General features: G+C 42.0%; 3 protein-coding genes and 1 long non-coding RNA gene across 33 annotated transcripts; 1 reads left to right on the top strand and 3 right to left on the bottom strand.

Annotated features, from left to right (window-relative positions):
• Positions 1-2571: 2571 nt before the first annotated feature.
• Positions 2572-15938, bottom strand: PCARE (photoreceptor cilium actin regulator). Of its 2 annotated transcripts, XM_082356863.1 has the most exons (3): positions 11050-15938; positions 6280-6567; positions 2572-3947 (listed from the first exon to the last, which is right to left on the bottom strand). In XM_082356863.1, the coding sequence occupies exons 1-2, from the start codon at positions 14793-14795 to the stop codon at positions 6390-6392; spliced, it is 3924 nt and encodes a 1307-aa protein (XP_082212989.1). In that variant the 5' UTR covers positions 14796-15938; the 3' UTR covers positions 2572-3947; positions 6280-6389. The 2 variants fall into 2 exon arrangements, 1 of the variants encoding a protein (XP_082212989.1); XR_014234793.1 differs by lacking the exons at positions 6280-6567; positions 11050-15938 and adding an exon at positions 4638-5365.
• A 15891-nt stretch (positions 15939-31829) lies between these two features.
• Positions 31830-42586, bottom strand: LOC309611873. 2 transcript variants are annotated; one of them, XR_014234798.1, is made up of 3 exons: positions 42474-42586; positions 41067-41354; positions 31830-36555 (listed from the first exon to the last, which is right to left on the bottom strand). It is a non-coding gene; the product is annotated as an uncharacterized lncRNA (long non-coding RNA). The 2 variants fall into 2 exon arrangements; XR_014234799.1 differs by lacking the exon at positions 42474-42586 and adding an exon at positions 41864-41973.
• Positions 42084-129328, top strand: CLIP4 (CAP-Gly domain containing linker protein family member 4). 27 transcript variants are annotated; one of them, XM_082356730.1, is made up of 23 exons: positions 42583-42721; positions 47499-47646; positions 54972-55111; positions 55891-55984; positions 57074-57235; positions 58955-59073; positions 62064-62300; positions 64492-64627; positions 70520-70660; positions 75939-76028; positions 76862-77005; positions 80221-80355; positions 83475-83598; positions 88114-88178; positions 95665-95737; positions 101960-102085; positions 109238-109343; positions 112093-112789; positions 115157-115220; positions 116604-117440; positions 117824-117886; positions 118759-118809; positions 119344-123164. In XM_082356730.1, exons 2-17 carry the CDS (start codon positions 47514-47516, stop codon positions 109245-109247), a joined length of 1929 nt encoding a protein of 642 aa, XP_082212856.1. In that variant the 5' UTR covers positions 42583-42721; positions 47499-47513; the 3' UTR covers positions 109248-109343; positions 112093-112789; positions 115157-115220; positions 116604-117440; positions 117824-117886; positions 118759-118809; positions 119344-123164. The 27 variants fall into 27 exon arrangements, with proteins under 27 accessions (XP_082212868.1, XP_082212859.1, XP_082212856.1 ...); XM_082356735.1 differs by lacking the exon at positions 117824-117886 and having other exon boundaries at positions 116604-116686; positions 117365-117440; positions 118759-123164; XM_082356731.1 differs by lacking the exon at positions 117824-117886.
• Positions 112780-142331, bottom strand: LOC309611836 (ALK tyrosine kinase receptor-like). 2 transcript variants are annotated; one of them, XM_082356773.1, is made up of 10 exons: positions 138468-142331; positions 137696-137786; positions 137502-137566; positions 135956-136085; positions 129743-129840; positions 125894-125986; positions 123493-123594; positions 116522-116656; positions 115741-115831; positions 112780-113825 (listed from the first exon to the last, which is right to left on the bottom strand). In XM_082356773.1, the coding sequence occupies exons 1-10, from the start codon at positions 138620-138622 to the stop codon at positions 113142-113144; spliced, it is 1644 nt and encodes a 547-aa protein (XP_082212899.1). In that variant the 5' UTR covers positions 138623-142331; the 3' UTR covers positions 112780-113141. The 2 variants fall into 2 exon arrangements, with proteins under 2 accessions (XP_082212899.1, XP_082212898.1); XM_082356772.1 differs by having other exon boundaries at positions 137502-137786; positions 138468-138654; positions 139394-142331.
• Between the last annotated feature and the right edge of the window lie 1169 nt (positions 142332-143500).

Raw genomic sequence — 143500 nt, 5'->3', positions numbered from 1 at the left:
GTTTGATGGAAACGTTTGCTTGGGGAGGAGGGATGGAGACTGGAGGAGGGAGGGAGACAGGCAACGGGGTCCTTGGGGCCTGGGAATCTGATCTGCTCAAGATCAGGCAGGTTGCAGAAGCAGTGTCCTAACTGCCTGTTCCCAGCTGGGCTTCAGGAGTCCCCAGGGCAGGCAGGTGGGGCAGCATCTCTGTGCATACAGGTTGCTCACCAGGTGGGCGTTTCTGAGTCAGGGACCATTCGGGGGGTCCAGTTTTGTCCGTATCATTACTGGGGCTTACTCAGGGGGGCATTATGGCGTCTCTGTATCCTACTACCTGGTGTTTTCAGTGAAGAAGGCTCTAACATTTGAAGGTTTTGTTTTGTTTTAATCACAGCTTTATAATTACCTCTCTGTGGGTTGACAGCTGTTATTAGCATCACTTTGGGTTCTCCTTGAGAATTTTTACATCCGGAAAGTGATCCAGCACCTCTGTGGCTGATGTCAGAAGCTGTTAACTAAACAAAAGCTTTAGAATGTCACCAGGTTTTGTAAACACAGCCAATCCTGTCCACTTCCAAAGGAGAAAGAAAAGCTAGACAAACAATTTTCATGAAGGCAATCTGTTTCCCAGGGTCTATATTTCCTTTCTGTCTCATCCACTGGTTTTTACTGCTTTGGGACACTGACAATAAAGTGTAAGAGGTGTCTCCAGAATGAGGCTTTGTCTGCTCCTGCCAGAAGGTTTCACCTGGAAGCCCTCTTCGGGGGGTCATGGCAATGAGGGACAAATATTTTTTTGAAAAGACTTTTTCTTAATGCCAGGGGCAGTTTTATCTGTGGGGGGGGGGCGGTGGATGAGGAGTGGTTAAGGTGCGTCGAGGGGATTATTATTTTTTTAAATTATCTTGGAAATTTTGAGCTTCCATCCAAGCTTGTTTAAGAGGAATGGCTAAAACTATAGCTAGACTTTGGCCGGATATGAAAACTTTCCTTTTTGTAAAAACTGGAGAAAACTGAGAATTTCTTCCAGATAATTTTGTTGTATCTTTTTCTAGGCTGCCTCCTGGAATAATCTAAATATTGTTGCAGTAGGTGTTAGAACCAAGGCTGTCCAGGGGCTAGGTGACTTGTTCTGCCACTAGCTGGCAATGTGTCTTTGGAGGAAAACAGCTGACATCTCTCAGCCTCCCTTTTTTTTTCATCTGTAAAAGACACTGAAAAAATACTTGCTTTGTTCATCTCCTAGGATTTTTTCCCCCAAAGATCTAATGAAACAATGTAGATAATTCTATTTTGAAAAAGTAGAGTGTTAAACACAAAGAAAAAATATAATTATGACTAACTCCAGTCTTATCCCAGTAAAACCTGCTATTCTGAAGGCATGCGGGTCATTCCTACCAGCTGACTGACAGATCACTTACGACTCAACGTGGGAATAACTAGGAGATTCAGAGACTTAATTTGCTTTTTTTTTCTGTTTGGTATGTTTGACATATGTAGTTGTGATTGCCAGCTAAATGTTTTAGTCTTTTCACTTTGAAAGACATGGAATTCTTCAAAGAAGGAAGTCAATTCTAGCTGAGTTTGACAGCTGTTTTTAACTTTCTCCAAGGATCAAAGCTCAGATCTAGAAGGAGGGGGAAATGGTCCTGAGTTCTTTTCTTAATCAGAAACTTAGCGTGCAGAGATGGCAGAGATGAACATTAAGAGCGAAGATGGCGGAGGGATTATGAATTCAGTCCCCCCAAATGGCTCCATGAGATGGTTTAGAAAAGGCAGGTTTGCTCACGTCTTGCAGATGGTAGGATAAGTAGATTGGCATTGCTGTCACTGCCGGGTAGATGAAGAAACGAGCCCATATAAGCCAGGTCACAGGGCGGGTTGATGGAGGTGTCAGGCCTCCGGCCCAACCATCAGGAGTGGGAGAAGGTCTGGCTCGCAGGGTGACGATCGCATTTACCACACCGTTCCTTCTTCCTTCTTCTGCTTCTGTTTCGTTCTTCCTTCAATTCAGGCCTATCAGGTTTGTCTAGGGCCATTACCTCAGTCCTCAGTGCCACCATTCCAGCCAGATTGTTGCCTTGGGTGCTAGACTTCAAGGATGTCTGAAAATAGAGCATTCGGAACCCAGGCTACCAGGTCGGTTGAATTCTATAGTCACCTGATGCAGGGCCTTCAGACTATCATAAAGCTACGTTCTGAAGTCCACGAGTGTAATCAAGCCAGCAGCGTCCAGGGGCCTCCGTAAAATTGAATTAGAGCCCTGAGTGAATTAACTGCTTGTGCAATGCATCTTTAATGACATTTCATAAAACCATCTGGTTGGATTGATGGAACTTTATTTAAACTTCAGGGAGGTACAGGGAGGAAACCATAGTGCCGTATAACATGCTCTGTTAATATAGGCTCAGAACACATTTACTTTATGGCAGTTCAACAGACTTTGATGTGGGGCTACTTAAAAATATATTACCTTTGAAAAGCTTTGCTTTGGCAGACAGAGCGGGTGTTGGCAGCCTGTACGCAGTCAACCAGACGATCAATTGACAGACACGTTGACACAATAATTCATGGCACCTGCTCCCCTGATACATGCAAAACACTGGTTTATTTCAGAAAAAAAGAATATATGTCTCAAAATCCCTTTCATTCATGTTGCGGAGTTTATGAGGCGAGTCTTGTCAAACGTAAGCGCTTCACAGTGAGGGAAAAGCCTCTCTGGTTTGTCTGCCCTTCATTTTCTATCAACATGGATTATTTAAGGTTCTGAACTGGGTATATGACGTGAGGAAGGAAAATAGATGCTGCTTATAGTAAACAACCGCACAGAACCAAGCTGCGGAAGGAAGATTTATTTCATCTTGAAGATTGTATTTATATTTGCAAAAAGCTATCGCTGTTCCACTAGAATATTATATTTGCTTTTTTACTCCATGAATCCTTTTGATGGAACTAGAAAATTGTGTTGTTCCCCTGGGGCAGCACTCTTTGCTATGTTACGAATGTGTTGGATAAAGAGGGGGCTGGACACCCCCCTCTCCACAGCTCTGGGGTCCCTGTGTGCATGGAGGATGGCTGTAAACCCCCAGAAAGGAGTCGGCCCCAATAAGAATATGGGTATAATATGCACTCCTTAAATTAATCTCCTGTGTGGTCTCCCTCTTGTCTTTATACCCAACATTCCTTCTTGGTTTCTAACTGTGAAGAAAAAGAACAGACACGGGGGTCTTTAATGGGTTGGGTCCATTGGCTTAATTAATTAAACAAGACAAAACAAAACAAAAACACCCTGCTCTCCCTTCCCCCTTGAGCACAGGAAGCGGATTGGGCCCAGCAAGGACGAGGTTATTGGGTGGAGGGGGCGGGTGGGTAAGAGTGACCCATCCGAGAAGCTGTGGAGTGGGGCTTGCCCCTCATGGCCACCGGTAGCGTGCTCTCCGAGGCAGAGCCACAGACACAGATTTGAGGAAAGGCCTGGTCTCAGGAGGGGTGAAACCGTGGATGCCACACAAATGGTCTGTTGGGGTGGATTTAATTTCTTTTACACAAAGTCTAATTCACATGTAATTTGGGCTGAGTGTGGTAGTTGGGATTGTAGCCCAAAAAGCATATCTTTGACTCATCTGTTCCAGCGCCAGCTTGGCACTGCTTCATCTTAGACCTTTACTGCCTTCCAGCCCCTTGGCCTTAGCGACCCCTCCCCTTTCCCCTCTGGGAAGATGACTTGGGATTCTTGAAGCCTCTGGGTCCTTGGGCATCACGATGTTTACAGCAGCTCATTGTCCCTGCTGCCTGGGCCTAGAGGTTCTGGGTCTCTCGTTACATCACATATGAGGATACATGGCAGCAGCCTGGCCCTGTCCTGGCACAAGTAGGTGCTCAGTGAGTGTAGAGGGGTGAGGAGTATGAACGGCTCCATGGCTGACGGCAGGAATCCTGTGCACCCTGGATCCCTCCGCTGCTGCCTGCAGGACAGGAGGGGTGGGTGTTGGCTGCTGTTTGCCAGCCTAGCTTGGGGTGCTGGTCGGGGGAGCCTCTCCTCTCAGAGAACCTCCTGCCGGGCACCCTCATGAAGGCAGCAGTGGTTCATTCCAGACCCCTCCAGGGCATTCGCTCTGATGCTGACCCCCTCCGTGACATACGATGCTGCCTGGCTCCCAGCTGCCCACTTCTGCCTCATGCCACTGCAGCTGGGTACCCTCAGCCACACCCACACACTCAAACCAGCCCCAAACCTCCAAGACCCTGCAAGGGGGGGCCTGGGCTGGAGACCCAGAACTTCCCGTTCTTGTGGATCTGGCCCCCACTTCTCATCCAGTCACTTAGACTTTTTATCATCCCTGGGGTTACATCCCCACGTTGCGTCCCAGTTGCATCACCTGGGTCCCTGTCCAGTCTCCCGGCACCTGGGGTTCTGCTTTGTCTCTTCAGACCTCCAGGAAGCTGGCCTCGAAACCCTAGCACCGGGCAGGTCCCCTTTCTGAGCAATTCTCTTACCTCTGAGCTGGATTGCTTCACACTGCTTGCTTCCTTCCTGAAAGCCAGCCTACGGGGCCCAGCCCTCGTTACCCATGCTGCCAGCCTAACCATGCAGGGAGACAGTCCAGCTCTCTCTCGAGCAAGTTTCCTGAAGCCGGCTGTTCTCACACACTTACCTGGGCCTGGGTGGCTGAATTTCCTCCTGTGTCCTGCAGCCCAGGCAGTTCCCAGGGCCCAGCCTCCAGCCCCTGGGTGTGGCTCTGCCCCGCTGTGGCCTGAGCTCTGCTCTGAGGATTAGTGCAGCTACACAGCAAACATGAGCACCCAACTGGGTGTGTACAGACATTTCCCAATAGAGGGGTGGGTTGTGGTCCCTCTTGGTAGTTTAATCAGCTGTTCCTTGAGTACCTTGGAAGAGATTGTCCCTGTCACCCCTGTCTGAATAACTGGACAAGTCAAGGTGGGGATCATTTACTTGGAGCCGCGGCCTATCCCTGGGGAAGGGAGCTTAGTCCTCAGGACCCAGTTTAACGTATTCTTGAGTCATGATCTACTTCAACAAGAAAAGACTTGAAGTCTATAATTTTTCCAAACTTAACAAATCAGCTTTGAAGCAGATGTGGAGGATTGTCCCTTAGCTGTACCCTGTGGGTGAGAATTCTTGTCTTTTGACAACCCACTGAGCTGGCATTGAATCACCCAATTACTGCAAATTCTTTTCTAAATAGAAAGCACTCCACAGCCTCCAGTGGAAAAATTCCAAATTCTGCAGCAAATATCTAGCTCATTGGCAGAAGCAGGTTTTGGGCATGAACAATGGTTCTTCACTTCAGTTTCAACTCCAGCAGAAGTTCTGCAGATGACCTGGGAATAACGTTGGCAGAGAAGCCCCTGGGGGAGACTGGTGTGTGTGTGTGTGTGTGTGTGTGTGTGTGTGTGTGTGTGTGCGCGCGTGTGTGTGCCTGCCTTACCCACACGTCCTTCTGAGCTTCAGCCCCCACGGGGTGCAGAGAATAGGCTGCTTTGTTTGGGAGGCTTGGTTGTACCCGCTCAGCCTGAGAGGCATGTGGGGGCATGGGGTCGAGCATCTGAGACAGGCTTAGCCGGAGAGGCAGCAGGGCTGCGCTGATGGGCTGGAAGCTTTGCTTTTAGGGCTTTGGAGCTGAGCTTGGGAAGGAGAAGAAGGAGTGTGGGTGGAGCTGTGTGTCTTAATGCCACTTCAGGCTTCTTATCTCTGGAGCATTCAGCTTCTAAACAGAGCTCATAATGGGCACATAAAAGCTGTGCCACTATTTAACCTTAAAAAACAAGAAGAAGCTTTCCACTTGTACAAGTACATACGTATGCTTGCAAATGGAGTGATGGAACAGTCAAGGGCAATGAAATGTTCAAAAAAATAGAAAGGAATGAAAGACAATAGAGTCTAGTGCCAGGCACACCTGTTCACGTTTTGCTCTGTTCTCTTCCTAGCTGTGTAACCTCAGGCAAGGCACTTGGGGGAGTGAATGGACGAGAGGTGCTTTGGTTTTCTCATCTGCAAAAACCAGGAGAATGCTATCTGCTTCATTCACTGTTGAAAGAATTAAATGGTTTCACAGAGCTAACCCGGGTAAAACACCTGGCTCATCAAGCACGTGGTAAATATTGTTTCCTTCTAAATTAAGACCAGCACTTGAAGGATTAAAGCGTGTCATTGCGGGGTCCAAAGTTATAGATACTCGTTGAACCCCAAGGCAAACCAGGATCTAGGACTGCAAACAGCGATTGTTTAGAATTTAGGAGAGCCTCTGGGCAGTGCCCTTTCCAGGCCTTTCCTACCTCTCAGGAGGAGTTTGGTTGGCCCACCCTCTCTGGGGTTGTCTGACGCTTGGCTGTCACCCTTGCCTTCTGGGGTGACTGGCATCAGTGTGACTCAGGCGGCCAGCCCGTCAGGCCACTTCCTTCTGCTGGGGCTTGTCCTGGGCATGGCTGGCGCTGGCCTCCCGCTGCAGCCCGTGGCCCAGCACGCAGAGCTCCGGGGGCGGTGCACCCCTGCTGCCGCCCTTCGGTTCTGGGGCACAGGGACTGTTCCATGGCTCTGTGTCCTTGGGGCTCTCCTCGCTGCTGCTGCAGAGAGAAAGCACAGGTGCCAGTCAAACCCTCCTCGTTCCTTCTGGCCCCGCCCCATCTCCATTCTGTCTCTCTCAAGCCCTCCCGTCTGTGTCACCCACAGACCTGGTGGTCTCTTGGTGCCAGGCCTCTGCCTTTCTGTATCAGCTTTGCCTGCTGGTGCTGTCCTTGTGGGTGTCTGCTGTGGCTGGGCACCGTGAGAACCAAGCTCCTGGTGTTTCAGAGGACAGGCTGAGTCCTGTTCTCTCTTGGGATGCCCAGATCCTGCTGCTGTGAGCAAAGCAGCTCCCTCAGGAACTCGGGAGCCAGGCCTTTATTTTGTTTTTGTTTTAAAAGCACTTCTTATTTAATAAAGAGCTAGGCTTAGCTAGTTGAATCAAAAATAACACCAACAATAACAGCAAAAAAACCCCTGCTTTGCTCAGCTGCCACCCTTTTCCTGAATGGAATAAAATGAAAACTGCTTGGCCCAGACCTGGCATTTGGCTAGAATAGAGCTTCGCTGCTGAGTGCCACAGTGAGAGGGGCTCTGAACAGAGAGGGACACCCAATGTGCTCTGGGAGCACGGAGTGGAGGGTGGTCACAAGCACAGAGCGAGTTTAGGCCAGATGGGGGACCAGCTCGGGAAGCCACACTGGCTACGGGCAGCCAGGCTAGCCTCACGAAGACCACGTGGAGGGTGGAGTCGGCTGTCTGGGTTCGAGTCCTGGCCCTTCCACTTACTAGCTGTGTGACCTCTAGCATGTTGATTAATCTCTCTGATTCTCAGTTTCCTGCTTTGTGAAAGGGAGATAGTAATAATACCCATCTCATAGGACACTCAAAGTTATCAATATTGGATGACACATGGAAAACTCTCCGCACACTAACCAGCATATGATAGGTGCTCACTAAATTGTCGGCTGTCACTGGTGCTGTTTTGTAGTAGGACTAGGAAGTCACACCTGCAAGGGACCTGAGGGACCACCCTGTCATATGACAGGTGGGCACCTGAGGCTCGAAGCCTCTCCATCAGTCACCCCAGGACCAGGACTGGCCCCAGCTCCCCACACGCACAGACCAGAAGCCCTTCTCTCTGCCCACGACGGCACCTTCTTGACTGTATTATGAGTGTGCTCGGCTCTGCGTGCTTAGGCTTACGTGGGACGTCCAACCAGTGGCGGACAAGTTTGAGTTTGGATCCTAACAAGATCAGGGTGGCAGGAATGGTGGGGGGAGGTGGGGTGGGCACTGACACTGGCCGTCATACGTGGTTTTCAGGCAGTGAGGAACCCACCCTGTTCCTTAGAGCCGGTCTCACCTATGTCAGCCTCTGGCCCCATCGTAAGTCCCTGCAGGACCCAGTGATTTGTGGGCCACAGCTCCCACCTTATTTTTTCTTCTGCCTGTGCCCCTTTTGAGCAGAGGGAGGCATGACCCTTTGCTGCTCCCAGACTGGAGCAGCTGGCAGGAATGGGAGGGGCAGGCCCAGGGGACAGGCTGTGGCATGCAGTGTTAGTGGAGGCTGACACCGAGGTGTGACGCAGGATTTGGTTCTTGAACCGTGTCTTCCCCGCCCCCAACCGGGTCCCACATATGCCTGAGGCTCAGGCCAGGAGGTCGACTGTTTTGGTTGCCGTACGGCCGTGGTTCCACCTGTTCCCAGACCTGCTGGGGAGACAGGCTGCCCAGGTCTCCAGGAAACGGGGTCAGGGGGCTGCAGAGAGACCCTGACTGGCAAAGATTAAAAGCACCGCATTTAGCGGAGCAAGTCTGGGCACACTGAGACCTGGCTAGAGACAGGTGCCTTCACCTGGGGATTCAACACGTAAATAACCCTCGAAGCTCAGTAACAGAGCTTCCTGGGGAAGCCCCCAAGGACTGCGCCCAATCCCCGGGCCCCAAGATGGGGAAGATATCAACACCATCAGTTTTTCTAAAAAGGGGGCACGGGATGACCTGCAGGGAATCAACACCAGACACAGGCCAGTGCATCCTGCAAGCCTGCCTCGGCTCGAGATACGATGGGTAGGGCTGTCCCTGCAAGTCCCTGCTTGGGGAAACAGCCTGTAACAGTTTCTGGCTCTCGGGCACTGGCTTGTTGTCTTGTTGCATGATCTTGGGGGAATCATGCTCAGTTCCCTGGCGTTGTTTCCCATACGCAGGAGGGCAGAAAAAAATGCTTGTCATCTCCAGAGCCGCAAAAGCCCTCCTCTTACAGCTGGTGCACTTCTGCTCCCAGACGCTAATTTTACAGGGCTGAGTGGGGAGTGGGGTGTGTGTCTGGGGAATAAGCATTTCCCCATCACATTCATCACGTGCTCACAGTTTCACAGTCTGGAACAGTTTAGAGGTGTGGTCTGACCGGGAGATAGGGGAATGGCTGTCATTCTGTGACCTTCCGCGTGACCTTGGGAAGGCTCCTCTTTATGAATCCTCTTCCCTCTTTCAAGCTACAATTACTCCCCACCCCACCTCATCTCTCTGAATATTGAGATTCAGGACATAAAACAACCTTTAAGGCCGCCTTATTCCGAGGAGAAACCTGAGAGAATGGCAGTATTTTCTCCTTGAACAATTTTATGTTGCTTTATTATTGCTCCTGCTGTTTTAAAGTGTTAGTGTTTTTAATTAATGCCATTTCATTGTCCTTGTTCTCTCAAGCTCTTCTCCTGAAGGGCACAGTTTTAGAAATCTAATAACTGAATAAATGGCTAGCGTGAGGAATAATGCAATAACACTTATAGAGGTTCTCAGATGAAAGGCACTGTGCTGCAGGAAGCTCATTTTAGATTTAAGAAAAGAGCAACGTTACATGAAGATTCTTGCAAAAACAATCAATATTTCATTTCTTTCAAGTGGCTGGGGAAGTTTCTATAACTATAATCATGCACAACTTTCCAGAGATAATATCTTTATTTAAAATTGACTGCCGAGTACTTTGTGGAAAATCTACCATTTATGCCAGGACAGACTGTGAAGTCTGTAACACATATCGCTCTGGCAGAAATTAACTTCTGATTTACACAACTGTGGGCAATGCAAAGATAGCAAGGACTGCTGTGGGTTGAGCTTTGTCTGATATGATATCAAGACACATTGATAAGAATTCCTCTTTAATTGACCTCAGATTTACGTTTTTCTCCCCATGCCACAATTTGGGAAAAGATGCGTGTCCCCGTAAACTCTGTAAAATAATCACACCACCATTCGAGTCCTTTCAACTCCCAGGCAATGGCTCTACTTTGAGTCATGCCCCCTTGTAGCTGCATGCCCAGGCCTGTCTGCAGGGCTGGGCCAAGGACATGCAAGTCAGCTGCCTCTCATGAGAAAGGCACACTTAGAACTCAGCCGGCCCAGGGCAGGCATGGCAGCCCTTCTGCCTGGGTTCTGGTGCTCAGTGCTCATGGAGAGTCTTATTCTTGCTCTATACTCCTCTGAAAGGGGAGATGGAGATGAGGCTGGATTGGAGGAGAAGTGGGGGCAGGTCCTTGGGAGTATGGGGAAGCCAGACTTTCATATTCAATACCTCCAGGACCCGCTGTTTGTTAAGGCGTGTCCCCTGGGTGCCTCCCAGATCCTTTTGGCGGCGGGGGGCGGGGGGGTTGTGTCCACGTGGTCAAAACTATTTTCATAATAATACTAAGATGTTATGTGCCTTTTTCACTTATTCTTTCAGGAATGTAGAGTGGAGTTTTCCAGACTACATGATGTGTGATATCTCAACAGATTGACTGTGGACAAAGGTCTGAGAGTCCAACTGTCTTTCTGTGAAGCCCACACCCTAAAGAGATTTGTAAAAGTATAAGACAGTGCCACTCCTTTCACTCAATTTTGTTGTTGTTGTGGAAAATATAGTTACTTTTCATTAGGATATAGTTTATGTTAACATAGAATGGGGTCGTTTTTGTTTTTTCAATTAATAAATATTTTAAACATCTCTCAATTTTAATTTGTAAAGCAGGAAAAAGCGATAGATGCAATGCACATATGCAAAGGCTCCTTGGGGGTCTCGATTTTGAAGAGCTTAAAGAAGTCCTGGGACCAAAAACTTTGAGCAGCTCCCACTAAGATGCTGGTCTATTGCTGTAAACCAGGAAAGATAGAAATCAGGCTGCTGGCTCCAGACAGGTGACAATGACTCAACTTTGGGGGTCAAGTCACTTCACCTCAGTTTCCCCAAGTGTAAAATAAGGGGCACATGGGGTTGCACTAACCTGATTGTTTTAAACTTTTTTTTTTTAATTTTTAAATTTTTTTTTAAACTTTAATACAGCAGAGCCCCTTGCAATTAAATCTTTCTCGGGAACCTGAAGTGTGTAACAGATGAAAGACGGTTGCTTAAGCACTGGGGACTGGGAGACAGGACATTCCTAGACCCCTCTCCCAGCTGCTCTTCTCTTGGAGCACAGTTTGAAAACTACTGACCCAGATGAGCCTAAGGGCCCATCAGCTCTATCCCAATAACTGCAGGGCTGTGGCCTGAGGACTCTCCTTACCTGCTCTGGCCAAGCTGGGATTCACAAGCGTCGCTGGTGGTGCCGGGGGCAGGCAGGTGAAGGCGGATGCCCGGCTGGCAGTCAGAAGCTGTCCTTCTGGTGAAAGGCTGAGGGTTGAGGGCACACAGAACTGTCCCTCGCTGTGAGTCTGCCCTCAGTCGTGGCCCTGAGCTGCTCCTCCAGCATCCTGTCGGGGTCCCACAAGGACCCCCAGCTTCAGGTGGCAGCGATGGCGGGGTGAGTTGGGGTACTGTTGAGAAGGGTGACTTAGCTTCAAACAGAGAGGAGGTGGCTGGACAGAAAATGGAACATGTGTTCCCAGACGCTTTGGCCGTGGCTGCCCGACTATCTTCAGAATCTCTTGTTTCCTTGGGCCCCTGACTGGGAGACGCTGGTGGAGATGGGGAGGGGCCAGAGGCAGGGGAACTGGCTTCTGCGCACTGGGCAGGGGGGCCGGAGACCTTGTGCTGAGCGGGTGGGCTTGCCGAGGGAGGGGTGGACAGTTTGTGCTGGGGGGGAGGGGAAGCTCGTTTCTTCACTGTTGGGGGGCTTAGCACCCTGGGGCTCACTGGAGGGCTGAGCGGTGGGCTGGGGGACCTGTGCACACAGGGCACACTTGGCTGGGCAGGTCTGTGAGTGGAGGGCAGGCTTGAGTGCCTCTTGCCCACTCTGGGCGTCCAGTGCGCCCTTGTGGGAGAGGCCTTCCTGACCAGCGCGGGGCTTCTATCTTGGTTCTGCCTTGGGGCCTCGGGAGAATGTGGCCCTCGCACTGGCCTGGCCAGGCTGGGTTCCGAGGTCCTGTTCTGCCCGGACGTGTGGCTGGAGTGGTGCCAGTGGATGACCTTCCGCGGATGCTTGGAGAGGCCTGTGGCCCTGTCCGCTCGTGCCTGACTCTGGGCCCTGCTGCCCGGCACCTCTGGGTTTCCGCTGGCGGCTGGCGGGGGGCTGAGGTCCAAGGCGAGCTTCCCGGGATTGCAGCCTCTCTTGCTGCTCCCTGGTTCTGCGCTGCGGGCCCTGGCGAGGGTGGCCGTGCTCTTGCTGGGCAGCAGGTCAGAGGGGCTCATGGCGGCTCTTAGCTTTGGGGAAGCCCACGTTCTCCGGGCGGGGCCAGCCCCTTCCAGCCCTGGCACGTGGGTCCCTTCAAGGGAGCTCTCTGCGAGATTGCTGCTTTCTGGGGGCTCCAGGGAAGTGAATGATTTGTCCATCAGGATTTCCAGAGGCGGCGGAGGGAGATGCTCTGGGTTCGCCTCTGTTTCACAGTTGAGGTCCTCACTCTTGGCTGTTTCTGCTGTGAGCAGAGGGGGAATGGTGGGAGCACAGGGCCTCCAGCCTGGGCCCATCCTGAGAGATTCTCCACCTGCTGCTGGAGAAATTCGAGGCTTTGGATACAAAGGGGCAAGTCCCCTGTAAATGGGGAATCTGGGAGGCATGGTGGGGACCCCCCACTTCCTGGGGCAGGGGCTCGGCCCAGAGTCCTTGGAATCCCCCAGTGTCCTTAGGCCCTCGGTGGGACTGAAAGTTTCAATGAGTTTCTTGACCGATGTTCTGGTAGGACAGCTCCTGATGTTCCAGTCCCGGGCCCTGGGAGCCTCACTGGCCCTCTCACCTGATGGGATGACATTTGGAAGCCCCTCAGCTTTTCTCTGCCAGGGCTGTTCTCCCTCAGGGCGGGGACAGCATTTCTGCAAGGTGCTCTGACTTGGCAAAATGCTGAAGTTCTTGGTGAGGGATGCCTTTAGCTTGCTGATGGTGCTGCTTGGGGTGACCTTGCAGCAGTTGTCGGGCCTCAGCGCTGCTGTCCTGGGTTGCAGAACCTGCTTCTGGCTGTGCCCCTGCTGTCGGGTGCCCTGGGTGCAAAGTGCCTCCAGCCTCTGGCTGAGGTCTCTCTGGACCCTCCACAGCTCCTGGAGGGTGGGGTCCTCCACGTGGCTCTTCAGACACCCCTCAGACCGGGACCTCCTCTGCCTTGAGGGGGCCTTCCTGCTGTCGCTGGCCGTGTTCAGTTTTGGGGGCACCATGGTTCTCTCCTCTTCCTCAGTCCATTCCTGGTGCTCAGAGGGCACGGGGACAAACTTGATCCTTTCACTGATTGCTTCCTTCATCTTCAGAATCATTTCCTGGTCCTGGGGGCTCCTAAGCCTCCGGGGGTGTGGCTGAAATGGGCTTTCGGCACCGGCGGGTGAAGACCGAGGCCTTGCATGGGAAGCGTGTCCCTGCCACGCACGCGGACTCAGGCAACTCTCTTTGTCTTCCTCCTCCTCTGGGCTGCTGTCCTCACCTTCACTGAGGGGCGGAGTGTCCATCAACCTGGAGCCTTCAGGAAAGTGTGCTTCCCTGGAGATCCTGATCCCAGGGGAATCGCACGGAGAGCTTTGGCCCAGCCCCCAAGGCCTGGAGGCAGTATTTTCTGGGCCTGTGCTGGAGGGCCAGGGGCTCCCTGGTCCACCCTGCACTGCTGGCTGAACCTTTGCTGTAAGAGGCCTTGAGAGCGGGCAGTCCTGGGGTCTGGCTGAACCCATCCAGAATGGACCGTGCTGCCAGGTGTGTCTTGATAGCCTGGCCTCCGCTGTGGGTGAAATCACTGGCCTCCATTCTGCAGGCTCCAGCACGAAGTCCCAGCTGGCTTGCTTGCCCAGCTTGTCTGCCAGCTGCACGGACTCATTGTCAGCACCAATGCCACTGTCCTCAGAGCACAAGGGTAGACCCTGCACTTCAGGGTCACTGTGGCCACTCGCTAAGCTCTCCAGGTGCCCCAGAACCCTTAGGAGGCGTTCATCCGCACCCCTCTTCTTGCTCAGCTTGTTTCCCAGGTGGCCTGAGGCGCCGCGGAAGTAGCGGCCGGAGCCCTCCAGGAGGCTGTCAGAGAGCGAGGCCACCGTGCCGCTGAGCGCCCGCAGCTTGCTAACTGTGTACTGCAGAAGCTGCCGCAAGAGATCTGGCTGCTCCTGGGGCTCTCTTTTCTTCAACGGCCAAACCAGATCCTCCTTAACTTCCTGGAGGAGCTCTTCTCCGTCCTTGGAGATTTCCCCCAAGAGCTGGTTGACCTCATCAAAACACAGCAACAGGAAGCCGACCATGGGCTGCAGCAGCTCCTGGGTCTGTGTGGCGCGATGGGTGATCCTCAGAACTGCTTCGTATTTGGAGAGGCAGGTGTGCAGATAGGTGTAAGCACGCCGGTGGGCCTTCACCAGGGGCTCAGGGAAGTCTACTTTGTCTTCAGACTCGTGGGCAGGAAGGATGGTTTGGCAGTAATGGCCCTGTTTGCTCGACCTGTGACATTTTGGCCTCTTTTCCCATTTGGAAGTCTCCTGGGTATTACTTTCTTCACTCTCTTCCCTAGAAAAGACCGCCCCTTGTGGTCCCTGGGAACTCTGTCTCTTGAATGGAATGTCTGTAGTCACGTAGCTTTGTGATTTGTTCAGCTGGGATGGGGAGGTTTTCGTTTCTGGGATCAGTCCTTCCATATCTTTCCTTTTGCCTGAAGTGGAATCTCTGGTGAGCTGACAAAGACTTTCAGCCACAGATTGGATCCACCTGGGACTTTGCTGCTCTTCTGCTGGCCTCTGTCCCTGGGACGAGCCCCCTCCAGAGTCATAGCAGGTGGAGTTTTGAACCAGCAAAGGGATGGAGCATCTTTCACTGGCCCCCTGACATCCTGGCAGAATTGCTTTGGGCTTTTTAAAAAACTGGATGCCACTCTTAGCAACGCTGTTAACAATATCGCTGTGGGAAGGTGTACATCCCATGATGTCAGCTTGTAGTCATCTCCCATCTGCAACCCTCGCAATTTTCAGAGAATTGTATTCAAAACAGGAACAAAAGGCAGTCTTACTAGTCCATCCAGGCAATTTCCAAGCCAGAATCCTTTGAAGTCCAAGGTGCAATGTCCTAAACTTGGAACCGGCTTTCTTTACTTCCTTGGCCCCATCGTGTAGAGGTAGTGATGCTGCCGCCGTTCTGGTGTTGTTCTAAGTTTTGAACCCTCTGCTGCTGGTGAGCAACAGGGCAGTTCTAGAGGACTTCAGTCCCGTGGATTACGGGACTGCATCTTGCTCGTGTCCTGACAGATGTGCATGGCAAGTGGAACTTTAAGCCTATTAGGTTAATCATGCCCTAGCCAGTCAGCACTCACAGCGTGTTCTAATATAGAACTCAGCATTTACTATCTTGGGAAGTGGATTATTTTTGCACGTGCTTATGTTTTTAATTCTGTTCAGATGCCTGCCATATGAAACCTAGAGAAATGAGCCATAATTGCAAAAGGCTCTGGAAGAGACACATTTGTGGAGGGGAAGCGAGGGCTCACCGTTTATGAATCCTGGCAGAGAAGTGACTTTCACAGTTTAATAAGGGCAAATCAGCCGAGTGTGCTCCAACCTGCTACCATCCAGAAGACCCCAAAATTGCACAGTAGCTGGAAATTGAGGCGGTACATTGTTGTTTTTGTGGCTTATAAAAATACTACGACTTTCTAGTGCTGGAGGACATCTCTAAATAAGACAGGGAATGAAGAAGATTTTCCTCTACCCTAGAAAAGGGAGGTAGATCGCAGGGAGCCTTGGAGGGGAAAGCAGAAAAACTCTCCATCATATAAAGCTCAAGGCCGGTCCCTGTGAACTATAGGGGCTCAGGGAGACAATGCTCCCACAGGAAAAGGCTTTTTATTAAACCTTCCTCATAGGAAAATAAGCTAAACCTGGGCAGTGGAGAGCCATTAGGAGTAGAACTTCAGGGAAAAATGTATTTTCCTTTTCAAGCCCAGCTTCTACTCAGTCTGAGCCTGGTACTCTTGCCCATGCCTAAGGTAGCAGCTGCCCATTTAAAACCTCCTTTAAAACTTTCTTTGCTGTCAGTAAAGTCTAGAGCAGGGGTTTGAAGTTGGGAGACTTGAGTTTAAATACTGAGTTCTTCTCCTTTTAGTTGGGGGAATTTCCACAAGTGATGTAACTTCCCTGGGGCAGAACTCATCTTTGAAATGGGGATAGTGATATCTACTTCGTGGAGTTGTTGTGGGGATTAAGTCAATTGTCAGCTAATGTTAGGCAAGTGCTTGGCGCGGTGCTTGGTAAGAGGTAGGTACTCAAGAAAAAAAAAAAAAGGAATTCCTTATTCCTTTCCCCCTGGCGTCTAAGTCACTTATAATAAAAGTCATGAGAACATTCATTAGTTTGTCCAGGACCAAGCCCCAGTCCTTTCCTGAATTGTCTGGAAATAACTGCCTACTGACGATGGCTTAGAGCCCCAGATCGGGTTTTTGCCATTCTACGTCTGTGCAGATGGCTCTCTGCTTGGCACACTGATGCCTCAGGACTTTCCTAAGGCCTCATTGTGTCATTTCTCTGTTCTTAAACACACAATAATTCCCACCAACTGCAGGAGGAAGAGAGGCTTTGATTTAACCATTTCATATTTTTGGTTATTTAGCTTGTGGACAATGTTTAATTTTCCTAATAGAAAAAAGATTGCATCGAGCATCTCCTGAAGTTGCTGAGAATGGAGTTATACTCTGGCTTTACAGTTTTCATTTTCTCTCACTGAGCCCCATACAACCAACAAAAATAACACAGTGGGTTTTAGGACTTAGGGATCCCTCTTCTGCCGGGAGCAAGCTGCAGACTGGCTACCAGCCTGTGTGCAGAGCCTGGGGCCTAGCACAGTCCTATGCCCCAGAGTGCTTAATTAACCAAGTTCTCCGATCTGTTTATTTGAAGCAGGACTCATGGGAAACACAAAGCTGACTCAGTGCCTGGGGGCGAACTGTGTTACACATCAAAAAGTTGTTTCATTTGTCACAGCCTGGGCTGGCCCAGTAAACAAGCCATGTGGGAAGATTCTTCTCTCTTCCATTTAACACAGTGCAAAGCTCATCTGAAGGGTTCTTTATGTAAGTTCTTCCTCCTCTTGGGATTTGGGCCCCTGTTTGAATCACCTTTGTGAAAACTTTTGATCTAAGTGACTAAAATTATTTCCAAACCAATAATCAAAACAAAAGTATTTGCCCGGAGGATCAGCTGTCAGAAAGCTCTGTGCCTTATAGACTGGTTTTCTTGACTATTCCAAATAATTTAGGAAGCTCTTTATTCACTGCCTCTCATTTTTCATTAAGACTCGCTTTTGTTTTTCTTTCTTTTCAAACTGGTGTTGCTTCAAATTAAAAAAAAAGAAGCATTACTTTCAGTGGGAATGTAAAATGACCAACAACTTTGGAAAACTGTTTAACAGTTAAACATACACCCACCTTCTGACCCATCAATTCTACTCCTAAGGATTTACCCAAGACTATTGAATGCCTAGGTCCACAAAAGGGACTGGTACAAGAATATCCATATTAGCTTTATTCATAATAGCCTCAAATTGGAAACAATCCAAACATTTGTCAATAGGGAAATAAATAAATTTGGCAGTGGAATACTTCCTAGCAATAAAAGGAACAAACTATTGAAATACATAACAACATAAACTTAAAAATTATTATGCTGAGTGAAAGAAACCAGACATAAAAGAGTATATACGGAATAATTCCATTTATAGGAAGTTCAAGAATATACAAAACTAATCTATAGTTACAGAACTCAGAGAAGTAGCTACCTCTGGTAAAAGTTATTAACTGGATATGGGCATGAGGGAATTTCTTAGACTAATGGAAATGTTCTATATCTTGACCTGGGTAGTAGTTACACGGGTATATGCATAGGTAAAAATTCCTTGGGTGTACACTTAAGTTTTGCACTTTATGTGTGTTAAAACACACACACACACACACACACACACACACACATACACACACACGCCCCTAACTAAAATACAATATTGTATACTTTACTTTGTGCCTAAGAGAGTCCCAGCTATAATATTCTTGGTCTTGGAAAAGGGTCCCTGTATTAGTTGTCTATTGTTGCATAACAAATAACCCCCAAATTTAGCAGCTTAAAACAGCAAACATTATCTCATTATGAAACGTTATGTTTCTGTGGGTCAGGAATGTGGGAGCAGCTCCCTGGATTGTCCTAAGGGTCTCTCATGAGGTTGCAGTCAAGGCATCAGCCCGGTTTGCAGTTATTTGAAGGGTAGACTGGCACTGGTTGATGTGCTTCCAAGGTAGCTTGTTCACATAACTGTTGACAGAAGGTCTCAGTTCCTTGCTGGATGTTTGCGGGATGCCTCAGGGCCTCATCATGGGGACCTCTCCATAGGGCTGTTTGAGTGTCTTACGACATGGCAGCTGGCTTCCCCCAGAGTGAAAAGTCCAAGAGAGAGCAAGGAGGAGGCCACTCTGTCCTAATTTCAGAAGCCAAAAACACCTTTACTTGCTTCACATTCTATTCTTTAGAAGTCAATCAAGGGACTTCCCTGGCGGTCCAGTGGTTAAGACTCCGAGCTTCCACTGCAGGGGGCGCGGGTTCAATCCCTGGTCGGGGAACTAAGATCGTGCATGTCGTGTGGTGCGGCCAAAAAAAAAAGAAGTCAATCAATAAGTACAGTTCACACTCAAGGAGGGAAAAACTAGGCTCCACATTCAAAAGGTCACTAAATTATTTTTTAAGATCTGGACATATTATAGGTCAAACCATGACATCCAAAACATAACTACGTACAGTAAACCTTTGTTTACTAAGGACTCGTCATTGCCCTTCAACATGTCAAATAAGTTCCACCCCATTTTTTTTCATGTGGCCCTGAACTAATTGGTCAGCAAAAGATGGTTCTCATGTGGCACTGATTCTGAGCCAAGACCGAAGTTCATTTAAGCAACCTGAAAAAAACGCCTTATGTCTCAAATTCTGTCAGCATCACCAGTGAGCTCTCCTTAGCCTTCAAAACTAAGAAAAATTTTCCACTAGCCAAGCCTAGGGCATAGTTTGTCCTTCAGATCTGAAAGAATGTTCTTTGCAACACAATTTCCTGCTCCAGATGTGAGATGAGGCAATAAGCAAGCAACTACTGTGGTGAGCTAGCAGGAAAAGGGAGCTAGCGGCTGGTTCCAGACACTGTGGTAGGCACTTTACGTATATCATTTCACTAGCTTGCCTCCCCTGCTTTGCTGAGGAGAGCCAGTAACCATCATTAAAAAATTAATCTGGCTACTGTTACACACCTTAGAGTAATCCATCCAGAGGTACTCACGTGATAGGCAATTCTGTGGAAACCAGCACGTGACATTCAGGTGTCTGCTCTAACTGGCTTCTGATTTGGTGATCATATTAGAAACCCCTGTTTCTTTTCACCAGTTCTTATTCTGTATGTCTTATTGTCTGAATCAGGAGTTACGCAGGCCTCTCACTGTACTTCTGGGGGTTGACTGTTTAACTCTTTGAGTTGCCGCTGAGGAGCCCCCAAAATAAGTGTCATCTATATTATGTAGCCTATATTTGGCATCAAAGTATCTTAAATGTACTCTCCAAATTTGGCAAAAATTTATCCAGTTTTGTTTTGTGTGTGTTTGTTTCTGTTTTGTTTTCTGTTTTTTGGTTTTTTTTTCTTTTTTGGTACGATAAGGTAACTTGTTTTATTGAAATAGATTACATTCGTCCCTAAAAATTAGATATTTACCATAGGGTATGCGAACTACTGTAACAAGCAACCCCCAAATCTCAGTGACTTAACACGTGAAGAGTTACTATTGTTTACCCAATGCCAAGGTAGAAGTTCTTAGTTGGGTTGCTGTCTTAAACAGCTCTCCTCCAAGTGGTGATCTGAGGATCTAGGCCCCTCCATTTTGAAACACTGACAGCTTTAATACATGACTTCCAAGGCAGAAGGGGAAGAGACTATGGGGAAGTCATACTGGATTCTCACCTTCTTTGACACACCCATAATTTCTGCTCACATTTTCATGTCCAGGACTTGTAACATAGCCACACTTAGATGGAAATGTGCTGGGAAATGAAATCAGTCCCTGGCAGGACAGCTACTTTCCAGCAACATCTCTATACCATGGAAGGGAGCCCCAGTTTTAGAGGCCCAGTAGTCTCCTCTGCCACACCCGTGTTTCCAGATAAGGAAACTGAGGCTGAAAAGTTTAGATAATTTGCTCAAATCACATAACTGGCATGTAGCTGATCTGGGATTTGAACCCTTGTCTCTCTGACTCCAAAGCCTGTGTTGTACTTACTACATTTTGGGGGATAAGACAGCTGTTATTTCAATCTTCTCTTGGGCTTAGCAGTTCAACACATGTTGGACTTTTCAGTCACCTGCTCAGATCCAGCCCCACCAGAGAGAGGGCTGCAGGAATCTGTGAGAAGCAACTTTGGATTTGCTCTGCAGCCCAAAGAAGGCCTCCAGGTTGCCCTTCCAAGCTGTCTCTGTCTCTGACGAGGACCTTTGGATTGATGACTTGGCCGGATAGTCATTGGTTTAAATTATGTCTCTAGGTGGCGACTTTCAGACAGCCCTTAGCCCTGAATTCTGGATCCCACAGGAAGTCCCAAACTTTGACACCCCTGTGCTCAGCCCAGGCTCCTGGGTCTCTGGCCCTCAACTGGCTCGCAGCCAGAGTGGTGCTTGGGACCAGGGAACTGAATATGTTAAATGGCTTTATATTAACTACCAATTAATTAAAGTCTCTACTTGGTAAAGTAGACTTCTATTCCCAGCGATATTTTAAAGTAAGAGATGTGGATTTCAGCAAAAATGTTTGCATTTCATAAACATGTTTGCATTTTACATACATTGTAATTTTTATTATTACTTTCCACTCTTTTCTTCTATTTGTACATATATTTTGCATAGCTGCTAATCATCCTGCCATTGTATTATCCTCATTAACTTAAACATATTAGAGACGTTTTCCATGTTACAGCGTTCACCACACTTTTTGTTTTTAAATTTTATTTTATTTATTTTTTTATATAGCAGGTTCTTATTAGTTATCCATTTTATACATATTAGTGTATGTATGTCAATCCCAATCCGTTCACCACACTTAAGGAAAAAAAACAGTGATGTGTATAATCAAGGCAACAACCTCTTACTTTAACAAAAAGATAAATAGCAACGACTCTATACATATAAAGCAAAGCACAGTTCGTGAATTTGCTAACTCTTCTTTCCTGAGACAGATGTTTCTCAGGATGAAGTCCTTCACAGAAATGCATATAGACATAACCCCACACAGCCACCCCATGGCGTAGGTGGATGGAGAAATACAGGATTTATTTGAGAAGCCAGTGTCTGTGTCAGAGACAAACATCTTAATGAAGTGGCGAAACTGGACTTAAACCTCAGGTCTGGCTGACTCTCAGGTTCCCAATCTTTCCACTGTCTCAGGCTGTCTGCTGTGATGGCTCAAAATGAGCGGGTTGAAGTGTGTTGATGATTTTCAAACTCTGCTCTCAAGAGCCTGTGAGGGGTCTGAGGGACACCTCAGCTTTAACTGAACACTTCCACTTTTCTCTGTTTAATACACTGGGCTTTCCTGTAAAATACCTTGTGAAGGGATTTAGTAGAGATCTGTTGGGACTTCGCCAGTGCCCAGCTCCGGGCTGTCACAATCCCTGTGCCACATCACAGATGGTTTCCAGGGTCCCTTCTGACTCTAACACCCTTGTCATTAGGATTGTGGTTCTGTAAGAGTCTGGCCTTAACAGCAAACAAGGTATTTTCCTTCAGAGCAGTAATGTAGAAGTCCGATTGCCATCCCTTCCTTACGAGTGATCATTAGGGGAACCCAAATCTCAAACCCTGTACCATGGAATTCTCCCCCTGCCACTGGTCCAGATATATTGATCTGATTTCAGCTCAAATAGTACAGACATCAATCAGATTATCCAATACCTTCATGCCCTTCCAACTTTCTTAATGCAGTATTTTTAAAACCGAAAAAAAGATTTTACTGTTTCTTCTTAATGTGAAGGCAATTCATGCACATAAATAAAACTAAACTGAAATGTGAATAATCCTACTGACTTAGAGATGATGATGATGATGGCGGTGGTGATGTTTATTGTCGTGAGGGTGCTAGGCTCCGCTGCAAACACTTTACATACCTTCGTTAATTACGCCACATGCAGCTCATGCTGCCAGAGGAGCAGGCTGTGAAACTGAACACGCACAAATGGAATTTAATGTTATTATTAGACAAGACCCCACACCAGGAAGACAGGAAAGATTAAATTAAGCCTAGTTTTTCTGGGAGCTTGTCACTGAGGTGGTTGTAAAGAAGGCTGTGCACTGAAAAGTCCTTGATTCACTGGCTGAATGGAGTCCCTTCCTTTCTTCACTTCTGCCCTTTCTTCCACTCCCCAAGCCCAAGAAAAATCCTTAGCTCATTGCCTTTGACCTCCAGGTCTCAGTCTCTGCACCCTTAACACGGGGAAGATAAGATGGTGCAGGGGAAGGGCTCCTGGCCTTGGAGTCAGAACACAGCACACAGGGGAGGAATTAATCGAGAATTCTTCCCCAGCTGTTAGATCACTGCTCACATGTTATCAGAAAGACCCATGGAAAAATTGTTTTAACATCCATATAAACTGAGGGACCACTTGCTAATTCCCAGTAGGGAAATAACAGCAGAATCTAATTTCTTGACTTTTGTATATTTACTTTTAAACAGATGTACCCTGGACTTTGGAAAGATCTTGGTTGTTAGCTGTACAAACTTCTCAAAATAGACTCTTTACTCTTGTTGTTATTTTTGGTTTTGCGTATGTGTCACATTTGGGGAAAGAAATCGGGTGATGATGTGAATTCATGGTGGATTGCGGGTGAGAATTGAGCTTCAGGATTTCCCAGGGTTTGCAAAGCAAGAAGAGAGAGACTAGCTAAAGAGCCTTTGTAACGTCGTAGTCAACACTGTGCATTTTTCCTTATATTTAAATACTATAACATTTTCTGAGCGTTCCGCAAAATTGCCCTTGGACTGAAGAGTAGATAGCAGATTCAGTTCTTTTGTTAACATTTACATCCATAAGAATGGCTTGTCTGGGCTGACTAGGGGAGGGAACACCAACCCGCTTATAACCTTACCCGGGAAGTTTCATTCCTGCTCACTCCCAACATTTTTGAATGCATTCCTTGTATAAATTTGGGATTACTAAGACAAAAATAGCCTCCCCTCAAACTGCCAAGTATTTATAATAATGTTTAAGAGAGATTAATTATCCAAGGCTGACCCTGAAGAACAACTAAAGCAGGTGATGATCAAACTACTTGAACTCAATCAGCTGGAACTTTGATCTTCTAGTCTCCAGAACTGTGAGAAAATAAATTTCTGTTGTTAAAGCCACCCAAGTCTATGGTATATTGTTATGGCAGCCTGACAAGACTGAAAGAGATATTATTTTTTTAAGAATGGCATACTTTTATTTATTATAGAAGCAATATGTTTAAACAGAAACTTGTATATGAATGTTCATAGCAGCACTATTCACTGTTCACTATAGCACTATATCACTATAGATAAAGGTGGAAACAACTCAAATGTCCATCAACTGATGAAGGGAGAGACAAAATGTGATATATCCATACAGTGGAATATTAGCCATAAAAAGAGTCAAGTATTGATAATGCTATAACATGGTTGAACCTTAAAAACATGCTAAGTGAAAGAAGCTAGATACAAAAGGTCATATATGATTCCATTTATATGAAATATCCAGAATAGACAAATCTGCAGAAACAGAAAGCAGATTAATGGTTGTCAGGGGCTGAGGAGATGGGAGAATGGGAGTGACTGTTTTTCTTATGGTTAGATTGGGGCTGTGGGGTTTTGAGAGGAAGATCACAGAGGTAATATGCCATTTTTATTACATCATATCAAGAATATGTACTGTCAACATGATTTACGACTGTTGATGTAGACCTTGATGTTGATGATTATGATGTTGGTGTTGACCTGGCTGACGCAGCGTGTGTCAGGTTGTTCAACTGTAAAGTTATTCCCCCCAACTTTCTCTACTCTTTGGAAGTACTCTGGGCAGCCCTCAGGGAGAAGGGAGTTATGGTCCCCCTGAATATAAATATTTTTAAGGTTTTTGGTACAAATTGTGAAATTATTCTCCAGAAATATTTTACCAGTTTACATTCTCAGCAGCAGTGTGAATATGTGTTTACTTTACTGCAAATTTGCCGACATTGGTCGGCAAAAATAAATTGGTCGGCAAAAAATAAATCTGCTAATCTTAAACAGGAAAAATGGCATCTCATTTTAATTTGCATTTGTGAGTTTATTAGAAAGTTGGTATATTTTAAAAATTATATACTTTGTTGGTCATTTGCATATTTTCTTTCAGGGATTACTTGTACATACTTTGTTCATTTTTAAAAAATGAGGTGTTTACCTTTGTTTTATTAATTTTTAAGATATTAACATTTTGACTGGTCTTATAAGTTGCCATATTGCCGTTGGGTTTTTTTTTTTTTAAGTTTTCTTTTTGCCTTTTAATTTTGTTTATGGTATTTTTGGGGGTATAGAAGTTTTCATTTTACATGATCAACTCTATCAGTCTTTTTCTTTGTAATTTCTATCTTTGTTGTCATGTTTAGAAATGCTAAATTTATACTTTGTAAAATACCTGGACAAATTTATATTCAGGAAATTATTATTATTGTTGTTATTATTATTAGGAAGTTATTATTTTTAAAGTTGAGACCCCGTGAAATGGGAGGACATGGCTTGACTAGATTGAGCTTTGTCTCAGAAACAGCTAACAATGGACACATTTCAAGATGGATGACTGTAACTTATAGCCTCTTGTAGGGATTTCTGGGACTGGTTTTAACGTTTTAAAGAACTCTCAAAATGGAAGTGAACTGGCTGACGTATGATACTAAGTTCTTTAGGGTCACAAAATGACAAACCAGTGGGATGACTTGAAAGTGTGTATGTGAGCACTTAGTGAGAGATGAGCTTTGAAGTTTATGAGGATAAGAAGTGTGATTATTAAGTAAGGAGACTAATTTGATCACCATCCTTCAGTAATTTACATATCTAAATAAGTCATCAGAAGTGGGGGAATGGGGGACTTGGGGTCGTAGAGTGCTGGGGTAGCCATAAACATATATTCCAACAAGTAGCTATTTCCCCAAAATATTTTTGAAACAATCTTGTTTAGAAATTTCTTCTGGTCAGTTTCAGTTATGAAATAAAATTAATCTAATGACTGTTAGTTGTACCTTACAAGGTAAAATAGTAAATGGAAATAAACCAGACAATACTGTGGCAGACTGGGATGTGACAGGTCAATAGATGTGCTTTTCTCTTTCCTCATATGCATCAGATTTCTTCAGTGCATCTCAAGGCCTTATCTGGAGGGTCCCGACAGAAGAGGTACTTGTGCCCCCTCCCTGGACCACAGCCTGAGGCTGGGGAGAGAGCAAGCCAGCAAGCCTTGGGGAGAAGTGCCTCAGGTCATCTTTTTTTTTTTTTAAGATTTATTGATTGATTGATTGATTGCTATGTTGGGTCTTCGTTTCTGTGCGAGGGCTTTCTCCAGTTGCGGCGAGCGGGGGCCACTCTTCATCGCGGTGCGCAGGCCTCTCATTATTGCGGCCTCTCTTGTTGCGGAGCACAGGCTCCAGACGCACAGGCTCAGTAGTTGTGGCTCACGGGCCTAATTGCTCCGCGGCATGTGGGATCTTCCCAGACCAGGGCGCGAACCCGCGTCCCCTGCATTAGCAGGCAGATTCTCAACCACTGCGCCACCAGGGAAGCCCCCTCAGGTCATCTTGATGTGGCGAGTAGGAATGGTGGTGTGGCATGTCTAGGTACAAGAAGATAGAAGACTTGCCAGACCCAGTGTCCCACAGGTCAGAGTGGCATTAAGAGGACACCCACAATGTCCTGAAGGTTTCTGTGTAGAGAAAAAAATTTAGCCGAGAAAGAGAGAGAGCCCGGGGGTTGGCCCAGGATGAAGTATGAAAACCAGGTGAGGATGGAGCTGCCCTCTTAATGGAGAGAATTAATGGGAACCCCCTTGTGTCCCGCAGACCCCCCAAGGGAGCATGTGTCATCTGCTACACCCAGAACCAGACAGCACAGATTAAGACCAAGAAGTGGGCTCCTAGGATAAGCCCTTGAGAGCTGAGATCAGTTTCAGGAAGAGGAGAGGGCAGGGAGGATAAAAGAGAGGACGCTTTCAACCTAATTGTGACTGAATTATAAACTTGAATTGACTAAGAAATGACTGAATTCAAATGAATTTATCTGAGAGTGACTAGATTAAATTTTCTCAATTATAAATTGAAATTACACCCAATTATAGGAGAATAGAGAAAATTACGTTTTTGCACACTTGAGTCAGTAACTGTGAAATTTGTACTGGCTCCAATACTTACAGGCAGCCAGGTATCAGTAAAATCTCAAGAACAGACCATGGGATCATCATGGGCTGCTCTTCCGAGTTATTGCTTATCTGTGGCTGCAGTGCAAAAAGTCAACACAATGTCTTATCATCAGAAATCATGACAAAATACATTCAAATTTCTGTTCAAAATGTTCTCTTTATATTAGAAAGCAGAGCTAATGCTTGTTGGTGGAACAAGAACATTTTTTGAAGTTCTGAGGCGGTTCAGGCCAGATTATAACCCTATGATTCTAAAAGGGGGAAGTATGAAATTGCAGGTTGTTCTGAATATCTTCTGTTTGCCCCTTCTAGGCCCACTGCCAAGCTTTGGTACCCTGGGGGGTGGGCAGGGCCCTAGGGCTCCCACCTTTGAGAGGCATTGGCAGGAACTTGGAGGGAGGGAGAAGAATGAGTCGGGGTATTGGTTCCCCCATCTCTCTTTGGGAGAGTATCTTCGGCTTCCCAGGCTTCCTCCTTGCCGTGAAGTGAAGGGCCAGGCCCCATTAACGATTCCTCCTCCTCTGCCATTGCTGCTGGAGCGTAAGAGGTAGGTTAAGGGTCATAGCTAATGGCCTCTGGCCCTTTAAATCTGGTATCCGTAGCATCACAGGCAATGCCATTATTGTGTATTTGCTGCCTGTAGAGAAGCAGGCTAGTACACTTAAAGGAGGACTCCACCCCAGGGAGGCAAGTCAAAGCCTGCCACCACCACCCAGGCTTTCTCTAGCTGGAATCTGCATATGGGCCCAAGGGAGCCCATTATGAATACACATATTTCCATATACTCCCAGCCAACACTCTAAACAATTTGTGCTCTTGCTGAGGAAGACCCATGAGAAATTGAAAAAAATTTTTTCTGGGTGACATTAAGAAGACCGTGACATGATTTGGGTAAGTTTCATCATAAAATGAATCTTGTGCCCGCCTAGGCCTCTGGTGAAAACTCATTTCTGCTAAGGCACAGGTGAGCATGCTGGACAAAGCATACTATTATTTTGGACAAATTAACATGGGTTTCAGTAATTGGACATATACTGTGAGGCAATTTAGATATGTTTTACATAAATGCATCCTTTCCTACCTAATAGCATCAAAAAGTCAGAAAGTCAGTTCAGCGCTTAAAAACCTGAATAGAGCATTAAAAATGCTTCACAATCCACCTCTTATTTTTTTCCTTTTTACAATTGATAAGCCAGTATTGATACATTATTTTTAACTAAAGTCCATAGTTTACATTAGAGTTCATTCTTTGTGTTGTACAGTCTATGAGTTTTGACAAGTGCATAGTGTTGTGTATTCGTCATTATAATATCATAAAAAATAATTTCACTGCCCTTAAAAATCCCCATGCTGCATATATTTGTCCTTTCCTCCCTCCCTCCCCAGCCCTGGCAACCAATGATCTTTTTACTGTCTCTGGTTTTGCCTTTTCCAGAATGTCATATGGTTGGAATCATATAGTATTGTAGATTTTTCAGACTGGCTTCTTTCACTTAACAATATATATTTAAGATTCCCCCAAGTCTTTTCATGGCTTGATAGTTCATTACATTTTATTGCTGAATAATATTCCATTGTATAGATGTACCACAATTTGTTTATCCATTCACTTATTGAAGGACGTCTTAGTTGTGTCCAATTTTTTTGTAATTATGAATAAAGCTGCTATACACATTTATGGGCATGTTTTGTATGGACATAATGTTTTCAAATCACTTGGGTAAGCACCTAGGAATGAGATTGCTGGATCATGTGGTAAGACTATACTTAGCTTTGTAAGAAACTGCTAAACTGTGTTTCAAAGTGGCTGTACCATTTTTCAATCCTACCGGCAATGAATGAGAGTTCCGGTTGTTCCAAATTCTTGCCAGAATTTGGTACTTTCATTGTTTAGGGTTTTAGCATTCTAATAGGTTTGTAGTGACATCTCATTTTAATTTACACTTCCCTAATAGATTACAATGTTGAGCATCTTTTCATGTGCTTGCTTGCCATCTGTATATATATTTTCTGTGGTCAAGGCTATTCAGATATTTTGCCCATTTTTCTAGTTGGGTTGATTTCTTATTGGTGAGTTTTAGGAGTTCTTGTATATTTTGGGTACAAGTCCTTCATCAGATATGTGTTTTGCAAAAATTTTCTCCTGGTCTATGGATGCCTTTTCAGTCTCTTAACAGGGTCTTTTGCATAGCAGAAGGTTTTAATTCTAATAAGGTCCAATTTGTCAATTTTTTCTTCCATGAATTGTGTATTTGATGTTGTATATAAAAAGTTATGACCAAATGCAAGGTCACCTAGATTTTCTCCTATGTTATTATCTTCTAGAAGTTTTACAGTTTTGCATTTTACATTTATGTCTATGATCTATATGGAGTTAATTTTTGTTTAAGGTGTAAGATCTGTTTCTAGATTAATTTTTTTGCATGTGGATGTCCAGTTGTTCCAGCACAATTTGTTGAAAACACTATCCTTTTTACATTGAATTGCCTTTGTTCCTTTTTCAGTGATTGGTTGACTCTATTTGTGTGGGTATATTTTTGGGCTCTCTATTCTGTTTCATTTATCTATTTGTCTTTTCTTTTGCCAATACCACATTGTCTTGATTACTATAGTGTTATGGTTAAGTCTTTAGATTGAGTCTTGTCAGTCCTGTGACTTTGTTCTTCTTCTATATTGGGTTGATTATTCTGGGCCTTTTGCCTTTCGATATAAGCTTTAGAATCAGTTTGTTCTTATCCACAAGATAATTTACTGGGATTTTGATTGGAAATGCATTGAATGTATAGATCAAGTTGGGAAGAACTGACATCTTAATAATATTGAGTCTTCCTATCCATGAACATGGAATACCTCTCTATTTATTTAGATCTTCTTTCTTTCATCAGAATTTTCTAGTTTTCCTCATATAGATTTTTTTTTGGTACTAGTGTTTATGGTGTTGTGTTTCTAATTTTGACTCCATTTGTTCATTGTTAATATATAGGAAAGCAATTGACTTTTATATGTAGGTCTATCTTTTAAATGTCTTCTTTGCCCCTTTCTCTCTTTGCTTCCCTCTGTCTCTTGAAAGAGAGGACGGAACTCAGGATTTGGAGAAAGATATTAAATTAAACATTTCTAAATTAGTAGACTTCAATTTTGAAGAGCAGTTTTAAGTTCATAGAAAACTGAGCATACAGTATAGAGAATTCCTATAAGCCTCTCAAGCCCCTCCCAGTTTCCCTTCACATCTTGCATTAGTGTGATACATTTGTTATGACTTTGATTTTTAAAATTTAATACAGAAAGTAGGTATTGAGTGCTATTAGGCAAAAAGAAATAATTCCTGCCCTCATGGAATCTACAAACCTCACTGGGAAGGCTGAACAAAATGCCTCCATATGAGCAACTAATACAAAATAGTTTACAGTTGGGTTTTAATATGTGTCCTTCCTTAAGTGAAAGGGAGAATTAGGAGTAGTAGTTTGGAGTAGATAGGGAGCCAGCTCTCCATGGAAGAGGTGAGATGTAGGAAGGCTCTGGAAGGGTAGCAGGATTTGGAAAGATAGAGATTGACTGGATACAAAGTGTAAGCAGAAGAAATGGCACGCACAAGGATGCAGAGGGCAGTCTGGAAGGGGTGGGCTTTATCACGCTTGGCAGAGTTGGGAAATGACCTTGAAGAATGTCAGTGTGTATGGACACCAAGGGGGGAAAGTGGTGGTGGGGGGGTGGTGGTGGTGGTGGTGGGATGAATTGGGAGATTGGGATTGACATATATACACTAATATGTATAAAATAGATAACTAATAAGAACCTGCTGTATAAAAAATAAATAAAATAAAATTCAAAAATTCAAAAAAAAAAAAAAAAAGAATGTCAGTGTGAGCAATCAGAACCTGATAAAATGCTTAGAGTTGAGTTTCTAAGCAGATCTTTGGGGTCTGGTTCTTTTAGAATCATTGGGTTTTGGTTTCACATATACCTCAAGGCAGATATTCTGAACGCTTTGCTTCTTTGAATCAGAGTTACAGGCTCATGCCAGGGAGTGTTTCTAAGGAGAAGTACTGCCCTTCTGGGGAAAAGCTACCAAATGGGTCTGTACCTTTTTCATTTGCTACAAGAGTAGAATTTCATGTACACATATCAGGAAAAAGTAACTTGCTTGGGAGGTCCAAAATAGTGACACAGACCCCAAGGGAAGTTGCCCTGAGTTTCCCAGTCCCCTCACTGCCTGGTTGCATTGAACTCACTCTCTTTGACCGGCTCTGTCATTTCTGGCGGGCAGGAGAACCCTGTGGAGTCTCTGAGGAGGGGGGAAAGCAAGGAGGGAAATGTATGAATCCCATAGCTTTAATCTCTTCTTACCACGAAGGGAAGAGCAAAGAGGGCATTAAATGCCCTATTTTTTTTTTTTCTTGGTCTGAATTAACTTATCTCAAGATGCCTCTCTGGAGTTATACGTAATTGTTTATTTAGGTCACCAATAATGACCCTGAAGGGATTCAAAAAAGTTTTTATAGTGAAAGTACACATTCACATTAGAATTTTAATTACTGCCTTCTCCATATGGCCTTCCTTCATAATAACTCTCTGCATCCAACTCATTTTTTCCCCCCTTTCCTGCTGCCACCAGGAGTGAGGTGGCTGAATTCAGGCCACTTACCTAACTATAATGATAGCCACATACTTGATCTCCTTGGCTACAAAGTCCCTCTCAAAGTGACTTGGTTTCAAAATATGGAATCCACTCTTTTCCTTCATAATGTCTCATTCATTCTTTCTGTGAAGCATCTCTTCCTTTTGATTCTCACCTTATCCCAGGACCCAGCACCTTACCTCTAACTCTCCCATATATCCTGCATTAAATCTAGACTCTTTAGCCTGGATCTCAAAGTGTTTGCTCTAAAAGCTTACAAGGCCATCCCATGCATTGCTCCTGTCTTTGGTCCACTGCTGCTCATGTGTATCCCTCTGCCTGGCATTTCTTTCTTCCCTCTTCCTCTAAAGGACAAATTAAGTTCTACCTCCTCTATGTAGGGTTGCCATTTTAAGCAATAAAATACCCAGATAGCCAGTTAAATTTGAATTTCAGATAAATAACAAATAACTTTTAAAAGTACAGTACATACTTATACTTAAAAAATTACTTGTTGTTTATCTGAAGTTCAAATGGAATTAGGTAATCTATATTTTATCTGTTGACTCTATCACTATGGAACTTTTTCTTAATGATCCAATTATCTCTTATCCCATTGTTTTTAGTTCCACAAACATCTAATTCAGTCTTTCATTATATGCTATCTTGTATTATTGATGGTATATACAGAATTAACACTTATTGATCAACTATTCAATATTAGGCACTGTGCTTAGTTCTCTTTATACAATAGCTTATTGAATTCTTAGAAGAAATATGTGGTACAGTAGTACTACTCTGATACCCATTTTATAAATGAGGAATCCAAGCCTTTGAGAAGTTATTTTATTTGTTAAGGTCCCAAAGGTAATTAAACTTGAACTTTCAACTGTCTGTAGGGTGACCAACTTATTCTGGTATCCCTGGCACTGTTCTTGTTTTAAAACTGAAAGTGCCATAACCTGGGAACACTCTCGGTTCCAGGCAAACCCTATATGTCTGACTTCAAAGCCCGGGATTCTATCCTGCTTCCCATTTTTTGGAGAATTTTAATTTTTTCCTTCTCAGTTGGGCTATAAGCTCCCTGAGGACAGGGCAGTATCTAATGGCATTTATGATACTTAGAATTATTTAGTACATGCTTGACAAATGAGGACCAGGAGCTCCCCTCACAGGTCACACCTCTTTTCTTGGGCCTCTTTGGATGGCAGGAGCTGAGGACTGTGTGGGCCAGTGTGCTAGGAGGTGCCCGATCTCAGATGCATCAGAGATCTGAGCGTGGCCAGTAGTCTTTGCAACAGAGGCACACAGTGTCCATGATGTTTCTGGCCATTGCTTGCAAAGATGCTAGGCTATTGTTACTAGCAACGATTCCTCTAAACTGGTGAAATGCAGCTCCTTAGTAGGCGTGTGCTGCCTCACTTGACAAGCTGAACCATGAGAGACTCCCTGCTTTGAATTCTGAGTTAGGGCATGGGTGAAGCTGCAGAAACATCAGCACCTTGTTGGATGGACAGCACCCAAGAAAGCTGAGTGGCTGGTGTTTATTTTTGCTGGGACTGTGCTTTTGTGCAATGGGCACATATCCAAAAAATTAATATATTCTTACATTACTATGTAATAGCCAAGTGGTTAAAAAGATGATACACGTGTTACTGTTATGCCGCAAAGTGGTTGATGAAGTGTCATGTGAAACGGAGAAAGAGTAGGTTTCCATCCCCAAAGGGCATCTGTAAGACTTGTCTCAGCTTCATTTTGAATGCAGGTCATTATTGAGCACATGTTAAATATAAAACCTAAGCTGTCTGTGGAGAAATCATTTATAAAAAGCATTTGCTATTTTAAAAAATCTATTGAAATTGAATTGATAAAGGCTAAGGCTCTCAAGGTAACTATTCTTAGGTGCTTAATTTCACTTTAAAATGCTTGAATTTTAAAATATGCTTTTGTTTCAGGCTTTTCTTAAGAGAGTATACCAGATATGGGGCATAAAGGTTAGGTGGGGTTTCCGTTCTGAAGAGTGCTGACAGATTCCTTCGTTTTTCCCTTGTTAGAAACTCAGGTGGCTTTTCCTCATCCCAACAGGATAGTCTCTCAGCCTATTATTGTGACATTCGAAAGCACTCCTTGTCTAGCCCCAATATATCTTCCCAGCTCATCTCCAACCAGCAGGCACCATAGACTCTTCTCCAGCTAGACTCTTTACTCTCCTCCAAACGTGCATTTAGCCTCCAAGCCTTTCTCTTGCAAAGCGTCATGGTTAAATATTTACTCTCTTGCACTAGACTGCCTGGGTTCAAATCCTGGCTCTGCTACTAACTACGTGATCTTGGGCAAGTTACCGAACTACTCTATGCCTTGATTTCTCCAACTAGCGAATGACACTAAAATATTTCTCCTTCAGGGGTACAATAATTCATGATAGTGCTTAGAACAACGCTCAGCATATACTAAGCACTCGGTAAATGCAAGCTCCTCATTTATATCACTGGATCTCATTATCCTCCCCACTTAGCTCAAAATATATCTCTTCCTTGTGAAGTAAGTCAGACAAAGACAAATATCATATGATATCATTTTTATGTGGAATCTAAAAAAAAGGGTACAAATGAACTTATCTACAAAACAGAAACAGAATTACTGATGTAGAAAACAAACTTATGGTTACCAGGGGGTAAGGGGGGAGGAAGGATAAATTGGGAGATTGGGATTGACATATACACACTACTATATATAAAATACATAACTAATAGGACCTACTGTATAGCACAGGGAACTCTACTCAATACTCTGTAATGGCCTATATGGGAAAAGAATCTAAAAAAGAGTGGATATATGTATATGTATAAGTGATTCACTTTGCTGAAACAAATACAACATTGTAAATCAACTATACTCCAATAAAAATTTAAAAAATATATAGATATCTCTCTTCCTTGAAGCTTTTCCAGATCACCTCATCCTGCATTGGGCTCTTTGTCTTGGGAAATCCCTAGTCTACTGACACTGTTTCTTTGGCAGGCAGTTGATGTTCTTTTCTCCTGCTTGTGTCTTATGACCACACACTAGAGTTTTCAACCAGCTATTTTTGAGCACTCACTCTGCATCAGGCCTTGTGCTCATGGCATCACATGGAGGCAAGCATTCTTTATCTCATTTTACAAAGGAGCAACCTAAGGCTCAGAGAGGTTAAGTGATTTGGTAGGGTTCCACAGGTAGGGACTGATGATTCTGGGCTTCCAATCCAGGCTGCTCATTCTCCCTCCTTTACTAGAAAACAAGGAGTGAATCTTACACTATGGTAGCCTCCATATTGCCCTTTAGGTAGGGGGCACTCAGTGTATTTTTCTGGTGATTTAATGGACCAATATGCTGTTTGGTTGCCTTTCTACCTGTCATTCAGTAGTGCACTAGGGTTGTGATTACCTTGATGATGATAAAGATATTGTGTGATATATTTTGATGGGCCTTGAAAAGACAGACTATAACTTCTTCTTGGGTTGAACCCTGTATGAATCTAAAAAAGCAATTCACACTTATTTTTACTTTAACTGTTCCCTGCTGTTGCAAATATGGTTAGATATGGAATGTCAGAACCGATCTTATTATCAACGCTGTTTTTGTCACAAAGGAGACTTTCTCATGACTCAGTACCAGCTAATTGGTCTGTCAATGGCTTTCTTTGTTAGGTGAGTCATTTGATCCATTGTTGACAAGGTGCAAGCTGCTCTCTACCCACTCTCAGGAAGCTCCAGTGGGTCTGACATTCTCTCAACCCCTAATCAAGATGTTATTAAAGCAGCTGATGATTTACAGTGAACAGGGATGAAGCTGTATTGGTTTTGCAAAAAGCTCCTGGAAAGACAACTTGATGTAGCTTTAGTATGTATGAATGTCTTCCACTTTAGAGTGTGTGCATGCATGTGATACAAAGACAACTTCTGTGATTTCTAAATTCCTTGGACATAATAATCTACCTTTACTGAGACTGAAATCTTAAAGAACCAGGCCCATTCAATCAACAAATGTTTATTAAATTTTTACTATGGGCTCAATACTAGATATGTTCTAGTTACTGAGGATATAGCAGTGACAGAAATAGACGAAAACTTCTGTCCTCCTGGAGCTTCTTCTTTTAAAACTTGTAATTGGGAAAATTTTTTCAAATTTACACAGAAGGAGAAAATAATTTTCCTATTATTCAGCTGTAATAATTATCAATATTTTGTCATTCTCTTTTCACTTATCCCTCCCACCACACGCTCTTTTTTTTTTTTTTTAATGAATTGACATGTTTTTTTAAATTTATTTTATTTATTTTTGGCTGTGTTGGGTCTTCGTTTCTGTGCGAGGGCTTTCTCTAGTTGCGGCAAGCGGGGGCCCCTCTTCATCGCGGTGCGCGGGCCTCTCACTGTCGCGGCCTCTCTTGTTGCGGAGCACAGGCTCCAGACGCGCAGGCTCAGTAGTTGTGGCTCACGGGCCTAGTTGCTCCGTGGCATGTGGGATCTTCCCAGACCAGGGCTCGAACCCGTGTCCCCTGCATTAGCAGGCAGATTCTCAACCACTGTGCCACCAGGGAAGCCCCACACACTCTTTTTTAATAATGGAGCATATTAAAGCAAATTCCAGATATTAAACATTTTATCATAAATTCTTTAGTATGAATCTCTAACAGATAAGGATTTTTTAAAATAAAAACAAAATCATGTCATTATCATACATAACAAAATCAACAAAAAATTCTTGGTATCATTTGATATCCAATTTGGACTAAATTTCCCCTAATTGTCTCAGAGGTTTTTTTACATTTCTTTGTTTGAATCCAGATCCAAACAAGGTATGCGTATTACAGGTTGTGGAGATAGCTCTTATGTCTCTTTTGATTTATACCAGTTCCCCTTAGCTATTTTTTGGAATTGGTTATTTGCCCTGTAGAAGTTCCCACATTTTGGATTTGGCTGATTGCATCCTCCTGGTGGTGTTTGTGATATTCCTTTATGACTCACAATTTCTATAGAATGTTAGTTATATCTAGAGGCTTGATTAGAGTCAGTTTCAATGGGGGGGTGGCGCAGTACTTGAACATCCTAGTGGAAACTGGCCTGATGCTGTCTTTGTGTGCTAGAGATGCTTCTGGAGTTGTCTTGGTGGCCGAAAACTGGAGTGACCAGTATGAAAAACTGAGCTCTGGTACAACAGTGGCAGTTTTGATCCTGATGCCATGAAAAATTCCCTTTGTTCCTTCTTCTTTTATGTCGGACTGTAAAGAAGACTCTTAAAAGTGGTTATGTCACGAGATGTTTGTGAGTGGCGCCAACTGGAGGGCCTGGCACAGGAACAGGTGGTTCTGAAAAATTCATTTGTTATTGTCTTCTTCGGAAGCAGGCTAATGAAAGAGAGAATAAACTTACAGAATAGCCTGAATCTAAATGAGATCAGTTGAATTAGAATACCTGAGGGAGTCTTTAGGGTTTACATATTTTGTGAAAGATATTCAGGTGATGTGAATGTGCAACAAGGAATGAGAACCACAGATTCAGATTATAAGGCTTGTGAGGTCTTCAGTTTGCAGTCCGTTTCAGCAGGCAGTCCCTACTTGAAGTCCTGAGAAAGAAAAGGAGATAGGTCAGGGGAAGGCAAGCCCAAGTAGCATCAGTAGGAAGTTCCTGGGATCTCTGGTGACTATTGATTTGTAAGGATTTCAGTGGTATTGATGAAATTTCTTCATTAATAAATTATGTCATGAACTTTTTTTTTTTTTAAGAATGAGGAAGGGACTTCGGTTTGTGGAATTCAGAAATATGAAAGAAGGAAAGGATGATTCTATGAGCCAACAGAAGAGTAGAGTTGCCATTTATTGATATGGGAAGGTTATGGGTAAGGGTTCTATTTTGAACATGTTATATTTGAGATGCCTATTAATTAACAGATGTCTATTAATCTAGAGCATACTCTAGATTAGATGTTGAGTAGGTAAATTAATATATGTCTGAAGTTCAGGGCTGGAGACAGACATTTTGGAATCATGAAAATAGAGATGGTATTTAAAGCCAGGGACTGGATGAGATCACCTAGTAAATGAGAAACTGGCTTCCTGGAAGTCACATGAAGAAGATTCCTATAGGACCCTTGTAAGGGTTCCTTTGAGGCATATCTATGAAGGTGATTGCTGAGTTATAAAGAATGCTGATAGATTTTTTTTTTTAACTAAATGTTACCAAATTGCTCTACAGAATGTATTTAGCAGTTTAAATTCTCATCAGCAGTGCATGAGGATTCCCATTTCCCCATATCTTTGCCAGTACTGGGAATTATCTTTCTGACTTTTGCCAGGCTGATGGGTCAAGTAGTGGTGTGTTGGAGTTGACTCATGAGAGCTGATTGAGCACATTTCTTCCCAATTTCTTGTTTAGTGACTTCACACTGGTAGCTTGAAATCAGCAGGGGTGAGAGTATCTGTACCATGGAAATTGGCAAACACTACAAATTAGGACTCTCCCTCAACCCCCAGCTGTTTTTAAGATATATACCAGCAGACCAGTGGCTATCGGCAGTATCACACTGTCTTTCCATTCTCTCATTCTTTCCATTCTCTCATTACTAGTGAGTTTGAGCATCTCTTCTGTGTGTGCTTGCTATCCTGGCTTTCCCTTCTGTGAATCACCTATTCCTATCCTTTTCTCACTTTTATCTTGGATTCTCTGACTTCTTTTTGTTGATTTGCAAAAGTTACTTACATATTTTAGATATGAATCCCTAGCTGCTTTTGAATATCTATCTTCTCCCAATTTGTCAGCTGCCTGTTAACTTTTTCCATGGTATTTTTCATTGAAGAGAAACCTTCACTGTGATATAGTCAAATCATCTAGTCTTTTGTTTTAAGGTTTGCACTTTTGCAGTCTTGTCTTATGAAGTAAATCCCTACCCCTTATTCATACAGATTTTCTCCTACATTCTACCTACTTTTCAAATGTAGGTCTTTAATCAATCTGGAGTTCACTTTGAATATGGTAGACATGGGGCATCCAACTCTATTTTTTTCTTCTTAAACTAATCTAGTTTCCCCCAAACCATCTTCTAAATAATTTATATTTTTCTCATTGATTTGCAGCCCCACATTTACATATATTGAGGTCCCAGGGGTCTGCTTCTGACTGTTCTATTCTGTGTGGCTGTTCCATTTGTTTCTGTACTAGTAGCATACTATTTTTATCACTATGTAGTAATGACGTAATATCTGGCAGGGTAGGTTTCCTCTCTCTGCTCTTGTTTTTCAAAATTGATTTAACTATTTAAAATTTTATTTTTCCTTATCTATTTTGTAACTTTATTGAAGTTCCTTAAAGTTTGAGTTCCTGCTGGAATTTTGGTTGGTATAACATTGAATTTATAGAGATTAAATGGACATTTTTACACTGTAAAGTCATCCTATTCATATCTTCTTTTTATTCAATCTTCTTTTATGTCCTTAAATAGAACTTTAAAATTTTCTCCATAAAGTTCTTGCAAGTTGCTAGGTTAATTCTTGAATATTGTGCTTTAGAGTTTTATTGATATTGTGAATGGTCTCTTACAATCTATTATATTTCCTGGGTGCTTACTGATGAAGTAGAGGAAACGATTGATTTTTAGAAATTGATCTTGTATTTGGCAACCTTGTTGTACTCACCTATAATGTCTAATAGTTGATTCTGTTGGGTTTTTTATGGTGATGATTATATCATCTGCAAACATGATTGGAAGATTTTAGGGGTTCTACCCAGTGCTCTGGTATCTATATTTAACTACCTCTGCTAGTTGGTCTCCAATCTGGCACCCCGATTCTAACAGCTGGATGTCTCCTGTACACTCACATTCTGGAAACGAGCCCTTGTCTTCCTCCCCCATGAATCATATCCTGCCCAATACCTCAGTCCATGTACCAGCAGTGACACTGTCTTCTTTTGATTTTTTTTTTCCCACATAGTTTTGTTCATACAGTGGGTAAATTTGTATCCTTTTCTTTTCTTTTTTTTTTTTTTAAAGATTTTATTGATTGATTGATTGATTGCTATGTTGGGTCTCCATTTCTGTGCTAGGGCTTTCTCTAGTTGCGACAAGCGGGGGCCACTCTTCATCGCGGTGCGCGGGCCTCTTACTACTGTGGCCTCTCTTGTTGCGGAGCACAGGCTCCAGACGCGCAGGCTCAGTAGTTGTGGCTCACGGGCCTAGTTGCTCCGTGGCATGTGGGATCTTCCCAGACCAGGGCTCGAACCCGTGTCCCCTGCATTAGCAGGCAGATTCTCAACCACTGCGCCACCAGGGAAGCCCAATTCTTTTGATTTTTTTCCCCTAACCATTTTCTCATGGATTGTGGTCCTGTTAGCCACTGACAGACCTTCCTGATGCTGACATTCTGATTGGCTCTCTGAATTTCTCAATGATCCCTGCTGCTCAATGCAGCATTTCTGTGTCCTGAATGCCCCAAAGCACACCCTGTGTGGATAATACAAAATTGTGGATCAACACAGGCCTTCATGATAGACAGACTTGGGTTTGAATCCTATTTCTGTCCCAGGGCACAGTGAGCAAGTTCCACAGCCTCCTGGAGTCTGATTCTTCATTGGTAAAGTGAAGCAAGTAAGATCCCATAGGTCAGAATCAAACTGTGGTCAGTCAGTAATGTGCCCTTCTCCACATGGATGCTGACCACTGAGGCTGGTCACCTCCTGGGACTGTGGTTTATTGCTACATTGTCCAGGGACCTTGTTGTGCCTTCAGGTATAACTGAATCTCAGTAGCTGCAGCTGGACCATTTCCCCATGTCCCTTCCCATCCCAGTGGACGGTTCATGTTCCAAGTTCTGGCCCCATATCATTACCCAGTCCAACTCCTGGTCTGAGGATTGTATAACCCATGGGGTGTTCCAAGAAGCATGACTCCAATGAGTGCTTGCATTCTTGATGATGGTCTAGGGAGTAACTTCAGTTTTTTCAGTAAAGGTAAGCAGGTGAGTGGGAGAGTCTCTCTCTAATGGCTTGGTATCCTGGGAATTTGCCAAGGTACTGTATAGTGTTTGGGTGTAGCAGAAAAAACTAGTGGCCTGGCTGGTTCTCACAGAGACTTTCATTATAGTGAAGAACAACTCAGCCAGCCACAGCCTGTCAATCACTAACAGTGGTTTCTCAGAGGGATAATTTAAATCAGCAATAAAGTGAACTGTATATGCGGAAAGTCTGCCAACAGCAGCTTCTGTTACACATAGATTTTTATGAATTTCTGTGGCTTACTGACAATAGGGCTTATTTACAGTTGCTTCAAGCCAACCAAGGGCAGATTACCAGTTAAAGAGGTGGGTGGGGTCAGACGAGAACTGGGTGTGACAGAGAGGGAGGCGGAACCCCCGAAGGGAGGAGGAAGCATCTGTGTCACATTATCATCCCTGAGAGTGCATAAGGTGCTGAACCTGCAGGGACAGAGAAACTGGCAGCTGACTAGGGACTGTGGGATGGTCATGGTGTTTAAATGTTGCATAAGCGGTATGAATTTTAGTTGACAGTATGTTCCACCCGATTCCACAATGGGATGTGACTGTCGCAAATGAGTATTTCGATATTGTGAGCTATGCTAATAGAAGCATAGGGCCAAGAAACAGGTGGCAGTCTCTCTCCTCTCTGCACTCAACAGGACACCCCATTCGTTCCTGAGCGTCACATTTAAGAGAGCTCTAGACAAGCTGGGATGCACCATAAAGAGACCCTTAAAATGCTGGTGAGTGGGATCTTAAGCATGTCTTATAAGGAGCAGCCTAAAGGACTGAGAATGCGTTCCCTGGATTCCTTGGAGTTGGACATGATCTGGAGTCTTCAGGGTAGAAATAGAACCCAATAAGGAGGAGATGCAGGGAACTGTATTTTAGCTTCCAAGGTAGGAAGAACTTTTCAACAAGGCTGGTCAAAGATAAAATGGCTGCTTTCAAAGGAAGTGAATTCCTGGTTACTGGAGGTGCTCAACTATGGCTACTTGGTGGGAGGATATTGTAAGGGGCACTCAAGCAAATGGAGGGGGGCCTTTTCCAGGGTCTGGAATCAATTATTCTAACAGGAAAAGATGCTCTAGAGTGCCGGAGCACTTACCTCTGCTCTTGAAGAGTCGTGGTAGACGTTAATTCATTCAACATTTGCTCTTGCCAGGCACTGCATTTGGTGAACGTGGAAGTACAGTGTAGTAGTTGCTATATCAGAGCCAGAACAAAAAGGCCTCAGAGGGAGTTGTTACGGCGGAACACTATTGGCTCCGTGTTACAAACTTCAGTCATGGGGAAACAATGGACTCATTAAGTCCCTTCATTAAGTGTCAAGTAACACCTTTCCTTCCACGGGACGGAGAACCAGGATGTCAGCATTCATCACCACTTTCTGATTCTTGGGGGATGGAGAAGGGGACCAGGAGAGAAGGGGGTGAGAAGGGAGCAAAGCATCAGGGGAAATAAACTTCTGGGACGACTACTCATGCATCCTCTTCTGCCTCTACACTGACACCCTTGGTTGTAATCATTCAACTTGGCCATAGCCTTGACTAGGCTTTTTACAGCAAGACCTGCAAACAGGTAATTGACTGATGGCCCTATTCTGGGCCATGCACGGGGCTAGATACTGGGGAGCCTAAAAAGGGTAAGACGTGGTGCCTGCCCCTAAGAAGGTGTTGGAGCGCTTCCAGCCCAGGGATGTGCGACTGGGAGGCCAGTCAGACTGGTCTAGCTAAGGGCTTTGACGCAGGAGCGTCTGTTCAGCGTGCCATAGGCTGTTTCCCCAAGCATGGCTTAAGGCCAGGCGGGGTTCCGCCGAGAGCCTGCCTCGGCTGCGGTGGAAATATCACAGTGGCGCCCCATTCTCGCAGGGTTGACGCCCGAAGCCCACCAGACCTTCCTAACCTCAAGCCTCAACCGTCGCTCTGCGGAGGGGCTCCAGGGGCAAAGGCAGGAGGCGGCGAGCTCAGGAGCGCGCTCCCCGCCTGTCTCCCCTCCCCGGCGCGTGCGCGGGCCTGGGCCGGAGCCTGCGCGCCGCCGGGGCGCCTGCACTGCGCGCGCGCGCGCGCGCGCGCCGACCCCGCGTGGGGCCTGGCTCCGGCGCGCGCGGCGCGGAGGCGGCAGGCGGGAGGGGCCGGACGAGGTCGCGGAGCTGCGCTGCGCAGCGTGGCGCAGCGGGAGGCCTCGCGGCCGGCTACCGGAGACCCGTGCGGGGCGGAGAAGCGCGCCTCTCAGCCCCCTCTCCGCGCCCCTGCGTTCCCCGTCGGCCGCCCGGAGAGGACCGGAGGAGGCAGGTGGGGCGGGAGGGCGCGGGGGCTCCGGGCCGGGCGGGCGGGGGCGCGGGTGCTCAAGGACCGGTTGGCGGTTCGGGGAGGGCGGCACGGAGGCGCTGGGAGCCCCGCGGTCGCCTGCAGTGGGCGCCGGAGTCGCCGGCTTCTGGAGGCCTCCGTGGGGCGAGGGCGGGGTTGGAGCGGCCCACAGGCGGGGACCCGGGTTTCTGGTTTCCGTTCCTCACCGCCGGTTTAACTTCAGGATGAGATGCTGCCAGGTGTGTGGGACGGGCTGGACCGCACGGCGGAACTGAGTTCCGGTCCCCGCTCCGCAGCTCCAGTCTTGACCGCCCCGACGCCCTTGGGAGAGCCTCTCGCGCGCAGTGACGGGCAGCGTGCTGTACCCAGCCCTTCGTGGTTTTCCTGAAAGGGGCCCCTTCACATCTCTCATGCCTCCCCTTGCTTATTAAACTGTTTGAGAAACCTTTTGCCGGTGAGAATTCAAAGCTAAGACAGATGACTCTGCTTCCAGTCGTTTGCTACCACGAGATTCCTTAATTCTAAATCATGGGAAGGGAAGTTAGGGAAAACACTTGCGCTGAGACTGCTAAACAGAGACGCTTCATCCTTGTGGGTTAAATTGATGGGTTTATAATGTCAGCTTTCTTTTGAATTAGATGTCAGGTTGTTCATTAATCCAGAGACTATGTAGGCAATTTGGATTTAAACTCTGAGACAACGTTTTGATATGTATCAGAGGAGGATATTCTCATGGGATAATAACTTGCTGTATGTTCCCAGCTAGACTGTGCTTCACATTGTAGCAATGTCATAGTATAAATTGGTGCCTTTTAAATATTTCAATGAAGAAACGCCCTCCTTTGAAACATCCGCCAAATACTTTAATTGTACTTCACTTTCACATTGACATTTGTCATTTATGTTTCTTCTGCACGAATTAAAGTAATCTAAATGGCAGAAGATCACGTGGTGCGGGACATGTAGCAACTGTGCAGAGAAAGCAGATAATTGAAATTGGCAGAAGTCTAGCTTTCTGCATTTTTATGAGGCAAAGCCATCCTGGTTCCATCCTATTTTGCTAACATAAATATGCATTTTGAAATACTCTCGTTTGATATGGACTACCTGGGCTGTAAGATTGAATCTTGAAATAGAATGAATATGTTTATTTGTTTTATAGAAGATTTGGCATATGGTATAGTATTTTGAAGGATTTATTTCAGACGTTTCAGATTTATCAGAAACAGCCCTATCAGCAAGGCTTTTAGAAAAATATTTATATGATGTCTTTTATGGCTTATAACAACTCCAATTTTGAAACATACTAGTGATCTTCATGTTATAGAATCAACTTAACACTTTATCCCAGTGTAAATCTGCGAACATCTGGTTACTTTTAGGCTTACTGTTCCCTTGTTAATTATGTATAATTAAGTATGCTACCATGGGCTTGCTTAGGTTGTTAGCCTTTGTTCCTTGTTGTTTCAGGCATTTGTATATTGTTTTCTTGTCTAGAGTTTGATTCAGTAGAACTTTCTGTGATGAGGGAAGTGTTCTTTCTTCAGTGTTCAATATGGTAGCCACTAGACACATGTGGCTTTTGAGCACTTATATGGGGCTAGAGCAGTGGAGGAGTTGAATGTTTAAATAGACACATGTGGTTCGTAGCTACCTGGTTGGGCACTGCAGCTTTAAATTATTCCCTCAGGAAGCCTTCACTGGCCCCCTTGAATCCAGCGCTTATTTCAGTTATACAGTAACTACAGCTTTCTTGTAGCAATTCTGCTCTTGCCTCTACTTGAGGGCAAGGGCATATCTATTTCCTTTACCTTTGCTATGCCAGTCTAAGACTTAGAAAGAAACAGTTGATAAATATTTGTTGAATGACTAAATGAACTTCTTGAGGGCAGGTATCTTTTATATTCTCTCTAGGGCCTAGATCTAATGAACTAAGTATCAAATACTGTACATACCTGCTTAGTGATTGAACAGATTTCATGTAGGTAACAAATAAATGGGTTATTGGAGATATGTTTAAAATGCTTATTTTGGTTAGATTATGTTTTTTGGTATCTCGTGAAGATAAACACTCATGACAGAATACTATATGAAATTGAATGAAAGACTCATGGTTCCAACTCGTGTGGATGCAGCCTGGATTTCCTGATAGCTGAGTAGCTCAAGGATGCTGCTCTTGAACCATAATCCAGATAAATCTGAGGGAGTCTCTTCGCCTCAGTGAGGTTCCTTAGTGAGGCCCTAATAGCCCTGAACCACTTTGAAGAAGTTAATGGGCATCTCCACTCACCACCATTCTGTGTTAGGGCATTGACCAGGTATCTCTGAAAAAAAATACAAAATATTAGAGCCATGTTACAAGTAGCATTTACTCAGAGCTGATTCGGGGTGATGGGATTCATATGTAAATCAAAGTTTGGGGAAGTTGATTCTTGTTATTGCATCTGTTACGTACATAGTTAATTGGGGCCAACTTTTAATCTTGGATTACTTTACATAATCCATTATTACCAATTAACCATTAGTAGGATTTGAAATGAAAGTATATACTCAATCCAGCTAAGCACATCTCTGGGTTTGACCAAGATTCCCAGATCCTTAGATCCAGAAATCGCTTTTAGGAAAGGATTCTAAACTGAAACTATACAGAAGTTTGTGGAGGTGTATAGCTTTCTTAAGTGGGACAGAAGGTAGAATGTTGGGCTTTTCGTGAAAGAAAGGGAATGGGACCAGGGGAAAATGCAATGCAGACACAAAATATGAAGAATATTCACTGCATTGTTCAGGTAATATAGTAGCTTCTATGGGTTTGAAATATCTAATATGTAAAGTGAAGTTGATTACATCTTGTTGAATGAATCATCTTTCCACATCAAATCTAGGATTTGAATATTTATTAAATGTGTAAAAAATACTAATCTAGCTCCTGTGCCAAGTGATACTGTAAGATACAGTTCCTATCTTTAAGGATCTCAAGTCTACAAAAAAATGAAAGGTATACTCTGAAGATCATTTTAAAAAATATTTTTGAATGGGAAACCCCACTCTTTGAAAGGGAGGTTTTGAAAGGTGGCTTCCTCTTAACCAGCTCAGAAAGAAACCCACTTAGTCATTTTGCTGGAGAATTAAAAACATGGCTGAGTCCCAAAGTGTGATTGTAGTCAGATTAACCTTCCTAAAACAGCTTGAATCAGGACAGTCTCCTTTTAAAAAATCAACGGTTTCCAGTGCTCATGGGATTAAGTGGTTTGGTGTTTGATCAGGTATATAAAGCATTACTGAGGAGAGTCCTAAAAAACCATGACAGCCTTACCTGTTACTAGATGTGCCCAAGTTCCAGCCTGCTATTCCTTTAATGGGCTCCCCTTTTAAATTTATGCCCCTATTTCTGCCTACTCATCTTTCAAGACTCATCTCAGTGATGCTTTTTTCACTGCACCATTTCTGAGTCTCAGCAACTCCCGTAACAAATGTTCCTTGTACTTAGGTTATGGAACATATCTCACTCAGTTTTATCGTCTATAGTTATTAGTACTATTTTATTCACCCTAGTAGATTGTAAGCTACCTAACAAGCATGGACCATCTGTTACTCATTTTTGTATTCTCTGAAACATCTAGAATAGTGTAGTGCCTTGTACATATTAATATTTATTAAATTTTATTTCTGGTCCTTGACTTTAAAGGATGCTTCATACCCAGCATAGACTATTTTGCTCAAATTTACTGCCAGGTAATTTGTAGAAGCCAACAAGTAGAAATCCTGACTGACTTTGAATACTGAGAAGCTATAGTATTGAAGGAGGGCTGTCTTTGTGATAGGCGCTACTTTTTGCAATTGTTAGTATTTGAGGAAGTTCACCATGCTGTATGGCAACAATTTTTCCTATTTATGTGGCCAGGTTAATGTCAAAATGATTCAAAGTATTGGGTGGTGAGTAATTTTAGCATCCAAGAAACCTTGAATACCTTTAACATAGTAATACTGGATTAAGTTATTTGATATATAATATCCACGTCCATGTAAACGTGTACCTTATGATAAAAAAGAAATTGCCTTACTCTTTACCAGTTTCTGCTGGTATTCAGAAAACATATGAATCTAATTGGAAACAAACCACTTAGCTCAGAAAGGTGACTGTTTCCTTGGAGCAGGGTGGTGATGGTAGGTAAGCATGATAGGTAAAGGTGATAGACATAGAGTTGGTTAACCAAGTATAATAGAGCACACATTGAGTAATATCTAGCATGGCATTATCTGCTAGAGTAAGCTATCAGTTAACCATCTTTACTTATTCTGTTCTTTCTACTGAAATAATCTAAAATCACCTTTATTTAGTTTTGTAATATAGTTTTCTGCTTATATTTTGAACAGATATAGAGATTCATAGTATTTCAGACTTCAAAGATTCGGTGCAAAAGAAACTGGAAGGGTTTTAGCTTCATAGTTCAGTTTTACTAACATTTTCTCTGCATTCTGTGTCATCTCTGATATGTGTGCTGGGGTGCAGCAGCTGTCTAATTTAGAGCAAATTTATTCTGAGTGCTCATGTTTCCTGGAAAAGAGAGGTAGTATAAGTGATGTGGTTTAAAAGGCATGGCCTTCCATCTTCTGCTGGGATGAACTAAACAGATCCTCTACATTGTTAAGTGAAACCATGTGGGTAAGCTCCTAGACTTAGATTTGTACGAGTGATATGGTCAATTTTCAGTAAAGTTTTCTGGGATGTTGGAAAATAATGAGAACATTTTAAACTAGATTTTTTTCATGTGATGAGCACATGGCATGAGCTACTGGATGACAGATGATAGAACCTGTGTCAGATCCTATGAGAAGTTAGAGATGCACCTACAAGGGATAACATCTCCTCGTTTGTTACTGCGAGTAAAGAGAACATCACCCATTTAGATTAGCTCAGCGTTTAAAAAATGTTTTCACCTATTATTAGGAAATATATAGGAGTAGTTTTTTATTACTCCCGAGCTTTGCCTAAAAAGATTACATATGCTGTTGACCCTGAGAGACAGTGTTAAGCAATGTATATTCTTTGACAACAGTTCGCTAAAAGGAAGTTTTTTTCCCTTCCTCTCTAAAATAGATTTTTGAAGGTTGAAGTTAAAAATGTCAATAGATTAGATATTAAAAAAAAATAGGCTTTTTGTGACTGAAGGCAATTATTCTAAGTTGCATACAAATATAATAGATATGCTTTTCCCCCCCTTTCATTAAAGGTGGCTTTCTAGAAGATGACCATAGAGGACCTTCCGGATTTTCCATTAGAAGGAAGTTCTTTGATTGGAAGATACCCATTTTTATTTCAAGGTTCTGATACACCAGTTATCTTTTCCATTTCTGCAGCACCAATGCCTTCAGACTGTGGTACGTTAAGTTGCTGTGTTTATTTTCTGTGAACTGGTGACTTGACTTCTCTGTCTTACACCCTTTTTGTGCTCCTAATTTTTCCTGAAACCATTTGTTGTGGTTTTCATAAAATTGCTAAATTTTCCTTTTTCAAAAATAACAATTGTTTATTGCTTTTTCTGCCTCTTAGGCTAAACGCTTTATTTCTGCTGTCAGCATTTTTATTATGTAAAAACGTTCATTTTAAGCACCACGGTGGATTCAGAGGATTTTATTTTTAGAATACAGTGGTGCTTAGACATCTAGCATTCTTCTGTTATTGATGTATTTATTTTGGTTAAATATATTGACTTGCTTAAAAAGCCATGTACTGAAAAAGAAAAAAAAGACATAAAAGCACTGTGCGCTAGCCATCTTTAAGGGCCCTGTTGTCTCTGCAATACTGGGATTCTAATTAACAAACCAAATAATCACTGCTGAAATGATCCAAACTTGGGTGACAATGTAACAACAAGTGATGTGTTTTAATACACAAGCCTAATTTGGATCCTGTTTCAGTTGTCTCCCATTGTAATTATCAGTGTATACACAAATAAACTATAGTAAAACAAAACAATAAAAGCCCTGTACTTAGACAGAGAGGGTGAGACCTTTCCCTGGAATGTGGAGTGAGATTGATTCATATTTAAATTGGTTCATTTAAATGTTCTTTGTAAAATGTAAATTTAGGAGTATTCTAGTTTTTAATCTATTTAGACTTATTTCCCCAGGAACCTATTTTATCAGGTAGTTGATAAAGGAATAAAAGAAAACCAGGAGGTAAGCTTGATGGATGTGTTACATTTCTAATTTAGTTAGAGTTTTTCAAGTAAAATATTGGGCCACCATTTCAGATTGTCTTTGGAGGTAGAGATAATGCGATTTTTAAATATTAGTGAATATAAAATGATTGGATTGTGAATTTGTCTTTTTAGTCATATCCATTCTAATAACTACTCATCTCCAGGTATGCTCTTTTATGTGTTCAGATTCTATAGCAGCTTGCCTTGCAGTTATCAAAGGTGTTACATAAAACCTGTGCCTACTAGATCTTGGGAGTTATTTGCAGTTTTTACAAAAATTGACTGGATATTGATTTTCAGATATAACAAAATCAGTTATGCAGGAAAAACCTTGAAAAGCACTTTGTACCTTGCTTATGGCACTTACCTCATTCTGTCTTGAGTCATAACTGTCTTATTTCCTTTCCCAGACTACAGCTCTTTGGATGGAGTAGAATCATGTTTTGTTTTTGTTTATCTCATTGGGCTAATGTAGTCATTTATTGATATTAGTTGTGCAGTGTTTGTTGAATAAATACATTGAATGAAAGGTGATAATGGATATTGTTCCCTTTGTATAAGTGAAATTAAAAATTGCCTGTATTCTTAGAACGATAGATTCTTAGAATCTGAATGGACCTATAGTTCAGCTTTCCCTACTCATTTCCCAGTATAGAAATTATGTTTTCAGGTTCTCTGATAGATAACCATTCAGCTACTTGGATATATTCAATAGTGGGAAACTAATGAAATAGTCCATTTCATTGTTAAAGTTTTAGTTGTGATAAAATTGTTTTTGTATATGGACTCAAAGTATGTCTCCTTGAAACTTCGGCTCACTGGTTTGATATGTAGAACAAACACTTCTTTATATGATGACCTTCAAATATTTGAAGATAATTTGGACATTTTAAATTAGTCTGTACTTCTTTAGACTACACATTTCTGGTTCCTTCACCAGTCTCTCATTGTCAGGATTTCTAGACCCTTTTCACTCTAGTTGTTTTCTTCTTAGTATGCTGTAGTCAATGTCCCCTTAAAATGTGGCATCCAGGGTTGTATTTATTGAGTAAGTATTTGTTGAGGGCCTGTTATGTGCTAGGTACTGTCCTAGATGCTGGGGATAGCACGGTGACCAAGACCGACATTCTAGGAGGGAAAACAGACAATAAACAAACAAATGAAGAAACAAATCATAAATATTATAGATTATAATGAATTCTGTGGAGAAAAGAAACAGGGTGCTGTGGTAGAGGATAATGGAGCAGAGAGGCTGTTTTAGATGGGCTGGTCATCTGGAGAATCAGAAGCAGCTGGTTGAGAGAAGAGCTTGGAGAGAAGTGTTCCAGGCAGAAGGATAGGAAATCAAAGGCACAGAGTTGGGGAAAAATCTTCGGTGTATCCTAAGAAATAATGGAAGGCCTTTGTGGCTGAGAAGCAAAGTGGTTGAAGGGCAGAATGGCAGGAGATGAAGTTGGAGAGGAAGGCAGGGGCCAGACCAGGCAGGATCATTTAGGCCTTGGTAGGGAATTTGTATTTTATCCTAAATGTGATGGGAGCCATTGAATGTGAGACTGAGACTGAGATTAAAATCAAGAAACGAAGAAAAAGAAACCAACCCACACAAACCAGAGCATAGACATTCAGCTCAGTGTTGACCCTCAAGGTGGTAACCCTGCAAGACTACAAAGATTTTTGGAATCTTTTGCTTTGAATGCCTTCAGAGTCAGTTTACACAGAACACACATTACATGTATTAAAAATCCCCAAGTGTATTGTTAATTATGGAAGTTATCTCTTAAAGAGATTTAAGCAATAATAATAATAAAAAATATTATTTACCCACATAGTTACCATTTCTAGTGTTATTCATTCCTTTGTGCAGACCAGATTTTCTTCTGATACCACATTCCTTCTGCCTGAAGGGCTTCCTTTAACGTTCGTTTCTTGCAGTACAGATCTGCTGGTGAGGAATCCTTTCAGCTATTATATGTCTGAAAACATCTTTATGTCATCGTCTCTTTTGAAAAATATATTTGTTAGGTATGGAATTCTAGGTTGATAGTTTTTTCTTTCAGTGCTTCAAGATGTTGCTTCACTGTGTTCCTACTTGTCTTGATGTGAAATCTGCTGTCATTTTTGTTTCTCTGTATGTAATGATCTTTTTTTCCTGGCTGCTTTTAAGATTTTCTGTTTATCATAGGTTTTGAGTAATTTTACTGTGATGTGCCCTGGTGTAATTTTCTTTATGTTCTTGTGCTTGGGGACTGTTAAGCTTCTTGGGTCTGTAGGTTTCAATTTTCATCAAGTTTGGATAATCATTATTTCTTCAAATACTTTTTCTGCCCCTCCTCCTTTTCAGACACTCCAGTTACACAAATATTAGACCACTTGAAGTTTTCCCACAGCTCACTGATGCCTTTTTTTCATATTTTAAAAACTCTTTTTCTCTTTGTATTTCATTTTGGGTAGTTTCTATTGCTGTGTCTTCAGGTTCATTAATCATTTCTTCTGCATTGTCTAATCAGCTGATGATCTCATCCAGTGTAGTTTTCATCTCAGATGTAGTTTTCATCACTAAAGTTTGATTTGGGTCTGTTTAACCTTTTGAACATTTGGAATACAGTTATAATGGCTGTTTTAATATCCTTTTCTGTTAATTATAATATTTGTGTCAACTCTAGGTCTGTTTTGATCGACTATTCCCTTGATTATGGGTCACGTTTTTCCCTTTGCAGGCCTGGTAGTCTTTGATTGGATGCCAGACATTGTGAATTTTACCTGTTGGGTGCTGGATATTTTTCTGTTTCTGTAAATATTCTTGAGCTTTGTTCTGGGATGCAGTTAAGTTACTTGGAAATTGTTTGACCTTTTCAGATCTTGCCTTTATGATTTGTTAGGTGGTTCTGGAGCAATGCTAATCTGGGGCTAATTACTCCTCACTACTGAGTACTCTACCCAAAGCCTGATGAATTTTTTTCTCACTCTTTTTAGCGGGAACAGGCACAGTTCTAGGCTCCATATGATCACTGGGCACTAATCCCTCTAATTCTTTTGGATGGTTCTTCCCCTTACCTCAGGTTTTTCCTCCCAAGCATATATTAAATACTCAAGGGGGGACTCTCTTCAGATCTTCGGGTTTCTCTTGCTTTGCATCTCTCTCCTGTCTGATGCACTGCCCTGTGAACTCGAGCTGCCTTATTTCCTTGGGCTCTCAGCTTTGTCTCCACAACTCAGGGAGTCTCCTGGGCTGTTTTCTTGGTTTCCCTCTCTCCGTGCTGAAATCTGGAAAGTCCCAAGGCAGAAACATGGGGGCAGTTGTAAGACTCACTTGTTTGTATCCTGTCTCTTAGGGATTGTGTCTATCATTAACTGATGTCCAGTGTCTTGGAAACCTCATTTCATCTCTTTCCTTTGTTGTTGTTTTTGTTGTTGTTGTTTTTTGGTTGTTTCAGAAAGAAGAACAAATATGGTCCCTTTTATTCCATCTTGACTTGGTGGGGTATCCTCCCCATCTACCCTTCACCTCCTCTCTTTTGATTAAAACTTTTTTTTTTTTTCTTTCTGTGTGGAAGCTTAAAATTTGGGTGTAGTTAGATTCGTTCATATGTAGTGTAGCGTAGAGTTTAAGATTATAGGTGAGTTTGGATTATAGGTCAATCCTGACTCAGCCACTTAACAGTTGTGTGATCTTGGGCAAATGGCTTACTTTCTCTATTCCTTTGTTTCTTCTTTGATAAAATGAGAACAATAATAGTACCTACATCAAAAAAAAAATAAAAGTACCTACCTCATATGGCTGTCATGAAGATTAAATTAGGTAATATATGTAAAGTGCATAGAACAGTCCCTGGCACCTATTAAACACTTTATAACATTATCATTAGTATTTAAATGAGCTGTCTGCTGTTTGTCATTATCTCAGTATGTAATTACAGAAGCATTATTATATGCTTTAGTATTTATTGGGCTAGTATCCCCTACCCCCTACTCTGATCATTATTCTTCTTAGTTAAAATGTTCTTGCTTATTTCTCTTACATTTACTTTCTAGATATTTGCTTCTCATCATGTGGTACTTAGTCTAGTAGCCTTGGCATCACTGGGAGCTTGTTAGAATGCAGTCCCTGCCCCCACCTGAGACTTACTGGATTGGAATCTACATCGTAACAAGATCCCTAGGTGATTCCTATCTACGTTAATGTTTGAGAAGCTCTGGCACAGATGAGCAGTAGAATAATTTTGTCTGTCTCCTCCCACAAATAAATCTTGGTGAAATTTTGATTGATTAGAATTAAAATTATTTAAAATAATTGTTTTTGGGAAAATTGACAGCCTTAAATATTTTATCTTCCAGTCCAGGAACATGATGTGTCTCTCCATTTAAGTCACCCACCACTTCAGTTTTCTTTAAATAAGCCTTACACATTTATTGGCACTTTTATTGTTATTATGTTCTTTTTCCATTGTGTTTCATTTTTAAAAAATAAGAAATCATATAAAAATGCAGAAAATATAGTGATAGCAAACATGTGTCACACATATCCACCATCAGAAAGAATAATTATTAGCATAGTATCTTATTTCCTTTAGCTCCTGTTTTTCACTTACAAGAATTAAAACCTTAAAGTTGAAATTCCCTCCATTTTCCTTTCTGGTTCCATTTTCCTTGCTCCCCAGAGGCAACCACCATCTTATATTTAGTGTGAATATTGCAGACCATTTAATTATACATTTACTACATATGTGAGCATCCATAAACAGTATATAGGATTGTTTTGTGTATTTGTAATTTTATGGAAATGATCGATGTTGTATATTATTCTTCAACTTATTTTATTGATCAGTATGTTTTTTGAGACCTATCCTTATCAATTCATAATGTAGATATCGAATTCATTTATTTAGTTGTAAGAAAGCATCGAGTCCATCCTATGGATATACCACTTTCTATACATTCCTCTATGGAGAGATGTTTCAGTTTCCCAGTTATTTTGCTATTATAACCAATGCTAGAATAAGCATTCTTGTACATGTCTCCTGTAGACACATGCAGAAGAGTCTGTTTAGGTATATATTTAGGGATTTCTCCACTAGAAATGCCCAATGCCTAGAAAAGTCACTGATCCATAAATATTTATTGAATGGCTGAATCAATTAGACCAAAAAAAAAAATTCCAGTAAACTGCTATTTATAGGAAACACACCCAAATCTTTGAGAAATTGGTATCTGTGTTGCATACTGATTCTCTTCTGACTCTTCTGTTTGTAGAGTACCATTTTGTTCTCTGAGATTTTGAATAGTATCTGCTCTTAGTTTTAGGCTTTCTGATTCTCTTCTGATGGACTGCTCTTCTTTTATACACGTCCTTGGTTTTGTGCTTCTCCTTTCATCTTTCAGTTACCCTGATTCTAAAAGTAAGAGCTGTGTGTACATAGTATAATTTTGGAAAATAAATAAAAATACAAAGAAGAAAATAAAAAACCCACACAAATCCTGCTAGTCACGTATGCTGTTAAAATCTGAGCTCAATAGTGAATTCTCTTGGGGAGACAGCATAATAGAGGAAAGAAGATAGACTTTGGAGGCAGATCTGGTTTTCTACCCCAACTTTGCCACTTACTAGCTGTGTGAGTTTGAGCAAGTATTATTTAGTCTGAGCTTTGGTTTCTTTATCTGCAAAATGAGAATAATAATACCTGTCAGGTAAGGTGTCTGGGAAGATTTGTAAGGTGTTTGGTAAATTGTAAGCACTCAGCAAATATTGCTTCTCTAATGCTTCACTTCTTTAGGTGCTTCTGGTTTTTTAGATTCCCTACCTTCTTATAGATTGTTCAAGATAGTAGAATCTGATTTTCTTCTATTCTCTTTTATTCTCTAGCCATAGGATGATCTGTGCTCTCTGAATCTTAAGGAAGTTTTAAAAGATTTTAAAATCATGTTCAATTGTGTCTAGTATTCCATGTCTTTCTAATACATACTCCAAAATAACCCAATCATTCTGTCCCAAGGCTTCAAAGTAATGCCTGTTTATTATAGAAAATTAGGAAAACAGAGAAGTAAAAAGAATACTTAAAATTACACATTGTTCTAGTACAATGTTGAGATTTTGGCATATTTCTTTCTATTATGTATGTTTTAATCATAGATGTAGATCTACTCTTCATGACATGTTTATGTTTTGAGAGGTGAAAATACCTATAAAATTTGACAGATTTTCTGTGCTTTAGAAGAAGTTCTTGGAAAGTTCAGCATTTAAGATCAATACGCTCAGATTTTTGTTTCATTTGTGATAAGGTGTAGTGTGATGCATGGAAATCTCATTCTCATAGCAGTTCAGAAATGCCTTATAATTTTTGGTGATCCTGACTTTGGTTTTGAGAATTGCTTAAGGTAAACCTACTTTTTCTGCACCTAAAAATATTTGTGTCATTTGAGTCCTGGTCTTGTTGTTTATTATTTTCAATATATTTATTTTGAAATTTTAATAAATTTAACTTACACCTTTTTAATTTCAAACAGAGTTTTCTTTCTTTGATCCTAATGATACGTCATGCCAGGAAATTCTCTTCGATCCCAAAACTTCTGTATCAGAATTATTTGCCATTTTAAGACAGTGGGTTCCTCAGGTCCAACAAAATATTGATGTTATTGGAAATGAGGTAAGGAATTCTTACGTTGTTAAGTCTTGTATTGTTAGGGTTGTTAATTGTATAGATTTTTTTCCCCCATCTGAATGGAAAGGTGGTGATAAAGGGGAAACCTTTTAAAGATGCTGATGCTTGTTCTTTGTTTTTGTAGGTTTTTCATGGAGCAGTGAGTTAGTACTGTACATTCTTTCCATTATTCCCTCATGCCCCTCACTTCCTTACATCTGGAGTTCTGACATTTTGACTCTTGGTGGGAGCAGAGGGAGCATTCTTTCTTCGTACAAGTTAATTTTGTAAATTAAAAAAAATACTTTCATGAGGAGATTTGATTACTGTCACAGTTATCTGTACTTTGGGGTGGCTTGGTAAAGATCTAGGCTTAAATACAATATTTAAAAATATTTGATTTTTTGGAAGAGGGATAAAAGAATAATGCTGGGTTCCTTGACCAGCATACCGTCATGTTGTAAGAAGAGGGAGCTTATACTTTTTTAAATACCATTACTCCCATTAGAAAGGAAATTTGCTTGTCCTTTGAGAAGTTAAGGAACATATTTGGGGTGCCACATTACTTTGGAATACTCTTTAAGAATTTCCTTCCATCTGGTGACAAGTTCAGTTTTCATTATTGTTGTTGGGTACAGACTTAAAATTTATCCTTAAGAGAAGCCAGTTCTGTCTACTCATTTTATTGAGAACTAATTTAATAAGATAGACTAACTTGGTTTCCCAGCATTGGTTTGAAATCAGTAGACTTTATGTTGTAATAATATCTTTCTTGGTTTCCTCAGATTCTTAAGAGAGGTTGCAACGTGAATGACAGAGATGGATTGACAGATATGACTCTTTTACATTATACTTGCAAATCTGGAGCTCATGGTATTGGTAAGTGTGTGGTGAATCTGTTAATGGCTTAAGACATCTGTATTTGTGCTTGTATAACTATGTTTATGCCAACCAGAGTCCCTGGGAGGGCACCTGGCTGATGATAATAATATTCCCTGAATAGGCAAGGATTCAGTTAGGTCTTCCATACACCTTGTTGCCTTTCCTCCCTTTTCTCAAGGGAGTCTATAATAATCTCCTGGTACCTCCCAACTTTTCTGGAACAGGCTTCATGCCAGCCTGTTTGCTAGGTGAGAGTAACTGGTAACACCTAGAACCTTCTTGAGAGTTTATGGCAAGGTTTGACAATCCATGCTCCGTTTTCCAGGCAATCCCAATCCTACAGACCTGGTCTTTAGGTCTGTCTAAGGTCTGTTCCTACATACATAACATATGTGCATAGTTTCCAAAATTGGTATTCGCCTGTTCTTTACTATTTTTTTACACCTGCCTCTTACTTAATTATATATTGTGAACATCTCTCCCTGTTTCAATAGTCTGATACAGTGCTTCTTAAACTTGATAGTGAAGGACTCTTTTTTGTTTTCTTTCTGCAATCCATCATGGACTGATACTTTTGTAAAATAAAATAAAAATGAGTTTGTAATAGAAAAATGAGATAAAGACATAAAATACAAGCCCAAGTATTTTTCAAAAGCATAAAATTACATTTCAATTAATTTATTCAGAAGAAATGATTACATAGGGAAAAAGAAAAGAGTTATAAAAAGTATGATTTACAGTTTGGGACTGGCAGTGGTCCACAGAGTGCAGTCTGAGTAGCCCTGGTTTTACTGGCTCTGTAGTATTGCATTATATGGATGTCCCATAATTTATTTAACCAGTGTCTTATTATTGTACTTTTAGGTTGTTTCAGAATGCTGTGATGAACATCTTTACAGCCAAGTGTTTATCTATACCCTTGGGTTTGATTATTTTCCTAGAATAAATTCCTTGTTACATTTTTTGAGTTGTAAGTGTATATTCAGTACGCTGTTTGCATTGGCTCTTTAGATAAGGTAGTAGATGGCCATCCACTGGGCCATGGAATTTGTACTGAAGAAAAATAATTTAGAAAACCTTCTCTAGGTGATGTTGATACAGCTGTAAAATTTGCAACTCAACTTATTGATCTGGGAGCAGATGTTAGTTTGCGGAGTCGCTGGACAAATATGAATGCTTTGCATTATGCTGCTTATTTTGATGTCCCTGAACTTATAAGAGTGATTTTGAAGACATCTAAACCAAAAGGCAAGTACTGTAAGATCACCATTAGATGTTATTAATTGAATACTTTATTAGTGGCATAAAAATTATAATTCAAAGATACTTTTACTTCTAATCCATCTTGTTCCATGTGACCTCCAATCCCATTTTATTTTTCAGAAACAGTTTAGCTTTTCTTTATTGAAGATTAGTTACTATCCTTTCACAAAAGACTTAGTACAAAGAGAAACAAAATAAAGTGTTCTCTGGGTTTTTGTATCTCTGCAAGTCCCCCAGTATAACATGGATTTTATAAAGTGTAATTGAATCTATGTATAATTCCTTTGTCTTACTTGTATAGCCAGAAATAGAGCAATAAAACCTTCAGAGCTAAACATTGAAATCATAAAGAATATTTATTTTAGGTGGCATTCAGTTCTGAAATTCTGTGATTCCATTAAGGGATAGATTTTCATTTTTTTTTCTTCCTGTCTTGATGATGCTATCCTAAAATTGAACATCATAATGTCTAAATCACAGTCCTGTATTTAGACATTCTCTCTGGGTCCTCTCAGGGGGACAGTTTTCTTTTGAGAGAAAATGAGGGCAAGTGCAGTAGTATTACTTTAAGTTAAAAGTTGTATGCAGTGTTTTCTCCATTTGTAGAAGACTTGTTTTAAAGATGGCATAAATTTCCCAGAATGTCTGTTTCTAACCTCTGCTTTGTATAATTGTCCATCTCCTCTTTACCTTTTTACTTTTTCACTTTTTGAATGATGTTAGGAAGAAAGCCTCTCTTGATAATACAGTGTCTTTAATAGCTCAGGAGAGTGTCCTGAGCATGTCTTAGTTTGTTTGCAATTGTAGGTAGGGTGTGGGATGGTGGAGCTGTAGTTAGATTAAGGTAGGATTGGCAGAACCAGAGGTATATTAAACCCATGTTATAAAAAACAGTCAAAATGGGATCCCCAAATCTGGAGTATTTCCTGTATAGCATCGTGATGATTTGTTGAAAGTTATTAAAATGTTTTTAGAATTGCAAGATTCCCATTCTTATTGTGAAGTCCAAATTCATTTGTTGAATAAAGTATTGTGAATGAATACAGTATGTAAGCATGATGCATATGTTTAATTACTCTTTAATTTATTCCTGTCTTGAGAATTCTCCATTGTTTTACCTACTATTTTTTCTGTGAAGAGGCATATAGTAAATATTTTAGGTTTTGTGGACCACATGGTCTCTGTTGCAACTACTTGATTCTGCAGTTGTGGTGTGAAAGTAGCCACAGAGACTATGTGGCTGTGTTCTAATAAAACTTTATTTACAAAAACAGATGGTGAGTTGGTTTTGCCCATGGGCCATAGTTTGCTAGTCCCTGACCTAAACCCTACTATATTATAGTTGTCATGGCAAATATGCAAGAGGTTTAATGAGAGAGTGTGTTAAGATAGTTACTTTTACAAATACGAATTATTGCCATTAATTGCTTTAAAATATAGTTTAGTTGGTGATGGTTGGAAAACCCATGATAGTATCAGTCCATTTGGTAGTGAAATTTTATTGTACTAAGAAAAGAATTAGTTAAGTAGATTGTAATATGAAGATTTTGTTCCATTGTGAGAATGGTCCTTCTAGTGGGTTGGTTTAAGTCTCATAAATAGCTAATACCCCTCCTTCCCCAAATAAACCCAACCTGTCTCCTTTTACATTATACTAGCTTAATTTGAAAATTTTGTTAATACGCTTGCGATGTTTAATTGCAGATGTGGATGCCACTTGCAGTGACTTTAATTTTGGAACAGCTCTGCATATTGCTGCATATAACTTGTGTGCAGGTACTGTGAAATGCTTATTGGAGCATGGAGCAAATCCTGCATTTAGGGTAAGAGGTTAAATTAAAAGTGAAAAATATTAAAAGAATAAAAACATCTAACATTATCTCCCAGGAAAGAGTTGAATCTGGATGTTGTTGTAGAACTCTTATATAGGTAAATAATTTATATTTTTGTGCTGCATATAAAGAGTAATGATGATAAACTTTTATCTCAAATAAATTTAAGGCATAGCAGTGAATTTCAGTCCTTTTATATTGATAAGCTCTATAAACCTTACTTTCATTCAGATAAGTAAAATGCTCTTTAAAGTATCATGTTTGAGTTTAAAAGTATCTTTCATTTAAGCTTTTGGTATATTTATAAAACCTTAGCTGTTAAATAAAAATGCATATATTAAAGTTATATTTCTGTATTAAATCCTATTTTAAATTCTTTTGGAAAGAAGTTTTATTTCAGACAATTTAAAAAATGCATATTTAACAGTGCAGTAAACCTTTAAAATCGACTTAAAGGAAAAATTTATTTTTTCAGGGTAATGTTATACATTTACAAAGTTAACACACAGGATTGAATTTCATAATCTTCAAATCATTTGGTATTTTGTTGTCTTCACAAAAGTGGCTTTCAATGTTCTTTTCTGTTATATTGATAGCAGTGACTTGCTCTGGCAAGGATTCTTAATTGGGTCTGTGCCTTCTCTTGAAGGGGCAGGGGTGGGCAATGTTAGAAAAAGCCTCTTCCCTTCCTCTTTTCCTCGCTCTCTCTCTGCTTTCCTGTTTTCCCTTCCCTCCCTACTTCTTTGCCACTTTTCTTTCTGTTTAACCCCATTAATTATTTAATCAACCCCTCTCTTCCTCCTTCCCTCCCTCCTTCCTTCAGGTCCTCTTGTTTATTGGGCACTGGGAGAATACAACAATAAATATGTCTCTGTCCTCAAAGAGAATATTGTCTAGAGGGGAGGACAGACAAGAGAGCAGTCAGTTTTACTATAGTGTGTCCTGGCAAAAGTGACGTTGAGTGCTTAAACGTAGTTAAGAATTAACCAGGTACAGGAGGAAGCTGAGAAAGGCATGTTAGGCAGAGAGAGTAGCGTGCACAAAGGCTAGGAGATGGTAATTCAGTTTGGCTGGAGTGTGAAGGTGATACGTGTTTGCTTTTGCTAGTACAACTGTTGACAAGACCCTATTAGTGGAGAGAATATTTTGAATCCAGTAAGATGCAGTGAAGTGTGTCATTGAGGTAAATTACCAATTCAGGCCCCAAGCAATTAATAGATTACCGAATTTTGGAGGTTAATACTTAAAAAAAAAGCGGTCAACATGTGGGTCAGCAGTAGCCCTTGGATCAGACCCTAACAGCCACTACTTTAGAAGAAAATGGAATTCTATAACTAATCATGAACAAGCCTTCTTATGTTAACATGATATCATTGTTACTTTATTATTATTTAGTATTTTTTAAACAGAAGTTTTATATAGGAATTGATAGAAGTGTGTGACTTACTCTAGAAAGGTGAGGACTTAAAAATCTGAAGTAAAATATTCACTGTAAATATAGCTTATTTACAACTTATCATGACAGGTTTGTTGATTAAAAAAAAGTTTTTTTCCCTCTGTCTTTTTCTCAAGAGTACGATTAGCACTATAGATATTTTCATTACATTTTGTACTTTTTCTTTGAAATCGGGGATCAAAATAGTTCATCACTGTCCCAGAAATTTGATAATATGTCTTCCTACCATGTTTTTACTTGGGACCAAACTGACTTGAATCTTAAAATAAAAAATGTGAGGCACTTGCAAGCTAAATGTGTTCTAAAAGCCTCATTCTTTTATCCATATGGATCATTTGAAGATAATTATCAGAGGAGAAGAACAGGGAGAAAGGTTTCTGAGCAAAAGAATCTTGGTTCATCTTATTAAGAAAAGATTACAGTCTGGAATCTTCCTGATGAAGTCTGAGATTTTGGTTAGGGAACGTAGACGAAAGAGAACGTGTTGGAGGGTAGGCCAGCACAGAGCAGCAGAAGGGCTGAGAGTCCAGTGGTGCTGGACCTGGGCTGCAGTGTCATCTCTGCAGTAATTATGGAGATGACGCTGAGCGAGTCATTCATCTCTCCTTGCCTAGTTTTCCTAAGTGGCAAACTGGAAATGGTAGTGATATCTTACTTGTTTAGTTGGTGTCTTCTGCTACAGTCCAAACTCTTAACAGGTAAACATTTTTATCTGTTTTATTCACAAGCTTTTTCTTGCTGTGATAACCAAATGAGATAATTTATATGACAGGATTTTGCTTATATAAACACTGTGCAAATGTTAGTGGGCCTGTGACTGCCCATTTTTTCTTGCTGCAGGATAAATCCCAGCCCAAATTTTAGAAGTATTAAACCTATAGATTCTGTTCTTAAAATCTGAGTCACTCCACGAGTGGGCAGGATGGGTTGAGGTCACAGAGCCGAGCTGGCAGCCCTGGGGGAGTGGAGGGAGTCTCGGGTCTGGGGTTGGGAAGCCAGGCAGTCCCGTGACTTCTGTCTCCAGATGTGCAGCCAGGCTCGCTTCCCCCGAGCCGCCTGAGCTCCTGCTCTTCTTCCCTGAGCCTGGACCTCAGTCCCCGCCAGCTGAGCTGCCCTGTGTTCCCTCACCTCCCTGGGCCTCTGCACCAGGGCCTCTCAGCGGTGAGGCCCTCCCTGACCCCTGTGCGTGAATAGCCATCTCTGTCCCCCTGTTCCCTGTCCCCCTTCCCTGCTTTGTTCTCTCGGCCACTTTTTACCGTTTGATACACCATACGTTTTATGTGTGTGATTATGGTCTGCCTCTCACCAGGCTGTGTGCTTTTTGAGGGCGGGGCTTTTGTTCTCTTCACTGTGTGCCTTTAGCACTTAGAATGGTGTCTGGCAGGTGGTAGAAGTTTAGTAAATATTTTTGAATAAATAAATGATCGATGAATTTAACTTACTTTTTCCAAAAAATACTTTTATATGACCGTGTAGAGCTCTGAGCAGATATGAACTGAAAAATTTCTCTTCTCTTTATTTGTAGAATGACAAAGGACAGATCCCTGCTGACGTTGTCCCAGACCCGGTCGAAATGCCCTTAGAAATGGCCGATGCCGCGGCAACTGCTAAAGAAATCAAGCAGATGCTGCTTGATGCAGTGCCTCTGTCATGTGATCTCTCAAAGCCCTTGCTTCCAAATTACGATCGTGTTACTAGCAAGGTGATGCTGACGTCACTTGGCCTGAAGCTGGGGGATCGTGTCGTTATTGCAAGACAGAAGGTATGGTCAGTAGCTGCAGTCTCTAAAGTGATGTCCAAGGTCATTATGTGGCCTATGTGCCAAGGGTGCAGTGTGGTTTTGAGTTTTGTTTTTTTTTAAGTTCCATATGGAGGTAGAAGGATACTTAATAGAAAACGTGAAACTTAGATGCATGGTTACTATAAAGCATAATTTAAGAATATAAACTATTCAAACTGAATAACGAAGACATCTTTATTTGAATGGGAGAAAAGTGGAGCATGGTGGAGCCGCCGAGCAAATTTAGAGACATCCAGCCTGCAGGTTTTCCCTTGCAGCTCCCCGCTCCCACCCCTCCTCAGTAGTGACTCTCCCACAACTACTACTGCACAGAAATGGAGCAAGGGTGACCCTCACTGTTCCTGGGTGTTTGGCTTCTTGATGCCACAAATAGGGAAATCTTAGATATGATTTCAACCTGGTAATGAAAATGTATGTGGGAAAGAGGACTCCCAACTCCACCCGACTGAAGATTCTCTGGGCACCTCTTTCTCCAGAGCCTCAGTTTCCAGGTGGCTTTCACTTGTTGCCGTTCTCTCTTTTTAAAAACCTCCTATGGGGGAGCTGTTTTTCTCTTTTTGGGGCCAATTGGGAGCTTGGTACGGAGAATGGGACAGGGAGTTTGCGCTTGCATGTGGAATTTCTAACATAGCTATGGCTAAATATCTGGGTGGGTTTGTGGGGAGTGTTATGCACTTTTCTCAGAAAACACTGAAACTTGAACATTTGATTTACTAAGAAAGTTGCTTCCAAAAGGAAGGTAAGCTACAAACTGTTACACTGAGAATGACATTTACCAACTTCCACAAGAATACATTCATGGACATTTGTTAGTTTTCCGTTGTCCTATCTGTGGAGCTAAAATACCAAGAAATTATGAACGCGTAGCATTTTTCCCCCTTTGGATTAATATTCACCTTCTTTAGTATTCCTGTCCTACGTCTGAGAATGGACTTTTAGAAGAGTTATTCTGTGTTTTATTTTACTACTTTTTATTTTGAATAATTTCAAGCTATACAAAAGTAGAAACATATAACGAACATGCATATATCAGTTGGCAGCATTTACCTTTGTCACCTCACAGCCAGTCTTGTTTCATTTATATTTACCCTCAGTCTATTGCTTGTCTTTTCATTCCCTTAGGACTGTCTTTCAAAGAGCAGGTGTTTTAAATTCTCATGAAGTTCATTTTATCAAAATTTTATTTTATGGATTGTGTGTTTAGAATATCTGAGAAATTTTCTACTGTGTTTTCTTCTAGATGTTTACAGTTTTAGGTTTTATATTTAGTTTTACATTTAATTCTGAGTTAATTTTTGGATAGAGTGCTAGGTATAGATAGAGTTTGTGTGTTTAGTTCTCTGTGTTTCTCCTTTTTTTAAAAAATAAATTTATTTATTTAATTTATTTATTTTTGGCTGCGTTGGGTCTTCGTTGCTGTGCATGGACTTTCTCTAGTTGTGGCGAGCGGGGGCTACTCTCCGTTGCGGTGCGCGGCCTTCTCATTGCAGTGGCTTCTCTTGTTGCGGAGCACGGGCTCTAGGCGCGTGGGCTTCAGTAGTTGTGGCACACAGGCTCAGTAGTTGTGGCTCATGGTCTCTAGAGCGCAGGCTCAGTAGTTGTGGTGTACGGGCTTAGTTGCTCTGTGGCACGTGGGATCTTCCCGGACCAGGGCTTGAATCCATGTCTCCTGCATTGGCAGGCGGATTCTCAACCACTGCGCCACCAGGGAAGTCCTGTATTGCTGTTTTGGATGGAATATTTTATAAATGTCAGGTCAAACTGGCTTATAGTGGGTTTCAGGTTTCAGTTTTTCTGTATCCTTACTGGTTTTCTGCCTTCTTGGCCTGTTGATTATGGAGAGAGGTGTGTTGAAGTCTCACTGTGATTGTAGATTTGTCTATTTCTCTTTTTAGTTCTATCAGTTTTCACTTCATATGTCTTGGAGCTCAGTTGTTAGGTACATATAGATTTAGGATTCTTATGCCTTCTTGGTCCATTGACTCTTTTATCATTATTTAATGTCTCTTTTTATCCCTGGTAATATTCTCCTTCTTCTGAAGTCTACTTTGAGAGAATGTTTTTGAAAGACTTCCATGATAAAGTTGCAAGAGTGGGAAACTTAGAATTACTGATAGTACTCAAAAGTTACTCTGATTTATATTTTCTTTAGGTTGGAACATTAAGATTTTGTGGAACAACTGAATTTGCAAGTGGGCAGTGGGCTGGCATTGAGTTGGATGAACCAGAAGGAAAAAACAATGGAAGTGTTGGGAAAGTCCAGTACTTTAAATGTGCCCCCAAATATGGTAAGTTAGATACTATCTAATTTAATGAGAATTAATTTAAAATAATAAAATTTTACTCTTTTATTATTTTTAAATAAAACTTTCTCCCTGGTTACTTATGTAATAAATGAAGCGACTGCCCTTTTCTTACTGTGAGCAATATTGTGCTTGGGAGAGGGTGTCTTACTAGGAGGGCACCTAGCTCTGGAGACCTTCCTAAATCCTGCTCATGGTGGTGTCATGACTGAAGGAGGGATTTTATTCTTTATTACCAAGGAAATACAGAGCTCTAGAGGTTGAAAAACTTGAAAACTTGAAAAGCAAGTGAGGCCAACTTTATTACTGTGCTCCTGAGCTGGGATGATTCTTTCTCTTTCAGACAAATGTTTGCTTTATTTTATATTCTCTGTTTCTCTCGTACACACACACACACACACACACCCACACACACACACACACACACACACCCTGACACATTGATTTCAGTTTGCTTTTGTCACTTACTATGTTGTGAATATTTTTCCTTGTTGTGAAGTATTTTCCCAGAACATTAATTTCCCTGGTTGCACAGTATTTCATCTTGTAGCTCGACAGGGAAGGCAGTATGGTACAGTGTTGAAGAGTATGGGCTTTGGAGCCTGACTGCTTGGGTGTGAATCAACTGCTCTACCTACCAGCTGTGGGACCTTCTTTCTCTTCTTGTACCTCAATTTTCTTCTATAAAATGAGGATAGCAATACTGCAAGAGTTCATGTGGGAATTAAATGTGTTGATAGGTATATAAAGCACCTAGAATAGTGCTTGGTTCCCATTAAGCACCCCCAAAATGTTAACTATTTGATAGCTGTTATGAATTTATCAAAATCACCAGTTTCCTTTTGTCATACACTTAAGGTGGAGCCTCATTTTTGGGTATATTATTAAAATTTTTGTTTATAAAAAGTGTCCATTACATTAGATTTAAAAAACATAAAAAAGGAGAAAAAAAAAATCACCTGTATATGTTTTCTGTTTACTTTTTTCCACAAAATTTGGATTATATATAGTTAAATAGTCTGCATTTTTATCTGACATCCTATTATAATTTCCTCAGATCTTTAAATATTGTTTGAAAATGTGATTTTTTATGGCTTAATTTCCTTTAATTTTTCTAATTTGATGGGTGAAAATTTCTGTTTAAATTCATGTTATTCTGACTGTGGTGAAATAAAATACCTAAAATGTTCTATTGTAGCACATGTATTTTTTGTGTTATCTTGGCAATTGCCAAGAAATAATTATTCATATTATTTGCCAATTAAAAATTGGGATATTAGCTTTTTAAAAAACTGATAAGAGTTTTTAAAAAATAAATGCATCTTTAAGATATTAAGCCTTTATATTTATTACAGATATTTCGCCCAGTTTGTCATTTGCCTTTGAACTTCATTTGCAGTGTTTTTGGACATGTAGTTTTATGCAGTTAAAAGACTTTTCCTTTATAATTTCTTATAACTGCTTTTATGCTAAGGTAGATAGTTCTTCCTAATCCAGAATTCATTATAGGTTATATATTTTATTCTTTTGAATGTTTTAATTTTTAAATACCACATTACTTAATTTGGAGTTTATTTGGTTAGTTGTATAAGGAAGGATAAGAATTTAATTTTAGTTTTACTCTATTGGCTAATTTTGACAACTGTCAGGCAGACTAAGGGCAAGATCAAAACCATTAGCAACACAGAGAGCAGATGTAAATCAGAGCCATGAGAAATGCTTAGATTGTAACAGAATGCATGTGGCTTCCCAAATCCCATCATTCCAAGGAGAGGCATGCTTGATTAGGACAAAGATGGATACCCAAGGACCCTGTCTCCATCCCCCTTTACATACTTTAAGGCAAGTTGGGGGGCAAGGGTCATGTGTTGGATTATATAAAAATGGGAATAGCCCTTCCTGCTGAGCCAGCTCAGTAGTCTGAGCCAGGTCTTGGCTAAACTGTCAGTACTTGAGGTGTGGGGAGCAGGAGAGGTGGGCACAGGAGAGGTAGAGAACCCCATGACTAAGCAGAAGCCAAAGAATTGGTCTCTTTTTAGCAACAGTTTTTTGTTTTTTTTTTCCTCTCTCTAAATCTGTCATTTTCCCTTTGGCTTGTTGTGCTTCCTTTAATATAAATTAAGTTCTTATAAATGCTGTAGTCTGTTTTGGGATTGTTTTGTCCCATTGATCTATTAATTCTAGTACATACTAGATTTTTTTGATTGTAAAAATTTTATAATAATTTTTTAAAGATCTTTTTAAAAGCAGCTTTTGGTTCATAGCAAAATTGAGAGGAAGGTATAGAGATTTCCTGTATACCTCCTGCCCACACATGCACAGTTTCCCCTTTTATCAACATCCCTTCACCAGAGGGTACATTTCTTACAGTGGATGAACCCACATGGACACATCATAATCACTCAGAGTCCATAGTTTGCCTTAGGGGTCACTCTTTGTGTTGTATATTCTGTGGGTTTGGATAAGTGTATAATCGCATGTATCCATCACTGCCGTATTATAGAGTGTTTTCACTGCCCTGAAAATCCTCTGTGCTCCACCTGTTCATCCCTTCCCACCTCAGCCCCTGGCAACCATTGATCATTTTGCTGTCTCCGTAGTTTTGCCTTTTCCAGAATGTCAGATAGCTGGAATCATACAGTATGTAGCCTTTTAATAATGTCTTCTTTCACTTAGTAATTTGCATTTAAGTTTCTTCCATGTCTTTTCATGGCTTGATAGCTCATGTCTTTTTAGCACTGAATAATACTCCATAGTCTGGAGGTATCACAGACCTCCATTATTTCTCCGTTCACCTACTAAAGGATATCTTGGTTGCTTCTAAGTTTTGGCAATTATGAAAATTTTATAATAATTTTTAATATTTGGTAATACTTTTAATAATCACCAAAGTGAACACATATACCTAGTTTAATAAGTCAGATTGTATTATAAGGTTTATTAAAACAACAGCTAAACCCTCCCCTGGCTTGCCCTTCCTTACTCCGAGACCTGCTCTTTAGAGGCAAGAACTTTTTTGACTTCTTTAGCTGTATCTTCTGATGTTCATATTCATATTTTAAATAATATATTTATATGAATCTTTCCAATTTTGGACATCTATTGACTTCATACTATGAAGAGAAAGATATGGTGTTCGTACTAAGTCATTTTTTTTTTCTTGGTTTACTTATTTGTTTTGGTGGAGCACATCCTTCAGCAGCTTTTTGACAGAGGACTCATGGGAAGTAAATTTTCTGAGACTTTCCATTCCAGAAATATGTTTATTTCTCCCCTTACACTTCATATGATAGTTTAGTGGGATAAGGAATATTAGGTTGAAATTCATATTTTTTCAGTATTTTGAAGGTGATACTCTGTTGTCTAATGCAACTTGGCAAACTTCTTCTGTAAAGGGCCAGGTAGTAAATATTTTGGTTTTATGGGCCATACAGTCTCTTGTTGCAACTATTCAGCTCTCCTGTTGTAGTGAATAAGCAGTCGTAGACAATAAGTAAACAAATGGGTGTGGCTGTGTTCCAACAGAACGGTACAAAAATAGGCGGCGGGAGGATGTGGCTCTCAGGCCATAGTTTGCCAGCTATCATCTTGAGCTTCCACTGCTGCTATTTAGAAGTTTCAGAGTCATTCTTTCTTCTGTTTTTGTCCTTTTCCCTGTTTTTGGAAGCTTCTTTGGAAGCTTTAACATTTTTTCTCTTTTTTATCATTTTCTTTTTTCTTTAGAGTTTATACCATTTTTATTTCTTACTAAAATTTTAGTGGAGTTTTGGGAGGAATTGTGGTTAAACAAAATGGATCATGTTTATCTAGAAATTCATTACTCTTCTGTTTAAAAATAATTCTTCCTTACGTGTTTATTTTTAGTTAAGCCTTATCATTGTATGTCAAGATCGGAGGAGAGTCCCATCAGTACTTTGAGTAGCATGAGATTCTGAACAGGAAGGTTAACCCATACACAGTGCACACTTTGGGCTTTGATTATATCCAGTCATTGCTTTAAATTTAGTTTTGGTTTTCCCAAATAATTTAGTTAATTAAAAAAAAAAAACAAGGAGAATGAGAGCTATATAGTTCATTCATTGAACGATATTATTGTGACATTAATGACACAAATTTGAAAAATAATTCATAGTCTGCACTCATAAATATGTTTTGGTTTTCTATTTTTTACAGTCCTTCCTATATCCACACATACAGCTTTTCACAGATATAATCATAATGTAATCAAACATACAACTCAATTTTTGTTTTCTTGATTTACTTTTCATATATTTCTATATTTCTACATAATCTTTATTGTTTTACTTTTTAACAGTGATGTAATAGTTCATAAACATAGTTGATTCATTTATTCTATTGCCAAATAATTGTTTTCTCCTACTTATAGTATTGCAGTGATGATATATTCAGGTATGCAGTCTTTTTCTCCTATTTGGATTATTTTCTCATAAATTAATTTCCAAAAGTATGATTGGGTCATAGTGGTAAACTAGAAACTGTTTTGGCTCTTGAAGTCTATCTTCTCCTTATAATATACAAACGTAAGTTTGTAACCTTGTTCACACTTCTTAAATATAAGTATTTCCTTATAATTAATGCCATAAAGTAAATTAGGTCAGAATTTTTGTCTTCAAGTAAGATTTTACAAATTTACATCCCACAGTATAAAATAATTTATTTCTTCAAACCCTTGGCAACACTAGATGTAATCATCATCAAGCTTGAGTGCATGTGTGTGTGTGCGTGTGTGTGTATTTGGCAAGGAAAATAATTTAGAGAAAAAAATAGAAAGAAAATCTGAAAAATCAGGAGGAAGGATTGTAGAATCTGATGGAGGAAAGAATTTCAAGATTAGCAGAAAAGTAGTATAGTTTGCACTTGTTAGCTATAAACAAAGCACTCACTTTTTGTAATCTTGAGCATTTCATCAAGCCTATTTTAAAACAAGTTGTTTTAATGTATTACATTTTAGTCATAATGTGTCTTTGTTAGATTAGGTGTAAACACTGAATGGTAGTGTATAACGTACATATTATGACTTTATTTTTTTTCTTAAATGTCTTAGCCAAATAATCTTGGTATTTATAGTCCATATTCACTATTTCTAATGTCTGGGCATACTTATATATACTGTAATTTTATGCCTGGATAAATTTCTTTTTTAATGGAATTTTATACTCCTAGCTGCAGCAAACAGGCAGCGCCCTCCCCCTGTCCCCACATACCTTCCCACACAACACACACTGTATTGTTTCTGTTGTCAGTTATCAGAAGCTGAGGGCTAAGCCTTTGGGGAAATTATGTTTTATACTCAAAAAGATTTTTTATATCCCTACTATGTGTAAGGCACTATAGTTAGGTACATTGGAGGAATGCAGAGATGAGTATTGGATTTTGTCTTCTAAAGTCTGGAAGAGAGATAAAACATGAACATAAAAAGCTATAATATGGGAAAAAATGTTCTAAGGAGCTATAGATAAAGTGACATGAAGAATATTTTTTGTACTATATAATGCACTGTTATTTGCCAGTACTTAGAAATAATTATAATTCTCTTTTCCCTGAGTTTCACTTAGTGCCTCGTTATGTTATGTGCTTCTTGAATTATTGTGTATGTTGTTAGTCTTGACAACTAGATTGTAAACTCTCTGAGGGCAAGTACTGAGACGTACTTTTTCTCTGTCTCTCACTACAGGGCACCTAGTAGACACTAAAAAAGAACTTAAAGATTTATACATTTTCTCTGTCTCTCACTACAGGGCACCTAGTAGACACTAAAAAAGAACTTAAAAGTTTATATTACTGAATGGCTGTACTTGTCCTTTTATTTGAAGTGCTTTTAATTGCTTAACACTAAAATTCTGCATTCTCTCTTAGGTATTTTTGCACCCCTTTCAAAGATAAGTAAAGCAAAAGATCGAAGGAAGAATACAGCACACACTCCTTCTACAAAAGCTGTACCTCTCATCAGGTCCCAGAAAATTGATGTAGCTCATGTAACGTCAAAAGTAAATACTGGTAGGTCAAACCAGAAAGTTTGATGTCTTGTTCATGTTTTAATTTTATCTGTGGAATGCCTTATATTTAGATTGCTTCACACTTTTTGGTTAGCTGCCTGTGAAACCTGAATTTAATAAAACCTGCAGAGTACTTGGTTTATGATTTTAATCCCTGACAAGCGTTTTTCAGATTTGTTCCTTCCTTTTTTTCCCTTCTATTTCCATACTTTTATCACCCCCAATCTAACCTCAAAGCTAGACTTTATACCTCTGATAAGTATTTATGCAACACAACTAGCTTTATGTTTCTCCCCTATTCAAGAATTTTAGTGACTTTTTTTTAATCAGAAAATGTCTCAACTCTTGAAACTGGCCGTCAGAGACCTTACTCTGATGGAGTCTCTTACTGCTTCGCAGTTGAGCTGTGGTTTGTCACGTCTCACTGTCTTTTGTGTACATGGTTCTCACTCTTCCCTTCATACTTTGCCTCAAGCTATCTCTCTGGGCAATATTTGACTTCTGCCTGAGGTTTGAGTCATTCTTTACCTCCTTACTCACATCCTGTTTCTCCATGAAAACCTCCCTGGTGACCCAGCTCACTTCGATCTCTTCATTCTCTAACTTTGTATACACTCTAATCCATACCAGCCTGTTGCTATTTGTTATCTTGGGTTTTGTCCTCTGATTGCTTTGTTTGGGCAGATCTTTTATTCTGTTAGAAAAATCTTCAACTTTAAATGGACTGTGAGAGTGTTTTGTACTTTCGTATTCACTGTAGCACATAGCACAGAATAGGTGCTTAATAAATACTTGCTAACTCATCAGTAACTGAAGCAGAAAGGCACTCTACCACGACTAAAGGATTTTGTCTACAAATTTGGTTGGCCTTTCTGCTCTGTTCCACTGGCGTATTTGAATATCCCTGTGTTAGTATTGCACTTCATAATTACTACAGTTTTTTAAAAAAATAAATCTTGATATCTAGTAGAGGAAAGCCTCCTATCTTTTTCTTGAACAGTGTCCTGCCTGTTTGGCCCTTATAAATCAAACTTCCGTATCAATTTTAGAATAAGTTGTTAAGTTTCTTTAAAAAAAATCTGTTGAGAGAGGGATGGGGGCTGGGCAAAATAGGTGAAGGGGATTAAGAGGCACAAACCTGTAGTTAAGAAATAAGTCACGGGGATGGAATGTACAGCATAGGGAACATGGTCAGTAATGTTGTAATAACTTTGTAGTGACAGAGGTAACTAGACTTATTGTGGTGATCAATTCATAATGTATATAAATGTCGAATCACTGTGTTGTACACCTGAAGCTAATATAATATTTATGTCAACTATACTTCAATTAAAAAAATAAAAAGGAAAAATAAATAAATAAGGTGATAAATATATCTCCAGGGCAAGAAAATATTATTTTGCAAGTACAAACTGGAATTATATTTCAAAAAAAGTGCTTGTCACAAAATTAAAGTTTTTCTTGCTCCTTAATAGAAAGTTAACTTCTAGACAGATAAATTAACAAATTATGTTAATGTTATTTTCAGTGTCAAAAAATAAAAAAAATATCCGTTGAAGTTTTAGTTGGTATTACATTTAAACCTTAAATCAATTTGAGAACTGACATCTTTACAATATTCAGTCTTTTAATTGTAAGCTTGGGATATTGCTTTATTTAATTGGGTCCTTTAGAAATATCTCAATAAAATTTTATGATTTTCTCTACAGCTATTTTGTACTTGTTTTGTTAGGTCTATTCCTAGGTACTTTATACTTTTTGATGCTCTTGTAAATGGTATCCTTTTAACTGGAAACCCAGAAGTACACAGCAGATATGGAAAGAAAGCTCAAAGAGAAGCCCTCTACTTCTGGTCTGAGGAGCAGGAAGGGGGTCTCCTGCTAGACAGAAAGTGGAGGAAGTCCCTGTTTTCTTTTTTGATTGCTTTTTTTTACATCTTTGGTTCTTTCCCACCGCAGTCCCTAGGCAGTCCTGCATGTTGTAATAGCAGCAGGGGATGGCCACGCACCTAAAACCCCAAGGGAGGGGAACCCTTGTTTCTGGCCAGAGAAACTGTGGTCCCAAGAACATGGATGGAATCCCCATTAGTTTTTCTTCTTTTTTCTTACTGCTTGGCCCAATAGGCAGAGTCAATCTCAAAAGGTTATATGACAGGGGCTTCCCTGGTGGCGCAGTGGTTAAGAATCCGCCTGCCGATGCAGGAGACATGGGTTTGAGCCCTAGTCGGGAAGATCCCACATGCCACGGAGCAACTAAGCAACTAAGCCACAACTACTGAGCCTGCGCTCTAGAGCCCGCGAGCCACAACTACTGACCCCGCATGCCACAACTACTGAAGCCTGTGTGCCTAGAGCCCGTGCTCCGCAACAAGAGAAGCCACCACAGTGAGAAGCCTGCACACCGCAACGAAGAGTAGCCCCCGCTCGCCGCAACTAGAGAAAGCCCGCGCACAACAACAAAGACCCAACGCAACCAAAAATAAAAATTAAAATAAAAAAGGTTATATGACAGAGCAGGGAAATTAAAGCCTAGGCATTCTACCCAGAGTATCAGGAAGGGGTGCCTCTGGGAGCAGGAAAGTGTAAAAGAGACCGTGGTGAGGAAGGAGCTCAAGAAAGTGATCTCAGAATGGTGGGCTTACTGCCAGGTTGTGTGTGCATGCGTCTGACCACGGGCTTCGGTCTCCTGCACAGACCACTGCCCAGGTCTCAGACTGACTACTGGGTGGCACAGCACACGAGACAGATCCCAAATAGGCTTTGGCAACTGAACTGACATTGGAGCCACAGTCACAGAAGATGTAGGAACTGCCAGCCTGAAACTAACCACCTGCTAACTGTCGAATGCCTGCTAAAACAGAACAAAACAATCAGCACTCTCCATAGAATTTAAACAAGACCCAAAGTCCTATAAAATAATGTTCATACCGTACAGGATACAGTCCAAAATTGCTCAGAATATGAAAAACCAGGAAAATCTCACCAACTCTCAAGGAAAAAGATGATCAAAAGATACCAACCCTGAGGTTATACAGACATTTATCAGATAAAGAGTTTAAAGAATATATTATAACCCTCTAAGAATTAAGGGTGAACCCTCTTGAGACAAATGGAAAATTTCAGCAGAGACATGAAGATATAAAAAAAAGAACCAAATAATTCATGTACACACGCGCACACACATGAGTACAAGTAAAACTGAGGTAATCTAAGATTGGTGGATTGTAGCAATGTCAGTATCCTGGTTGTAATTTTATGCTATAGTTTTGTAAAATGTCACCTTTGGGGGAAACTGGGCAAAGTGTACAAGAGATCTCCCGATACTGTTTTTTACAACTGCGTATGAATTTCCCGTTACCTCAAAAATTTCAAATAAAAGGAAAGACTCAAACGGATATTTTAGGACTGAAAAATATAACTGAAAATAAGAAATTTACTCTGTGGGTTGACTTCACAAAGTCTCTCTTCCCCACCCCCCCGCCCAGTTTCTGCTGTTGTGGTTCTGGCCCTCACTCCTGGCCTCTGCTTCCAGTCTGTCCTCCTCTGGTTCCTTCTAAACTGTGCTGTCGGGTAATGTTCTTCACCTGTGACTGTTCATGCCAGTCTTCCTTTCCAAAGCCCATCAGAGGCTCATTCCTTACTGAAGAGCTCCAGTTCCTTTGCCGGCACCGTTACCCTCCAAGATTTTACTGTGGCCCATCTATCCAGGTTACTTCTCCCGTGTCCCCCCAAAATCCATTTTATTCCAGCCAAGCTACTCATCCTTCTCTGACCCTGTCTTTCTTTAAGTTTTTTTTTTTTTTCTTTTTGTCCATCCGTAGTGGCCACCTTCAGTTCTTTCTGATCATACCTGCAGTATTCACTGGAAGAAATCCGACCTATCTCTCAAGACCCATACTGGAATGTGATCTTCTTGATGAGGCATTAATTTATCTTTATAACCATGATTATTGTCTCCTTCTATGCTAGGGCTTATATCAAACATGTCCTCATATTGTGGTTATTCATGTCTTTCTGCCACACCAAATTGAAAAGGTCTTCCTTTAGGGCTGGGACCATGGCGTGTTCTGTTTGCGATGCTCAGAGTGCCAAGCTCATTTCTTCACCCAGAACGCTTTGTAAGTGAGCAGGATTGGAATGGATGCTTGACGGAATTCGAAACTGGGTGTAGGCCGTTAGGTTTCTTATTTAAATAGTTTGGTTCTGTAGCATTGAAACAGAAGTCTTAATATTAAGTAGAGTATTATTCATGAGCTCTCTTTTAAAATCAGTGTTTTGGGGGAGTTGGGTGTAGTGAGAGTCGGGTAGTCATTTTCAGAATACCAGTGGCAGAGAGTACAGGGTTTCTTACTATCTGACTCTGACTTAAATGAATAATTGCTATAATGATTTGAAAAAATTTTTACCGCAAGTTGACTGTCTAAATAGACAGTCCGCTACAATGAATTTGCCTGCACACACCAGTGAAATCATGAGTTGTTTGCAGGTCTTAGTAAGTGTGCAGCCGTCATAACTGTATCAGGTTTGCTTTACCTGCTAGCATTGTGCAAACACACTAAGGAGTGCATTAAGTATCAGACAGATAGCTGTGTTTTAAATGCTTTATATTATTTAGAATTCCTTAGTGGATTTTTAAATAGGTGGAAAAGATACTTTAGTGATATTTGGGGAAATTGAGTGGGGTTTTCAGATGGGCTTAGGAATACATTCTTTTCTTTCCCCTTTAAATAATGAAATATTGGCCCCTGCCGTCTGTGAATTTATTATCCAGCGTGTTCTCAGAAGAGGATAAGATTTAGATAATGAGGGGTGTCTGTACTTTAAAAAGCAAATACAGGGCTTCCGTGGTGGCGCAGTGGTTAAGAATCCACCTGCCAATGCAGGGGACACGGGGTTCGAGCCCTGGTCCGGGAAGATCTCATATGCCGCGGAGCAACTAAGACCATGTGCCACAACTACTGAGCGCACGTAAACCACAACTACTGAAGCTGGTGCACCTAGAACCCATGCTCCTCAACATGAGAAGCCCGCGCGCTGCATCGAAGGGTAGCCCCCACTTGCCACAACTAGAGAAAGCCTGCGCGCAGCAACAGAGACCCAATGCAAAATAAATAAATAAATAAATAAATAAAGTTTTTTAAAAAAGCAAATACACGTTTATGTTTAACGTTAAACAAAATTCTTTCTTTTTTTTTTTTTAATTCTGATTTTTTGACCGAGTGACTCTTTTATTTTTTTTCAAAATTCTTTCTTGCTGAAAGTGTTTTGTTTGTGTTCTAGGATTAATGACATCAAAAAAAGATAGTGCTTCAGAATCAACACTTTCATTGCCTCCTGGTGAAGAATTGAAAACTGGAGCAGAGAAAGATGGTAATATAATTTATAACTTCTATTTTCAAAAGTTAATTTACTGATTGAACTTCAAAATAATACAGTGATATAGCTTATATGAGGCTAAAGTTTAAAGTTTGTAAGGGAAGAACCATTACAGTAAAAATTTATCCTTGAAAATCCCCTAAGCAGCTCATAATAAAGTGTATATATATATATATATATATATATATATATATATATATATATACACACACACACATATTTCTTTTGTATAAAATCCTGTGTTGTGATTCTTATGTACACTTAAATTAGAGAATTACTGGACTAGATTAAGAGAATAAAAGGAAATTCCATAGTGTAGATGTCTTGATAAAAGCATTTAAAGTTGCCTTTAGCTGTCAAATCATTGGGGGAATAGAGCACAAATAGAAAATTCAAAAGTATTCCTGCTTGCCTTCAGGTTAACTCAGAACGTTTTAATATTAAGCTTTTGTTACCTTAAAAACACATTAGTATGTTTTTTATATAAATAAGATGTGATTCTACTAACTCATCTTAAGTGAGAGGTGAGAGACAGTGGTTAGAATAGGCAGTTGGTCCAAGTTAGTGACATGACAGCGCTCTCCTATATAAGATTGTCATCATGTAGTGTGGATCCTTTGGATCCTTAAAACTGCTTGGGCGATAAAATCTTGTATGTATGAACTACAGTATATTTTGATGAAATCAGGCGTTTAATTCAACACTAGTTAATCCACAACTGAGGAAGCTAAGTGGAGAGTTTCAGAAGGATTTACCTGGAAAAGCATCTCATTGGTTCACTTCTTATTTTCCACCCTCTGATGTATCCTTTTCCTGTACCATTTTAGTTACCCTGCTTGGATCCATCAGCAGCTCTTCCTCTACATCTTCTTTGGAGCACAAACAGAGTCACTCCAAGAAACTGAATGCAAGTGGCAATAACAAGAAGACAATGAGCAAAAGCCCTTCTGTCTCATCTAGAGCCAGTGCCGGTATCTATGGCTTTTTCAACCAGGCTTTCTTGGTGTTTTTTATCTTGGTTTGTTTGTAAGTAGATTTGCTCTTTTTAAGTGTGTAGAAGGAACCCTTTACTTCAGTCAGATTGAACTACTTGTCCCTTCCCTGTCTCCCCCCAGCCCCCCACCTCTCTCCCCTTCTTCATACTCTGGATCTCTCTGCCTTTCCCTCGTGCTCCCGCCATTTTTTCTTGTCTGGATTGACTTCTTCTCTTCCTCATGTATCTATGGACTCTAGCCCCTGTAAAGTTCATATTAGAACTTTATGATAGATCTTCAGACACTTGGAAACTATACGGTCTGTTCTCTTTCTTTACTTATCTCTTGTCTAATCTAAACCTAATAATAATAACTAACATGTCAATACATGTTATTTACTATTTCAGGTACTATTAAAGGAATTTTACATACCTTATTTCATTTAATTCTCAAAATAAACCTATGGAGTAGGTACTAGTATGATCATCTTCAATTTATGAATGAGGAAACCGAGGCTTAGGGAGGTTAGGCATTGGTGCACAATGGCAGTTTCTAAGTGCACACCTGGGCTTCACCTGCAGGTCTGTCTGATGCTTTGCTGCTACCAGAGTCCGCCTCTGTCTCAAGTACCTTCGGCTCTTCTTCATGCTGTAGGGTCCCCAGACCCCTTCCAGCCTGCTGGTAGAGAGCTGAACCACTGCCTCTCAGTACAAGTCCAGTCTGAGGCTGCTCATGCAGTTTTGGTGACCACACTATGTCATTGGCTCAAACAGAGCCTTACGCTAAGTCTCTTCGTTTTGTGGCTTGACATAGGACTTTACATTTATTTTCATTTAATTTAATGTTTGAATTTTTATCCCTCTGAATTTTGTTTTTTACATCTTGTGTATAGCTTTTTCACACACTTTTGTGTTATCTTCTTATTTAAAAAGCATGCTTTCTCTATTTTTAGCCAAGTCATTGTTTAAAACTGTGTAGGAGAGGTTGACAGTGATAACCTTTTTAACTTGCTGTGAAGCCTGCATGATCCCATTCTGTCCACATTTCTTCAGTTATGTGTAAGGATATATAAAACACGTTTTCTTGTTGAAATCAACATATATATTGAATTTATTGCAGTTCAGTTATTTACCTGCATAGAAAGGAAATGAAGCCACTTTGGCATAAGTTATTTTTAATGAGCCTCATAGTAATTACTAGATTCTTTTTCTAATACTTTTAATACTTGTACTCAACCAATATTTTATTGTAGAAAATGTTCATGACAGGACTTTTTTTTCTCTTTAAGGTACTTTATTGTATGGGGGAAAAAAACCTAAACAAACGCTCAGTAGTAACACTGATGTAATAAAGTTAAAAGTTGAGGCCCTAAAAGTGGAGAACCTGGAAATTTTGCTTGAATATTTATTTTCTGAACAGATTCCTCTTCCCTTGAAACCAGTTTCTCTTTAATGCTGTGAGGAACAGAGGTGAAAAGATGCAGTGATGTAGCAATCCTGTTTGTCCTCATTTTATTTACATTTTAAGGCCCTCTTCATTTGGAATTTGGGCTTTTGACATCATTGACTTTTAAATTTTAAAATTTTAAATTTTAAAATTTATGTGTGGGTATGGAATTATCTTTTTTACCCTTTATGTAAGGTAGTTCTAGTGTGCCTACATACTTAACCTTTTTTTCTTTTTATAAATTTGAGGGGTTTGTGGACCTAAATAATAGTAGAGATGGAGAGAGTTAACAATTAGAGTGAGAAGGAGGTCCTTTTAAAAGGGGAGGGAGATGTGTGAGAGAAAGTCCATGTTCCGAACCCCAGAGATGTTTCCTTGAGAAATTACTGCTAGAGTGAGTAGATACTCCACTTTCTCTGTAGGTTTGCATTTGGGGTAGATGTGGACTGCAGAGGGTGGACATTTTGGGGAAGCTAAGGACACAGGATTAAGGAGAAAGAGGAGCAGAAAGAAGGGATTGGGGGACAGGAGAGGCTGGGGAGGAAGGCTGTGAGCTCAGCCCCACTGTATGCCACGTTGACCTTGCTGTCCTTGGTCCATTGTCTGCAGACAGCGTGGGGACAGACGTGCGAGTTTCTGGTCACAGGGTCAGGGTTTTAAGTCAGGTGTGCCACCTACTCCCTGTGAACACCGTGTCTTCATTAATTCCTGAGTTTGTATCTTATCTATGATTATAATTCTCATGAAAAGCACTTTGTAAACTGTGAAGTGCTTGGGAAATGTTAGTTATTTTGAGGGCCAAGGACTTTTTAGTATACACTTGATCCAGAGCTTCCTTCTGCCTGAGTTTGTGTTCCTCATTTGTTACCATGTTTTTAGTTTCTGCCTGTTAACAGTCTGACTTACCCTCTATCCCACACCCTCACGCAGGGTTCCCTAGGCCTTCTCAGATGACAGCCACTCAAATCTGTTCATGCACTGATGGGAGAAGCCTCAGGGGCCCACCTCTTCTCTGTTATAATCGAACAGCTTTCAAGACAGTGTTTCTCCAGGACTTCTGATGTTCAGTAGTGGGAGTTTCAGGGTTTAGGTTTGAATCAAGGTCTGGGCAGGGAGCGCTTTTGTTTCTAATAAGGAAATCAATTTGGGGTAATTGGAATCTTACAGCAATTTCACTTTTAAATTATGTTTATGTATGTATCATTTACACTGAGTCCCACTGAACTACTATGATTCTAGCATTTTACTAGAATAGGGATTGGTGGACTATAGCCCATGGGGCAAATCCAACCTACCACCTATTTTTGTAAATAAAGTTGTATTGGAACATGTTGTGCCCATTTTGTCTGTCTGCTTTTGTGCTACGACAGCAGAGTTGAGTAGTTGTGCAGAGTAGTGTGGCTTGCAAAGCCTAAAATATTTACTATGTAGCCCTTTACAGAAAAGGTGTGCTGACCTCTGTTCTAGTAGAGAGTGCCACCAGGAAGTCAGGATACAGTTGATACTTCACCAGGAATCAAGTGTAAGTTCCTGTGGCAATGACTGTCTCAGGAAACCCTTCAAATTTCTTTTGAGTAGCTTTACTTCACATGTGAGAAACACAACTGTAGATGCTGTGTGTAAGGAAAGGCAGCATATATTGAAATCTCCAACTAACTAGACTGGTTAGAATAAACAGTAGTTTTTTGGCTTATGTGCTTTTTGAGTTTCCCTTTGTTTTTTCTCTTTTCCTGCCCCATCCTCTTCCCCAACCAACCCCAAAACAGGTTTGAATTCCTCAGCAACATCTGTAGCAAATAATGCACGCTGTGAAGGAGAACTCCACCTTGGAGATAGGGTGTTGGTGGTAGGCCAGAGAACTGGTACCATTAAGTTCTTTGGGACAACAAACTTTGCTCCAGGTAACTCATCTGTATAGTCTCTGCTCAACTTGAATTCTTCAGATAACAAAAGGTTTAAAATTTTACATGTAAATAAAACTTACAGAGAATTCTTGATTAATAGTTCTTGTGGATGATAGCTATGGCACAGACAACGGGAAACATTGATTCAAATGCAGACTGTTTTTACTCAGGTTGATTGTTACTTATGAATTGTTCTTGCCATTTGTGTTTTAAATTGTCTAAAGTTAAAATTAGTTGTTACTCTCCAGTTTTACTCTCACTGATTGCCAAGTGTGCTAAATAACAGAGAAAACATTTTAGCATTAGATTTGTGCTAAGCATAGTCTTTAAAATGAGTGGATAATGAGTTTACTGCATACAGCTTTTAACAGAGTGGCTTGGAGAGGAAAGCAAACAAAGCGGTTCAAAGGAAAATGAAAAACGTTTGCGTACTCTGGGATCTTAAAAATGCATGTTTGTGTATTTATATATTCATTCCAATCTAGACTTAACATTGTGTTTCCAAAAGTAAAGATTATCTTTCTTTTATATTTTCAGTGATTGTAATTTCAAACAGAAGCCAGTTGAATAAAACCATGTTTGTATTTTTAAATAGCAATATGCTGTTTTGACACATGGTGGCATTGCAGCATTTTAGGAAAAGGTTACCTAGAACATTGATTTTTTAAAAAAAGTTTGTAGCCTTCTGTCAAGAACTCTGAAGGATCTGAGATTTTACCCTATTTGCAAGTTAAGTTGGATTGCCATGGTTTCGTAGATGCTGGCAGAAGATGATAGGCTCCTGGGTCAGCGATAGAGGACCTCAGTGCTCTCTGCAATAGTGGTAGCCAAAGTGGCAGCATTTTCTTCTGTCTCCTGAGCCCCAGTTCCCAGAGGGTGAGATAAGGAGGGCCAGGTGACACCTGTACACCCAGTGGTTTATGCTATAGGAGAGGAGCCCCGAGCTTAAGGAATATGAACCTTTGTACTAGACAGTAAGCATGCCTGTCTTTTGTGCCGGGGGAGACTCTGTCTCCATCCCCCAAGGCCATCTTCTCTACAGACATCCATGAAAAGACGGTCAGTGCCTCTGTCCATAAGGCCTGTAGAAACATGGAGAATTGTCTCCCAGCACATTCTTGTTTCATTAGTACCATTTATAATTGCAGTCCAACTACTAATGGATTGGAGATAGGCTATATGTTTTATTATTCATGTCTCTCTAAGGGCACCAGGTAGTAATTGAGATTAGTTAGAATGTCCTTAATATGGTTCTCAAATAAAAACCTAGGAATCCCAAAGGTAGGTTATTTTTCCACAATCACCATGTCTTCTGAGTTTCCTTTCTCTGGTTTTATTAAACAAGGCTTGAATGGTTTGTTTTGTTTGGATGCAGTTGTTTTAGGTTGACTTTTAATTTTTAAACTCCTAGTGTAGAGCATGTAGAAATTTGAAAAGTCATAAGCAAATATAAAAGTTGGAAATTTTTCATTAAAGTCCTTCTGCTCTTTCAGAAAGAAGTAGCGTATATTTCTTGTGGCATCAGCATTTAGATCAATCAGTTCTATAGGACAGTGGTAATATCTAGGCTTCTTATAGATGATAAGATCTAGACCTGACAGAGGGCATGTTCAACCCCTTCAGCATGTTTATCAGTGCCACCTCTGAAAGAAAGTTGCCATTTACATGGGAAGATGTCCATTCCTCACCACTACCAGACAGTATGCAGTCACTATTGTTAACACTTGCCATAATGCCTTCCTGCTGTGTGCTACACACTTTCAGGAGTTACATGGTAAACATGTAGCAGTGATATGGTGTATTAAAATGGGAAAATGCAAAAATTATGTAGGAAAGCATCAAAGGCAGAAGGAAGTAAAACTTGGAAAATTATAACCGTGGCACTCAGAAATAACAATGGCAGCCAGAGTAACCCAGTTAGCGACATTCAGAAATGCGATGACTGAGCATTAGTATGGCTGAGCAGTGAGTTTGTACACCTCACTCTGTACCTGTGCAGGGTAGGACTGCTTAAGTATAAAAGACAATTACACGCATTACGTTAGTCTTTTCAACTCAAACTCCAATATCGGGAATGGACTCAGGTATCATCTTTTTGAATGAAAGAGGAAAAAAATTAAGAACTTCTAGATTGTCATTTTAGAGGTTATATAATTGACTCTTTGAACTATTAATCTGAAGGGAACAATATTTTTGTATTTTGTCATTTGTAATAAGTTTCTCAATATCTATAGCCTTATTTTTTTATTTGATACTGATTCTAAGAGACCACATACAATTACTATTGTATTCTCCTTTAAAAAAAAAAAAAATGAGTGGACTGTCAGGTACTTTTAACTGAACTGGAGGTACCCTCATCCAGAGCCATTACTCTAGGAGTATATGTCCATTTATCTAATATTTGCCACACTAAAAGCAACCTCACTATTTTAATTTTATGCTCTCTAGAAAAGGAAATCCTATTACTCTCCTCAGAGTGGGCCCTTTTAAATACTTAAAAGCCTTTTAGAAAATTATTCCTATTAACTAACCTAAATCTTTTCATTTAGGTTAAAAATGATTTTTTTTTCCTTCCTGGGTGGGGAAAAAATGAAAGAAAAAAAAGAGTCACCATGAAGTCTAGTCATATTTTCCATATTATTTTTGTCCCCCTTTAATTATTTCAGAACTGTTTGTGGTATTCTAATACTGGGAGAGTAAAATGAAAAGATTGCATATTCATTTTACGATTTATACATCTCAGTATCATGCTACACTGCTCTCAACTTAAACAGACCATACTACCGAGTTAAGGACAGTTTCTTATTGTAGCTTTTAGATATATTTTGGTCATACACTACTTGTATAATAGCTAATCCTTGCCAAATTTGTGTTTGTGCATTTTATCTTTCTCCCTTAATGTACAACTCTGCAATTATGCTTGTAAAATGTTTTTCTAGTTCATTTTTCAAATTTTCAAATTTTGTTTTATAATTTTATCATTTGAAAGCTGAATGATCATGAGGATTTTGGTCATTTGTGAAAATGTTAAACCATCTAGACTTTGGGTTTGTATAATAGCATAACAATTTTGGATAAAGTGCAGATGCTTTTAAAATCCCATGTTCTTGTTCTAGGATATTGGTACGGGATAGAGCTTGATAAACCCCATGGCAAGAATGATGGTTCAGTTGGAGGTGTGCAGTACTTTAGTTGTTCCCCAAGATATGGAATATTTGCTCCTCCATCCAGGGTACAAAGGTGAGAAAAAATGAAATTTACACTATTCACAAGAACTTTTTGTAATGTGCAGTGGGTTATAGTTAAGAGTCCCTAATTTTATATTAAAGACATGCACTGACTATAGCCCATGTCTTCTTTCAAGGGGTTAACCAACCACCTTCTTCAGAGGGAAGGCTCATGGAAAGCTAAATTTGCTTTGCTGAGGATTTGCAATTTTAAAAACCTCCTTTATTCCTCATTTGCAAACCCTGTGAGTTTGTGTAGGCTATTAGGAGTGGTGTTTGCCGCTCAGAACAGTGAGAGCAGCAAGCTTAATCTGTCATGCAAACAAAAGTAAAAATGCTCTCTGATTGCTTCAGTCACATCCTAACTACATTAAATTTCCTGCCAGCAGGCACGCCATTCATTCTCCTACAAACCTAATGGAACCAAAATGGCTTTTTCCTCTGATTTCTTTAGTTTTCAAAAATAGATAGGCAGTAGATCTTTGGGGGAAGTGAAGCTTCAAGGATTTATATATAATATACCTCCCCGGTATTTCTTCTTAAGATAGTACACTTTTGTACCAGCTCACTCTGGTTTTTAAAAAAACAGTTGAGCAGAAGTGAGTCCTCATGAAATTCCAGGTACTGTTGTGTGAAATGACTTAATGTGCTGAAAGAAGTTGGCTTGGTATGCTTTTCAGTGGATGGGAAATGGGATACTCATCTTTAAATAGGAAATAACATGTATGGTATAGTCACATTCATGAGAATAGATCTATGATCTCAACCTGGGAGTCCCATCTTGTTCCCTTCCAACTAGACTGTGTGACTGCCTCCTGGCAAATTTAACAGTTTTTAAATCCATTTTCTTTCTCACTTTGTTTTTCTTATTGAATAATTACATGTAATTTGTGTATTCTTTTCCTTCTTCTATGATGTACTTAGTATAATTCTTTTCTTATTATTTATGATTTTATAGCATTTAACGTATAATGCTTTGCAGTTTATAAAGTACCTTCAATTAAATGTTGTTTCATTTGATCCTAATAAGTATTTGGTCAGGTGAGCTGGAAAAGAATAACTACAGATGGTCCCTGACTTACAGTGGTTCAGCTTATGATTTTTTGACTTTATGATGGTGCAAAAGTGATAAGAATTCAGTAGAAACTGTATTTCAAATTTTGAATTTTGATCTTTCCCTGAGCTAGCGATGTGCAGTACAATATTCCCTCGAGATGCTGGGCAGGTCAGCAGCAACGCCCAGTCAGCCATGTGATCACGAGGGTGAACAGCCAATACATTTACGACCCTTCCGTACCAATACAAGCATTCTGTTTTTCACTTGAAGTACAGCATTCAATAAATTACATGAGACATCAACACTTTATTGTAAAATAGGCTTTGTGTTAGATGACTTGGCCCAACTGTAGACTCATGAAAGTGTTCTGAGCACATTTAAGGTAGGCGAGGCTAAGCGATGATGTTCAGTAGATTAGGGGTATTAAATGCATTTTCAACTTAAGATGGGTTTATCGTGACGTAACCCCATTGTAAGTTGAGGAGGATCTGTACAAATAGTTATTGAGCATTTAGTAAGTGGTGGGCTCTGTACCATGTACTTCATGAATCTCCCCTAGGCTCAGTGAGGTATAAGGTAATATGATTATTCCTATTTTGCAGGTGAAGAAAAGTTACAAGAGATACAGTAGCTTTGCTAAAGTCATATAGCTACTGTAGGGGACGAAAAACTTGTCCTGTCTATGAATTAAACTGACAACACATAGATGAACAGGAGAAAAATCATGCACACTTATTAAATGTTAATTTTACATGCATGGGGGCATTACAGAAAGCAGTGAATGCCCAAAGTAGTGGTGAAATTGGAGAGTTTATAGACCATCTTAATAGGGGAAAGGGAGGGGGAGAACGGCCACTTGCGGGGGAGCAGATGATGTTAGGAAAGATTAGTGGGCCCTTAGTAAAATGGATGGGGATGTGATAGTCTGTGACAGTGTCTGTCTGGGTGTGGTATTAACTCCTCATCTTCTCTCCTGTGATGAGAGTCAGTCTTCTCTGCTTGATGAAACTCCCGGGAAGGGGATTTATGACAATTCAGTTCTTTTTCGGGAAGATCTGTTTTAGGCAGATAAGGGGAGTTCAGAGAAAGCCTCTTCCTGCATTTGTTGATTCTCAAATGTCTTTAGCTCAAAATAATCGTTGCACCAGAGTGGCATGTTTTGGGTGGGGTATTTTGATCTCCCACACTAGTTAATGGTGGAGCTGGACTCAGCCCAGGTTTGTTATTTTGCTGTTGTTTTTTTCCTAAGCCCTTGCTTTTAGGCAGTTTGCTGGGTTTTTTTGGTAGTCATTTTATAAATGAAGAAAAAGAGGTAGTAGTTAGTGGCACTTACACGTGCCGGCACTGTTTTAAGTACTCTATATGTATTGTTTACTGCTCTGCAGCAACCCCGTGTGTCAGGTACTGCAGTTATCCCTATTTCACAGGTGGGGAAAGTAAGGCACAGAGAGGTTAAGTGAGTTGTGCAGTTGTGCACAGCTCCCAAGTGGAGATTTGAGCCCAGGTAGTCTAGTATCAGAATGTGTACTCTTAACCATTACCCTATAATGGTTAAAAGAGGCCCAGTGACTTTCTTTAGGACCTATATCTTATAAATGATTGATTTGGGAATAAAATCCATACTGAGTCACCAGTCAGTCTTCTGGGTTCTCATATTACTTAGAACAAGTCTTCATTAACACATTGCTACAGTCTCTCATATGTTTTATTTGTCTCCTAGTCATGAGGCCTGGGGTTCTCCGTTTCATGTTTGATTACCCAAGGAACACAGTTTGGCATGTTGTATGCACAGTAAATATTGATCAAATTTTGTTCAGTGTTTTTTATGCTGTAACAGCTTTCTTCTCTGTTATATTGTGAAGCCTCTTTCTCTCTCCTGGTTTTATCTTCTTTTTCTTGCTTTGTTTATGGAACACACATTTTTTACTTTTTTTTTGCCATCTATTTGGTCTTCTTTAAGGTGATTCATTTAAAAGCAGCCCCCTCATCTTAGAAGAAGCAGGGCTCTCTCTCTAAATGAACTGCTGTCTCTATCCAGCTGTCTTCCTGTCATCTTCTGATTGTCTCATTCATCATCATCAAATACTATTAAGTGTCTTTTAGCACTTTGTGCTGTGCTAGGCATTCTATAAGTAAATAAAGCAGACATGGTGCCTGATTTTGAGGAGCTTCTAATTTAAACCAGCTTTGGAGCTCTTTAAAGATAACACTGATCTTCAAGAAGGAAGAATTTTAAACTAGGGACTCCTGAGAGAACAGTCAATCACATAGTGACCAATCACAACCTCACCTTGCATTGCACTCCTCCCCAGATTGTAGCTGGCCTTTTAAAAATTTTTTATTTTAATAGTTCCATTAAAAAATGTGCCCCCTGTCCCGGAATGCACATGTTACTTTCCTCTGCTTGAAAGGCTTTCTACTATCACCCAAGTATCATCTAGTTAATGCTTTTTCTTCTATAAACTTATATATCAACCAATATTACTTTATAGAAATTCTAAGACACTAACTGGATCTAATCTTTCTCTCTCTCTCTCTCTCTGTTTTTTGCTCAAGTGGTTTTTATCAGCATAGCATTAATTTTCTTATTCTTAGTTCCTACCATTACATACTTATTACTAATGAACTGATCACTTTTAGAATTAAGTTCTCAACTCTCCATCACAGCTTAATTCAAGTATCTGTCCTCTTCATCAAGTCATATTCTTTGCATTCATTAGTCTCTCATTGATTGCTGTATGTTATGTATCTTGTGAAAATGATGCATGTGAATTGCAAGATGAAATTGCAAATATTGTAAGAGTTGCAGGATCTCTTTATGGTAACAAAGTGTGCTGGTGCAAGTGATTGATAGAATGAAGACTGCAGATTTAGGTCAGTAAACAATTGGAAGAAAATGAGACTGTTATAGGATTGGCTTTTTAAAAATAAAGAATGATTTGAGTATCAAAAAAATAGACCTATCGGGAACGTGACCTTTATGATTGTGCTTAGAGTCAAGTATAAAATAAAACATGTTGAATCGTATTAGCCAGTTTTATCAGAAAAATCCCATATATACACAGACTCAACTGATGTGTTTTCAATGTAAAAATGTGGTGTTTTTACAGTTATAACCTAACATTTGTTAAATTTAACATAAAATAAAATTTTCACATTTTTTAGTTTCATCTTTGAAAATAAAGCTCCAAAGAAGCAAAGTCAGGCCCCTATTTGAAATGAATTCATCTGAAGTTGACTTTCTCTGTACTTACTATGCTTATATAACAAGGACCTCTTCTGTCTGATTATTGCCTCTCTGTGGTGCTAGATTGAAGTTCATCCCTGGCTCATGATAGATGCTTGGTAAATGCTTGTCGAATGAGTGAAATAAGAAATAACCATTGGTGTGAAACCCTCAGTTAAGCACCAGTCTTAAATCTGAAGACCAGCTACTTCTAATGGGGTTTGCATTACTTGGTTTATTCACAGGGTAACAGATTCCCTGGATACTCTTTCAGAAATTTCTTCAAATAAGCAGAATCATTCTTATCCTGGTAAGATTACACAGTTTTATGTTCCTAATAATTATTTCTTTGGGTTTTTTTTTTATTTCTTTGCTTTTATTCATTGAAAAATTTTTATTGTAAAGTATATATGTATACAAAAGAGTATATGAAATATATTTGTATAGTTCATGTAATCATAAACAACACCTATTACCCACCCCATAGCCAAAGATGATGATTACCTGTATGTCCTATAGAAACCCCTGAGTATCCCCTGAGTCTCATCTGCCTCCCTTTTCGTATACTCTGTCTTCAGGTTATGCATCTTGAATTTTATGTTAATTATTCCCTTGATTTTCTTTATGTCTATCCCCCATAGATAGATATGTCAATAAATAATATATGTTTAGTTTTTATTTTTAACATCTTTATTGGAGTATAATTGTTTTGCATTGTTGTGATAGTTGCTGCTGTATAACAAAGTGAATCAGCTATACATATACATATATCCCCATATCCTCCTCCCTCTTGTGTCTCCCTCCCAGCCTCCCTATCCCATCCCTCTAGGTGGTCACAAAGCACTGAGCTGATCTCCCTTTGCTATGCAGCTGCTTCCTACTAGCTATCTGTTTTACATTTGGTAGTGTATATATGTCAATGCCACTCTCTCACTTCGTCCCAGCTTACCCTTCCCCCTCCCCGTGTCCTCAAGTTTAGTTTTGATTGTTGTTTGCTATGTTATTTAGTGTTCCATTAAAATACATTATTCATTCTATATTTGATGGATATTTGGGTTATATCCTGTTTTTAACTATTAGAAACTATGCCATTGTGCACATTTGCAAAAGTTTCTCCAGGATTGCCAGGCATGGGATATCCATATCTTCAATCTTCCTGGGTATGCCAAACTGTTCACATGGGCAGTGGATGAGAGCCTCTGTCACTCCTCACCTCACCAACAGTAGTCTTGTTTGCCCATCTGATGGGTGTAAATGGTATCTCCTTGTGGTTTTAATTTGCATTTTTCAGATTACAAATGAGGTTGGGCCTGTTTCCATGTTTATGGACCACATACATTTCCTCTTCTACCATGTGCCTATTCACGTCTACTGCCCATTTTTCTTTTGGTTGGTTTGTTTTTATCTTATTAATTTGTAGGTTTCTTTATATATTTTGGACACTAATATTTTGTCAGTTCTGTTTGTTGCAAATATCTTTCCCAGTTTTTGACTTGTCTTTTGCACCCCCCCCTCCTCTTTTGGCATCTTTTGATGAGCAGAAGTTTTTAATTTTTAAGTAGTCAAAATAGCAAACCATTATGTTTTTACGTTTTGTGACTTGTCTTTTCATTGTCTTAACAGTGTCTATCACAGAGTGGAAGTTTTTAATTTTAATGAAGTCCAAGTTATCAATTTTTTCTTTCATGACTTGTGCTTTTGGTGTTGTATCAAAAATGTCACCACCAAACCCAAGGGTACTGTGATTTTTCTCCTATGTTATCTTCTAGAAGTTCTGTAGTTTTGTGTTTTACATTTATATCTATGATTCATTGAGTTATTTCTTGTGAAAGGTGTAAGTCGATGTCTAGATTCATTATTTTGCATGTGAATGTTTAGTTGTTCCACCATATTTGTTGAAAAGGCTATCCTTTCTCCACTGAATTGCCTTTGCTCTTTTGTCAAAGATCAGTTGACTGTGTTAGTGTGGGTCTATTTCTGGGCTGTCTGTTCTGTTCTGTTGATCTGTTTGTCTTTTTCTTTTGCTAATACCACACTGTCTTGATTACTGCAGCCGTATAGAAATTCTTCAAGTTCAGTAGTGGACTTTGATCTTCTCCCTCAATGTAGTGCTGGTTATTCTGGGCTTTTTGCCTTTCTATATAAACTTTACAATGTGTTTGTTGATGTCTACAAAATAATTTGCTATATTTTGATTGGGATTACATTGAATGTATAGATGAAATTAGGAAGAACTGATGTCTTAACAGTATTGAATTTTCCTATCCATGAACATGGAATGCTTGTCCATTTATTTAGATCTTTGATTTCTTTCATCAGAGTTTTATAATTTTCCTAATATAGATTCTATACATGTTTTATTAGATTTATACTTACCTGTTTCTTTCTTTTTTTTTTTTTTGGTGTTGATGTAAGTGGTATTGCTTTATAGTAATTCTTTTTACTTTGTATCAGCCTTCTGGTGGTTAAGTACTTGCCTAAAAAATCTTTTTCTAGCCATTGCCTTAATCTTTCTATGTTCTCTTGTTTTTGGAATATCTTCTAAATAGAATATAACTGGATTTTACTTTTTTTAAAAAGAGACAACCTTTGTCTTTTAATCTGAGTTTCACCTATTTGCATTCATTGTAATTAGTAATATATTTGGATTTATTTATGTTATTTATTTGTTTTCTAATTTTTCAACTTTTTTGTACTTAAATGTTTTTCTTTCTTGACTTCATTCTGGTTATATTGCTACCCCCTCTTTTTTCCATTTAATTTTCTACTTGTATAAAAATTACATTCTATGAATATGCTTCTTAGTAATTACTCTAGGTACTTTGACATACATACTTAGCAAAGCCTAAAGTTAATCATTATGTTTACTCTTTCTCAAATAACAGGAAATCCTTAGAAACTGAGTTTCTATTTTGTTTCCCTCACAAATTTCACATTAGTATAATAGTTTTTATATAATTGATATTTATTTAATTTGCTCATACGTATCAATATTTACCGATATCTTTCGTCATTAATCCTCAGAACTTACACTTGAAATCATTTTGTTTCTACCTCATCTATATTCTTAAATATTTTTTTTAGAAAGGGTCTATTGGTAGGAAACTCAGTTTTTGTCTGTCTTTTCTAATGATAGTTTTACTGAGTAAAAGTAAAAATTGGTGCAATTTTTATTATAGTTTGAAAGCTGTTTTCTCCCTGCACATTGACAATATAATTCTTCTGCTTTCTGTCTTCTGTCAAATTTTTGAGAAATCACCTATCAGTCTGTCTAATCCATACCGTTGTAGGTGGTTTATCTTTGCTTTTTGACTGCTTTTAAAGATCTTCTCTATTTCCTTTGTGTTGTACAGTTTTGCTATGATTATGTCTAGGTGGAGATTTCCCTTTGTTTATTCTGTTTGGCATCTTGCGTCTTCCTGGATCTCGGAATTAGTATCTTTGATTAATTCTGTAAAATTCTTGCCCATATACTGAAAATATTTCCTCCTTCATGCTCTTTATTATCTCCTTCCAAAACTCTGATGAGTAATATAGTCCACTTTTTCACTTTCCCATGCCTCATTCATATTTTTCACAACTTTGTCTCTCCAGACTGCATTCTGGATATCTTCAGAGTTATCTTTCTGTTTCTTGATTCCTTCTTCTGCTATGTTTATTCTACTGCCTAATTCAGCCGCAAAGTTTTTTAATTATAAATTTTTCATTTTTTTTCTTTTTGCAAGTCTGTTTGGTTGTTACTTATTGTCACTTATTCTTTCCCCACATTTTCAAGTTTTTCTTTTATGCTATTAAACATTTTAAATATTGTTACTTTTTATGTTTAATAATTCAATATCTGAAGTCTTTGTGAGTCTGACTCTGCCATCTGTTTCTGTTGAGCCTAACTTGTGGCACCTTCTTTCCTTGTGAATTTTGTAATTTATTGTTGTGAAATGCTTATTTTACTTAGAGTTTAATGTATGGGAATTCTTTTAAGCCTGGGTTGATGCCTCTTGAGAAGATTATACAGGCGTATCTTGTTTTATTGTGCTTTGCTTTTTTTTGCTTCTCAAATACTACATTTTTTACAAATTGAAGGTTTGTGGCAACTCTTCATTGAGCAAGTCTGTTGGCGCCATTTTTCCAACAGCATTTGCTCACTTTATGTCTCTGGGTCACATTTCGGTAATTCTCACAATATTTCAAACTTTTCCGTTATTATTATGTTTGTTATGGTGTATCTGTGATCGGTAATCTTTGATGTTAGTATTGTAATTGTTTTGGGGCGCTATGAACCACGTCCATATAAAATGACAGACTTAATCGATAAATGTGTATGTTCTGACTGCTCCACCAACTAGCTATTACCCCATTTCTTTCCCTCTCCTCGGGCCTCCCTATTCCCTGAAACTCAAAAATATTGAAAGTAGACCAACTAATAACCCTACAATGGCCTCTGAGTGAAAGGAAAAGTTGCATGTCTCTCACTTTAAATCAAAAGCTGGAAATGATTAAGCTTAGTGAGGAAGGCATGTCAAAAGCAGAGATAGGTCAAAAGCTGGCCTCTTGTACCAAACAGTTAGCCATGTTGTGACTGCAAAGGCAAAGTTCTTGAAGGAAATCAAAAGTGCCACTCTGGTGAATGCACAAATGGTAAGAAACAGCCTTATTGCTGATACAGAGAAAGTTTTAATGGTCTGGACAGAAGATCAAACCAGCCATGGAATTCCCTGAAGCCAAAGCCTAATCCAGAGCAAGGCCCTAACTTTCTTCAATGCTATGAAGGCTGAGAGAGGTGAGAAAGCTGCAGAAGAAAAGGTTTGAAGCCAGCAGAGGTTTGTTTATGATGTATAAGGAAAGAAGCCATCTCCATAACCTCAAAGTGCAGGGTGAAAGTAGCAAGTGCTGATGTAGAAGCTGCAGCATGTTATCCAGAAGATCTAGCTAAGATCATTAATGAAGGTGGCGCCACTACACAGTGGGTTTTCAATGTAGATGATACAGCCTTCTACTGGAAGAAGATGCCTTCTAGGACTCTCATTGCTGGAGAAGAGAAGTCAGTGTGAGGCTTCAAAGGAGAAGCTGATTTTCTTGTTAGTGGCTAATGCAGCTGGTAAATTTAAGTTGAAGCCAGCGCTCATTTATCATTCTGAAAATCCTAGGGCCTTTGAGAATTATGTTACATTGGGACTTCTCTGGTGGCACAGTGGTTGAGAATCCGCCTGCCAATGCAGGGGACATGGGTTCTAGCCCTGGTCCGGGAAGATCCCACATGCTGTGGAGCTACTAAGCCCATGGGCCACAACTACTGAGCCTGCGCTCTAGAGCCCGAGAGCCACAAGTACTGAGCCCGCGTGCCACAACTACTGAAGCCTGTGTGCCTAGAGCCCGTGCTGCGCAAAAAGAGAAGCCACTGCAATGAGAAGCTCGCACGCTGCAACTAGAGAAAAACCGCATGCAGCAACAAAGACCCAACACAGCCAAAAATAAATTAAAAATAAATAAATAAATTTATTTAAAAAAAAAGAATTATGTTATATCTACTCTGCCAGTGCTCTGTATATGGAACAATAAAGCCTAGGGGACAGCACATATATTTACAACATGGCTTACCGAATATTTTAAGCTCACTGTTGAGACCTACTGCTCAGAAAAAAAAAAGATTCCTTTCAAAATATTACTGCTCATTGACAATGCACCTGGTCACCCAAGATCTCTGATGGAGATGTACAATGCGATTAATGTTGTTTTATGCCTGATAACACAACATCCATTCTGCAGCCTATGGGTCAAGCAGTAATTTTGAGACTTCCAACTCTTAGTATTTAAGAAATACTTTTCGTAAGGCTACGGCTGCTATAGACAGTGATTCTTCTGATGGATCTGGGCAAAGTTCATTGAAAACCTTCTGAAAAGGATTCACCATTTTAGGTGCCGTTAAGAATATTCGTGATTCATGGGAAGAGGTCAAAATATCAACATTAATGGGAGTTTGGAAGACGTTGATTCCAACCCTCATGGATGACTCTGAGGGGTTCACGACTTCGGTGGAGGAAGTACCCGCAGATGTGGTAGAAATAGCAAGAGAGCTAGAAATGGAGCCTGACGATGTGACTGAATTGCTGCAATCTCAGTAAAACTTGAACAGATGAGGTATTGCTTCTCATGGATGAACGAGGAAAGTGGTTTCTTGAGATGAAATCCACTCCTGGTGAAGATGCTGTGAAGATTGTTGAAATGACGATAAAGGATTTAGAACATTACATAAACTTAGTTGATACAGCAGTAGGCTTTGAGAGGATTGACTCCAGTTTTGAAAGAAGTTCTACCGTGGGTAAAATGCTATCAAACAGCATTGCATGCTACGTCGAGAAATCATTTGTGAAAGGAAGAGTCAGTCGATGTGGCACACTTCACTGTTGTCATGTTTTAAGAAATTGCCACAGACACCCCAGTTTTTAGCAAGCACCACCCTGATCAGTCAGGACCCTCCACCAGCAAAAAGATTGTGACACCGAAAGCTCAGATGATGGATAGCAGTTTTTAGCAATAAGGTATTTTTTAATTAAGGTATGTGCATTTTTTTTTTTTGGACATAATGCTACCGCACACTTAATAGACTACAGTATAGTGTAAACAACTTCTAGATGCACTGGGAAACCAAAAGATTTGTGACTCGTTTTGTTGAGATATTTGCTTCATTGTGGTGGTCTGGAACCAGCCCTGCAATCTCTCTGAGGTATGCCTGTGTTTACTTCTGCCAGTTGCCTAGAGGCACTGCCAACTTTAGTTCACGTTCTCTGCAATGTTGTTGTTGTCTTTATATTACACAGATAAAATGAATTTGGCTAACGATCACAAATTTTGAGGGGAGAAAATTTTGCTTTCTGTACAGTGGAGTTGACACAGCCGCTTTCCTTTGTGTTCATCTGAGTGGTGCTTCATTTTGTTTCTCATTTAACTTTACACTGAGGATGAGCTGCTTGGGACCCTCGCTTTTGTTAGGGCCCCATCCATCTTCACAGGCCCCAGCTTCTCTGGAGGGCAGTGTAGTCCTGGGGTACAAGGTGGTTAGATTGCTGTGGGGGAAACCTTTCATGGTTTCTCTTTTTGGTTTTTGGCCTCTTTGGAATTGTGCCACTTGTATGAGGTCAACAGTATTTTTTAAAAAAATTATAGTTGTTTTATACTTGTTTTATTATACTTGCTTCATTCAGGAGATTCATTCAGCACATCTGGTGTGCCATAACTGCCAGAACTGGAAATCCCATTCTTTTTTAAAAACATCTTCTAAAAAATTTACCTTTTGTGAAGTCTTTTTCTTTTTTTTTTTTTGATAACTCTGTCATTTGGGAATGCCAACAATCATAAGCTCTGAAATTCATTGTTCAGAATTTTATAAATGGGGTATATTTAGTGATAGTGTTTTTTTAAACCATTTTTATCCTTTTATTTTTTTAATACGATTTATCAAGATTATAATATTTGAGAGTAAAAAGACTAAGCTTTATCAATGTATAATTTGATTCCATTCGGTTTTCAGGAAAGTTTATAATAAAAACCTCCAAAAGTAATGTCATGATCTTAACTTATTCATGTAGTGCATAGTTTGATGAGAAAGGTAAGGTAACGATCATCAAGAAATCTAAACTCCAGTTACATTCTATATGCACTTACTTTCTTTGCTTTCTGTTTCCAAAGAAACACTTGGTAAAATAGAACATCTGTAGAAGAAATGATAAAAGATAACTTTTAACAAGGACTGTGAATTTGTGATTTATTTTTCCTCATCTCACCTTAACTTTCATATTTAGGTTTTAGGAGAAGTTTCAGTACAACTTCTGCTTCTTCCCAGAAAGAGATTAACAGAAGAAATGCTTTTGCCAAGTGAGTATTAAGAAGATTTAGAAAAACACCTTTCAAGATGAACATGACAAGATTCTGTGAAGAAATAAAAGTGGGATTTTGTATCTTTTACATTGCGTGGTAGAATTTTAACACTTAGGAGAAAAGGTGTGATGAGTGGGTCAGTGAGAAGAGTTCTTCCTCCCTCCTTTGCAAGCTCAATTAAAAATGTCACCAGTGACTAAAAGTAGTATACGGAATATATTTTCAAAGAGGTTTAGTACTGTTAATAAAAGTTGGAGGAATTTACATTCTGTGTTATCATTGAATAGGGTGGACTGATTTTAAACTCTGTTTACTTGATTAGTCAGAGAATTGATTTAATATTTTGGGAAGTCCATAAAAGAAATGTCAGGCCTATTTGCATAAGGTAATCTTACTATTATTTTAAAAAAATACTCCCACTTCCTCTTGTAGAATATACTGCTCCCTTTCTCATTGTTGTTGTTTCTTTGTAGAGAGAATCTCCTTTTCTCTTTTTCATTTATATTCTATTTATAGACCTCAGACCCAGTTTACTCCCCCTATTAATTTTCTGAGACGTTTAGGAACTTTTTTACTTTTTGAGGAATATGAGGCTCTTCTAGGCTGATTAGGTTAAGGAGGTTTTTTTTTTTTTTTTAACATCTTTATTGGAGTATAATTGCTTTACAATGGTATGTTAGTTTCTACTCTATAACAAAGTGAATCAGTTATACATATACATATGTTCCTGTATCTCTTCCCTCTTGCATCTCCCTCCCTCCCACCCTCCCTATCCCACCCCTCTAGGTGGTCGCAAAGCACCGAGCTAATCTCCCTGTGCTATGCGGTTGCTTCCCACTAGCTATCTGTTTTACGTTTGGTAGTGTATATATGTCCATGCCACTCTCTCACTTTGTCACTTGTTTTGTTTTATTTAATTTTAAATCCTTCCAATTAATCTATGAACAATGCCCTGGGGGAAAAACGTCTAGCTGAGTAGGGAAGTGCACGAGTTGTGGGGCCCTAGAAGCCACTAGGAATCATAGCCCATGCAAGAGAACTTGACGATCACATGAGCAACAGGCCAGTAGTTTATATAATAATCTGGCATGAAGTTATTGGAAGGTCTGGCAAAGATCTGAGGTTTCACTTGAGAACCCTGACGGGTCCTGAGGCACTGTTACGTACTGTTTAGCAGAGTTGGGTGGGTTTGGTTTTTGTTTTTTCCCCTTCCTCAAAACCTCTGCCAATTCTGAGATTTTAAAATTGGTCTCCTCACTTGAGTAGCTGAAAGAGTTTAAGGGCAATAACTTTATGCTCCAGTTTATTGAATATATTCAAGAGTTCTTAGGCAGAATCGAAGAAATTACTAAGAAGAGGCAAGCAGGATATAAAGGATTTTGAAGGGGGAAAGGTATCAAAATCAGTGTCAAGATGTTGGTGAGTGGAAGAACATGATACAGAGAAGTGCGGGAAGGAGAGAGAAATCTGAACCGTGAGAATTATACAGCAGGTATGGATATGTACGGGATGATCTGTTGACATGAGAAGGAAATATCAGTACTTCTGTTGGTTTTCTTTGAAAATAAAAATAAATGAAGCTTTACTGATACTTCTACAGATTGACTCTAGTACCTGTTTAAAAAAAAATAAACATACTCTTATTGAGGATATATAATCAATTTAGAACTTATTTATTTATCTTTTACTTAAACACTATGTGACCAGATGTTTGGTGATCAGTGTTATAAGAAACAAAAGAAAGACTTTAGGTGTTTAGACTTTAGGTCCTAGGAAACCTGTCCCTGATCTCAGGGGTAAGAAACATTGTAGTGATTGGATGACCTTCTGCTGAAGTGACAGAGTTGATTGCATATTGTGCTGTTTTTAATCTGGAAGCATGATGTATTCTGAAGAATGTGGGTTAAAAAAATGAGTTTATTGACATTTATCAAACCCTGTGCCATTTTCTTGTCTATTTGTATGGAAATAAAAGATACTTCCAGAAGAAACATGGAAAATATAGTCAGAGATGATGAAAATCCCTGGGTAAGAAACTGGAAGGAACTGGGGCAAAGGGCATGTTTGCAAAAGAGGGCTGAGGAAAGGGAAGCAGCAGCCGGCTGCGCCGTTTTTGAGAAAGAGCAGATGTGCTTCTCCAGTTGGCTTATTGGGGTGGTGGTGATGAACACCTTCGTTCAGAGGAAAAAATGATGGAGGGGGTGTTGGAAGCAATTCTTCTGTCTTCAGAATTCTTAGTATATCTAATACCAAGCATGGGGGTAATAAACACGGGGAGCTTGAGATGTTAGCATAGGTGTCACTGCCACCTGGTAGGCACAGGCATCCTCTCTTGACACCGTCTGCATCCAGCCTGGGATCTGTAGCTCACCTGTCGCTACATCTCATCTCCATCATTACCAACTTAGCTTCTCCCCGTGTTTTCAGAGTGCATCTCCTGAGAGTCTCCATTGGGTCCTCTCTGTGGAACCTAGCCTGTCCACATGATGTATTTGGCCAGCTCAAATTTGAATGTCTTTGGGTAGAACTCATATAACCCAGTTGGCTGCAGGTTCCATCATTTCACGTCACATGTTCTCATTTTCTGCCTGTCCCGTAAAGCTTTTGAATTCTCAAATGCGGAATGAAGTCCAGATTCATTGGCATAGCATGTACAGGCCTGCCTGTTTCTCTGGACTTATCTCTCATGGTAAAATCCTCACAAGTGACAATTTGCTAAACTCTCTGCGCTGTTCAAAAAAAATTTTTTTTAAGTTATACATAATATATTTTGCTCCCATGACTATGTCTGCTTCCCTTTTCTGTCTGCTCATCTGTCAGATTTGTTCAAGTGTCACTTCCTCACTGAAGTGTCTTCCCTGGGACCTTGAGTGAGGATAGATTTCTCCCTCTTTTGTGCCCCTTCTGCTTTGCACACGTCTTTATTGCAGGATCTGTAAGGTTTTACAGATTACTATGCACAAGTTCCTGGAACCTAGCTCTGGACTGCCGTTTCATAGGTGATCCGTTAATGTTTTTGAATGAGTAAGCAACGCTCTCAAATGTAGTGTAATTTATAAATTTCTCACTTCCCTGGGCTTTTAGAGCTTTGACATAACTTGAATCAAATCATTCTTATTGAAATGTTAAATCTTTACCCAAACTATTAAGTTTTGGCTTGGATATCGAGTTCATTTATTACTTATTTCTTTCTTTAAAATTTTTTTGATTATGAAAGATTGGACAAAATTTGAAAAAATTACAATAAACTAAATGCAGATAAAGATCATCTGTAATTTTATCACCTAGATGAGATTATCACTGTTAGCATTTTGTCATATACTTCTCCAACTTTTTTCTAATGCATGTATCTGAATTTTTAAGCAGAGTTGGACAAACCATACTCTATATACTCTGAAAGATTTTGCCCTTAACATATCCCATAATAAGAATTTTATTATTATTCTTTAATAATTTTACGCAGTGTGACTTTCGCAGTGTTTTTAAAGACTGTGCTGTGCTGTGATATGAAACATTTTTATGGCATGATAATATGTGAAAAAAAAATATTAACTAATAGTAAATGCCATACTTTTTAAACGCATGTCCATCTCCCTCCCTCCCCACCCATGTATGTCTGTGTGTGTGTTCAGATGAATAGCTTTATTTTTTTCTAGTTCTTTCTCTTTTTTAATTTATGCATTTAACTCTTTAATCTCTTGGGGATTTTTAAAATATATAGTGTGTGGTAAGAATCATACTCTTTTCCAAATAAATGACCAAGTTTTACAGCATTCCTAATTAGAATGTTCACTCCTTTCCCACTGATTTGAAGTTTTACTTCTTATCACATATGAAATAATTACATGTATTTTTCTAAAATATCTTCTCTGTGTCATTTAAAAGTACATTATTATGCCAGGGCCACATTGTTTTTGGTTTTTTTAAATTTATTTCTTGGCTGCGTTGGATCTTTGCTGCTGCATGCAGGCTTTCTCTAGTTGTGGCAAGTGGGGGCTACTGTTCGTTGCGGTGCATGGGCTTCCCTTTGCGGTGGCTTCTCTTATTGAGGAGCATGGGCTCTAGGCATGCGGGCTTCAGTGGTTGTGGCACGCAGGTTCAGTAGTTGTGGCTCACGGGCTCTAGAGCGCAGGGTCAGCAGTTGTGGTGCACGGGCCTAGTTGCTCCGCGGCATGTGGGATCTTCCCGGACCAGGGATCAAACCCGTGTCCCCTGCATTGGCAGGCAGATTCTTAACCACTGCGCCACCAGGGAAGTCCCCACGTTGTTTTAATTATTGTAATTTTATAATTTAACATAATGGCAATGTAAATTTTGCCGTATTATTATTTTCCAACCTTTTCTTAATTATTAATACCCATTGCGGTTGTGAGCAAGAGCCTGGCCTTTGTGCTTGACAACCTTGGATCTGAACCCCAGCTCTCCTCTTTACCATCTCTCTGACCTTAGGCAAATAGCTTGATTTTTCTTAGCCTCAAATTCCTCACTGGTTTGGGTGAGGTTGGATGAGATAATATATGTGAAGTGTTTGGCACATAGTAAGTGCTCAGGAAATGATAGATACTGTCATTATGTGAAATTCAGAGTAATTTCATCAGGTTGCAAAAAAAATATCATTTTGGGGAGGATTCATATATATATATGTTTCTATCCAGGAACAAAGCTTTTTCATTTTTCTTTTGTATATTCTTCAGTAAAGATTTATACTTTTCTTACAGGTATTATGTATTTCTTTGTTAACTTTGTATTTGTGCATTTGACGTGGTAAATAATATTTTTTTCCATTACATTTTATTTTATTTTTTTAAGATTTTATTTATTTATTTATTTATGGCTGTGTTGGGTCTTCGTCTCTGTGCGAGGGCTTTCTCTAGTTGCGGCAAGTGGGGGCCACTCTTCATTGCGGTGCGCGGGCCTCTCACTATCGCGGCCTCTCTTGTTGCGGAGCACAGGCTCCAGACGCGCAGGCTCAGTAGTTGTGGCTCACAGGCCTAGTCGCTCCGCGGCATGTGGGATCTTCCCAGACCAGGGCTCGAACCCGTGTCCCCTGCATTGGCAGGCAGATTCTCAACCACTGCGCCACCACGGAAGCCCCCATTACATTTTATAACTAGGATTTATCAGATGTGGCATAGGACAGGCTTTGGACCCCAGTTTTCCTACCCATAAAATTAGAGTGCTCTTCCTTTCTCCAGGGTCGTTAATAGGAAGAAATGAGACACGGTGTGTGGTAGTGTATTTAAAAATACGGAGAGTGAAATAAAATAGAAAACAAGCAGGACGCAGACTCTGCTCACAGTCGGGCTCCCTGCGGTTTTGGTGACAGGTTCCGAGGTGTCTCTGCTGTGGGGCTGGGGGAAGGGTTTCTCTTGGAGGAGAGGTGGCGTGGACGGCGGGTTGAAGGCTCCACTGGTGGTGCTTTCTGGATGACTCTTTTGGGAGGTCTCAGGTCATAGGACAAGCTCCTGGGCATGCTTCTGTTTTGGGCAGAGTTGGCTACTTCCCGGGGACAGTGGAGGAAGCCCTGGGCAGTATCGGCATGAGGCCTTGGACGGGTTCCACGTGTGGGTGCCCAGTAGTTGTGTCATCAGGTCAGGTTTGTGGCGGGTGCTAGGAGGCAGTGCCTTGTAAGTAATGTTTTGTTGTAGAGAAAAGGGGAGGGATCCTGCTCCAGGCAACTAAGATCCTTCCTAATGTTAGTGGCAGGGAGAGTGGCAAACCCTTAAATGTAACTGGAGTTCATTCATGGAAGGTGTGTGTGTGTGTGTGTGTGTGTGTGTGTGTGTATGTGTGTGTGTGTAGTTTCTAAAGTTGTGGATTAACAGTTTTTAAAAATGGTTTTCATGTAAAGGAATATTTGAAAGGTGAGCAAAATGTAATTTTATTTACCATAGTCAAAATACTAGGTTCTTTTCTTTTTGCTTTGTCAAATAGGTATAGGCGTATACTGTTTTACTGAGGGCATGTGCATATATAAATTGCTAGTGAAATCTTAAATCCAGATTAGGGTAGTGTTAAAATAGCCAGAAGAGAAAAACGTTTTAATGTTAAAGAAAAGTATATCCTAATATTGCTATTTAGAGTAAGAAAGATAAAGTTGTGAACATAAAGTATGCCCTTTGGTGAATGACTTGCAAACCTGGCTGTGGAAACGAATACGGTGAATTGCATCACGTGGCTTTCGTGCGTAAGAGTTTCTCTGGCGTTCCCTCTGCGCAGGTCGAAGCCCGCTCTGCGCCGCAGCTGGAGCGGCAGCACCACGGCCGGCGGCCTGGAGGGGAGCGTGCGGCTGCACGAGGGCTCCCAGGTCCTCCTCACCAGCTCCAGCGAGATGGGCACCGTTAGGTACGTGGGCCCCACTGACTTTGCCTCAGGGATCTGGCTTGGACTGGAGCTTCGAAGCGCCAAGGGAAAGAATGATGGGGCAGTGGGAGACAAACGCTACTTCTCCTGCAGGCCAAACCATGGGGTCCTAGTGAGGCCCAGCAGAGTGACCTACCGGGGGATAAACGGGTCAAAGCTTGTGGATGAGAATTGCTGAGTTAAACTTCTACAGTATTAAATGAGCTCACACACACACACACACACACACACACACACACACACATATATAATGTAAAATAAAGAGTCCATGGCAAATGGTTTACTTTATTTAGCTTTTAGCCGTTATTTAAAATTTGAAAATAGAGCTATCTTCATGAAAATCATTATAACAATTCAGAGACTCCTTTAAAAAGCTAGAAATACGAACTGTGGGAATCATGGTTCTCTTAAAACAATCTCAAAATAAGCCTTTTTTTTTTTTTTTTTTTTTTTTTTAAAGATTTAAAGCTTTAGACCCAAGAGAATTCTGAGACTTGGGAAAAAATGTGCCATTAAGTAACTGACTGACGTTGCTTACTCTGTCTCATTTTTGCACAGAATAGTGGGTTTTCCATATGCCATAATTGTGAAGGTTTTCACTAGCCTTGGTTAACCTAAGACGTTCACATGACCTTTTTCTGTCAAGTATTTTCGGAGTTTTTATTTCTTTCTCTACTAATAAGGACGGTAAGAGAATAATAGCTGTGTGGCTAGGTATTTTTCATGTCTTTGGGTCAAGTTATTTGCCCTTCCAGGAATGCCCTCACCTACAGATACGTTAGAACTGTAGGTAAGGCATTCCTGGAAGGGGCTCTGGAGCTCAGCCTCGTGCCCGCTGCCAGGTTCTAAAGCCGCTCTTCCTCACCCGGGGTCACGAGCTAGCTGGTTACCAGAGCTACAACTAGAACGTGGGTTTCCTGACCTGTGGCTCGGGCTCTTTCCGCTGTACAAAGCATGTCATCTCAGATCTTTCTTCTGTGTTAGTGACTGCCTCATCTGGAGGAACCACAAAAACCCATGATTAGGTTTATGAATTCAAGTCACAATTAGAATTTTTTGCACGTGCTTAATTAACTTCCTTATGGGACATATCTATAAAACACACATATGAAGCACTTTTAAAATAAAACATGATGCACTTTCCTCTTTGTGGAGAATTTGCCATCATTTCCTCCAGGGATATGAAAAACATTAAAAAAATTATATTTATGACAAGAGAGCAAATTAAGATATGTTAAGAAGAATGTAGTAGCTATTCATTTAAATGTTTATGGTTTCTTGATTTTTTGTGTTATTATTCATAAAACTGGTGTTGCGTTTGCTGTTGTTGCTGTTTTTATATTTTCAATTGTTGCAGAATTCAGCCTGTTATAAAGCTGCAGAACTATATCATGTTTTTATTTTCCTTTGGAGCACATGTTTAACAAACTAAGCTTCATAATAGAGTGATGTAATAATGCAGAACGTTTGTGTTGTGGATATGTATTGAAGTTTGTCCCGTATGTATAAAGATATATCTTTTATTGTAGATATTTAGACTCTAAACTACCATGGAAATATTGGAACAGTTTGCTTTATAAGATAAAAAGCATCCTTCAAAATGGAGCTTGCTTTGTGCTTTAGAAATAATACATTGAACTATTTTGCAATATACTATTTAAAATCTAAATTCTCTTGCTTTGCTGCCTTTTTAAAAAGGTGTGAAATTTCAAATATTGCTAGAGCTATTTTCCTGAAATACATTTGCAAAATAAGGCTGCTTTGTAATCAAGGAATATTTTTGATTGAAGAAAGTGACTGTACTGTGATTCAAAAGTAAACTTATTTTATTATATAGTTTATTTCTTAAAAACTCTATTTATACCTTACCGTGAAATCCATGACTACACTGAACTTGGTGGTCCATAATTCTTCCTGTTAAATATAAAACCCTGTAAGTTAGTAACAGTAATGCCAACACTGAATTTATTTTGAGGTCAGAGAACCAATTGTTCTCATATTTAGATTAGGATTACTGAATCCATGTAATGTGTATGTTTTACATATACTATACGTAAAAATTAGGTGTTTTCATTTGTGTTTTGCTTATGTCATTCAAAGTTCATGTCTTGAGCATTAATAAAAAGGGAAGCTGTTCTGGTTTGGAGTGGCATGTTGTCACTGACCCTGCCTGCAGCTCTCCTTTTCTCAGGTACTCAGAGTGTATATGCTTTGTAGTTCACTTTTTTTCTTCTTACAGTAATGACTTGGATTTGTCCCATCGTTACCCTATAGCAGTGGTCTCCATCCTTTTTGGCACCAGGGACCGGTTTCGTGGAAGACAATTTTTCCACGGACCGGCGTGGGGGGATGGTTTCGGGATGATTCAAGCACATTACATTTATTGTGCACTTTATTTCTATTATTATTACATTGTAATATATAATGAAATAATTATACAACTCACTGTAATATAGAATCAGTGGGAGCCCTGAGCTTGTTTTCACTTGCCACTCGCTGATAGGGTTTTGATACGAGTCTGCAAGCAGTTGATCTATTATGGTCTCTGGGCAGTCAGACCTCTCTGCTAATGATAATCTGTATTTGCAGCCGCTGCCCAGCGCTAGCATCACCGCCTCAGCTCCACCTCAGATCATCAGGCATTAGATTCTCATAAGGAGCACGCAACCTAGATCCCTCGCATGCGCAGTTCACAGTAGGGTTCGCGCTCCTATGAGACTCTAATGCCACCGCTGATCTGACAGGAGGCTGAGCTCAGGCAGTAATGTGAGCGATGGGGAGTGGCTGTAAATACAGATGAAGCTTTGCTCGCTGGCCCGCCGCTCACCTCCTACTGTGCGGCCCAAGGGCTGGGGACCCTTGTCCTATAGAGAGTCTTAAAAAGTACCATGCTTCTACTCAGCAAATAAAGTTATGTTTTTAGCTACTCTCCAATTATATTGTTTTGATGGAAGAGAGCCATTTAAGAAGAGAATGTATTTCTGTGGTTTTCTAAAATTGCTTAATTATCTTTTATACCAGTGGGATTTCATGTGTTTATTTAGGGTAGGATAGAAAACCTTGAGTTTATAGATTTTAAAATATATATAAATAAGTATCTACATTCTACTAAAAGGCTTTGTTTCTATATTTTAAGGTAATTTGATGGGAGTATTTTTTAAGTGCTTAAAAGTGTTGAGATACAGACGTTTGTGGAATCTGAGCTGAGGCATTGTAATCTTGGTGAGTCCCTTGCACTGTCCTCTCCTGAACTCCTTATCCACTCTCATGTGTTATTTTTCTCCTTAGCATTTACCACCCTTGGTCATGCTACAACTTTTTGCTCATTACTTGTCCTGTTCCCTCACTGGATTGAGGGATGGGTTTTGACTGTTTTGTTCATCATTTCATCCCTAACACCTGGAATAACACTTGGCACCTACTACATGCTCGGGAAACGTTTGTTAAATGAACAGAGGCAGTGGAGGCTGTTGATGGTTTAAAGTAGAGGTGTTGTCTCGCCAGCTTCAGCCAGGTGGGCTTGAGAGACCAGGCCGTGGGATGCGTAAATTTTGCTGGGTAGGGGAGGACAAAGGACAAGAAAGGTTTGAGTCATGGTAGCCCAACTTTACCCCAAAATAGTGACATGAAGGAGATAGAAGGATATTGGGTGTCAGGGGTAGAAAAGGGGGCAGGAAAGACACAGTGGGGTCACCTAACTGCCTATCTATTGTCCCTGGGGCTGGTTTTGAATTTCTGTTGTGATATGATGATAACTTAAGGAACACAGTAACGTGTGGTCTAACACAGAGAGGATGAACTGGATCTCACCCAGGTGTGCACAGCATTGGTTTCCGGTGCCAAGCATTTTTATTTCAGAGTTTTATTTTGGACCTGCCTATTTAGACTATGTGATAATCTTATTTAAGCCACGTTGACTGAGGCTAGAGACCTAATGTGTTAGGAATCATTCTTAGTTAAGAAATAGATCTAGTAATTTTTAACCGTTCACTGGATATTTGTTACCTAAATGATTGACTCAGAGACATAATATGTATCACCACATGGCAAGCAAGTAGGAGAATTTATTTTTTATTTTTCTTCATGCCCTTTGCTTCACTACACTTATCTGTAATACAAACACAGTAGTTAATACAAAACTCACATCACATATATTTTTAGTAATTGTTTAGTAATATCCCTTGGTACATAGGCCCTTATTTACAAACAATGTCACATAAGCTGCTTGAATATACAACAGACATTCTTAGTGGAGCTTGTGTGTGGGCTGAACAAGTTAAGTAGGTCGTGTTAAGATTTTCTTACCAGCAGAGTATGATGCCTTTGCATAGGCAAAAAGAATTTTTTCTAGCAAAATTTTTGCCAATACTCCTTTTTACAGAAGGGAAAAAGAAGTTTATGGGGAGGAATTAGGGTAGATGGGCACATGTTACTGACAACAATATATTTTCATTATGCGTGGTAGAAATGAAACTTCTTTTCTGCTTGTAGCCTTTTCCCTTGACGAGAAAGGCACCAAGCGGTGTGGGAACCTTTTTCCTCTTGTCCCTTTAGAATATCTTATAACAAATAGAATTTTCACGATAAAGCAGCAGCAGGTCTCATCATTTTTCAGTTCAAATAGGGAAGTGTGGTCGTGGTGCTGCAGAGGGGCAGTAAGTTCTGAGTTATGTTAGTAAAGATACTCTAGGTGTTTAAATTGAGACTATTAGCTTAAAACATAACCTGTCCCTAGTGATCACTGCTGTCATTTGACAAATGATCATAAATATGGTTTTAATTTCAGCTCTAAAATCCTAAATGAACCCAGATGTCAAGTTTGTTGCTCCTGTAGATAAACGCAGGTCCTTACACTCAGGCACACCTTGTATGCCTCTTTGTCCTCGGAGGAACTGGTTTTAGGATTGGATATTTAGTCGGAGTTGTTTGAATTGGATAAATGAAATTAAATAGGGAGTATCAGGAAGCTACTTGTGCTGAACTAAATTTGAATTTTAAGCATTCCTAAAGTTTAGGAAGTTTAAATATCCAGATGCTGTGTTCTCCTTGACCTGTGTTGATCTCATAGAGGTTAAGTTCTTTCAACTCCAGCCTGATAGAGGTGTTACTCAAAGTACCCTTACCTTCTTGAAGACTGGACTGTTTTTCACATAACAAATCAAATTAGACTGACATGGAAATGAATCATGTTAAAATTACATGCACAGCTTCAAGCTATTCTTTTTATTCTTTCTCTAATATGACTTCCAAGATTCAGCTTAAATCTCAGTCAACAGTGTTGATGATATTGGCTGTCCCTGACAGTTCTTGTTATGAAGAATAGGTGTTACTATGCAATATCTTTGGGAAAAGTATCCTAAAATGGATTTTAAAATGAATTTTAATCATCATAAAAGTCCCAATTGATGGCAGGGGAAAGTGGGTTTTGTATTATACACAATAGAGAAGAGGATTAAAGTGAAAATTTTCAGTCTCCTTTATTGAACCTGCCAGTAAAAATGGATTTCTAGTAAGAATTCCAGTAGATTATATGTGTCAGTTAAAAATGTTGTAATTTTTCTCAAGCGATCTTTTCTCTTTCTTGAAGGGACTAGGGCTTAGGGAAGTAAGAAATAGCATGAGATTTCTTGAGGTCTCACTTCACACTCCTTGATGTGTGACAGAGGAAAATTCAGTGTCATGTTCTGCTTTAGTTTCTTTTATAAAACATCACCGGCTGCTTACTGGTACATACATGAGGAAAAAGAATTCGTCCTTAATCTTACTTTACTTCTTACTGAGAACTGTGAAATACCACATAAATATTATTTTGAAATAATGCAAAAATATTTAAATTGGTTTTTTTCCCCTCAAGTATTAGATGCACTAAAATGTAGACAGTTGCCTGCAGTGGTCACAATCTTCTCTTTTGGTCTTTTGGTGGGGCATTTGAGTTGGCTATCTTTTGGGGATTCCCTACTACTAGATCCACTATAACACTATATAATTCGGAACAGGTTTCCAAAAATTGCCCTCCAGTGGCAGTGGGTGTCTCCACAAACCCGAAAAGAGGGATTCTCTCCAATCCAATGGTGACTGGGAGAGAAGACTCCTGTTATTAGCGAATTCCTCGTCATAATGGTTCCATGATGCTTGTTCAGAGATGCCTGACTCCACAGACACTGCCTGGTCGTGAACGTGTGGCTTATCCTGGGCTTTGTTACTCTGGGAATGAGCACTGACAGCAAGCGCATCAGATCTGTCATCGAGTATTAGGTGTGGTAACAGATAACCTTCAAGTGATAAGTTGCATGATTTTACTTTGCTAATAAGATTGCCACTGTAGCAAATGTAATAAAAGAGAAGTAAGTGGTGCCATGGTGAGCGTGAAGGTCATTAAACAGACATGATTCTCATAGTCCTGTGTCAGCTTTGCTTCTTTCAGGAAACCACCCCAGATAGCAACCTCATTTTGCTATGTTAATGATTTTGTGATTTGTTAAAGAGATCTTTGAATAGAACAATAAACAGAGAACTGATGCTAAACTTCTTTCTGGTCTGCTTTTGTATAAAGATTAAATATAATTTGGCTCACTGGGATTGTGCACTGAATTAATTGGCTTTGGCTCTGAATGAATTAAGGGTCTCTCACACACACATGCACGTGCGCACGCACACACCAGTCATGTCCTACCAACTGTGGGCCAGATGTTGGGATTTACCTTACACAGAGGTGAAGTCTTACAGAATCATAGACTTCAGAATCAAAGGAAGGGGGCCTCTGAGACCAAACTGCTCATGTTTTTAAATGAGAAAGTGAGAGTTTAACTTGCTCGGGTCATGTAGGTAATTGCTGTCTAATACCTACGCCCTTAACTCCTGCTCAGTCTGCCTGCTGTTTCTCAAATAATTGACGAATGCTAAACCATGCAGAATATTATAACCATCTGAGGTTTTAACAGTCCGATAGTCATCTATACTGGCAAATAACCTCTCAAGATGTAAACGCTCTAGGGAGCGTTAATATACTAGTTGCTAAGGCTTAGTGAGTTCATTTAGTAAGACTGCCTTTCAGCTAACATCGGCTGAAAAACACCTACCCAGCGAGCCTTTTAGTGATGGCGGGATAACTAATTGTGAGCAATTGCTTTCAAGGAGGCAGTAGGCCTTAGCAGATGAACGGAGTGGGGCAACCGCTGGAGCACGTGTCAAGCGGAAGGAGCTGAGGAGTGGACAGCGGTCGGCGCTGCAGGCAGACCCGGTACCTGCGGTTCTCCTACCCTGGTGGTGCCGTCTTTACATGGAAGGGTTACACGCTTGTTTACGTTTACTGAACAGCCGAAGCGGGGAGAGTCATCGCTCTGGTGCTGTGGTTCGAGTCCGTGTTCCTCCCTGCCCCCAACTCCATGCCGTAGTCTTTTGTTGCACTGAGCTTTTCAAATGTTTCAAAGCTGTTAAGCTAGGGCTAAAAATAGCTTTGTACTTGAGTGGTGCATTAAAACTTAAACACACCTACTCAGGATACCAAATCAAAACAGAATCTTAATAGAAGCCTTACCAGTTGTTCTTGATAATTATCTTTTATTTTAGGGCATCTTGTGGAGGATTATGGGAATGCTGGTTTCTGTTTTGTATGTTCACACAACAGCATAGGGAACCATCTGCTGCAATGAAATTAGCAAAGTCAAGTTGTATGTTCTTTGGGGACCCATTTACAAAGTCATTAGCTAAAGACAGATTGACAACACACTTCATACATTTTATGAATTTTGTCATAGGAAGTCTGTTATTCAGAGTAGTCTAAATTCATAAGCATCATGTTTTAGGTCTACAAAGCTCATATGAATTTTAGTCCTACTATTACTGGAGAAAAATCTAGCAAAATAGCCTGATCCCTTAGAATTTCTTAGTGGTGTGCCCTGGGAATTTGGATGTAAAAGCCTCATATTTTATGGACTAAAGTTAATCTGTGGTTACATAATATCTTACAGCTGTAGAGTTTACCAAGCACTATATAGAGAGGCCAGAAATTTTTTAAAAAGAATTCATCAAATGGGTTAAATAGCTTCCTTTGATGCTTATTTTTTAACACTAAGTGTGGTAGAGAGTCTTTACATTCTTCTTTTGCCCTGAAAGGACTTGGTTCTGGTAGGGTTCTTGCTACTGTCATTAAACAAGTGACAGGCAAAGCCAGCGTGGCACAGAAGGGGAGCCGGGAGGGCCAGACGGGAGTGGTGGGGAGGGCAGGTGAGTAGAGACACACGCTGACTGTTGAAATTCTCCCCACACCCAACCCAAATCACTTGGGAATTCAAGAGGTATGAGAGGGATTGCTTGTGCTTTCACACAATTTATAATCTTCCTGAGGGGCAGTGAGAAAGGGACGTTATTATCCTCATTTTGTACAATATATGGAGACACTGAGGTATAGACAGGTCTGATAACCCAGGGAGAGCCAGGACTCACATCCTAACGGGCTAGAGTATCTGGTCTTTCAACTACTAAGTATACCTTACTCTTTCTAAAACATAAAGTTCATTCCTGCTATGTTGATTTGCTATAATTTTGAGGTGCCACATATTGGCACTGGTCATTCCTCACAAATTGCTGATTTCCCAATGGAATGATTGTGAACTTCTGATGAGCTTCTTTATAGACATGGAATAAGAATAATTATACTAGCTTATGATTTAATTAACATAACATCTACAGACTTTTAATTGTGCCTGTTCATGTTCTAGGTGGAACTTTGCATCATAATTAATAAATATGTGAGTCCACAGCATATGTACAAATTGCTGGAGCCACATGGCTGGAGCAATATTGAGTGTACAACAGTCCAGGTTAATACGGTGCCAATACATGGGCTTGCAGCGAGTTAAATAAAACATCTTGAGGACGTCATATCTCAGTGTGGAGTTGTTTATTTTCCACGTATACAAGCTTTTAAGATTGGACTATCATTTACATGAAAATTGATACCAATAAAGATGATTAGAGAGAATCAACAAATCAATCTCAGTGGTAGTAAGGCACAACCTGAAAATGTAATGGATCTGTAGTTTTCAAGAAGAGAAGGGGATAAGATTTTTTCCTTGTTAATGAAAGAGTTGGCTATTTAACCACATAACATGCTCCCTGTTTCACTGGTTACTGGTGTTACAAATATAAAATGAAATTGTTCTTCTCAGTTTTGACAGCTTCTCTGTCATCCTTTTAGGAGAGTGTTTTTCAAAGTGTGATTCTTGGACCCCTTCAGGTGGTTTACAAATTAGACTAATGTTTATATAATTAGACTTTACTTTGCACCGGGCATGAGCTAAAACTTCATTGATACAGGTATTTAGAGATGAGTTCATTGATGTTTCATCTTCACGTGTGTCTGATGCAAATATTTTTGGCAGTTAAAGGAAAAGTGGTGTCCAGGGTATCAGTGCTTCTAGAGATGTGCAGAACTACTGACTAGGGCAAGGCTCTGCCATAGGAGGAATCAACACTCACTGGTCTAGTGTTGGCTTAGAACAGAATGGCTTTCCCACATCCAGAGTGAGACTTTTGATGTAGGTGAAATTAAGAAGGTAGGAGAAAAGGTAGATGAACACTGTCCTTTTGCTTGGGAATGCTTAGTGCCTAACAAGTGATAAAAAATGCTTTCTTCCCAAAGTGATGTTTTGGCACAGCTACCACCAGAAAAGAAACTGGGTAAGAGAACGAAGGGGAGCAGAAAGAAAGAATGAGATGAAAACTTACTGATAAAGCATCACTGCATATGTACATGTGTAAGGTTTAACAGATTCCCAACTCCTTTGCGTGGAGATAAATTTCATCTGCGAAAACCAAGTTCAGAACTCCCATTGTAATATGTCACTGCCAACCTCAGCACTCCAAGTGTTCCTTAGTTCCTTTACTCATTGCCACCCAGAGAAAAAATTCTGTTTTACCCTGTATTTGACAGGTATACAGATTATGCTATGTGTATTTCAGCAAATTTGTGTTTCCGTGTATGCTAGGATCACATGATAAAGGGAGCGAAAACTCAGGTGAAGCCCGAGGAAGGAAGGATAGATCCTGCATTAGTACCTCTTCTTAGGACCGCCGGAGGGCCTGCTACTCCAATGATCCACCACTAGGAGTAGAAACTTCAACTTGGTAAGCTTGGTGATTGAAACTGTTGAAAGGTTTGACACTAATGCCCATGAACGGATATGTTTCTATGCTTCCATGTATCACTGCTGCTTAAATTTTTTCTTTTTAAATCATCGGAGTTTATTTTAGTGGAAAGTCTTAAAATAAGTAATTAATCATTTAAATCTTGAGTTTTCAACACAGTAGGAAACCTCACACTCAGTTGTTCACTTTTAGTAGGAGGGTTCTCTTAAGGCATGAGGTATATTAGTTGGATGTTGGAATCTCTCGATCTGTACCCGTGTTTTGTCATCTCAAAGCACTTTTGAGTATTTGCATTTCATTTAGATGAGTGTATACACATTTTCTCTCTACTACCACAACTATTTACCACATTTTTACGATCGTCGATGAATCACCACAACTGAAAACATCCAAACGTCATCCACAGTGACGTTTCAGCGAGTTGTCTATGATTTTTCTTTTCCAAGTAAAGAATGTCTTTCCCCGCGCTGACACTGCAGAGAACTCCCTTGTTTCTGTTCCCTCTGCCCTCAAGTGGTCCAGGCCCACATCAACAAGGTAAGGGAGCATCTATGACTCCAACTAGGAAACACATGAGCGCCAGTTCTGCGTGCGTGGAGGTGGAGCGCACAGGATTGGAAAGAAACAGGGGGAGGTGGACGCCAGCCGTGCGTCAAAACCCTGCGCAGCCCCATTCGGGCCTCGTGTTTATCCCTCGTCTGTATGAGATTTTCTCCTCTTGAAAGAATAGGGTGAACCCGTGCTCAAAACCTCTTGAAGCAATTTGAAAATACAGCTTTTGGTGTGGCACTTCGAAACATGTTGGCACAGAATGAAAAGTGACATTTGGTCTGGGGCTTGCGGAGGCCCCGTTACCTGGCGCGCGCCGCCCTCGGGCTGGGGCTCGGGCTCAGGGCGCAGGCTGGCTCTTGGCCGCGGGGTCCTCGTAGCGGCCCGGGCCCGGGGCGGCGGCCTCCGGGGGGAAGCCCTGCTGCTGGTAGCCGTAGTGGACGGTGCCGCACGGGAAGTGGCGCAGCCTGAACAGAGGCACGTCCCTCAGGCTGGCGGTCAGCGAGGATGGCTCGAGGAGCAGAGAGGTGCCCGGACGGCGGCCGGCGGCGGCGGGGGGCAGGATAGCACGGCCGCCCTCGCCGCCCGCGTTCCCCCTCTCGCGCTGCTCCTTCTTTGCCGGAGGATTGCTCTTTTTGGTGGGTTTCTCTGTAAACCAGGAGCCGTAAGTTGGGTTCCATAGGCTGGTGGGCTTGTTTCTGGACCCCTGGACTTGGTGCAGCTCCGAGGGCGGGTTGCACTGAGAGAATGCCATGTTAACGTGTCCCCCCTTCACGGCCGGCGCCCTGGCGCCTCGGGCAGAGGCCTCTGCGGCCACGGGCTTCTTGCCGGCTTTGCCCGAGGAGGCGGAAGGCAGAGCCGTGCGGGCGGCTGGCTCGCGGCCCTCCTCCCGCTTGGCCTGGGGAGCGGAGACCAGCAGAGGAGGGATTCCCTCAGGGTCCTTGGGCCTCATGGGCACCTTCTCTTCCTCTTCCACGAGGGGCCCGTATTCTATGGGCAAAGCAGTGTTGATCACATCTGGGTCCTACAGGTGGGAGAAATGGACGGACAGAAACTTTGAACCACAGGCCAAACATGTTGGATCTGGAAGCTCCCTTAGCCGCGGATGTCAACCGAACTTATTTTACAGATGAAGAGACTATTCAGTGTTTATTGGGAATCTGTTAATTTATAAGCACGGGGGAATAAGAAACGGGAAATCATCCTTATCTTTGGAGAGCTTGGTGGATAAGTACTATTACAGAAGTGCCTGCAGGTGCTGGGAGAGGGTGCCGGGAAGTGGCCCACTGCCAGGGCAGGCGAGAGGGGTCAGGAAAGACTTTGCAGAGACCACCTTTGGGCAAATCTTAGAGATTAATGGATTTAAAAGATTGTAAATTACTTTAAAAAAATGATTCCAGTTGAAATCCTTTCAACTAAAAAGTCTATGTGTTTGACTTCAAGTGTGTGTGTGTGTTTGTGTGTGTGTTGGGGGCAAGGGGAGGGTAGGAGAGGAAAGACACTATGTGGGCTTAACAGGTTAACTTCTAGTTCTCTTCTTTCCATTTCCATCATGTTTGGATGGGCTACACTTGATTTTAACATTTCTGGGTATTGTCATCGTATCATTACACGTGCCGATATCACAATGCAGTTCTTAACTAGTTCTTTAACAGTTCTTCAACTAGTCTGTATCTGATGAAACCCAGGAAATACTGAAGTGCTAAGAGGAAAACCATTTACAAAATCAGCTCTGTGCTAGATCATTTTTACAGCAACAGACTAATATAGAAAAGCAGAAGGCAGTTGCCAGAGATTTGAGGAAAATTTGTGGTAGAAAGCTTAAAGTTGCAGAAACTTGATTCTGTAATATTTTATGCAAATTGGAAAAACCATTACTTCAGTTTAACAGAAAAACATATAGGTCCAGTATTCATCAGTAAAGAGTTTAAGAATAAAAAACAACTACCTTCTAATTCTCTCTGCTTTAGTCTTAATTCCTTCCCTATTAATCATTAATCTCTATAGTGAGGCATTCAAAATATGCTTGTACAGAGTTCCTTGCTTTTAAGAGGGCTCTTATGTACTTTGGAGAAGAAAATTACTCCAAAGTATATATACTTAAGTGGATGTATTCCATTAATATTACAACATAATAACCTAAAAGCCACTGAACATAAAGTTCTCTGAAAGAACCCCGAATAAGTTGAAGTCTATGTAGATAGATGCCTTCCGAGCCCAAAGGGCCCGAAAAGATGGAATCTAGAAGACAGGAAATGACTAGTGTGAAAATGTGTATGTCTATTGTCACAACTAAGATGAGAGGGAGTTTAGAGAGGTAGTGGTTTATTGTCTGACTTCTAAAATGTTCTCCAGAATTAGATATCCTGACAGAATGAGAGGCAAGAGAGGGAAAGAAAGCACATACAGCGGAGCGGAGGTAAGTGTTGGCCTGAAAGTGGTGCGGGCGGTGCAGGAGGAGGGGCCGCCCTGAAGGAGAGGAGGGCACGGCCCCACTGAGGACGGCGCAGATGCAGAGGCGAAGGAAACAGAGGGGGCGGGGGTTCTCACTTGATTGCCTCCACTCTTGAGGAGGTAGGAGGCATAGTCATCTGCGGAAAATGGTATCCCATTTCTATCAAAAGAGGAAAAACTTAGTCCTTACTGACGGAAATGGGAGCGGGGTTTGCATAGGGACCAGCGGGAGGGCGGGGAAGCTGTGTGGCTTGCACAAAACCTCTCCAAGCCTCAACTCCTCTAAGTGGCAGCGACTAGTATTTGTCTACAAAACAGGCAAACTGAGATACTACTCATTTTACTTCATAGATAATTAACATTCGTCCTCATGCTCGTAACTCATATTTCCTGGCTGGTGTAACTGTTATTTCACATTTTGGTATTTGCCATCTTCAAGACTTTTCCATATAAATGCTGGCCAAGGGGGGCGGAAATGTTTATACCTGGGTGCAGTATTCAATCCTCTCCAAAATTATGGCAAAGTTGGGCCTGTCTTCAGGCTGATGTTGCCAGCACTGGGTCATTATCCGGTATCTAAAATAAGAACAAGCACATTAATTAAAATCAAGAGAAACAGGATGAAAAATTCGTTTTTTCCCCCAGCACTTTTCTAAATGGGACTGGAATGGCACTGTCTTCGAGGGTGGGGACTCATCTTGTCCCGTGTTGGCACGTGTTGCCAACTGCCAACTGCTGATGGGCAGAGTGTGAAGGTGTATATAACATAGGGCTCGTGAACACGGACATCCTGGTGTTTACGTTACATATGGCTCCTCTCGTTCCATTCCTGAATTAAAGTCACCTCTGGGACAGAATATTCTATTTCCCATCTGCCTTGTTTGTGGGAAGGAGGGATGTCAGACAGGACAGCAGAAAACGCAGGGAATAGAAACACTTAAAGGAGACTCAAGACCCATGGTGTAGGGCAGCAGGGGCGGAGTCTGGGACACAGATTCCTAGGAGGTGCTTGAGGCGTGTGAGCCTGGTGAGTCCACAGCCTCCATCCAGACGATGGATACCTTTTCAGGTGTGACATTATTGCTTTCAAGGGGCTGGAAGACTAACCCATTGAAGCCACAGACATATTCCTCTCTTGGGGCATATTAAATGAGGTCAGCCATCTGTTCCTTCATTTTAAAACAAAAAAGCATATGTGGCTGCAGATATTTTTTGAAAAGGAAAACTGTGCTTAGTAACTTGTAGAAATTCCTAAAAGAGTCGTACACAGGCCCGGGGCAGTTCTTAGGTGGGTCCATCCGTCCTCCACTGGTGACAAACTCCAGAACCTCCTGGTTGCTTTTGCTAGGGTACGGCATGTATCCAAGAGAGAAGATTTCCCACAGAAGCACTCCGAAGGACCTGCGCACAGGACGGGAGATGTGGATACGGGTACACACACAGACACAGGCACTGACACACACACCTGTACACATACACACTCAGACACACACATAAATACACAGACGCACATACATATCATATACACAGGGACATAAACACATACACATACACAGACACACATACATAGACACACACAGACATACACACATGTAAAATTTTAATTTTTTAAATTTCACATTTTTTCCACAATAAAGAACTCTTCATATGGAGAAAAAGAAAAGAATGAGAAAGTAGTCACATGTGAAGCTCCCTAAAAACATAACCAGCATGTTATTTTTTTGGTTCAAGTTTCTGTGCTTTGATTTTTTTTTTTATATAATTGCTGTGATTTTTCTGCAAATTCCATTATAGCATAAACATTTTGCATGCTAATGCCAACATTTTTATAAATAGAATTTGACGTGGCTGTAAAGTGTTCCACTGAGTAGTTGTGCCATAATTTGCCGTATCATTTCCAGACTGTTTTCAATTTTTCAAATATTTAAAAAATACTGTGCTGAACATCTTTATACATTTTTAAAAGGACAATTTCCTTAGGATAAATTTCCTGAATTTAGAATTAGGATAATCTAGTAAAATCTAGGATAATTTTAAAGGAATTACTAGGTCAAAATAATATGAACACTGAAACATTCTTTACCCATATTGTCCATTCGACTTCCCAAGGGGTCTCTCTGATCATCAACCAGCATTGTGCATCAGGCACTCCCACCAACACTGAGAACTTTTGCTGATTTTTAAGGTAAAAAATGGTAGAATATTTTAAATTATGTTTATTGACTTGATAACATGGTTGAGTGTGTGTGTTAATTCATTTTTTTTTTCCTATGAATGGTTCATATTTAACCACATATTGTCCATTTTAAACCACATATTGTTTTGGTATCTATCAGTTTTTTTGATTTATAGACATACTTTATATATCAAAGATGTTAACCTTTTATCCAAAATTCAAATAACTTCTATTAGTTGCGTTCTAATTCTCCTTTTTAGCATGCCAAAGATTTTTATTTTTAGGTAGTCAAATCTATTTAAAATTTTTTTGTGATTTCCTCCACCTGTTTTATAGATTCTACAATCCTCTCTTTACCAGCAATTAGATGAATATTTGCTATTTTCTTCCAGTTGTATTTGTTTTCTTCTCTCTTCCCAAATCCAGTCGGAATTGAGTTTGGTGTATAGTGTGAGGTAAGGATGTCACTTTATCAGCTCTTCTAAAACCACTTTTCGAACAATACATATTCCTAAAATAATTTTCTCTTCAACTATTGACTTGTGAGTAAAGCAGGTCTGTTCCAGGCTATCTATTCACTTCATCGATTTGTCTGCTTCTTGCATTGATACTACACTCTTTTACTTTTTGTGTATTTATGTTTTAATATCTGGTAGGGCATTTTCCCCTTATTTCTCTCTTTTTAAAGAAATGTATTTGATTTCTCATTTATTTGCTTTAAATGAACTTTATAATGATTTTTATCATGTTCCAAAATCATCTGCTTTGATATTTTGACTAAAACTTGTCTTTTAAAACTTTAATTTCATAATTAGCTTTTTGACAGAAAAAAAAAAAAGCCTATTTTTATTTTTGTGTCTGGTTGTAGTTTTCTGATGTTAATAAATATTACCTCAAAAATTGTAAAGAACTGTAGTTCCTCCATCTCCTAAGGAACACAAAGTACTTTTTATTGACATAATTTAGGTGAAATTTCACAGGTTCTTGTGAGGAGAATTGGGCAAAGATATTTTCCATATATTTTAGGTGAGAAGGCTGAAGCAGAGGTTATTATACAGCTAATTCAAGACAGACTGGAATACATGATTAGATCTCTTAATTCTACTGCCTACAAATTGCCTGGTGCATATATTATTCCTCTCTGTTTGGTGGTCTGCCCCCAAGGCAAAACAAAATAAGCAAAATCATGGATGAAACTGGCAGCAGGGCTTAAAGAATTCCAGCGATATGTTTTCTGCTTGTCTAGACAGCTAGGGAGATAGATTGCAGTATCCTTTGAGAGAACCACTATATAGACTGAAAATAGGTGTTTATTTTCTTACTTTAGAGTTCAAGGGAGCAAGAAGTCATGTTGATTATAGAACGTGGATAATTTCAGGTAAGTAGTGTTGTCAGATTTAGCAGATAACCAGACAGGGCACTCAGTAACATTTGAATTCCAGATAAACAAGAAATACTTTATAGTATTAGTGTATCCCAAACACTGCATGGGACATACTTATACCAAAACATTATTCACTGTTCATCTGAAATTCCATTTTAACTGGCCATTTTGTATTTTATCTAGCAATCCTACAGATAAGGTAAATCTATATTTTGTATGCCAAATGGTTCTTTAATCACCTATAAGCTAAACCTGTCCTAAATAGGAACTACAAGGTCCAAAGCTTTGCACCAAAGCATTCAAAATCAAACAAAAACAAATATAAGAAAAAAATCCCACTCCGTTTCTCCTGGTATTGAACTTGCTCTGCCTGAAATTATAGAAATAGCTTAAGTGATTGCTGATGAAATTATTTTAAAAATTTGAATCAATGAAAATAATCTGATGAAAAAGTTTTAAAGTCACAACTGTGCTATGTTTATCACCTTTTAAAGCTAAACTTTATTTTCCTTTATTCATAACTTGAAGGTGGAAGATTGTCTCCAGTTATGTCTCCGTGTTCACCCTCTGCCTGCCCCTTCCATCTGAACCACCACTGGCCCCAATTATGGTAGAGGGTGGGGCGCACTTTTAGGAAAAACGGGAACCCAAAAGTTACTGTATCGTATTTAAATCTCCAGCTGATTCCATCCACAGTTCGCTGCAGTTCTCTGAGCTTCAAACTCATGTACCGCCATCTCCACCGGCCTATTTTAATAGACAACTCAGACTTGCTAGATGCATTCTGCATGCATGCAGAATCTAGTTCCCTGACCAGGGATCAAACCCAGGCCCCCTGCATTGGGAGCGTGGAGTCTTACCCACTGGACCACGAGGGAAGTTCCTTCTGATCATTTTCTACTATGATTTTATTTGTCTCCTTGAAAGCTTGCAGCAATCTTGATCACCATTGGTCTGAAATTTGATGTGATGATGATGGGCTCTTGTGTTACTCTTTTTATTCACAGTGCTTGGCACTTGCTAGATGCTTTCATTCTGGAAACATATGTCCTTCTGGGAAATCTTCTTGAATTATTTCTTTGATATTTTTATTCCTTTCATTTCCTCCATTCATTCTTTCTGGGACTCCTATTTGTCAGCTAATTGGGTCTAATGGTCTAATCCCTTTAATTTTCTTTTCTTTCCTGTCTATCCCATCTATTTATAGTTGTTTTATTTTCTAGAAGATTTATTCAACTCTGTCTTCCAACCTTTCTATTACTTTCACACATCTGTCATCATCTTTAAAAAAAAAAAAACCTTTATTTTCTTAAGAACAGTTTTAGATTGTAAATAAATTATGAAGATAATACAGAAAGTTCCCACATACCTCACACTCAATTCCCTCTATTTTTAGCATCTTACATTAATGTGATACATTCCTTACAATTAACGAGCCAATATTAAGGCATTATTATTAACTAAAGCCCATAGTTTATTGAGATTTCCTTAATTTTTGCTGAATTTCCTTTTTCTGTTCCAGGACCCTATTAGAACATCATGTTATATTTAGTTGTCATGTTTCCTTAGGCTACTCCTGACTTTGGCAATTTCTCAGACTTTCCTCATTTTTGATGACCTTGACAGTTTCGAGGAGTACCAGTCAGGAATTTTGTAGAATGTCAAATTAAGATTTGTCTGTTTTTCTTAGGATTAGACTGGAGTTATTGGGTTTTGGGAGAAAGACCACAGAGGTTAATTGCCATTTCATCATATCAGGTGAAGGTACATGCTATCAACATGATCTATCACTGTTGACGTTGACCTTGATCGCCTGGCTGAGGTAGTGTTTGCCAAGTTTCTTTCTTCTCCCTGCTTTTCCCTCCCTGTGCTCTTTGAAAGGATGCTGCTGTGTGCTGCCCACATGGGCTCCGGGGAACTAATGCTCCATCCCCTTGGAGGGCTCTCTCATCATATGTTTATATCCAGGAAATTTTTTCCCCTAAAAACATTGTTTTAAATAATCTTTTGTCTTTAGATTATGGTTGCAATAATATAACTTTCTGAGGATATTGTTTTTAAAAGTTTTCCTAAGCTTTCTGCATTCTTCTTCCTCCAAGGTCCTTTTTATATGTTTGTTTCCTTCAGATTAGAATCTTTTCTCAAGCGTTTGTTGATTCTTGGCTGTCTGTTCATGTATTAAGACTGGGACATGACAAAGCTGATGGGAAGCTCTATGTAGATGAGGCTTGTCAACTGGAGGGCAAACTGGCTCGCTTGTTTCACGAGGTGCATTAGTTTCCTGGCTGCTGTAACAAAGTACCACAAATTTGGTGGCTTAAAACAACACAAGTTTATTCTCTCACAGTTCTAAAGGGTGGATGTCTGAAATCAGTCGCGTGGGCTGAAAGCAAGGTGACTGCGGGGCCAGGCTCCCTCCAGAGGCTCTAGGGGAGAACTGTTACTTGCCTCTTCCAGCTTCTGGTGGATGCTGGAATTCCTTGACTTGTGGCCACATCTCTTCAACCTCTGCCTCTGTCCTCTGTGTGTGTATGAAACTTCCCTCTGCCTCTCATGCCACTTGTGATGGCATTTAGGGCCCACTGGATAATCCAGGATAACTGTCTCTCTTCAAGATCCTCAACTTAATCACATCTGCAGACTCTTTTTTTCTTATAAGGGAACAACGGCAGGTTTCTGGGATGAGGGCCTGATACCTTTGGATGGCCATTATTCAGCCCACTAGCACTTGTGGTGTCTGAAGTTTTTCACTTCATTGGTCAGTTCCTCCTTCAAGAATCTCCTCATCTCCTTCTGCCTAGCTGCCGTGTTCTTGGCACGGAGGGGATGGAGGGGGCATACACCTTTAAGTAGGTAGACTTAAAAAAATATATATATATATGTATATGTATATATATATGCATGCTTATAGTAGAGAATTCACCCTTGCTGATGTCTGATGTCCCTCAGGCTGGAAAGACTTTAGTTCAACCTCTTCAGAGAGGGAACCCCAGCCCTGTGTGATGTTAGAGGAGGGACGGGGTGAGGGAATGATCTAGTTACTTTTTAAACAGATCTGTAACTCATTTTCCTCTCTGCTGCGCCTCTACTTTCAGAGGTGCTGGCACCTTCCATTCCTGGGCCGTTCTGGGGCTCCTGATCAGGCAGAGTGAACCAGGCTGCTTCTGGATGGCCCTAGATATCAACTTTCTAGTTTTCTAAGGAAGAGACCACTTGTCTGTAAACTTTCCAGTTTCCAAAATTTTGTCATTCTTGTTGTCTTTTTCCTCGTTGATTTTTATGCAACTAAAAAGACTCCCTTGGGGCTTCCCTGGTGACGCAGTGGTTAAGAATCCACCTGCCAATGCAGGGGACCTGGGTTCGAGCCCTGGTCTGGGAAGATCCCACATGCCGCGGAGCAACTAGGCCCGTGAGCCACAACTACTGAGCCTGCGCGTCTGGAGCCTGTGCTCCGCAACAAGAGAGGTTGCAATAGTGAGAGGCCTGTGCACCGCGATGAAGAGTGGCCCCCGCTTGCCGCAACTAGAGAAAGCCCTCGCACAGAAACGAAGACCCGACACAGCCAAAAATAAATAAATAAAGACTCCCTTGTATGTGTGTGTGTGAGTGTGTGTGTGTGTGTGTGTATTTTGGGAGGGAGCACAGGTTCAATTTGCCATTTAAAAAATTACGTGTTGCTCTTACAGGAATTATGTAAAACAGTATGGAGATTCCTCAAGAAATTAAAAATAGAACTAAAGATCTAGCAATCCCACTTCTGGGTATACATCCAAAAGAAATAAAATCAGTATCTTGAAGAGGTATCTGCAGTCCCACGTTCGTTGAAGCATTATTCACAATAGCCAAGATATGGAAACAACCTAAATATTGATTGATGGATAAATGGATAAAGAAAATGTGGCATGTATATAAACCATGGAATATTATTCAGCCGTAAACAAGAAGGAAATTTGCCATTTGCAACAACATGGATGAACCTGGAGGACAGTATGCTAAGTGAAATAAGTCAGACACAGAAAGACAAACACTCATAAGTGGAACCTTGGAAGCGGAGAGTAGAATGGTGGTTGCCAGGGGCTGAGGGGAGGAGAAGGGGAAGATGCTGGTCAAGGAATACAAGGTCTCAGTTATGCGGGATGAAGAAGTTCTGGAGATCTAATGTGCAGACAGTGTTTTCCAAACTGATTTTTAGCTGTAGAAGGGGTCTCACCACCACCATCACCTGCAGCACTTTTGTGCTGATAATTATTTCCTTTTCTCCGTGATTCTGTCGATGTGGAGAATTTCATTGGTCAATTTTTCTAGTCTTAACTCAATGTTGCATTCCTGGAATAAATCTAACTTTGTTATTCTGTGTGGCTCTCAGTGTGTGGTCCCCCAGCCTGCAGCACCAGCACTGCCTGGGAACTTGTTAGAAATGCAACTTCTCAGCGACCTCAGACCTCCTGAATCCTAAGCTCTCAGGGTGGGGTCCCGTGTTTACCTGTGTTTTACCAAAGCCTTTCCGGTGGTTCCGATGCTCTGTTGATGTACGCCAACCTCTGAGAGCCCCCGTTGGAGAGGTGTGTTGATTCTTCTCCTCTTACCCTTCCCCACGAGAGTGTGGGATCATTTGGCTCACGAGCTCTACCTTAAGGCCCACAGTGAGACCTGGAGGAGGGCAGCAGAAAGACTCACCACGTGTCTGTTTTAGAAGTAAATATTCCTTCCATGAAGGCCTCCGGGGGCATCCATTTGACCGGCAGCATCGCACAGCCTCCCTTTCGGTAGTAGCTCGCTCTGCAGGGAGAAGAGAAAAGCGGACTTGGTTCTGGAAATGGCTCTGAGCCAGGTACCTTGAGAGAGTGGCAACAACAAGGTCTACCCGTTAACGGACGGAAATTAACAAGGGGCGCCTGCGGTTCAGGAGGGGAGCAGGGGACACAGACCACCTAGTTAACAACCTTAGTGTCGCTTCATAGGAGACAAAACAGCCCACTGCAGGCGTGAAAGGAAAGATCTGTGCAATGACTAAAAATACCCGCTGGCAGATAGTTAGATTTCCCTGGTGGGTTTTGTTTATTATAACTCACAATGAATAACATGACGCCAACCTTGTAAGTACTGTTCCTGATGATCCACGGTAACGCGAGATCCAAAATGGGAGAACTGAGGGCAGGGCTGGTGTCCTCCTCTGGACCCTCCTCGGCACTCACACAGCATCTAATTCAATACAGGTGCTCGACATGGAACCCTCTAGGCGGCGGGCGGGAAGCTGCGTGCCATAGCAGAGCCCCCAGGAGAGCACCTGGCTTCCATGGTATGAGGTGACTCACTAGTTTTCGTCACTGATGTCATTAATGCAACTCACTGAAAAAAGCTAATAAATGAATTCATACCACTGAAGCCAGCTCCACCCCAGCCCTGTGCTCCCACGCCTGGTGTGTTATGGGAGGTGTCTCCCCACCAGCTGCCTAGATTAATTAATTACTCCAATAAACATGAACTGAGTACTGAGTATGTGTCAGGTGTTCCGCCACGTGCTGAGGACATAAATAAGTCATAGTCTCTCTCTTCCAACGTATGGTTTAGTGGAAGAAACAGACAGAATCAACTGCAGTAAGAACAACAACACATGTGATGATGTAGGTATGTACGAAGCTCGGTGACCAATGAAGAATGCATTTGTTCTACCCAAGGTGGGGGTAGAGTATAGGAGAAGTTTCTTGGGGGCGCTGTTGGAGCTGGAACGGCAAAGCAGCTCTCGAGGAAGACCATTCCTGACATGTGGTGTTGCACGGTGCCTGTGGGAAGCCGGGGCTGTAGGGAAGTTGGGTGGTGAAGCCTAGAGCTGGGGAACTGTCGGTGCTGAGGATGGAGAGGAAGGGCCAGATCATGTGACTCACTAAGTCTCACTGCAATGTTTGTGTCTTAGAGCACAGGCTCTCCCGGGGTGCTCTGAGACAGGAGGGGAAGGAACGCTGAGACTCTGGGTGATAGAAGAGGGTGAAATGGAGCATTACCAGGGTATGTGGTGGATACCAGTGGTAGATGACTGTAGCTGAAAACATTGCTAACCCCTAATTTCCCATGTACTGCTATCCTGTGGTAACAGGATGCCATCGGCATTCTTACCCCATGGAGATTGTTTACCAGTTCCGTGGGAGGCCTTCAAGGTCTCCCTTATTCTCCAAAGACTGAAAGGTCTACATGACCATCCCTCCTCACTCTCCCTCCGGATTAGGGAAGGTGTAATTAGTGACCATGCAAGGGAGTGACTTGCTCAGCTAATGGAGTGAGTCACTGTTGTAAATAATTAGACAAAGAAGAAATGGGAATTCCCTGGCAGTTCAGTGGTTAGGACTCTGCGCTTCCACTGCAGGGCACGGGGCATGGGTTCAACCCCTGGCTGGGGAACTAAGATCCCCCATGCAGTGCGGCATGGACCAAAAAAAAAAAAAAAAGAAGAAGAAACTAGGGGTTGGGAAGAGAAGAGTGGGATAAAGTATAATAGAGGTTTTGTTTTTATTTTAAATTAAAATTTACTTTATTTTTTAATGTAGCCTTAAGAATATGACAGGGAAAAAGAAATGAAGCTGAGCTAAGTACTGATGGGCTTTGAACTACATTCCTGTGTCTCCTGGTGTGAGAAAAGAAGAGCGATGAGCTGGGCCCAGTTTCCTGTCAGTTCTAAGGTGCTCTTGCCTGGGGTGACAGAAGCTAATCCTGTTTAGAATTCCTGAGTATTGAGGAAAGGGGTTAAGTAAGTTCAAGTTTACTTAGCAACTTTTTCCATATCAAGTATCCAGGTTATTCTGTGTTTCAGAACATGCTAGGACTATAGAGTTGGAACCAGAAAGACAATCTAATTAACAGCTTAGTGTCAATTATTGCAGGCAGTGTGATCCTAGAATTAGCCCTTCAGGCATGAGCAATGATTAAGGCTTCCCATGTCCTGAAAAGGAACTTAATGACATTTTAGGTGGCAAGTTGACAGGGCACCAGAGATGCTTTAGGGCACAAGCAGCCTTGTCGCACTCTCTTGAGGGGGTTAAGCTGAGGAGGTGAGCTCTGATGGGTGATGGCAGTCTTTACTCACCTGTAGATGTCTCGAGCCATTCCGAAGTCTCCAATCTTGGCCACTCTTCCAGGGCCTGGACAGGTCAAGAGGCAGTTCCTGGCAGCAATGTCCCTGGGAAGAAAGAAAATGAGAAAATGCATTTCCTAATTTTATTCTTGAAAAGATAAATGTATTATATTCAGCAGAAGGATTTTCACCTCCAATGTGAAGGTTCAGATAGTTCCCTTTTCTTCCCTATAGTTCCTTTCTACATTATACTTCAGTATGAAAGAAATAGCTAAGCAATTCTAGGTCTCAGAACTAACAGGGAAATGGAAAAGGATTTGGGGAGATGATTGAAATGTTAAATGGGATAATAATAATGAAAATAACTATAATAGGAACTAGAAAATCGATTGGCCTTTTACTGTGTACTTAAGCACTGTTCTATGTGCTTCATATCTAATTCTCACCACAACTCTGTAAGACACAAGGTGCTATTATTATCCTTATTTTATCAAAAAAACTTAAGCTAAAAGAAGATAATAGAGGGACATAAGAAATGCTTTTGGCTTTAGGCTATTGTTCTGTACAGATTGCCGGTTGGTTTTTGCCGGTTGGATGAAGGAGTGTTCTGGAACAGCATAATTTCCATGATCAGATTCAAGTAGGTCAAAGTATTCACAAATATTTCTAGTTTTATTTTTTAATAAACCATTATGGTTTTTACATCCATGATTTTATCTAAAGGCTTTGCTAAGCTGTATGCATCATAGCTATGTGGCCGAAGAATCACTTCTTTCGAGTTAGAAAGTTATCTTGTCTCCTTAGTTGTTATGCTCCAGATGGCCTATTCTCCCATAGCACACCTGTAAGCCCTGATCAGAAGCTTTCCAAGATCCATCAACTTCTACTCACTGACTGCTAACCCATTCTTGACATGCATGTGGGGATTAAGGATGCAGCCAGAAGAAGTCTGGAATGGGTTTCTAATAATATTAAAGTCCTGGATGGGAAAAAAAAAAAAAAGTACTCCTTGGGGGGAACAGGTGGTGTTTTCACATTTTCAGTTGGTTTCATGAAGGTTCTGACCTTTGGCTGAGAAAGAAGGACATGGAGAATAAACAACTGGATAGTATTAAAAAAAAAATAGGGTCTGGATAGGGCATCATGGCTTAGGAGATCAGAACAATGGGTCAGGGTGGGAGATGGATGTCATTAATGCCACTGCCCTGATCCAGAAGGTTTAAGTTGAATTTCGAGGAGCAATGGTGCATAAAATGCCCTAAGGAAACCATAAAAGCATAACATATATGACATCAAAAAGAAGAAAAAAATAGTAGGAGATATAACCATTGCTTCTCAAGAGTAATATAGTGAAATAGACCAGGAACAATATTTATGGATCCGGAAAGGTCTTTCCATTGATGTGCAGGGAATGGTTGCTTAAAAAATTGATCTTGAATCTAATGGCAGGAAAGTAAATGTCACATCATAGAACACACCAAGAATTGGTAGAATGACACATATTTCTTGAAATGGCAATAAAGCATGTCCAAAGGAAACAGATCTAATAGAAAAATGGGAGCATGTGGATCTGGTGAGGGAGTTCCACTCTGAATTCAGCAGGTGTGGGTGCGTGGGAGTCTGCGAATCTTGAGGCAGACACTGGGTGGAGGAAAGAGAATTAAGGTAAACCTATTTGGGGAGTGTGCCACAGACCTCAAGCCAGTTAGAAGATGTAAAAGATGCTTTCTTCAAACCAATTACCTCAGAAGAGAGCTTTGATCGAGATGGACAATTTCTGCTAATAGTAACCCTTTGCTTATAAAGCAGATCATCTGATACATTATTGATTCAATCTTTGACAATTTCATTTCTCAAAAAAGATAAAAGGAGCAACAAACTATTACTCTGGGATCTAATTCTGACCTTCAGTAACTATTTACAGATATGGAAGCCATAAGAATCTTAAGAGAATATGATCCTGTTATCTTATTATCTGTAATAACAGCACTGGATATAGTCAACATGTTATCATGCCTCTAGGAAAGCAGATTTCAAAACGTCAGAGGAAAGATGGATATGATCCCTCAGTCAGAGAATCTGGACGCTTGGTGACTAATGTGGGAGTGGAGATAAAAAGGCAGAAACGGGGACTTCCCTGGTGGTCCAGTGGTAAAGAATCCGCCTTCCAATGCAGGGGATGCGGGTTTGATCCCTGGTCAGGGAACTAAGATCCCACATGCCGCAGGGCAGCTGGACCCGTGCACCACAACTACTGAGCTCGCATGCCTCAACTAGAGAGCCTGTGTGCCACAAACTACAGAGCCCACGTGCTCTGGAACCTGTGCGACACAACTAGAGAGAGAAAAAACCTGCACGCCACAACTAGAGAGAAGCCCGTGCGCAGCAACGAAGAGCCCGCATGCTTCAACGAAGATCCCACGTGCCGCAACTAAGACCTGAAGCAGCCAAAAATAAATAAAATAATAAATAAATCTTTTTTTTTTTTTAAAAAGGCAGAAACAACCTCAGGGAGAAGTGAAGGGAGAGTTCTGAAGTCACCAAGGTGACGGCACATGTTGCTCTCAGATGAGCCCAGACTTAGAGGACGTGGACAAAAGATGGAAAGATGGCTCTAGCCAAGGACTAGTTCTAAAAAGAGTACAGCCTTGCCATGTCTGAACAACAATAAAGCCCAGAGCTGAGATTTATGGAAAGTTGTGTACACATTAAAAAGGGCAAGAATGACAATGGCAGGGTTGGATGAGAACAGAAAGAACTGAGCCCGGCTTCTCTTTTACTTCTGTTATTTCTATCAAGCACAATGATCTGCAAGTTGGAAAGGTTGAAAATCAAGAGGAAGATCTGAAGATCAAAATGATGAAGTGACAGTCAAAGGATGAGCCGATGTGAGCTTCTCGCCTTGCTTCAGGAATGGTTTTGGGAAGCTAGGCCAGTGTATTTCTTGATCTTCAACTTCCCCATTTTTATTAGGGAAGGAAGCATAGCTTGCTATCTACCTACACGCTTTTCTATTTCTAAACTCATACAGATTCTCTCATTTTCTACGTTGTATTACATATTCTAATTATTAGGAACATGTCTTATACTCTTTGATGGGTTAATGAGTGTTTATTAGTTCACCAGGTTGTTATTTACTAAATTAGAAGCAAATGGTTAGGAAGAGCTTTGCAAAGAGCCTAACGATCTACTTGACTTTCCAGGTTTCAGAATCAAGCTGTCTGCTGAGAAAGCCATCGATGGCCACATGGAAAGGAATACGCGTCATCTCTCATGTCTATAGCATTATACATGGACTTGATGTACCAATGCAAACACCATTTAAACACAAGGATCATAGAGAGTAGAAGAAATGAAGTACAGAGGTGGAGAAAATAATCATTATTCTTCATTTCAGAGTATTTTAGAAAAAAAATAATTTATCCAATAAACATTTATTGTGCCCCACTATGTGCCAGGGATATGAAGATGAATAAAACAGGGTCCTTGCCTTCGAGTTACCCATAGTCAGATATGTGAAAATATAAACTCCTTAAACTTCCCTTAAGGAGCCCAGTTTTCTAGGCATGGAAGCGTTCACATGATCTAGGACTTGACACAGGCAGGAGTCCCTGCAGGGGGTCAGGTATAGCTTCATCTGGGTCTCCAGCGCTGGTATGGATGTTTTATGATCCCACTTTACATATGGGCCAAATGAAGCCCTGGTAGAGTAATAACCATCTTAAAGACAAACAAAGCTGAACCATCCAAACAGCTTTGGAGAGAGACCTATTGTTCTGCTCTGAAGGCGTGATCTGGGCCCCTGAGACATGTAGGGAAGCATACAGAAGGCGAGGGTAGAGCAAGGTCACTTAGACTCACCGGTGGATGAAGTGATTTTCCTCTAGATACTGGCAGCCACAGGCTATGTCCCGAGCCACGTGCAGGAGGTCCAGCATGGCCAGGGAGGAGGGCTGATTCTGTGGCAGACAGAAATGACCGGCTGATGAGAAGCTCTTGGGGGAGAGAAGATCTGAAACACTCGCTTCTCATGCTTGCTAGGAGGCCAAACAGGTGCGCCACCCCCAGGGTCTCGGCCCTGGCTGCACATTCAAAATCACCTGGTGGCTTTAAAAAAAATGCAGATGCCTGGGCTTAGCCCAGACCAAAGACTCCATTTCTGCAGGTGGGCGCAACATTTACAGGGTCACAGCTCCCAGATGAGTGGGGACGGAACCCTAAACCACAGGAACCGGTACTGGCAGACATCCTGCCCCTTTGCATTTTTTCTGCCCATTCTTCCACCTCAGTCTTCATAAACATTTGAATCCCCCAAACGTACAAACAGGCCTGTGAGGAAATCAAGGGGGCTAATGTTGTTTTAGAAATGCTCTAGTTAAATGCTTAAAAATATTAAAAAAAAATTAATTTTCTTCCTGAAGACCTAGACCTGAAGTGGATTGAAAAAGGAAAGCTTCCAGAAAATGCTGGGCAGCTGAAGAGCCATCTCTGGCTTTTCTGCATGAATTCTCTTTTGTGCAAAAGTTGCTGCCGCCCCCTCACCCCCGCTGCCCCTGAGATGCACCCCGTCTTTGCCTCCCCACAGCCTGGTGGAGCCCTGGGAAGTCTTTTCTGAGGGCTACGCCCTCCTTGGTGTCTTTTAAATTCCTAAACTCCCAAGTCTGCAGCAACACGTCGTCATGCAGCGTCACATTCACTGTGCTCTTCTGTGCCTATTTTACCACGTCCCCAAGGAAACTTAGAGGCACCTGAGGCAGGGCCTTCAGCGTCCACTTCCGTGGTCTCCAGCACGACCCTTAGCTCGCTGCCGTGGTTCAGTGAACAAGGGGGTTCGTTGGTTGATTACAGCCGAACTAGGGTTTACCCAGATGCCAGCCACAGATCGGGGCCTCCCCGGGACTCCTTGGGGCGATAGCAGGGGTCTGAAGGAGGCAGAGAGGAGTTTGTCTAGGGCATGCTTCAGTTCTGGGGGAGATGACTCAGGGAGGGGAATAGTCTCTGCCCATGGACCATTGGGCAGGGCCTTACATGTAACAGAGCAAGTCCCAGGACATGATCTCCTTTGATGCAACATCCCGTGTGGTCGGTAGGGAAGAGAGGTTACCTCTGTATTAAAGATGAGAGGGCTGAGGGCTCAGAGAGCCTCAGGTCACACAGTCAACAGGGTGGAGCCGAAACTGCCCTGAGCTGGGCTTTAAGGGTCTGGGTTGGGGGAAGTAGGATTCTAGGAGTTAAAACTGAGCTTCTCGGGAGAGCGTGTCCGAGAAGGGCCGGAGTACCCATGGGCACAGTGCACGGTACCCAAGTGAATACAGATGCAGCACACAGATGCCGTAAGGGCACATTTCGGTGCTCAGCTGAGCTGAGCTGGGCTTCATCCTGCTCGTCCCTTATTGGCTGTGTGGCCTGGGGCTGACCGCTTTGCCTCTGTCGAAGCCACCGTGTCCTGGTCTGTGAAATCAGCATGACACTCTTGGCCTCACTGGATTGTTAGAAGCACCTATAGTCAGAGGCACAGAGTGAGTGCTTCATAGAGGGCTCTGCAGTTATGGAGGGGGCTGCTCCTGGAGGGTGCTGTGGGGTCTTGGGAAATGGCTCTTGTGCTGGGCTTCTCCCGGGACCTTGTCAGGCTGAGAAGTACTGGGCACTGTGAGAGACAGTCCCCTTTTCCTGGGGAAAAGGAAAGTAATATATTTCCAAGGGGAACATGCATCCATCTTGCTATAGTATTAGAACAATCTTTTCTCTCTCTTTCTTTCAAACTGCTTTCTGTTCCTGCCAAAGAGGACCCAGTCCTAGCTCCCCCCGGGTCTCTTTGTGTCTTAGCCCCCATCACTCAGGATGCAAGGACCATTAATGTCTCAAATGCTCCATGAGTCTGGTGTGCTGCAGGGACTAAATCTTCCCAGGCATTAACCCACGGGCCGGGTTTATCTGGGCTCCCTGTCTTTGGCTGCTCAGAGCAAATTAACTGCGCCGCTAATCAGTCTGCACAGAAGCAGATAGTCGGTAACCCATGGGGGTGTGTGTGTGTGTGTGTGTGTGTGTGTGTGTGTGTGTGTGTGCGCAGTGGGGGAGGTGTGGATGCTGTGGCAAAACCGATACTTAAAACTAGCAGTGCAGAGCGTAGCCAGTGTGCTCAGTGCCGTTTATATCCATCCTGGGCAAAGAAGGACTTGGAACCAGGGTTTTTCCCCCTCTTTGCCACTGAATGCGGCACTTCCTTTGGCAACTCGGGGCAGTCATGGTTATGCGTGTATCCCGCCCAGTACTCAGAGAGGATTTTGTCCAGTATTTCCCAAAGCAGGCTGTGGGATGGAATTCAATCAAACAGGCATGGGAATTCCTGGGTTAAATAGGTGTCTTTATCACAGGAATTATTAGAGTCTTGGCTATACGCTAATGTGTACTGAGAATCAATAAGAGGGGAGTCTGCGTGGCTCTGAAATTTGCTTGACCAAGGAATTCTTTAGAGCATGTGTGTGAGTGTGTAGCACCTCAGGGTACGGGAGTTCCCTTCAGGGACACTGTTTTGACCAATATCCTACTTTTACATGGGAGAAAAGAGGCCCACTGAAGTGGCATAATTTCTTTGCTCGTAGTTTCTGAGGGGCTATTTCCAAAGGATAATGTATATACTAATAAAAGACAGAATAATATTGATATCTGTTCCTTCCTTAAGTAGTTTCCACATTTAGAGATGAAGGGTCACAGGACATGGGGGAGGAACTGTTTCACCAAGTGAAAAACAGACTAGGGATATATTTTAAAATTGACACCTATGAGGGGAAGAGGGAAAGATGAAAGGAAGAAGCAAAGAATGCAGACAGGGGACACAAAATATTAAAAGTGGCAAAAATCCATCTTGAAAAGTGATGAGATGTGAATGGTGCTGGGCCCTCACATTCCTGGCTCCTGACATGGCCGAGAAAATACCCCTCCACGCATTTTGGAGGCAGCATTGGTATTTGGCAAAGTTGAAGCCAAAGATGAAAACCTAAGCATTAGTTGCAATCAGAGGTTCTCACCTCTGCGCTGTTGACCTCTGACATCCAAGAAGCCGTCTTGTACTGAGCCTCTTCTCTAGAGCCATTACCTACAGGATTACCATGTTCCAAGCAGCTATAGACACTATAGCGGTCAATGACCGCCACCTTGAATAAAGAGATTACTGACTCCTTAATGGCCTTTGCTATTATTGATTGAATCAACTGATATTAAAAGACAGCTACTAGCCTACATCTGGCATATATTAAACCCTCAATAAAATTTTGTTCAATAAAGAGAGCATCTGCAAAATTATTTTGATATTAAAAGGGTCCTTCCTTCTTGAGGAGGTGGGGTCCTGGGACCGAACGATGTTTTCCTCTGTACCCATGAATTTCATTTCCATGACAGACATGGTTGGCCCAGGCGCCCATTCTGTCCTCTGAGTCTGTATATCCATCATTACCTCATGTCCTTCTATCCTGATGGTCCATGGAGCCACTGAGCACCAGGGATGGCAGGAAGTGAGCATAGAGTGCTCGCCTGATTCTGAGTGCCCAGCCGGGTGCCTGCACACAGCAGGTCATCATCAGGTACGCCCGGACAGACTCAAGCACTTCAAACAAATGAATCAGGTGGACGTCAGGCCTTCGAATCCAGTGAGTTCCACAGCCTGGAGGCGCAACTCTGCCCACCCGCTCCTCAGGGTGTGTATCTCTCCAGCCCTGATGTCCATCAGCCAGTCCCTCCCTTCTTCATCATGTGTAGGATTTGCTGATATTAGCCCCCCTTGGTCCACTTCTAAATCGCGCTCCTTTCTCACAGTCAACCTGACCCCCACTCCACTAAGCTGGATTTTGTGGTTCTGAGAATCCATGCAGGACACCCAGCAACCTCCTCCCCACCTCCCCACCCCTTCCACCCATGGCCGGAAGTTGCTGCTACAAACACATTTGCACGGGGTCACTCTGGAGGGCTGTGGTCTGACATTTTAAATCACCCATCGTGGGCAGTACCTCAGGAACGACCAGCTCACCTGAGATGAGTGGGTGTGTAAAGGGGTAAGGAGGAAGACCGGGGTGCTACCAGGACCTGGGGGCATGGTTGGCAGGGAGAGCCACACAGAAGAAGAGCAGGGTCAAGGGTTAACGGGCAGATTTGGTGGCGGGGATCCTGACCCGTAGAAGCGGCTCTCCCAAGCAGAGTCGACCTTCTCCTGGCTGTGGGCATCCCTCGGGCGGTGCCTGCAGCTAGAGGTCGGAACTTGGCAGCAGGCTCCTGCTCTGAGCCTCCTTGGGGTGGCACTGGGGCTGGAGGTGGTGGGACATATCAGTGATCCGCCTTTCCTTGCTGGTGCTTCGTTCTTTGAGACAACATTCAAATCCTCTTTCATCATCAAGGGAGAGAGATACCTTTGCCTGCAAGTCCTCGGACTTGCCAAGTGAAGGGTTCCCAGATTCCCTTTACAAGGAGGTCACAACACTTTCTTGTCCTCAAGCCCCAGGAATCTCCAGTGGGAAAGCCAGAGCTATGCCTCTGCCCAAAGTGTGATACCATGTGTTCCCTGTTTGACGTCTGCCAGAGGCACTGCTTCCCAGCACTGCTCGGCCTTGCTGGGTGCTGGTGGGAAAGCCAAGGCTGGTGCCCAGAGCTGGCAGGGATGCCTGCATAGCTGGCGGCAGTTGCTGTGAACAACCCACCCTCACCTTGGCACTCGGGGCTTCTCAAAGGGGACCATCAGGATTAACAGCACAGCAGGCTGGAGAGAGCATGGAATCAGGAGCCAGCAGGCCTGAGCTCTATCCCAGCTCTTCCGCTTCCTGCGCGCCTCGGCAAGTCACATGACCACTCCGAGCCACTGTTTTCCCGTCGCCAGAACGGGGTGAGATCTGTACCATCTACTTCATAGGGTGGTTGTGAGAAACGTGAAACTCTGGGGAGGAGGCTGATAATGCAGGAGAGGATTATCACGAGGCGGGGTTAGTTCTCGCTCCGCCTCCCCCAGCCCCCTTCCTCCTGCCACGTGTGCTCAGGTGCGTACACACTTATCTCAAGGAGTTAGATCGGATTCCTCTTAGATGCCGAGAGAGGCTTGCGGGAACAGTGTGGAGGCTCCTAAGGATGCGGTCTCTAAACTGAGCCTGAGTGAAGGCGTGGGCTGGAGTAGGCGTGACCTTCCGAGGTTTGCGCCACCACCTGGGGTCCTCGTGAGGAGTGTTCCGTTCTGGGCTTGCTGTGGCACAGCGGTTGTCAGTCTTCTCTGCTTTCCTGGGGGTGGGGAGGGTACAAGTCTTCCCCGTGGCCCTCAGAGTCCAGTGGCAACTAAAGGAAGTCAGGTCCTAACTCAGGGGTCGGCTCTGCTCCAGTTTCCAGGGTCCAGGCCTCTTGAAGACCCCGGCAGTGACCGGAGTGGACAGCTGGACTCCGGGATCGCCCAGTGTGCTGTGTTATATAAATGATCTCTGTCTGAGATGTTGTAGCCTAGCCCGAGGAGTTCACGTTGCAGATGCTGAGGTTAGAGGGGGTTGGCTGCCCTAAGCAGGTGGTCCAATGGCCAAGCAGGGCTGGGCGTGGGTGGGTCCACTTAGGTTTCTTCACTCCCCCAAGCTCTAGCCCTTTAACCATAACATGTATGCAGCACCTTCCTAAATACCCCAGCACTCGACTTTGATAGTAAAACTACAAGGTCAGGGTGTCCGCATTTGAGAGATGAGGACAGTGGGGCTCAGAACGGGTGGATGCAGAGTGACCCGCCCCAAGTCAGTTGGTTGAGTGAGTGACACAGCCAGCATGAAAGTCCCCCCACTGTGCTTGTCCCTAGTTTGGTTTTCCACAATCAGCAGGCCATAAAAATAGATACAGCCTGGAGAAGATGTTGCACAAGCCTTGCACAAGCTCCCTGGGGCTGGGCTCGGCCATCAGCCACCCTCTGTCCCCTCTCTCCCGCCTTTCCCCCAGATCCGAGCCCGTGGGCCGACTCCCTCGGTCCCACTGAGTATGTTGCTTCCCAGGCTGCCCACCCTGGCTCCTTCCGCCCCCCGCTCCGTCCCCCGGCACAGCTACTGGGAAAGGCTGGTTCTCACTCACCGGGCGAGGGCGCGTCTCTCGGAGGAAGGACTTGAGGTCTCCTCCCGCCATGAGCTCCAGCAGGATAAATCGGGGCAGGGCTTGCAGACTCACCCCGATACAGCGCACGATGTTCTGGTGGTTGAACTTGCTGCAGAGCAGAGGGGAGTAATCGAATTTAACTGAGCTGAGTCTGGGAAAATCTTAAGTGGGCAAAGCTGGGTACAGAGTTATGCTTTCAGAAGCCACATTTTGTAAATGCTTTCTGTAAATGTGGGAAGCAGGCGTCCCAGGCTGGGCCTAAGCAGAGGATAATCTGGTTGCTGAGCAGCTGGAAGAACCAGAGGGCAGGGCTGGCAGGAGTTCAGTCTGCTTGAAAGAACTTGCTTGGAGGCGGTGGGGTGGAGGAGGGACTTGGGTGAGAAGGTGGGGCGGGGGGAGGGGAGGGCTTCGAGGCTTGGGCGCGGACTGCTGGCCAGGATTCACGTTTGGGGTTTGGGTTTTCAGAGGAAGGCCTCAGGCGGAAGCTGGAGGAACTGCTTCCCCGAGGGACTGCGTGAGACCTGCCCGGTGACCGTGTGTGGAGGAGAACAAGGAAGAGGGCCACGGGCTCCCACTGTGGACTCCTCATGGGGGCTCTGAGATTTGGGTTTTCTTGTTAACGTGATCCTACCGGGACACGTGAGGCAGCGGGGCCAGGGAACTCCACGTGGGTGCCCGCGCGCAGAGGTGACACACTGGGTGATGGTACACCCAAATATAATGCTGCTTAGTTACTGCCAAGTAGGGAGATGGAGTGATTTGGGTCTCCTTCCATCTACTCTTCTACTTTCCAGGTTTTATTCAATAATCACATATTACATGCTCAATCAGAAAATACGTCATTTTTAAAGCAGGAGCTGAGCCTGCTGCTATCCTCCTATGGACCCAGCGCACCACACGCACTGCTCTGGACTCGTTCCCTCTGCCACTTCTGTCAAGGGGAGACCTCGGGCCACCCCAGCCTTCAGGATGTTTGAGGTTCCCCAGTGCACCAGGAGGCCATGAGCCTGGCCAGATCTCAAGGTCCGACATCTGCTGTCAGAGCCCCGGACGCCGAGACTCCCAGTGGGGGGCCCCAGATCCACCAGTTGAAGGGTCAGGCCAGCTGGGTGGACCAGGGTGGGCGCCTTCCATCACTTGGGGGCCCATTTCCTTTACACGAGAGCTGAGAGCTGGGGTTGGCGAAGCACCCGGTGGAAGAGATACCTGGAGGAGGATTGTATCTTCTACTGTCAACAACCAGCACGCTCTGTTTCCTAAGAAAAGGGGGAAAGGCACCAGTGGATGACACAGGGATGCTGGTTGAAGGCGGAGTGATACCGATTGGATTCTTTTTCTAAGACAACCATCTGGGGGCTGGTTCCACTCTGGTAAGACGTGCTAAGAATTTACGGAGTCTCCTGTTGGAGAGGGAGGGGTACGCTGCAGGACAACCCTGTTTCCCTCAGAGACGTGCCTGTTAGAAACATCTCGTGTCCCTTACAGGCTTGAGGAAGTGGTGTGGGGTGTCTCCCTGTGTCGGTACCTGATGATCAGGGCTTCCATGAGGAAATCCAGTTCGTCCTGTTCGGAACACACCTCAGGCAGCGTCTGGGCACAGAAGGGAGGGTGGGAAGGAGAAGGAGGCTGTGAGCCGCAGAGGTCAGAGGCTGTCAGCAGAGAGCCACGCTTACAGAGACCCCTGGCCAAGGTCAGGCCCACAAGGGAGCCGCCTCTTACCTTTACAGCCACTTGCAGGGGGCTCGGGTCGTTGGGCATTCCAGACACCTGACCTTCATACACCTCCCCAAACGCACCGTGGCCCAGACCCCTGTGCAAAGAGAAGGCGAGATGAGACAGGGGCACATTTAGTGGATGCACACGGGAGCCAGGGGGTCACGCACACCCTCAAGGGTAACGCCCTCAGTCTGGCTTTGCTCGTCGGTCCTGGGCCTCCATTGCTTTACCTGGCAAGAAAGTTTCCAAGTCAGGATTCAGGACATTGGCTGGACATTCCTTCTGTGAACACTTACTGAGCCTCTAATATTTGCCAGGGACCTAAGACTAAGCCTGCCAGGGAGGCTTGTGCTCCCTGGGGCCGGGGGTGTGGGGCATAGACAGCTGGCGGACACCCCCTGGAGTGTGGTTGGTGAGTGACAGACACGTGCAGAGGGTGCTCTGGGAGCTGGGAGTGGGCAGGGGAGCAAGACTTGGGGAGGGGCACTTGGGTGGATTTTGAGGAGAGCCCCTTTCCTCCCATCTAATCCCCCTCTCATTGTACCAACCCCATGTGTATATGGGGTGTTGAACAAGCAAACACCCCCCCCAATGGCCCTGAACACTGAACCTTCTCCCCCTGGGGGGACTGGGTGTGCCCCGAGGGGTGGCTCTACTGGCTTCTTGCTGCCGGAGGATTTCGTGGTGCAGGGATGACATCTGGCCCCCTGGAGCTCTCCCTTCCCTGCCTCCCCCACACCCCCCGCTGCCCCCCAGGACAGTGATGGGCACTCACCGGATGAGGGTGATGTTTTTCCTGGGCACCTCCTTCAGGTCACTGATGGAGGAGGTCTTGCCGGCAAAACAGTAGTTGGGGTTGTAGTCGGTCATGATGGTGGAGGTGCGGAGCTTGCTCAGCTTGTACTCGGGGCTCTGCAGCTCCATCTGCATGGCTTGCAGTTCCTGGTGCTTCCGGCGGTACACTGCAGACACACGGAGGTCAGCGCAAGGTGGCCCAGGCCAGGCAGCCAGGCCACCTCCTCCAGGAAGCCTTCCTGGATCTCCAGCTCCTCCACAGGGATCTAAATCTTTCCATCACACTTAGTCATACCAACAAAATGATTACAGACGTGAAAGTGTACCTTTAATTGAAAGATGAAAGTAAATGTAAAGCTTAAAATCATATAAATGGAAAAGATTTATTGTATCATGCAGGGGCAGAGGCACATTAGTTTGGGTCCTCTGAGAAGCAGACCCAAGACAGGATTAAACATGCAAGGATTTTATTAGGGGAAATGCCTGTGAGAGATAATTGGGAGGGAACCCAGGAAGGCTGGGAAGCCACCATACTGTGTTGAAAGTCTGACCCCATGTGAAGGACAGGGTGAGGGAAGGTTGAGCAAAGACCCTAGATGGCCATTCAATCTAAAGAAGTTCCAGCAAGGCTCTTGCTAGGTTCTGGATCCGAAGTCGGCTGTCAGAGGAGTCCCATGTCTCCAGGAGGGGGCCTGCCTTAGCAGCTCTGCTCTGCCCAGGCACTGGGTCGGGCAAGCATGGCAATGGATTTGAGAGTACAGCTGGTGCTCTTGGTCACCTGTGTCTCCTACAGTTGAAGAACCGCCAAGCCACATAGCTGGAGACTGTCACAGAGTGAAAGGTCTCTAAACTGGGTCTAAGCTGGTGCCTGAGGACCTGAGTTCTAATTCTGCCTTTGTTACTTACAAGCTGTGACACTGACAAGTGACACGTGACCTCTTTGGATCTCAGTCTCCTTCTCTGTAAGCAGGGACAATAACTCCTGCCCTGTCTCCTAAAGTCCCACTCCCCATCCCCTAGGTTTGTGATAATGAAATGAATTCACCAACATAAAATGGTTTTGGAGGGAATTCCCTGGTGGTCCAGTGGTTAGGACATGGTGCTCTCACTCCCGGGGTGTGGGTTCAATCCCTGGTCAGGGAACGAAGATCCCACAAGCCGTGCAGTGCCATGAAAAAAAAAGGAAGGAAAGGAAAGGAAAGGAAAGGAAAGGAAGGAAGGAAGGAAGGAAGGAAGGAGAAAGAAAATAAAGAAGAAAGAAAGGAAGGAAGGAAGGAAAGAAGGAAGGAAGGAAGGAGAAAGAAAAGAAAGAAGAAAGAAAGGAAGGAAGGAAGGAAAGAAGGAAGGAAGGAAGGAGAAAGAAAGAAAGAAAGAAGAAGAAAGAAAGAAAGAAAGAAAGAAAGAAAGGAAAAGAAAGAAAGAAAGAAAAGAAAGGAAGGAAGGAAGGAAGAAAAAAGAAAGAAAGGAAGGAAGGAAGGAAGAAAGGAAGAAAGAAAGAAAGAAAAAAGGAGGAAAGAAATGGTTTTGGAAAGTTCTAAACAGCTCTCCCAGTACAAGTGACCACTGGCACTGTTACTACTACGTGTGAGAACATTCTAAATATGAGGCAGACTCCATGGGAGGTGATTCACAGGGCGGGGCCAGGGCAAGTGAGTCGACTCCTGTGCGCTCAGTTCCTCCTCTGTGAAATATGCCAACCGTGATCATAGGGCTCTCTGAGGGTTCGGTGAACTAAAATGTGTCAGTCACCCATCGTGCGGTAAGTGTGCAACCAGTTAGCTCTTGTCATCCTGCTCTCTGCAGGACGGCATCACGGGAATCACATTAGCTGCCACCGCCCTGTCCACCCCCAAATTCCCTTGCCCTCGAGGGGCTGGCCTGAAAGTGCTGCCCGGAGCTGAGCCTTTCCTTCTGCTTCCCCTCAGGTCCCTGCCCACCTGTCCCGGGCATTTCCAGCAGGAAGAGCCTGGCTGGACCATGCAGAGCCCTCTGCGACCTGCAGGTCAGCACCCCTTGGCTCACTGGCCTAATGGGGAACACTCAGAAACCAGCTCTGCATTCTCTGCATGGAGTGGGAAAGGGCGGGCTGGAGGCGTGACACAGGAAGCGAGCCAGACTAGAAGAGCCCGCTGAAGCCCAGGTCTGATGAGAGCTGAAAGTGAGGTCTGGGGTGGGGCTGACCTTTAGCCACGGTGCTCTCCTCTGAAGAGTGGCCCCTCCTTGAGCAACCAGGAGGCTATGCACAGGGCTGAGGTTCAGAATCGGGGGCTCCTAGGAACCAGGGATGTGCAGGGGGGTGGAGTGAGGGGGCCTTCTGTTTTGGCTTGGCTTGGGCTGCCCTCATTACTACCCACCCAGAGTGAAACCTCAGCATCCATGGCACAGCCTGAGATGCTATTCTGTTCTGCCAGATCTGCCTTCCCTGCCCCGCTTTGGAAGTGCTGGGGCTCTGGGACACTCACCGATCATGATGCCGGAGAAAGCCAGGATGAGGGCGGCCACGAGGGCAGAGGTCACGACGGAGAGGATCAGCGAGAGTGGCAGGTGGGGCTCCGGGGTGGGTGACACTGGAAGACAGGTCCCCACGAGTCACCGATGACCACGTGGATTCTCCTCTGAGCTGGCCCCAAGTCAGAAAGACCCTCCCCAGCCTTGGACACCTGGACCACCATCCTTTTCAGAAGATCAGGGCATGAAGCAGGTTTGTCCTGGTTTTACAACTTTCAACAGTAGCTTTTGTGGGGAGGGAATATGTAAAAGGGATAAATATCAAAATCTGGACATTGATCCAAAACATCAAATGCGCATGACAGGATGAGGATGAAAGGTGAGCCAACAGTGGCTGTAGAAGAGATTCAGGCACCTGAGATGACGACAAACTCAGTACGACCCAGTGACAGAGTGTCCTGGTCAGTTAGACTCTGGAGGCTGAATTGATTCTCTCTCCGCAAGCGCACTGGGCCCAGCACATGGGAGGGAGGGCCCAGGTGCACGCTGGCATCGACCACACCGAGGCACCGTGCCTGGGCCCGGACACTGCATTTCAAAAGGGACGTTGACAACTGGAACACCAGGATGGGGAGGAGGCATAAACCTGTGTCCCATATGAATGGATGGAAATGAACGGGTTATTTAATCTGGAGAAGACTTGAGGAGGAGGACGGCAGCGCTGTGTTCAGATGCCGCGCCTGAAGGGCCACCGTGAGCAGGGAGCCGAGGAGTGGAAGCCGGAAGGAACGGGTCTGGGTCTGTAACTCCCCGATGGGACTCTGTGCCTTAGGAGTACTGAGGTCCCTGGCGCTGGGGTGGTCAGTGGAGATGGGCTGGTCCCCTGGTGGGGATGTGGGGGTCACATCCGGGATTAGGGGTGGGACTAGGTGACTTGCGACTCCTTCCCGAGCCGTGACCCACCTTTCGCACACAGGTCCCTCTACCCATCGTCAGAGCACTGGTGTTGCGGGCAGACAGGGGTGTCAGGAAGTTTACAAAACTGCATCTGAGGTGTCCCAGAACCAAAGAAACCAGCTGTGGCTCAAGCTCTGGGCTCCCTCCCCCACCCCCTTACCTATGCAGGAGACACCGTCCTCGGCCAGCACTGTCCCGTGGTCGCAGAAGCAGATGACCTTGTGGCTCTCGGGGTCCATGTGGCACTCATCTACCTCACAGTGGCTGCAGTTCAGGTAATGCTTAATATTCACTTCCCCGTGGCCCTCCATCACTGGTGAGAAGGAGGGAGGGTCAGCCTCGGGCGGAGGCCGCCCTGCACCCCACCCCCAGGCTCTGCGCTCTATCTCCAGCTGGTCAGGGTGGGTTCTCTGGTCCCTGCTCCTACGTCCCATCGCCACAGGGAGCGCTGTCTGTGCAGGAAAGTCCACAGTGCATCTGGTGAGGGGAACTCAGAGGACAGGCAGGCAAGTGGGAGGGTCCACACGAGGGTCACTTAGGCTGGCTGCTACAGGTACCGGGCCTACTACTGTTGCATTTTCTAGGGCTGGCCAGTCTTCTCCTTCTGTGTCCAAATCAGATCACGCATCCTGATTTCCAGAAAACTTGGTGAGATGACCACTAAGAAGACTTGCCTGCAAGGGACCCACGATCACACCTTTGTGTCCTGGACTCACATCAGTAGCCCTGGAGTTTTAGCTGGAGGGAGAACTGGCTTAAGGAAGCTGGCTCTGCCACCTGGCAGAGGGGGTACCTTTTAAAGCCGGGGTGTACAGGATGCCCAGTGGGTTGATGAAGGAAACTCCATCCTCCCCGTCCATCTCGGGGTCATTGTTTGCGGCCGCACTGCCACCTGTGGCAAACCAGAGCAGAGTTTAACGCAGAGAGCTGGGTGCCCAAGTCTGGACGCACGTGCGCATCAGCAGGGCAAGCAGCGGGGTCAGGGAGGGTCCTCGAGGGTGGGGCGGTGGGGAGGGAAGGGAGGCTCAGGGCACAGGGGCTGCAGTTGGGGCTCGGCTCAGTAGAAGCCTGGTGTGTGGGCCACTTTCTCCTCCAGGTTCGGGCCAGCTCCCGCTGGGGGGTCTCCACCACTCTGCTGGGCCCCCCCCAGGAAGCAGTCCATGTTAGCAAGAGTCGGAAGAGTTCTAGTCTCCCCAGGCTGGGTTGGCCCCTCGGCCCCTCTTCCAGGACTGGCCGGGCAGTAGCACCGAGGAGTGGCTCTCCTGTCCCATCCAGTCAGGGTTGGGGCAGGGGGGATGGGCCCCTGTGCCTTTAGGCTCCTGTCCCTCCTTTCAGTGGGGGTTGGGTTATCTTTGGGCTCCTCCCCTTGGGCTCCTCCCACCCGCCCTCGGCTTGGAAAAGAAGAGCATCTGGTCAACACGAGCATCTCACACACAGCGTAAAGCAAAACACGGACAGCACACCACAGCGCGTGCATGCATGGTGTCCTAGTCTGTGGGGAGGCCCCTCAGCTTCAGAAGGCTCTTCTGCTCTGCTCTGAAGCCCAGAGGAGAGCTGGGGCCCGGGGCCAGCTGCCTGCTGAAGGGCTGGGCCGGGGCTGCCCGCAGC

The sequence above is a fragment of the Balaenoptera borealis genome (assembly GCF_965194805.1).
Source record: "Balaenoptera borealis genome assembly, chromosome: 15".
Lineage (NCBI taxonomy): Eukaryota > Metazoa > Chordata > Mammalia > Artiodactyla > Balaenopteridae > Balaenoptera > Balaenoptera borealis.
The sequence above is the reverse complement of the archived record's forward strand: the minus strand, read 5'-3'. Positions and strand labels throughout refer to the sequence as shown.

Excerpts from the sequence above, each read along its gene's own strand:
- PCARE (XM_082356863.1), bottom strand. The coding sequence starts at position 14,795 with ATGGGATGTACACCTTCCCACAGCGATATTGTTAACAGCGTTGCTAAG. Across the intron at positions 6,568-11,049 it reads TCCCAGCTTGGCCAGAGCAG|CAGCAGCGAGGAGAGCCCCA; the intron begins GTAAGGAGAGTC and ends TTCTCTCTGCAG.
- CLIP4 (XM_082356742.1), top strand. The coding sequence starts at position 47,514 with ATGACCATAGAGGACCTTCCGGATTTTCCATTAGAAGGAAGTTCTTTG. Across the intron at positions 47,647-54,971 it reads ACCAATGCCTTCAGACTGTG|AGTTTTCTTTCTTTGATCCT; the intron begins GTACGTTAAGTT and ends AATTTCAAACAG. Across the intron at positions 62,301-64,491 it reads TCGTTATTGCAAGACAGAAG|GTTGGAACATTAAGATTTTG; the intron begins GTATGGTCAGTA and ends TATTTTCTTTAG.
- LOC309611836 (XM_082356772.1), bottom strand. The coding sequence starts at position 138,622 with ATGCAGATGGAGCTGCAGAGCCCCGAGTACAAGCTGAGCAAGCTCCGC. Across the intron at positions 137,787-138,467 it reads AAAAACATCACCCTCATCCG|GGGTCTGGGCCACGGTGCGT; the intron begins GTGAGTGCCCAT and ends CTCTTTGCACAG. Across the intron at positions 129,841-135,955 it reads GAGAGACGCGCCCTCGCCCG|AATCAGCCCTCCTCCCTGGC; the intron begins GTGAGTGAGAAC and ends TGTCTGCCACAG.